General features: G+C 37.2%; 8 protein-coding genes and 1 non-coding gene across 25 annotated transcripts in view; 5 read left to right on the top strand and 4 right to left on the bottom strand.

Moving 5' to 3' along the window:
* The window catches only part of LOC139772971 (putative nuclease HARBI1), a 1,458-nt gene extending 712 nt beyond the window's left edge, over positions 1 to 746 (top strand). Inside the window, exon 4 of the mRNA XM_071707076.1 lies at positions 42 to 746. Within this exon, the coding sequence (XP_071563177.1) occupies positions 42 to 689 (648 nt within the window). The 3' untranslated portion in view covers positions 690 to 746. The remainder of the gene's footprint in view (positions 1 to 41) is intronic.
* LOC139772973 (uncharacterized) overlaps positions 1 to 5,300 on the bottom strand; it is a 6,782-nt gene extending 1,482 nt beyond the window's left edge. The window contains 5 exon segments of the mRNA XM_071707092.1: positions 1 to 2,104; positions 2,106 to 2,278; positions 2,559 to 4,031; positions 4,163 to 4,280; positions 4,566 to 5,300. The exon segment at positions 1 to 2,104 is cut by the window's left edge and continues 1,482 nt beyond it. Coding sequence (XP_071563193.1) covers positions 1,697 to 2,104; positions 2,106 to 2,278; positions 2,559 to 2,589 — 612 coding nt within the window. The 5' untranslated portion in view covers positions 2,590 to 4,031; positions 4,163 to 4,280; positions 4,566 to 5,300 and the 3' untranslated portion in view covers positions 1 to 1,696.
* A 680-nt stretch (positions 5,301 to 5,980) lies between these two features.
* LOC139772970 (uncharacterized) lies at positions 5,981 to 9,303 on the bottom strand. The gene is made up of 2 exons (XM_071707074.1): positions 8,604 to 9,303; positions 5,981 to 8,284 (listed from the first exon to the last, which is right to left on the bottom strand). Exons 1-2 carry the CDS (start codon positions 8,725 to 8,727, stop codon positions 7,968 to 7,970), a joined length of 441 nt encoding a protein of 146 aa, XP_071563175.1. The 5' UTR covers positions 8,728 to 9,303; the 3' UTR covers positions 5,981 to 7,967.
* A 748-nt stretch (positions 9,304 to 10,051) lies between these two features.
* Positions 10,052 to 17,773, top strand: LOC139772969 (ectonucleotide pyrophosphatase/phosphodiesterase family member 5). Of its 2 annotated transcripts, XR_011718233.1 has the most exons (9): positions 10,052 to 10,383; positions 12,261 to 12,507; positions 12,597 to 12,689; positions 14,796 to 15,162; positions 15,243 to 15,452; positions 15,534 to 15,788; positions 15,886 to 15,976; positions 16,317 to 16,520; positions 16,775 to 17,773. XR_011718233.1 is itself a non-coding variant. In XM_071707073.1 (8 exons), the coding sequence occupies exons 1-8, from the start codon at positions 10,268 to 10,270 to the stop codon at positions 16,342 to 16,344; spliced, it is 1,407 nt and encodes a 468-aa protein (XP_071563174.1). In that variant the 5' UTR covers positions 10,052 to 10,267; the 3' UTR covers positions 16,345 to 17,773. The 2 variants fall into 2 exon arrangements, 1 of the variants encoding a protein (XP_071563174.1); XM_071707073.1 differs by having other exon boundaries at positions 16,317 to 17,773.
* A 27,528-nt stretch (positions 17,774 to 45,301) lies between these two features.
* Positions 45,302 to 61,556, top strand: LOC139772957 (organic cation transporter protein-like). Its single transcript, XM_071707038.1, has 8 exons — positions 45,302 to 46,245; positions 51,177 to 51,360; positions 52,725 to 52,983; positions 55,751 to 56,049; positions 56,213 to 56,325; positions 56,555 to 56,769; positions 57,191 to 57,539; positions 60,109 to 61,556. The coding sequence occupies exons 1-8, from the start codon at positions 45,887 to 45,889 to the stop codon at positions 60,314 to 60,316; spliced, it is 1,986 nt and encodes a 661-aa protein (XP_071563139.1). The 5' UTR covers positions 45,302 to 45,886; the 3' UTR covers positions 60,317 to 61,556.
* A 2,157-nt stretch (positions 61,557 to 63,713) lies between these two features.
* Positions 63,714 to 84,730, top strand: LOC139772960 (carcinine transporter-like). Of its 6 annotated transcripts, none has more exons than XM_071707049.1 (10): positions 63,714 to 63,837; positions 80,237 to 80,512; positions 80,834 to 81,029; positions 81,433 to 81,691; positions 82,190 to 82,382; positions 82,749 to 82,854; positions 82,943 to 83,046; positions 83,358 to 83,572; positions 83,676 to 83,851; positions 84,264 to 84,730. In XM_071707049.1, exons 2-10 carry the CDS (start codon positions 80,241 to 80,243, stop codon positions 84,480 to 84,482), a joined length of 1,740 nt encoding a protein of 579 aa, XP_071563150.1. In that variant the 5' UTR covers positions 63,714 to 63,837; positions 80,237 to 80,240; the 3' UTR covers positions 84,483 to 84,730. The 6 variants fall into 6 exon arrangements, with proteins under 6 accessions (XP_071563150.1, XP_071563151.1, XP_071563153.1 ...); XM_071707050.1 differs by lacking the exon at positions 63,714 to 63,837 and adding an exon at positions 70,943 to 71,063; XM_071707052.1 differs by lacking the exon at positions 63,714 to 63,837 and adding an exon at positions 71,073 to 71,351.
* On the bottom strand, positions 84,720 to 132,619 carry LOC139772959 (carcinine transporter). Of its 5 annotated transcripts, XM_071707046.1 has the most exons (11): positions 94,964 to 95,280; positions 94,500 to 94,616; positions 92,920 to 93,178; positions 89,869 to 90,079; positions 89,071 to 89,329; positions 88,645 to 88,837; positions 87,884 to 88,102; positions 87,591 to 87,805; positions 87,159 to 87,334; positions 86,901 to 87,073; positions 84,720 to 86,362 (listed from the first exon to the last, which is right to left on the bottom strand). In XM_071707046.1, the coding sequence occupies exons 3-11, from the start codon at positions 93,168 to 93,170 to the stop codon at positions 86,254 to 86,256; spliced, it is 1,806 nt and encodes a 601-aa protein (XP_071563147.1). In that variant the 5' UTR covers positions 93,171 to 93,178; positions 94,500 to 94,616; positions 94,964 to 95,280; the 3' UTR covers positions 84,720 to 86,253. The 5 variants fall into 5 exon arrangements, with proteins under 5 accessions (XP_071563147.1, XP_071563149.1, XP_071563146.1 ...); XM_071707048.1 differs by lacking the exons at positions 94,500 to 94,616; positions 94,964 to 95,280 and adding an exon at positions 132,373 to 132,619; XM_071707045.1 differs by lacking the exons at positions 94,500 to 94,616; positions 94,964 to 95,280 and adding an exon at positions 130,008 to 130,155.
* Positions 116,620 to 116,727, bottom strand: LOC139772975 (U6 spliceosomal RNA). Its single transcript, XR_011718236.1, has one exon. It is a non-coding gene; the product is annotated as a U6 spliceosomal RNA (small nuclear RNA).
* A 27-nt stretch (positions 132,620 to 132,646) lies between the features above and the next one.
* On the top strand, positions 132,647 to 142,317 carry LOC139772966 (glutathione S-transferase-like). 7 transcript variants are annotated; one of them, XM_071707070.1, is made up of 6 exons: positions 132,647 to 132,773; positions 133,555 to 133,698; positions 137,887 to 138,054; positions 138,419 to 138,586; positions 139,455 to 139,597; positions 140,335 to 142,317. In XM_071707070.1, exons 3-6 carry the CDS (start codon positions 137,910 to 137,912, stop codon positions 140,500 to 140,502), a joined length of 624 nt encoding a protein of 207 aa, XP_071563171.1. In that variant the 5' UTR covers positions 132,647 to 132,773; positions 133,555 to 133,698; positions 137,887 to 137,909; the 3' UTR covers positions 140,503 to 142,317. The 7 variants fall into 7 exon arrangements, with proteins under 7 accessions (XP_071563171.1, XP_071563169.1, XP_071563165.1 ...); XM_071707068.1 differs by lacking the exon at positions 133,555 to 133,698 and having other exon boundaries at positions 132,653 to 132,773; positions 137,894 to 138,054; XM_071707064.1 differs by lacking the exon at positions 133,555 to 133,698 and having other exon boundaries at positions 132,654 to 132,773.
* The last annotated feature ends 1,862 nt before the right edge of the window (positions 142,318 to 144,179 follow it).

Genomic DNA, 144,179 nt, shown 5'->3' with positions numbered 1-144,179 from the left:
TACATAGTAAGTTATTTATTAATGTATGTATAACATCTAAGATTGCAGGTTTTCCTAAAGTGCTTGGCTGCATCGATGGCACATTTATTAAAGTGCGAACACCAGCACATAAAATCAAATCAACGTACGTGAACAGGCATGACATCCCTTCAATCACATTACAGGGTATATGCGATGCCCGTAAGAGATTTGTCGATGCATTTACAGGAATCCCCTCAAAGATTCACGACGCACGTGTTCTGAAATTATCAGATGTACATGAGGCGTTGCCAGGACTATGCGAAGGCAATAAATATCATATACTAGGAGATGGAGCCTATCCTATACGAGAATGGCTAATCGTTCCATATAAAGATTATGGAAATCTTTCCGAAAGGCAGAAGTTGTTCAACAAAAAATTTTGTGCTACACGGGTATTAATTGAAAATGCATTTGGTCTGCTAAAAGGCCGTTTTCGACAGCTCATTGAAGTAGATATGCATAATGTCAATAAAATTTCAAAATTTATCATTTCTTGTTGTGTGTTGCATAATTTATGTATTGACAACAACGACGATTTTAATTTTCCAATCGAATTAGAACATAATGTGGATGAGCCTTATAACGAAGAAAGACGGGAGCAGGAAGCTCTTCTACGTAGATTGGGAGAAATCAAGCGAAACCAACTTCTGGAGAGATTATTTCCTTAAAATAAACAAACATATGTATAGTTGTATTTCATAATAAAATATTATATTTAAACACAATATATATTTTCATAAACGCCTCACGTTTTCATAATCTTAACAAATCAGACTCTTTTTATCACAATGAATACATATATAATAAAATAATAAAGCTTTATAAAATAAAAATTATAAAAAAATAAAGAACACATTTTTTGCAGTACTGCATTACGATAGAAAAAAAACTGACCAGAACTTCTTACAAATGTAGGTAAAGTATAAAACTATCTAGCGCAGACTAAATTGCAACAAGCCTTCGCACCAACTTCCTTATCCCAACCAACAGACAATGATTTGTAAAAGTTTAACGTTTTTTGAATAAATATTTATTTGAATATTTGCTTAAAAAATATTATCTGTTGGTTGGAATTGCGCTTCCACTTTGTCTTTAGGCCTGTTCATTTTCGCTACACTTTTGAACTAGTGCAATAAATTAGAATAAAAGAAAATATATTTGTTTTATTCTAACTTATTGCATTAGTTCAGAAGTGCAGCGAAAACAAACAGGCCTTTTATTTAATACAAATACTTAAAAAATAATCTTTCGAAAAAAATGTGCCTTAATGCGGCTATTAATAATACAATCTGAAAACTAAAAATTAACTTTTTCTATAATTTAACACGTTTTGTGTTATAAAATAATAACTAATAAATGAAAAAAATTGTTTACAGTCAACTACTATGTTAAATACTTTTCCAGGTTTCCGAGTTTTCGCCGCGTAGAGTTGCTTGATTGCCGTCTTGCAAACATTGCTCATTGTTTGCTTTATCAGGATTGGCTCTCTAATACTGAAAAACTATATAGTTTTTGTTATACTAGCATCAGAGAGCCTGCCCTGATAAAGCAAAGTACAATGTTTGCGAAACGTCGACGATTAAGCAACTTTATGCACGATGATAACCTGGAAACCTGGAAAAGAGTAAATAAGAAAACCACAGAAGCCTTTAACTTTTAAATGTTATTCTATATACTAATCGCTTTCTTTCTTGTTGAACAATTCCCTCAAAAGTTGTAGTTTCTCCTGGTGTCTCCTTTCCTTTGCCTCCTCCTTTTGTTTAAATAATTCCAATTTTCTTTCTTCATTGCTCAATTTATGCTTTCTTTGTGGAGGAGAATCTTTGACATTTTCCTTGTCGTTAATAATATTTGAGTCCTGATTTGAGTCTGAGATAATTTCGAGTAGAGGCCTTTTTGGGTATTTCACAGACTTTGCACTTCGAAGTACTTCTGGCTCGATGCTATCATCAGCCTGACTAATTTCTCTTAACTCTTCTTCAAACGGTACTTCTTCTTGTGAACTGCCTGATTTACGGTTATTTTCTACCGCTTTTTTTTTTGTTTCAGAACCGTTTTATCAACGTTTTATCAACGTTTTCAGAACGATTTTCGACTTGTAGTAGTGTTTTCGAGATATTCAAATTTTCATGCAATTCTTTTGAAATCTCTGCCCACATTGTCTTCTTCGTTTGAAATTTTTTCATTGGGCCTATTTGAGAAAGGTATATTTTATATTTATCTAGGATAAATACAGTTGCTGAATCAGTCCATGAATCTGAAAATAGTTGCACATATTATTTGAGAAATACAAAACATGAATGTCAAAGGAATAAGATGATGTAAAGTGTAAAAAAGCCTATGTTTGTATTGACGTATGGGAACAAGTGTCGCAAAAAATCGGAAAAAGCAAATCTGTAAAATTGTGTGTTGAGTGTAACCGGATGGATACTACATTTGTGATTTCCATTTCTTTCTCGTATTAACCCAGGAAAGTGATGACTATAGTACACACCACCATGTATACTACATATATATGTGTATTGAAATATATTTACCTATTGACTTCTGCCCATGTGCGAATTTCATAAAGGCTCAGTGCTGGCTTGGTACTGGTGCCAGAGTTACCAGTACTGGCTGACGATTCTGTGCCAGTACAAGCTAAGATCGGGGTCATTACCGGGGCAATGTCGGAATGATAACACGGGTCCCAGTCTTGGCGCCAACTTTGGCCCGACACAGAGTACTAATACGGGGACAACACTGATTGCCAGTATTGGGCCAACTCTTGGCGCCAACTTTGGCCCGACACAGAGTACTAGTACGGGGATAACACTGATTGCCATATCATACTCGCGGCGTGTTGCTTTCGCGCGGTTGTTACCTCCGGCGCCGCTCGAGCGAGAATTTCTCCAAGTCCAATTCGGTCTTTCGATACTCGTGGCAATGCTGTGTTCGTATAAGTTACACGACGGTGGCGATTGACTACGAGCGCGAGCGAACGGGAAACGATGCTCCCCGCATCGACTTCGTCGTATGTGCCCCTTTCGTGTACGTATTCCATGGAATGCGTTGTGCACAAACGTTTTACACATTTGTACGGACCAAGCGAAACGCGTTTGCACGTCCGTACGTATCGCTCGTGTCGCTCGGCTCGCCGAGCGCACCGCACCTCTTATAGTACCCAACCGGCCGGCCGAGCGATCGGCGACGCACGGTCTTACGCACGGTCGCTTACGGGCGCTGGAGGCGAAATATCGAGACCATCGGGACTTGACCGCTGAGAGCGACGACGACGGCATGAACGCGGTCGTTACCTCCGGCGTGGGCTCTAGCGAAAACTCCCATCGCGGCGTATTGCTTTCGCGCGGTTGTTACCTCCGGCGCCACCCGAGCGAAAATTTTCTAAGTCGACCCAATACATGCCCAGTACTGAGCCGACTCTCGGCCGTAGATCAATATTATTTCTGGCCTTATACACGGTCAGTACTGAGACGAGACTTGGCTCAGAACAGAATATGGTTGCATGGGGGTACTGGCACAATTAGGAATGTTTGGTGTAAGGTCTGTTTTCTGTTGCTGCACTGCTGAACTAGTGCACTCTAGTACAGATGTACTAGAGTGCACTAGTTCAGCAGTGCAGCAACAGAAAACAGACCTTATATCTCACGGATGTGCTCACAGATACACCACACACACATGTATATTGAGTTAGTGTTAGTGACGCCGCCATGACAGGACTAGACGCCATGGCGCCATCTGCCCCGAGTTTTACACCAAACATTCCTAATACTGATCTAGCGGTTTATCCGTACTGGGGCAGCACCACCCATCAAGTCTTGGCAGCCAATATTGTGCCACTTCTGGGCCATGCGGACAACTCTGGCAGAAGTCCGACATTCGCACATGGGTGACTATTACTGTCTTCGGATAGTGCTGAACTGAAGTCAAACTCATTTTCTTTGTCGGTGCACTGTTTATCTCGACGATTCTGACTCTCATTAATGTTCACGTTGTATATTAATATTTCTCTAAATAAAAAAATGCATATCATTGTAAAGGTATATACAAAAAGTATGGACATTTTATAGTCATTCTATTAAAGTTATTCTTGGCATAAAATAAACAAGTACGAGCGAAAATCTATTTTCAATAACATTACCTATCTCCTTGCAGCCGATATATTTCCCTTAGTAAGTTCTCTTCGCCGCCATCGGTTATTGTATACAATCCATTTTGGATTAATAGTTTCACGTACTGGATAGTATATGAATCATCATCTGAAATAAGTTAATAGAGACATCGTTCAATAATGTATTAATTATCATACGGTATAACAATATAAAGAACTATTTTTAGCTGCTTTCCTTTTACGAAGCAAAAACTGATACGAATTGACACACTTGAACACAGTGTATTATTTTGATGTCTGATGTGTTTGAACAGACATATAAATATGTTTTACGTATGTTGTATGTGCTTTATAAAAGAAAAGCAGTCTTTATAACAAATTTTTTCCATAGTTAGGTTATGAGATTGGCAGAATCGGTAGAATGTATACTTACTCTGTAATTTTTCATATAATTTTTCTTCACCATCTTCAAGTGTTAATTCTAAATTATTCGTGTTTATTTTTAATTTTATTGAATATAAAGCTCTTGAAGTATTCATTTTGAAAGTAAACTTTTATGTTTTGTCGAGGCAGGTTAAGCAGGTTAAGGAGCCGAAAACATGCGCACTCATGTTACGCACTCACCAAGCCGCGAGTGTTTCCGTGGGCATGCAAGAAACTTGCACTAGCGGTACACTCGAGCAGTACCGTCCCGCTCTCTATGAGTTCGCAGTGCGCACTCAGTTCTGCCCAATGAAAAATGCTATAAGTCTAATGTGGGGACTCGCGTCCACGCGCTCGCCGATGCGTTCGCTACGCTCGCTTGCCGTGTCGGTTGGTCAATACATCTTTTCGTGGGTGGTTGCTCGTTTGGCGCCTCCACCCATCGGAGCGGGGTTTTGTCCATCAGGTCCCTCGATTGGCCTCTCCTTATGTCGTATCACATGGGTTTCCCGGCTCCGGGTCCCTTGGTTTGCTTTATTCTATAGCCATGCCCGATGGCCATTGTCTATTAAAAACTATACATAAATCTTGTTTTATCGCGATTGATTCCCACGTTTTAGAGGGAGAGGAACGTGATGGTCATGTTGGTTTTAGCTTCCGGCCCTCGTGGCTCCCGGAACCATAGCCATTCTTACCGTGGCTCATATTTTCGCTACGCTGCGCGTCGCGGCGATTGCTCGGTTTTTTGCTTTGCGTATGTCGGTGCTTACCGTCTCGGCGGTAAACTACTATTTCGGCGCCAATTTTATTCTGTTTCGGGATCTACGCTCGTCGCGGTTACCATATATGGTAACGCCGTACCCTATTTACCATGAGTGGTAAACCAAGCTATGTGCTATTATCGCGTCGGTAATTTAACCTTTAAATGTGGACTGTTAAGGGCCTGAGCAGAATAGCTGACTTATAATTTTAAGACAGTGTTTTATGCTTTAAATCTTTGTTTTGAGCAACGCACAATACTGTCTTGTGTCTCAAGTCTTACAATGTTGACACTTTGTACACTCGTTTAAGACTTGAGACACAAGACAGTATTGTGCGTTGCTAAAAACAAAGATTTAAAGCATAAAACACTGTCTTGAAATTATAAGTCAGCTATTCTGCTCAGACACTTATGTGTCCCCTTGGTAACTAAATTAAATTTTGCAACTGCGATTGTCTAAAACAAATGAAAATACAGAGAATTTGGCTCCTTCGGAAAACAATTTACGAACTTACTCTTGTTCTTAATCTGAGTGTTTGCGCGGTAAAACCAAAAGAAAATGATATTAAATTTAAACTTAACTTTGCCTTTTCGGCCGGCTGAACGCTAATGAGTTTTGCTCGTCGCGACTCTTTTTCCGGGCCTTAATAATTATACGAAAACTAAAAGGGATTAACCAACTTTTATTTATCTGTCCCCGTAAGGGGTAAGGAAACTTATGACACGATCGCCGTGTACTCTAATCGCAAAGGTATCCTTATATCTAGCGCGCTTATCTATTAATCGAACCTATTTACATTCTGGCCTCCGCTGAGACCTTACTCCGGTCCTTTCAGTAGTCGGTGCACATCCTGCAGCGCCCCCTTCAACCTGGGTGACAGCTGGATCTGTTCCTCCTCGCGATCGTCCTGTTTCCTCTTCTGTATCACGAGGGGCTCGTCCAGTACCTTGATATTCCGGATCTCCGGCTTCCTTTTCTTGGCGGCTGGGCTCGGGAGCCGCGAGTCGGCTGACGGCTTCACCATCATGCGCCGCCTAGCGGCCTCGTCGCGAAGATGCAGATGGATGCGGTATCCGCAATTACGGATAGATACCGTCAGCATTTGATGCGTACAGAATGCGGACAGAAACATACAGGATTCGTATCCGTATTTGCAGACAAATTCCTATAGGTCGACATTGCGTACAGATGCAGATGGATGCGGTATCCGCAATTACGGATAGATACCGTCAGCATCTGATGCGTACAGAATGCGGACAAAAACAGACAGGATTCGCATCCGTAGTTGCAGACAAATTCCTATAAGTCGACATTGCGTACAGATGCAGATGGATGCGGTATCCGCAATTACGGATAGATACCGTCAGCATCTGATGCGTACAGAATGCGGACAGAAACAGACAGGATTCGTATTCGTAGCTGCAGACAAATTCTTGTAGGTCGACATTGCGTACAGATGCAGATGGATGCGGTATCCGCAATTACGGATAGATACCGTCAGCATCTGATGCGTACAGAATGCGGACAGAAACAGACAAGTTTTTCTATTGCAAAAGCTTATAGATGCTGTATGCCGATAGATTTCCATTAGATACAGTTATACGTCGTTACATTTTCTGTCTGTATTTGCAGATACAATAGTGCTGCTTACAGAAACAGATAGAGCTAGACAAGCTTGCAGTTACAGCGGATAGGATTCCGTTACATACCATCAGAAATTCTATCTGTTTCTAACTGTTTCTAACGGTAATTTTTACCAGGGTTATCTTTCCAGCTAATAAAAGTATCAAATCTTTCAAGTCGTCGTATGCTAATCCAAGATCTACATTTTCTCGTTGAAAGGATAAGTTAACAACGTTGACCTCATATAAAATTGGCTTAATTATCGTTAGGTATAAAAAGTTACTATTATCCTGTAACATTTGACATATGAGTCTTGAGGTATAGCATTTTTCAGAATCAACAACTAAACTAAAATGAGTTTTCAGTTCCAAATAATGTTCTAAAATTACTTTTACGACATTGTATCTGGCTAACCATCTGGTACTGGATAGTTTCACAAACTTATGAAAATTTTTCTGAGAATCATTTTTATTACTTTTGTCACTTACGTTCATTGTATCCCAAGTTAATTTGTATTCTGATCTTCTAAGACTACTATTATTAAACCAGTTATACACTTCTCTGCAAAGAAATTCTACTGAAGCTGGAAATTCCGTAGCAGCAGCAGATGCAGAATTATCCATTGCATGACAAATACATCTTACTAACTGTAAATTTGGATTTTCTGATCTTAGTAGTGTATATAATGAATGATTTTTACCACATAAATTGCTTCCACCATCCGTACCCAAGCCAATCATTTTAGATAAATTTAATCCAACATCTTTACTGTACTTAATAACTGCGCTGTACAAAGAATTAGCATCCGCATGCTCAATTTGAATCGTACCTAAATATTCCGTAACTATTCGGTTTCGTGTACGACTAAAATACTTAATGCATAAACATAAATACTTAGCTACTGACACATCTGTAGATTCGTCGACCATCATAGAGTATTGCATGTCACCAATATCATTTATTAAGTTGGTTAAAATATTTGGAGCGATTACATTTATGATGAGGTTACTGCATTTCGTTCTGTGCATTTAAAAATTCTTAAAGTCTGGATATAAACTTTTTAAAATATTGCTGAGATGATCAATATCCCTAATACTCGTATGAGATGCTATAAATGCTGCAATCTTTAAGTCTCTCACTTTCTCATCTTTCTTGTGTTGCACATTGCACATTGAGACAATAGTTTTTTGCATGTTAATATTTACATTTTTCATTGCAGCGTCATGAGATGGTACTGTGCTGTGTTTTCTCAAATCGTTAGCTTGAGCTCGCAGCGTTTTAAAGCAAACTTTGCAGTAAGCTTGATTTGGATCATTCCTGTTGTATTCGGCTTTGGTCAGCCAACCTGGAAATAAAATGTATATTATAATATATATACAGTACATACATAGTAAAGCGGGGAGCACACACTTCTGCATAACCCATAATGCGTAAGCATAAGAAAATTGATTGGTCCATACACATGTGCATAAGAAAATAGACCAATCAATTTTCTTATGCTTACGCATTATGCGTTGTGCAGAAGTGTGTGCTCCCCGCTTAAGTCTCATTAATCTTCTATCTTAAGTATCTATCTTAAGTAATTTTTATTACGCATTTTATCAAAGTTGGTATACTGATCAGTCTTCGGGTGATTTATTTTTAACAATAAATGACTCACTTACCTTGTGCCCACGATTCTTTTTCCCAATTACGATTGTAATTGAAAACTCGGATCTTTTGCGGTTTCTCAGTAGTCTTTGCTTCTTTTGCCTTATTCTTGCCTAGACTTGCTTTTGACTTCTTCATTATGCCAATCGCGTCGACAAAACAATCGCAGAGACGAGCAGCCTCTCGTACGCTCGTTAAAAATAAATAACAAACTGTAACCTTATATGTAATTCGATTTTATATGTAACGTATGAATCTTGAATCCATATCATCTATCTAACAGCACTGATAACCAGATAACTTAAACTGATAGCATGGCTCTTCAGACTCTTTTTTGTCTTGTCTAAAATAAAATACAATCAAGCTGTCGAGAACTCTAAAAGGGCGCCTTCAGCAGACAAAACAGATCAGTGAGCGCTCATTGGCTAGCAAGATTGCACATATTATTGGGTCTGTTCGCGTTGCTTGCACTTTTTGCACTCAGCATCTTCGCTTTCTCTCTCTCCAACGGCCGAATATATATTTATCTCATTTGAAGTGCAAAAATGTTTGGGGATTTCAAGCAACGCGAACAAGCCTATTCTAACTGCCATATAGGGACTAGTAAAGAAACTCTATTGCGCGCCAAGCGCATTTAGCGCATACACACAACGCACAATGCATAAGGCCGAGTTCAACAATGGCCAGTTAGCTTAACTAGTAGTTAACTTTCACTCTCCGTCTCTTTCTAACCTCAAAGGTTAGAAACAGACGGAGAGTGAAAGTTAACTACTATAGTTAAGCTAACTGGCCATTGACTGTGTTTACATGACACCGTTAATCGGGTTTTATAACATCGGTAGTTGTCAGGAAGACCAATCGTAATCATTCTTCAGAAGAATGGAATAGCTGTGATTGACCGGCCTAAGAACTACCGACGTTATAAAACCCGATTAACGGTGCCGTGTAAACGGAGTCATTGTTGAACTCGGCCTAAGGATCGAAACTTTATTGGCCGCGTTCAGCAGACACAACTGTTGAGTTCGTCTTATCAACACTCTAGAGCCAATCACGTTCGACTGCTACTCAGTGGCTTGGTCTGCTGGGTAGCGATCGATCATGTAACTTTTTCCCTAGAGCCGAAACGTGAAAAGTGAAAATGTCATTTCATGTAACTATCTCTTTCTATTGGTGTTGAATAGAAAGAGATAAACTTTTCACTTTTCACGTTTCCGTCCTAGGGGAACGTGAAAAGTACTAGATATATAATCGATCCCAACGCGCCCATTTTATGATAGCCGAAAAATCGCCTATTGGGCGATCAGTAGCCAGAAAATCGCCAGTCGCCAAATCTGAAAATCATATCGCCACCAAGAAACAAAAATAGCCAAATTGGCTATAAATCGCCACACCTGGGCACCCTGTCGCTGCGCGGCGCCCGCGGCGGTCCGCGGTGGCGCCGGTGGCGGCGATGCGAATTGCGAATGATGCGATCAGTCTTTCACGCACTTTCACGGCTTTCACGCTTTCACGAAAGCCGGAGCACGGAGCACGCTCGTCGGAGCACTCGGAGCTCGGACAGTCGGAGCTGTCCGAAAGGTTATACACCGCAGCCATGAGTGATGTTCTCGTGATCGGTTTTGCGGGACGATAATTCGCACCTTCCTATGTTCTCGCGAATTGCCGCGATTGCGTCACCATGATCTCCAGCTCCACGGTCCCATTTGTTTCGCTGTTTCTCTTCCTGCTGAACGCTCGGGCGGGTCCCGTGCCGGATGCTCCGAAACTGCTGATCGTGTCTTACGATGCGTTCAGGTGTGAGAATATTCGTAGTAACATAAAGGCATAAAAACGAAGTATAAGATTTAGAAAAATTATTGTTACGCGAAAAGAACGGTTCTACTGAAGTGTATATACAAATTAATGGCTGGAGATATAAATCTGGAAATAATTATGGACCATTAAACTAATCATATAGCACGCTCAAGCATGATCCCAGTAAACGAATAAGTAAATTGTCCATAATAGTATGACAACAGATTTGCTCAGATATTGCAACAAATCAGATATTATTTATCTGCATTAAGGATGTATCACGTATACCTTCCCAGCAAAAAGCATAGTAATCTGAGAAATCTAATATATATCGGTTGTATGCATACTTTAACGGTTGACTATTATTGCATATCATAACAAAGACATTAATATTACTGATTTAAGTGATTTTAACCATTTTTTATAATTACTGGCAGCGTATTTGTAAATATTCTTAATAGAGGTTCAAAACTTTTGGCTAGGAATCTTGCCTGAATCCAACTGCTGCTAGAAACAAAAATCATACATATATATTAGATGTTATAGAGTCTGACCGAAACAATCTTTTTTAATTTCGGCCGAAACTTTCATGGGAATTCTAGAAGGGTCATATGTATACACGCACACAGATATACTATACACTTTTTCTCTTTATAAATATCATAATTTAATTATTGAAATAATAATTACACATGTTATAACAATCCTACTATTACAATTCTATCATCACAACCTGTAGTATGCTATATATTATCCGTAGTATCACAGTCATATTATTGAAATAATAACAAAATTTCTAAACATAAAGTAAAAATATTTTTTAAACATGGTTGAAATGTTTTATAAGCGTTTTTCCGAAACGTTTTATAACCGATTTCTAGAAACGTTTCTCGTGAGTAAAAATGTCCATTCGAAAAACGTTCGATGGAACGTTTCTTTTCCGATAAAATAACGTTTAAAAAACTATTATAGAAACGTTTTGTTTTAATGATAAAGACATTTTAGATAAAGACATTTAAAATTCCTACTTTTCACGTCTTTTGTACGTGTTTATGACGTCTTTGAGACATGCGTGAGAATGTTCTAGAAGTTTTATGCATATACCATCTATGACATTCTTTTTCGAAGAAATTCCTGAACTGGTGCACATTGCATTCGTGCAATAAGTTAAAGTGAAACAAAATATACTTGTCTCACTCTAACTTAATTGCATTACTGATGTGCACCAGTTCAGGAAGTTCTTCAAAACGGAACACACGTATAAATGTTCTTTCAATGGCCACGTTCAGCAGAACATTTATTTTGCAACTGTTGGAAATTTTCTAAGCTCAGATTTTTCCGATGACAAATAGATTAAGACCGGTAGAACAAAATTAATTTAAATAAATAAGTGGATATATGTGCATGGATAAAATAATTTATTTTGTGCAATATAAATTTAAATGTTTCAAAAAAGGCTATTATATATAAAGCTATTATATATATAGATAAAGCAAATTATAATTTTGAAAGAAAAAATTTAACAAATAGGTATTTTTGTTAACTGTAGAAACGTAAAAAATATGTTTCTAAAATCATGGTTTGAAAAACATTTTTGTTCAAACGTTTTTTAATGGTTCTTTACGGTTATGAAATTATGTATACGTTCAAAAAACGTATATGAAACTAATATGTGCTACGTGCTACCTGGGTAGCTAAATTTTTAGATACTTCAGCAACCATTCTTTCCATATAGGATCTTATTCGGATCTTACAGAATGACTGAAAGCATCAGTATTGATTTATTCTGCATTGCTATTTACTTATTGAAATGTGGAAGAATACATATAAAATGAAAATATATAGGATTTTATTTCATTTCTCTTTCTTCTGTATAGATATGACTATTTCGAGAGAAATTTGACACCGTTTATGAGCCACTTAAAGGTGGAAGGCACTTACACGGACTATATGATGAACATTTTCGTCACCAAGACCTTCCCCAATCATCATACGATGGCGACGGGATTTTACGCGGAAACACATGGGGTTATAGATAATGAATTTTTTGATCCTAGGAAAGATAATATTACTAAGTATTCTTACGAACTGTATCATTACAACAACAATATTCTGCCTATTTGGGTACGTAGCAAGATGATAATTATATTTTACTTATATACTTAAGCTAGTTTTACATTTTATTAACACATTTTTCGGTTTAACGATTTCAGACGGTTAATGAAAAAAGTGGCAGACGTAGTGGCACGATGATGTGGCCGGGTTCTGTGTTCGAATATCAAGGAACGTCACCTACTTTCGCACAAGTGTGTTGAATTAACATACGGAATAATATACCTAGCCAACACGCATATTTCAAATCAGGACATATGACGTCTTTAAGACGTCTTTATGATCCCAATTTGGGACATTGTGTTCACTGGGTAGATACCCTGCTAAAAATGACCGATTGAATCCGATTAAAAATTTTGAATCCGCATGAATCTGGATTCTTGATCCGGAAATCACGGATTTATAACGATTACACCGACTGAAAACGATTGAAACGGATTGGTATTCAAGGATGTAATTTCAATCGGATTCTATCGATTTAAATCGTTATGATTTTATAACGATTACACTGATTGAAACGGATTAGTATTCAACGATGTAATTTGTAATTTCAATCGGTTCCTATCGGTTTGAATCGTTATGATAACGATTATACCGATTGGAAACGATTGAAACGGATTCGTACTCAAGGATGTAATTTCACTCGTTTTCTATCGATTTGAATCGGTCTTAGTCAATCGTTTAAATCGGTATGATTTCGTGAACCCCGAAATTACGAAATTATAATAATTTAAACGGATTGACTGACCGATTCAAACTGATAGAATCCGTGAATTCCGGATATATAAACAGGATTATTTACTACTTTATTATAATTCCATTCTTTGTACTACAAATTTATTACAATGTGCAGTATTTATTTAAATGAAAACATTTTACAGTTTTGCAAATATAGAACTCATGACTTTACCAAAAGGAAATCCTGTAGTAAGAACTCTATTACGTAAAAATTATGTGTTATATACAATTTTAATGATTAAGGGCTTACATTCGAGTAGACCACAAGAAAAAAAGGTGAAAAAGGGGAATTTTTATCTTGGAAACTATTAATTCGATTCGATCCGGGTTTTTTTATTTAAAAGTATCTACATTGAGGCACGTTCACAAATTTTTTTAAGGGAATTCCCTCGGAGCGCTGTTCTTGTGGCCGGCGTTAATGTGTTCCTCGCGGACGGTTCCCAGAATATCTCGAAAACGGCTGGACCAATTTGCTTCAAATTTATACACAATGTTTTGCGATAGTTTTTCTCGTTTCCATCGGGAGAATTTTTTTTTACTCAACTAGTTTTTTTTTATCAGACTATAAAGGTCGAAAATTTGGGTCGAAAAAAATTTCGACCTTTATAGTCTGATAAAAAAAACTAGTTGAGTAAAAAAAAATCTCCCGATAGATACGAGAAAAACTATCGCAAAACATTGTGTATAAATTTGAAGCAAATCGGTCCAGCCGTTCTCGAGATATTCTGGGAACCGTCCGCGAGGAACACATTAACGCCGGCCACGAGAACAGCGCTCTGAGGGAATAAATTCCCTTAAAAAAATTTGTGAACGTGCCTCAATGTAGATACTTTAAAATAAAAAAAACCCGGATCGAATCGAATTAATAGTTTCCAAGATAAAAAATTCCCGAATTTCACCTTTTTTTCTTGCGGTCTACTCGGATGTAAGCCCTTAAAGCGGATTTAATCCGATTCACATTATAGCTACTTTCATTACCCGATTTAAATGGATTAAGCGCAGATATGATTGAAACCGATTCAGTCAGATTCAGATGAATCCGGAAATATCGCATTAAATCCGATTCCGGTGTTGTATTAAAATTTCACGATTGATGCGGATTCAATACGATTCATGTGGTCATTTTATTTACCCGATTAAAATGGATTGGTATTAATACGATTGAAACCGATTCAGTCGGATTCAGATGAATCCGGAAATATCGCATTAAATCCGATTCCGGTGTTGTATTAAAATTTTACGATTGATGCGGATTCAATACGATTCATGTGGTCACTTTATTCACCCGATTAAAATGGATTGGCATTAATACGATTGAAACCGATAACGGCGGATTCAGATCAATCCGGAAATGCCGAATTAAAAACGATTCCGATTGATTTGTTATTAGAACCGATTCACTTCCAATCGGGCATCCGATTAACCGGATTGAAAACGCATTTATTCCGATTCAATTTCACCAAATTTAATACGGAACCAATCGGATTTAATCGGTCATTTTCAGCAGGGTATACTTAGATCTTATAGAGATATCTATCGATTATATTAATAAAATATTTTAGGCTTTTAATGACACGATTTCCTGGGAGAAACGGGTTGATGAATTATTGTCGTGGTTTGTACATCCCACAAACCCAATAAACTTGGGGATATTATATATTGAGGATCCAGATTACCATGGTCACGCTACAGGAATAAACAGTCCCGAATTTAATGAAATTCTCAGAAAATTGGATAATATTACAAAATATATGCACGACAAAATTGATCATTATGGTTTGACAGATGATCTTAATGTGATTCACTTAAGTGATCATGGCATGGCATCAGTCACGATGGAAAGAATAATAAATTTAACAAATTACATCAATGCTAGCGATTATATATTCGTGGGAACTTCTCCGGGATTACATATCTTTCCACATCCTGGTAAGGCTGTTTTACGATACGATTTGTGTGGAATTATTGTCTTTGTTAAAACGTTGTCTTTTTTAAAATACGTCACTTAGGGAAAGAAGAGATGATTTATCAGAAATTGAAGTCTGCCGCGGAACAAACGAAAACGTTCAAAGTATATAAAAGAGAAGATATTCCGAAGAAGTATCATTATAGCGATAACATTCGTGTAGGACCCATTTTTGTCATAGCTGAAGTTGGATATGCATTTCAGAACCTTTATGATACCATAGAATATTATAAACGGAAATTTAATATTACAGGTAATGTTGTACTGCCCACACACTTATTGCTATATACGTACTATTTTTATATAACTTTTAACGTTGTTGTTTCCCATTCAGTTAACAATCAGACAGAGTTTGGGCTGCATGGTTATAATAATGAAGCTAAAGAAATGCATCCATTCTTCTTTGCGAATGGACCTGCTTTTATGCCAAAATGTAAATTGGAGCCTTTTAACAATACAGATCTATTTCCCTTATTTTGCGAAATACTTAATTTGAAGTGCCCCATAGTTAATGGCACTTTATCTCACATAACAAAGTGCCTTAGGACACAATCGAAAGATATATCAATATCTACATATAAAATGTTTAGTAAGTATTTTTTTTAACAATGTATGTAAATAATAAATGAATTATTCTTTTAATAAAAACATAGATTTTACAGAATCTTAATAATATTCTTGTTTAGTTGCAGTCATCATAACCACCATGTTAATAGGAATTTCAGTAGTGGCGACAATAATTTATAGGAAAAAACGAAGATTAGCATATAATTATAGGTAAAGAACAAATACATGATGATAAATATTAATGGATCGATTTTCTTGACTTGAAGCAGTTTTAAAATTTTGAATTTTTTTTCTCTTCTTTCTTTTTTATAATAAATTTGCTACTCTTTTATTTTGTTTTATCTAAATAACAAAACTCTCTTGTAGCATTAATAAGATTTAGGGCCGATATCACAGTCTCCGATTAACGTGATCCTCCGATTAAACTCACTCTGCATCTCTTTCTAACTGTCCCCCTAGAAAGAGACGAAGAGTGAGTTTAATCAGAGGATCACGTTAATCGGAGACTGTGATATCGGCCCTTAGTAACAAAATTATTTTTATTTTTCAGGGAATCGTATTATACGTTGGGCGAATAAGATATTACAATTTATAATAAACATAACATTATACATCTTAGTTAGGTTTTAGTTAGTGAATTAATCTAATATATGACAGGGATATTATACGAAAGTGATATCTATATAAATTATTATGTTTTCAACAATGAATAGTACAAATATAATTTTTTTATCTCCTTGGATCTCCTCTATGTGTAAGGAAACATGTTCACTATATAGATATAATTTAGACATTAACGTAATTATTTAGTGTTGGTACAGATTTTTAGACATTTAAAATGTTAAGAATTTGTTAAATCATAAAATGGCATCATAGTATAGCAAATTCAAAATAATATTTCTCATTAGTATTTATAAATATAACTTACTAAACTACGATCTTATTATTATAAATGTACACATTTCTGAGCAAATTACAATTATTAACTCCGTTCAACTTTTATTTTAGAACATTACTGGATGAATTTGAAACTCAACAGCTTTGGGACGAAAGTTTAATACCCCATTTATGAAAAACTTCCTCTCAAATAAATACATAATTTTTTAAAAATAGGAACGGATTTATACTTTTTGAATTATTTTCTTCCTCTAGTATACAATTTGTCTTTTTCTAAATATTGCATCACGAAATAGAAAACCTTGGTGTTGATTTACGTCAAGGATTAATTAAACAGTTTTTCAATCTCCTTTTCCATTTATTATCCGATAATGACTCGTGTTGTCGAACGGATTTATCGCAGAATCGATCGCGAGCAAGACACGTAATGGAGGCAATTTGCATTGAGTTATTCCACGTGAAAGCTCTTACGATCCTATTTGCAAGATCTCCTGACAGGTGAAGCGAGATGTCATTACGTATTTGAGGCAATGGCTTTGAAGATATAAATAGCGAATATTTTAATATATGTATATTTCATTTGTAGAATTGCATTAGATAATCCTGGGTTCTCAACAATCAATGATATTTTGCAATATTATTCTCCATTGTTGTTATAGATTGATTCAAGTACATCGTAGCGAAAGTAAGCGAAACTATATCAGATGCTTTGTGTTAATAAAAATATATAAATTTAGAATTGTACTTGGAGAATTGGAACTATGCACTTACTGTATAAAATTATGCATACGCTGAAATGTTCCCCGACTGTAAAACGTTCCCTGATGAATAAGATTAATTACGTATGCAGAACAACATAGTCGTATCGATTAGAATTATGTATGAAACATGTAGATAATGCCCGAGGCTCCGTTTGATTCATTTATTTCATGCCAAAGCGACTTTGTACAATCGTCATTAACGCGGATATGACGGAATTAATCGAAGAAGGATATACCTCGCATTCCAATTTTACTTTCCTTCAGCAGCGAATAACGTTATTATCTTGTCTGCCCAGCAATTTTTGTATAATTGTACACTATAATAAAATTTTCATTATTATACGTAAAATATTGTGTATGTGAATAAGACTTATTTGTCCTCGTAATATGAGTTGTTATCTATAGCCATTCATGTTGTTCAAAATGTTTATATTAAATGATGCTTATTTTTTACAAGCGTTTTAAAAAGTTTAGAAAGCGCTGATCACCAATGACCACTATGACGATCAACGTAATAATAAACTATAATATATTGTCGAAAACATGTATTTTTTGCTTTAATTGGAAATTGTCATTACATTTATATCCATAAGACAATTATTGGCATTTATTATTGCATTTATATTCAAAATTTATAAAATATATTTATAAAATATAATTTATTCACAATTATTGCAACCTATACCATACGCATTTCCAGTGCCTTTTCGAAAGAATTTTATATATACACTGAAAAAAAAAATTGCTAGATTCAAGAAAATTTAATTTGAATTAAGAAAACCATTGTTTTGACTATTTGCAAGAAAATTATTTTCATAATTTGAAACATTTGTATTTTTAGAAAGAAAAAAAACATTTATTAATGTAGAAAAATTATTTCTTTAAAGTAAGTAAATGTTATTTATTAAACAAAAAGTATATACTTCAATTGAATAACTAATATTTTAAACTATAAAACGCATTACAAAATAAAAGAAATTTTGTTTTTCAAATAAATATGCAAATTTTTAAAATAAGTAAATCTTTTTTTTAATGAATCAAAAGGTTTGATTTCTGCAGTAGTAATAAGAAAATATATTTTTAAACCAAAAAACTGCTATTTTGAACAAAAAAAATCATTTTTTGTTTTAAGTAAATTGTTAGTTGAATTAAATAAGCAATACATTTTATAAACCTTCAATAACAAAATATATTTTCAAATAAAAAAACTCATTTTTCAAAAAAAGAAAATATATTTTAAAAATAAAAAAATTCATTTTTAAATGGAAACCATAATTACTAAATTTGAAAAACGATATCATTTTTTAAGTAAATTATTTTTTTCTGTATAATAAGAAAGTTAATTTATAAATCTACAGTAACAAAATATATTTTTAAATAAAGAAACTCATTTTTCAAAGTAACAAAATATATTTTCAAAATAAAAAAATACATTTTTAAATAAAAACCATGTTTATTAAATTTGAAAAACAATATCATCGACACAGAGTACTAGTACGGGGACAACACTGATTGCCATATCATACTCGCGACGTGTTGCTTTCGTGCCGCGGTCGTTACCTCCGGCGCCGCTCGAGCGAGAATTTCTCCAAGTCCAATTCGGTCTTTCGACACCGACTCGTGGCAGTGTTGTGTTCGTATAAGTTACACGACGGTGGCGATCGACTACGAGCGCGAGCGAACGGGAAACGATGCTCCCCGCATCGACTTCGTCGTACGTGCCCCTTTCGTGTACGTATTCCACAAACGTTTTACACATTCGTACAGACCAAGCGAAACGCGTTTGCACGTCCGTACGTATCGCTCGTGTCGCTCGGCTCGCCGAGCGCACCGCACCTCTTATAGTACCCAACCAGCCGGCCGAGCGATCGGCGACGCACGGTCTTACGCACGGTCGCTTACGGGCGCCGGAGGCGAAATATCGAGACCATCGGGGCTTGACCGCTGAGAGCGACGACGACGCGAATTCGATTATCGTACGGGATATCCGGCAGCTGGTCTCGGGGGTCGACGATACGCCACGTTGACGTAAAGCGAGACGAATGACACCATAATTCGGGGTACTTGTAACCGAGAGGCACAAACGCGGTTGTTACCTCCGGCGTGGGCTCTAGCGAAAAGTCTCTCGCGGCGTGTTGCTTCCGCGCCGCGGTCGTTACCTCCGGCGCCGCTCGAGCAAAAAGCTTTCTAAGTCCCCTCGCGACGTGTTGCTTTTGTGCCGCGGTCGTTACCTCCGGCGCCGCTCGAGCAAAAAGCTTTCTAAGTCCCCTCGCGACGTATTGCTTTTGTGCCGCGGTCGTTACCTCCGGCGCCGCTTGAGCAAAAAGCTTTCTAAGTCCCCTCGCGGCGTGTTGCTTTCGCGCGGTTGTTACCTCCGGCGCCGCTCGAGCGAAAATTTTCTAAGTCGACCCAATACATGCCCAGTACTGAGCCGACTCTCGGCCGTAGATTACTAAATCATAATATTTTTATTTCTTTCATTGAAGAAAATATATTTATATATTTTTTATTATTACAGATTTTTGTAATTATTTTTAAAAATATATTTATTTTATATCCAAGTAATTAATTTACTTACTTGAAAAAATAATTTAATATATTCAGATAAGTCATTATTTTATTTGAAATAACTTATTCTTTCCATTAAGCTTTGATTTATTTATTTTAATATAATTGCATGTTTAGTAAACCAAAGTATCTATTTTTTCAAATAAAGAAATTCAGTTCGTAAATTTAATAAAATATTTATTTAATTTATGATATTAATATTTAAAAAGGCAATCTTTTTCATGTTAAAAAATAAATTGCTGTTTTTGAGAAAATATTATTTAAATTAAAAATTTTATTTGAAGAAAATTAGTTACTAAAATAAAAATACTTTTATTTCTTTCATTGAAGAAAATATATTTTTATATTTTTTATTATTACAAATTTTTATAATTATTTGTCTGCATTAAAAATATATTTATTTCACGTGCAAGTAATTTATTTACTTATTTGAAAAAAATTATTGAATATATTCAGATAAGTCATTATTTTATTTGAAATAACTTATTCTTTCCATTAAGCTTTCATTTATTTATTTTAATATAATTGCATGTTTAGTAAAGCAAAGTATCTAATTTTTTTAAATTAAAAAATTTAGTTCGTAAATTTAATAAAATATTTATTTAACTTGTTTTATTAATATTAAAAAAGGCAATGCTTTTCATGTTAAAAAATAAATTGCTGTTTTTAAGAAAATAATATTTAAATAAAAAATTTGTGTACTTAAAAACAAAAAAATAAAATGTTAAACAAATATTTCCAATATTTAAATAAATATTTGCAAGTATAAAATAAATTCTTTATAAAGTTACAAAATATTTCTTTAAATCAAGGAAATAATACTAAAATAAATATATTTACTTAATATAAACAAATTTTTTTTTCAGTGTATATATATATATGGGACGATCCACGTCACTTTTACCCCCCATCTGTCCAAAATTGGTATGGACGGATTTTAATGACCAAGGGCGGAAAATGTTTGTCTTGAAAAGAGCTTTCGAAAGGCGTGTGGCATATATGCGCAATTCAACATGGCGTCATAGTTATGGCTGCTTAAAGGGATAAATTCAAAATTTCAGATCCAACATGGGCAGATAAAACGGTGAAAAGTAACTAAATTCATGTGAAACTCAGTATTTGGGAAATTTTGGGGTCGCTGATTACAAATCTAAACGTAAAATTGTGAAATTCAAAATGGCGGATCCAATATTGCGGATGCAAATATGAGAAACGGACGAAAATTCCAGTAAATGATCTGAAAACTCTTACTGGAAGGTTTTTTGGGTCGCTGATCACGAATTTGTAGCTAATTTGTTAAAAAACAACAGACAAACCGTGTTAATTGAAATTCTACTTTTAGCGTTACCCAGAGATGACGGCGTGGACGTGGTAGAAATTCATCTCCTTTGGAGTGCTTTATTTTCGTGAGTTCCCCTGGCCTCTCACGCTTCGGGGTGCTTTATTTTCGTGAGTTCACCTGTACTGTAGAATGTTCAGTGGTTGCTCACTAGCAGAGTACTGATAAGAGATTACAGTACATGAAATACTCTGCTAGTGAGCAACCACTGAACATTCTACAGTACAGGTGAACTCACAAAAATAAAGCACCCCGAAGCGTGAGAGGCCAGGGGAACTCACGAAAATAAAGCACCCCGAAGCGTGAGAGGCCAGGGGAACTCACGAAAATAAAGCACTCCAAAGGAGATGAATTTCTACCACGTCCACGCCGTCATCTCTGGGTAACGCTAAAAGTAGAATTTCAATTAACACGGTTTGTCTGTTGTTTTTTAACAAATTAGCTACAAATTCGTGATCAGCGACCCAAAAAACCTTCCAGTAAGAGTTTTCAGATCATTTACTGGAATTTTCGTCCGTTTCTCATATTTGCATCCGCAATATTGGATCCGCCATTTTGAATTTCACAATTTTACGTTCAGATTCGTAATCAGCGACCCCAAAATTTCCCAAATACTGAGATTCATATGAATTTAGTTACTTTTCACCGTTTTATCTGCCCATGTTGGATCTGAAATTTTGAATTTATCCCTTTAAGCAGCCATAACTATGACGCCATGTTGAATTGCGCATATATGCCACACGCCTTTCGAAAGCTCTTTTCAAGACAAACATTTTCCGCCCTTGGTCATTAAAATCCGTCCATACCAATTTTGGACAGATGGGGGGTAAAAGTGACGTGGATCGTCCCATATATATATATATATATATATATATATATATAGCAAAATGTTAGCAGCATGCGCGCAGATTGACAGCAAACTCGATCAAAATCCCACACCAAAACGTCCAAAACCATAGCCATTTGTGTCCGCATTAAGCTTGTGTTTTGTAGACAGATTCTGCTGACATAATGTGACAGCAGATTGTCGCCAAAAACCGAGCAAAGTCTGCTGACATTGGCTGCGTTCAGCAGAACGCAACAGTTTTCAACCGTTTTATGATTCTCTGCTGAACGATTCTAAATTCACTCAAAGTCTCAACACGTTCATTCAGCGGTCGCCATGATTTTCAGCTAATTAAAAGTACGCTGAATATGGCTGCGTTCAACAGAGCGCAACAGTTTTCAACCGTTTTATGATACCCTGCTGAACGATTCTAAGCGCATTCAAAGTCTCAACATGTTCACTCAGCGGTCGCGATTTTCAGCGAACTAAAAGTACGCTGTATCTCAAGCAAAACGTTATCAGTAAAATAACTGCCTCCAGTGTATTAACATCTGAGAATGTATAAATATAAATATACATATAAAAATATTATTTATAACGCAATAGATACAGTGGAAACGCACAGAAAGTTACAAGATGGTATATACAGGGTGTCCCATTTTAACTTGGACAGCAAAATATCTCAAAAACTAAGCTCCACATACAAAAATGTTTCAGACAAAAGTTGTATGGTTTCAAGGAGGACATAAGATGGTACCATTGGTTTGACCTTGAACAGTTTGTTGAAGGTCACGTGAAGGTGACTTTCAATTTCTTAAATGGAACGTACCTTTTCTCATTACATATTCTTGTAGATTATCTCGAGAGTTTTCCAAAACACTATAATTAAGTGTACTTCTACCAAGTACTTTTCGAGTTATGAGGCTTGAAAGTTCTAGTATTTTGACATAAAATACAAAATATCTTGTAAAACATTAAGTTTTCGGTAATGTTACCTTAATACTTTTATGCACAGAATAATGAGACGAATCAATTGGTATGAAAAAAAGACATAGTTGCTTTTAAGAAAAAGTATGCAGATGCGTGTTGCAAATTACATATTTTTTCTTAAAGGAACTGTGCCTTTTTTTCATACCAATTGATTCGTCTCATTATTCTGTGCATAAAAGTATTAAGGTAACATTACCGAAAACTTAATGTTTTACAAGATATTTTGTATTTTATGTCAAAATACTAGAACTTTCAAGCCTCATAATTCCAAAAGTTCTTAATGAAAAAATACTTTATTATAGTGTTTTGAAAAGCTCTCGAGATTAGCTACAAGAATATGCATTGAAAAATAGGGGTTTCCATTTAAGAAATTAAAGGTGTCGTTTACGTGAGCTTCAACAAACTGTTCAAGGTCAAACCAATGGTACCATCTTATGTCCCCCTTGAAACCATACAACTTTTGTCTGAAACATTTTTGTATGTGGAGCTTAGTTTTTGAGATATTTTGCTGTCTAAGTTAAAATGGGACACCCTGTATATATATTTCTTATATTAATATATATATATATATATATTAATATATATATATATATATATATTAATATATATATATATATATTAATATAAGAAAATAAAGAAATATATTATAATTATAATTTAGATAAATTCGGGTTAGCACGCATTTAACATAGAATAATAGGTTAAATCGTTAAATGTATACAAAATATGTTATACTTTGATGCATTATACTTATTAATTAAATGTAATTAATTAAATTTTCTTCTAAATAATTATTGAAAAAGTTTACATAAGTACATAAGTATATGACATTTAATTAATAAGTATAATGCATCAAAGTATTTTACATATTTTATTATATTTAGGGGGTCTATATACGTATATACGAGTTTGGCTCGCAAGTCCGGCTCGGCGAGCTTGATTCGCGAGCTGGACTCGAACGTTTTTTCACCACACACGAAAAGAAAATGTGCGAATTTGGCTCATCTGACGCCGAGCCCGGCTCGTGACATCCCATCCACGAACGAGTAGAAGCCGAGCCGAGCCGGACTTGCGAGCCAAACTCGTACGTGTATAGACCCCCTTAACCTATCATTCTATGTTATATGCGTGCTAATCCGAATTTATCTAAATTATAATTATATATATTTCTTTATTTTCTTATATTAATATTTGTACATACCGTAGTCCATATATTTATACATCGCGTAGTCCATACTATATGTCAATGACGTTTTGCTTGACAGCTTGACGTTTTGCGTACTTACTTTTAATTCGCTGAAAATCATGGCGACCGCTGAATGAACGTGTTGAGACTTTGAGTGCATTTAGAATCGTTCAGCAGAGAATCATAAAACGTTTGAAAACTGTTGTGTTGTGTTCTGCTGAACGCAGCCATATTATCTGTCAACAGGTTGGAGGCAGAAATGGAGCAGGATCTGCGTAATGCAATCTGGCAGCAGATAGGCAGCAAAAATCGAGCAGGATCTCCGTAATGTAATCTGGTGGCAAATAGGCAGCAAAAATCGAGCAGAATCTGTCGTTTCATCGGTTTCTATACCCTAAAAGCCAAATGCTAGCAGAATGCGGACAGTATGCCAGCAGATCCAAGCATGACCATCGAGCAGATTCCTGTCCCCTGCGTCTTCATTAAGCTTACCCAGATAACCAAATATTGGCACAATGGCCGCATAATGCACGCACGCGTGCAATGGCATGCTGTCATGTGATGTCCAGATACTGCCGCACCTGACGAGCACAGTGACGGCACATTGCGCTTAACGGGCAATGCAGGTAGCATGCTAGCATTTTGCAGGTCAAAATTTTCGGCATCGTGCATAAGATAACAAACAATACTTATCGTGATAGCACCGTGCTAGCACTGTCTGCTTATCGATATAAAAGTGACACAGAGACAGCATAGTTTTTGCATGACATGCTGAGCACAGCGTGCGCTGTCGTGCTAGCACGCTTGGTTATCGGGGTATTTTCTAGCAGCACGATCTGCTGCCCACAATGTAATCGCAGAAACGCGGCAGAAATCGTGCACAACATGCAGTCACGATGTGATAGTAAAAAATGTACCCCGATAACCAAGCGTGCTAGCACGACAGCGCACGCTGTGCTCAGCATGTCATGCAAAAACTATGCTGTCTCTGTGTCACTTTTATATCGATAAGCAGACAGTGCTAGCACGGTGCTATCACGATAAGTATTGTTTGTTATCTTATGCACGATGCCGAAAATTTTGACCTGCAAAATGCTAGCATGCTGCCTGCATTGCCCGTTAAGCGCAATGTGCCGTCACTGTGCTCGTCAGGTGCGGCAGTATCTGCCCTGATAACCAAGCGTGCTAGCACGACAGCGCACGCTGTGCTCAGCATGTCATGCAAAAACTATGCTGTCTCTGTGTCACTTTTATATCGATAAGCAGACAGTGCTAGCACGGTGCTAGCACGATAAGTATTGTTTGTTACCCAGATAACCAAATATTGGCACAATGGCCGCATAATGCACGCACGCGTGCAATGGCATGCTGTCATGTGATGTCCAGATACTGCCGCACCTGACGAGCACAGTGACGGCACATTGCGCTTAACGGGCAATGCAGGTAGCATGCTAGCATATTGCAGGTCAAAATTTTCGGCATCGTGCATAAGATAACAAACAATACTTATCGTGCTAGCACCGTGCTAGCACTGTCTGCTTATCGATATAAAAGTGACACAGAGACAGCATAGTTTTTGCATGACATGCTGAGCACAGCGTGCGTTGTCGTGCTAGCACGCTTGGTTATCAGGGTATCTTATGCACGATGCCGAAAATTTTGACCTGCAATATGCTAGCATGCTACCTGCATTGCCCGTTAAGCGCAATGTGCCGTCACTGTGCTCGTCAGGTGCGGCAGTATCTGGACATCACATGACAGCATGCCATTGCACGCGTGCGTGCATTATGCGGCCATTGTGCCAATATTTGGTTATCTAGGTAGCTATATAGGATCCTCCTCTGGTGTGTAGGATCCTTCTGGTGTGTAAAATCCTCCTTGTGTTCAGTCGTGGTACTCGTGATAGTGACGTTCGAATCGTAGCGTCATCTTCTGCTCGCTACTCGTCGCTCCATAGATCGCGGTGAATCCTTGCACCGCCCACCATAGCACCGCATGAACCGCGTGGACTGCGTGTCCTGGGGCTCGATTCCTGAATTTATTCAAAAGAGAAAATGTATGCAAAAATTCTGCTCCTACAGAAAAGTTGCAAGTTGATTAGCTCTCGTATAGCTTTTAGTCAATCAACTTCAAATTTTCTGTAAGAGCAGAATTTTCGCGTACGTTCTCTTTCAAATAAATTCAGGAATCAAGCTCCTGTTCCAGCAGTGTCCTTCCTTGGCCCTTCGAAGAGTCTCTCGCAGAGTCGCATGTATGACTGGCGAATTCTGAGCGCGTCGGTCTGTCAAAATGCCCGCGGTACGACAGATTTTGCTCGATTTTTACATGCCTATTTGTCACCAGATTACATTACGCAGATCCTGCTCGGTTTTTGCTGCTACTCTGTTTTCAGGTCAAATGCGCACAGGCTCTGCTCGATTTTTGTCGTCAATCTGCTGCCAAGTTATGTGTGCAGGCTCTGCGCGGTTTCTGCTGCCAATCTGCTCACATTGCCTGTCAGCAGGCTCTGTCGCATTTCTGGCTACAGTTTGACAACATCGTCTGATAGAGCAGTTTCTGCGTGAAATTTGTTGCTTTTCTGATACCAAAAATTTAATGCAGACTCTGCTCAGAATCTGCTGCTCAGGTTAGGCTATCTGGATATAATATTGTAAAATTAACGATGTTCTTTGTTCTCCAGAGTATAAGATCTCGAATGCTCAATTAAGGAAGCGGATAGTTTTTTTATCAGCTCCCAGTCTTGTAATAGTGCGATAAATTGCTCGCGCAAACAGCGCGAAATATTAAAATGGAGAAATTTAATCATATCATGACAAACTATCGTATGTATAGCTATAAGGCGTAAATTAAATTACCCACATTTTCAGCCTACTGAAAACGTTGTAATTACGATTAATAATCGCAAATGTAGTTATAATTACAAATTGAAAGAGTAAAAATTCTACGCGTCACTCTATAATACATGTGATGTCTTTGATGCATAATCGTTTCATTGCAAATTTTTTTTATCTCTTATATCGCACAAAAACAATCCTATATCAATGATTACCTGCCTAATATTATGGGCATTACAATCCCGTGATAAACAATGCTACATGAGCTTTTTGAAATAAAATATCGCGAATTGTGCAGATAAGGACTGTCTTTTTTAAATTGCATTTGATATTGCTATTGCTGACGTATTGATGACGTAAATGGAAAATTTTTCGTAGCTCTAAAAATATGATATAAAAATATATATTATAGAAAACCTATAGAAAAAATTATAGAAAAACTATACAAAATGAAATTGTGCCAACCACGATTTAATCAAATCAAAATGCTGATTAATATCTCAAGTATAAGTGAGAACTTTGCGAACGTTATATCTCTTCTGACTCAACGGGTCAATTACTTCATATTTCTCGACGCAAGCGGAAATAAATGTTCCTCAGAATATAAGGTTTATACATGAAACCACGAATGGAGTTCTATGTCAGCGGATTTCATAGATCGTATCTTTATTAAGCGGGATTTACGAACCCGCGTCATGAGGAGTGATTTAACGTTCGGGCATTTGTATAAAAGTGACGTTTTCTCTTTATTTTCGTGCACACTCTCCATCGGCAGACAGATCTTAGGAATCGTAAAAAAAGTAAGGAAGTAATAATTTGGTCACGTTAATCGTCACGTAATTATGATATCCTTCACGTGGAACGTTTTAAAGTTAGATTTCAAACAAAGTCTTCTCTTTAAGTACAATAAAACAAATGGTATCTCTTATTAGCAACAATGTTATATCATTTTCTTGCAAACAGTTTTTAATTGTACGTTTGGAATTCAGAATTATTACTATTTTACATATTATTTTTGTCCAATAAGCAAAAAGTTAGCAATACGCTAGCAGTTTATCTGTCGATTCGAACAGAATATCGCAGCAGATTGACATCAACTGTACCCATATATTAAGAAGGTTATTGAGACGCGCAAAAAGTTCTCTTTAAAAAAACCAACGTTATATATACAATTCCTTCGTTATACGATAATATATATATTATGGATATCGACTGATATACTGGATATATATATACAGGGTGTAACAAGATCCATGAGATAAACTTTAGGGAATGGTAGGTCTTACCAAAAGAATCAATTTTTGTTAAGGAACCCTTGTTCTACGACGCGTCTTTGAGGGTTAAAACTCTGGTGTACTACATCACTCCAGTCGATATTAATAGGAAGAAGCTAATTGAAAGGATCATGAAGGCTTTGATCAAATCAGGAATAATATTACAATATTTCAAGCAGTAAGAAATGCAATATGCTACACAGATATGATAAATATAATCAGGTGCAAGGCAGGTACTCTAAACACTTTTTGTAATAGGGGAGACCGGGGCAATTCGTGACAATACGAAAAATTTCCCGCGCGGATAACTTCTATGCATTTGCTGGTAGAAACCTGTATTACAGACCATAGATGGGTCTAATGGTCCTCTATATTAGAACAAAATTCGGTGTGCGTATCTACAATGTTTCGTTGTCAGTGGCGGAAAAAGTGTTTACCTCGTGTAAAAGTAAATTTTTGAATCCACGGATATTTTGTGTTCAATACGAAGCAATTGCTTCCAGATTTGAAACGGTAAGTTTTACTTGTTCACCTGGCATTTACACACACATGTGTAACGCAGGTTGCATGCATTTATTTCTTGTCTGGGTTTTTCGGACCACGAAAGATAAAAAATGACGCTGGGGCATTTCGTGACATGACCGCCTGGGGTAATTCGTGACACATTGCGTGAACAATCCTGGGAAAACGATGACGATATATGACATCCCTTCGATCGTCACCGATTCTTTGCCTTTAGCCACAACAAGTACAAACATCAGGGCCGGATTCAAAGCAGCAGGAATCTTTCCTTTCAATCCTGACGTTTTTGGTGAAATCGATTTTTTACCCGGTCAAGTCACTGATCGAGGATGGAATGGAGATGACCAACCACAGCCACGTACCTCAACTGAAAACGATGTATCAAGGGCCTCAAACAATCCCTTCGATCGTTTCCAAAAGCGGGCAAAAGGAAAGTCACGACAAGAGGACGAAAACGAAAGAGAAGTGCAATTTTGACTGACGCTAATGAACTCGATGCACTTGTTGACGAAAATGACGAAAGAGTACAAAATAAAAAAAAGAATATAAGGATCAAGCTCCCCAAGAAACAGCCAGCTTGCAGAGGACGTGGACGCCCGAGAAAGGTCGTTACTCGCAGTTCGGAAGACGACGAAAGCGAAGCCTAACGATTTTTTGCCCTTCCTATTCCATTTAATGTACAATTTGATTAATAAAAACCTTTTTTGAGTGAGTAAGTGTACGTTTTGATATAAATCATGAAAATAGGACGAATTCGGACATTGAAACCCGTTGAAAGAAGAATTGTCACGAATTGCCCCGTGCCTTGTCACGATTTACCCCGGTATTGGGGCAATTCGTGACACGAGACAGAGTGAGGCATTTCGTGTTCTACTTTAAAAGTAATGTGATGAAAAGACACAAATAAATATTTTTTGAAAACTAGAAGGTTGCACGATGATAAAACCGGCTAAAACGTATTTTTATCTCAAATACTTATCTCAGAAAAAATTCAAAACCAAAAAATGTCACGATTTGCCCCGGTCTCCCCTATATATACGTTTTTTGACTCCCCTCAGGGTTGCAAGGCGTTTTGAAGGGACGTTCCCAACCCTTTACAAACTTACACAACTCTTATTCTACCTTATCACTAGTCCTTAACACTTTTTGTAATAAAATGTGGGTAATTCTATACACTGAGAGAAAAGTTATACTAATGGTAACAAAAAAATTTAGTTGTTCACAGATAATAAATAATTTTGTTACGATAGCAAAATGTAGTGATTTTTTGGTTGACCAAGCAAAATTTGGTAAATTTTTTGAGTTAACTAAACAATCTCATTTGGTTACTCATTTGGTTGTAGTAATTATAAAGTTTGATTGTAGTTACAAAGCAATACGGAACGGTATGATACCTGCAGTTAACCTAACAATTTCTTAGCTCTCCGTTTGACAGTCACCAGCGTTCGAACCAAAACAACATCTGCTCGTAAAATTTGCAAGCCCGGCAGGAAATATTAAATAAACGATGTTTATCAAAATGACTATATATAAAATCGTTATCTAAAATGTTAACACACAGATGTTTTATGAATTTTTGAAGATTTTTAAAAATACTTTAAGGTTATGGGAAAATAACGTCAAAGGCGGCAGATCCACGTTGTCAATAGAAAGATCCCAAATAACGTTGTCAGACGGAAGGTTAATATATATATATATATATATCTCAGTACATGATTTAATCGTTAAAGCAAACTTATAAAAAATAAATTTAAAAACAAATTTAAATTTTTTCCTTAGAAAATATAAAAAATTATATTTTATTTTTTATAAGTTTGCTTTAACGATTAAATCATGTACTGAGATATATTTATTGTAATAGTGTTTAGTTTATCGCTGAGAATTCTTTTAATGTTTTTTAATAGTTCTTATTATACATATAGGAGGATAACATAGTGACATTCCTCAACTTTGTTTTAAACGCGCTCTAGCCCTCTGTTGTGTTTAGCTTGCTCTTCTTTACCGACTTCTTTATCGATTGGATTTATTATCTCTAGGGTCGTTACCAGTCGTTTTTCGTTATGTTCGCCAATCGCCGCCGCGCCTATCTAACCTCTTAGATTCGGCTGTACATTTGTAGGCCGCAGGGGGAAGTGATCCGCGCAATTCCTTGGGCCTAACGCACTTACGGCATACCGAGTTCACTACATCGCGGACATAAACACACAGTTACACGTACACTTATACATATACACAGTGTCATATAGCCCTAAGGTGGTGCTGAAGGCACTTAATTTCCCTCATCCGAGGGATCTAACAAAAAAAAACTGTACCTTTGTACGTTGCGCCCGTTAAAAGTTTCTCTCTGTGTTTTTACTCAATTAAACTTGATTCAAGAAGTCAGGTGTGCTTATTATTACCCTCTGCATCAATATTATAGCCATGTGGACATATGACACTATTATTGAATATATCATAGAATAAATGTGTTGCTCGAAGTAAAAAAAAGGTTAGATATATTGCATGACCTCCGGTTGAGAAAGATAGAGATCATTTTACGAGCATCGTCGGCAGAGAATTAATCCAACTTTCGTGGTGAAAGCGTCTTCAATGTTTTATTGATTTACTTATTTATAAGAGACCAATGTCAATAAATTCTGAATATTGTTCCGGTAACAAAATATTCAATTTTTTACCACAAAGGATTATTGTACATCATACCAAACAGTCAACAAAATAATATTATGCGTGGTAACCAACGGTTTGTTTGATCACATATCAACAAATAGTTTTTGTATTGGTAACAAAATTTTGGTTGTTTCAACAAAACATTTCTCTCAGTGTAGAATAAGGCCTTTTCCGAATTTTGATATTTTCTTGCGGTTTTCTTGGTAAAAACCTTTGTTGTGACTCCGACAGTGATAATCAATCGGGGGAGCCCGAAAAATATGCACCCTACCTATTTTTTACCTATTTTTACTTTATTTTTTTTCTATTTTTTCCAACATGGCTTTTGAAACCTTCCAACGTTATAAATATATAGTAGTCCTTAAAAGGACTGATTTTGGTCCTGAAAAGGACCGGTAGTGATTTATAAAACATGTCTATTTTGTTCCATCATTTCTAGGACACGCCTTCGGCGTATAGATTAGTGACGCGCTTTAAAAGTATTTAACTGTTTAAAGCGCGTCACTAACCTACATAGGTTGAGTACTAATAGACACTATGTAGGTTAGTTGACGCGCTTTAAACACTTAAATACTTTTAAAGCGCGTCACTAATCTATACGCCGAAGGCGTGTCCTAAAATCAGTGAGAAAGCCCTCCCCCGCCTATTTGTGTACTGTTTATACACATGTGTATAATACATGTGTATATATAATACATGTGTATAGTACATGTGTACAGTACACACGTAAGCGAGGGAGAAGCTACCGCACCTCCCCCGAAAGCAGGGGGGTGGGGGTGAACCTAGGTTTGCGTAGAAAGTGTATGCGTGAACTATTTCGACATATTTATTAGTCATTTATACCTTTCAATACTCAAAATAGCTGCTATATTTTCCAAACTTTCTTTGTTAATAACTTTTTAACGAATAACGAGCGCGGGCTGAAACCTTCTGAAGGTCACTCAGGAGGGTGACCTTGACAACATACTAAAATATCAAGGTCATCCAAGGTGGTCCCCCCCCATCTATACAATTACCAAAATAGAAAAAAAAATAAAGTAAAAATAGATAAAAAAATAGATAGGGTGCATATTTTTTGGGCTCCCCCGATTGATTATCACTGTCGGAGTCACAACAAAGGTTTTTACCAAGAAAACCGCAAGAAAATATCAAAATTCGGAAAAGGCCTTATTCTATAGAATTACCAAAATGTGTAAATAAAATTTAAAAAAAACAGCAAAAAATACAAAAATAAAATTAAGGAACGTGTCGACTAATATACTAGTATATTTAATTTTATTTACATATTTTATTACAGAAAGTGTTTAAAGCCTGCCTTGCACCTGATTATATTTATCATATCTGTGTGTAGCATTGAATTTCTTACTGTTTGGAATATCTGGAATATTTTAATATTAATTAAGAGCCAATCGCTGTTGACGGAGCGAAATAATATTTATTCTTCATGGAATTAAACGACGTACGTTTCGGTCCCTATTCGGACCATCTTCAGCAACTAAACAGAGTATTATTATTACAAATTGAGTAATGGGTAGAGATCGCAATGCTTTATACATGTAGATTTCAATACATACTGTGCTGTGTGAGTTGTAGAATGTAAATGTTTAATTTTACACGTCGGTGGCCACTCACGGGTGACAAGATATTCTATGTGTGGCTTCCTCTAGGTGCCAGCCATAAGGAGGAGCACTGGAGTGAAAATAATCGTTGAATTTTATAAATGTGGGTCTAATTTTTTATGGAGGCCACTCACCTTCTCCATCCGTAAGAAGCAACCGTCTGTCATGAGCGTTCGATAACGACTGACCGTTAGTGTAAAAGAACAATGTTACGGAAGTTTTGTATAAATAATAAGTTCTAAACAACACGTCACAGTTATACTTTTGGAAGCTTGTTTATAATGGGAAGGTACGCATGGTGGAGACTCTCTGTATCCGTTTGTAAATTAAGGCCGTTAATCTGTCTTTTTATAAATATCATTTCAGAAACTAATCCTTTTTCATATATGATTGTTCTTCATCCAAGACTTCGACGTTATTCCAGTCAAATTCATGGTTGTTTAGTCTATGTTCTGTCACTATGGATTTCTGTGTAGTATTTTTGTTAATATGTTTCCGGTGTTCAGATAATCTCGTTTCCCTGATAACCGCCAACGATAGAAAACGATAAAAAATTTCTTATCGTTTTTAATATGGTTAGTGAATCGATACTCTATCAGAAATTCACGTTACAATATACTTGGGATCCTATTGTAAAAGTCTTATCAGCTGCACATCAGTTTCTATCGTTTTTAATATGGTTAGTGAATCGTTTATTTACGATACTCCATCAGAAACTCACGTTACAAAATACTTAGGATCCTATCGTAAATGTCTTATCAACTGCACATCAGTTTCTATCGTTTTTAATATGGTTAATGAATTGTTTGAATCGGTTTTAGTCAATCCATTTCAATCGTTACGAATCGTGAATTAAGGAACTAGATTCATATCAATTCATTTCTTTCAATCGGTTTTTATCGTTTTGAAGAACGCCGGGAACGGGGCAACTAGCGCCAGGAATCGGAGGCCGCTGGGCTCGGTGTTCGGTGTCCGGGGCGGCTACCGCCAGGAGGTCCTTATAGGAAGAGATCCCTCCAGTTACGATACTGGATTTCTCTGCTTTTCGCCTCGCAGGGGGTCTGCTTTAGTCCAATCCAATCGGCACGTCGTTAAAAATGACAAATAAACCGACTAATTAGGACAAAGCTGCAAAAAATTTTAATCTCTTTATTTGGGTGTCAGTAATGACATACTAAGTTTTCGACCTCCCCCGTGGTGTGCTTCGGCCGCCATCTTGGAAGAAAGGGGTGAAAAATCGGTTTTTCGCGAATATCTCGGTTTCCATTAGACTTAGGCTAAAATAGTTTAATACAATATTGCAGGGAATTAAATTCTCTACAAAAAAGGAAGTATAGGTTTTTTTCCTACGACCAATAGTTTTGGCGCTAAAGCCGGGAGAAGTAGGATACTTTTTGTAACAAACGGTTTTAGCGACTCTATCTCGCCGTATCTCACTTCTCAGATAAATGGCGTTGTTATTGTGCTAGTGAACCGTTGTCGTTTCACACATCTGGCTTTGTATTATTTACTCGACAATGCTATAAGTACACTCCTTGTTAAAAGCTAGGAGCATCCAAGATTTTAAATAAATTAAAAGATATAGTTATGACGATTATCTCACTGTTTACAATGTCTTGTTTACAATACGTCCTTCGGTGGCTGGGCTCAGGTCGAAATTTAGTATAGCATTGGCTTTGGTCGACGTTGCATGTGTTTTTCGTGTTCCTATCCCAGCCGGAGCGCTGATGTCGATTCGACGTCTATAGATGTCGAATTGACATCTTATAGATTTCGATTTGACGTCTATAGACGTCGGCGTTCTGGCAGGGATACTAAAATAAAATTATGAATTTAGAGCAGTGTTTTATTTGTGAGGAGACGACGTTATCCCGCGGTGATACAGTTGATGTCAAAGAAAGAGGGATTAAAACTCTCATCGAGAGCAGTAGAGAGAGAAAAGACAATAAACAATTATTCCTAAGGGGATTAAACTGTGTAACTGTGCACGTCAAGTGCCGGAAATCTTATACAAATAAAAAACTTATAATTGCATCACTGAGAGCCAAGGAGAAAGCTGTTCCTAGTATAATCGGCTCCCGAAGATCGAGCATTCCATCTTTCGACTTCAAGACGACATGTCTGTTCTGCGCGGAAGATGCATCGGAAGAATTTGTAAAAAAACAAACGAAGAAAAATGTTGCAAGGCGCGATACTGTGCACGTGATCAATACGATGCAAGTTAAAGAAAATATTTTGGAAACTGCAAAGAAAAGAGGAGATACGTGGGGCGAAACTGTAAGTATGCGCATCTTAAACGTAACGGATTTAGTTGCAGCCCGAGGTCAAGCATGCACAAACATCGACATTATAATAGATCACTGTGAGATTGATTCGAACAACGAGGAAGAACCAAAAGAAGCAGAAAAGAAAGATAATATTGAGGAAAAAGAAGATGCTGCGGAAGATGACATTTGCCAACCCTCTACATCAAAAAGACCAAGATTTGAATAATTAATTTTTTTATAACGGTTTTTTTCTTTTTTATTTGCGCACCACGTTCCGTGCCTGACTCGCATTCGCCGTTTTAAATCGTTGACACTTTCACGAGTTTAATTATATTATGAATAATTAAGACAACCCTGGCAAAAAATTCTCATAATCTTAATAATAAACTGAGTGGATTAGGCCTACAGGGGACACCACATAAAAAAAAACGCGCCACTAACTCTACCGCAAGGTGGTGAGGAAACGAGTTCAAAAGTATACTACAGCCTCTGAGAAATGAGATACAGCGAGATAGAGTCGCTAAAACCGTTTGTTACAAAAAGTATCCTACTTCTCCCGGCTTTAGCGCCAAAACTATTGGTCGTAGGAAAAAAACCTATACTTCCTTTTTGTAGAGAATTTAGTTCTTTGCAATATTGTATTAAACTATTTTAGCCTAAGTCTAATGGAAACCGAGATATTCGCGAAAAACCAATTTTTCACCCCTTTCTTCCAAGATGGCGGCCGAAGCACACCACGGGGGAGGTCGAAAACTTAGTATGTCATTACTGACACCCAAATAAAGCGATTAAAATTTTTTGCAGCTTTGTCCTAAGGTAAACGTCCCAATAGCCAAACATGTCCCAGTTTCCAACCACTAAGGGGAATATTCCACCTAATTAAGAGATTTTTCGATAAAAATAAATAAATAACCACTTAATTGAGTTCTACGATTTATAATCTATGCATTGGACAACGGTTAAAATAATCCTTGCGCTCTTTGTAGTAATTTTTTCGAGTTTCTTGAGAGTGCACGCGCTGCCCCGGGAAACGAAGCGCATCTGTAAGCCAGTTTGTTAAGAATTGACGAAGTTCAATTGTAACTATGTCGCCTTCATTTTTTATATATATTGAACAAGTTATAGCTTTTTAAGTTAAGGAAGATGTAGAGAATGCAAATCTAGGGTCGAAATTTAGTTAGAATTGCCGATAAATTGTTAATTTGCATGGTCGGATACTCGGACATTTCAACCGTATGGTGTACCAACAGCGAACCAAATGGCTGGATACTGGTACAACCAGGCGATCGGGTGATGTCCCAATTGCCGGACGCAACGAACTCAGCGGCCATAACCTTGATGGAAATTAACACGAACGATCAGCATTGACGCGCGGCATTGTTTACTAGTGTGCTTAAAGTGTGTTTAAAATTACGCTAAACTGAGGCGATTATTCGCAGTAAGTATAATATCTAACATTTTACAAATTTGGCTTCGTCGAACGAGTTCGTTATTGCTATTATGTAGTCAGCAGATTGTTTACATTGGAAAAGTTTTGAACGTAACCTCTAAAAAAAGTTGTCTCTGCTTTCATCTGCGACTGGTTGCCCTGCTGAAAATGACCGATTGAATCCGATTGGTTCCGCATTAAATTTGGTGAAATTGAATCGGAATGAATGCGTTTTCAATCCGGTTAATCGGATGCCCGATTGGAAGTGAATCGGTTTTAATAACAAATCAATTGGAATCGTTTTTAATTCGGCATTTCCGGATTGATCTGAATCCGCCGTTATCGGTTTCAATCGTATTAATGCTAATTCATTTTAATCGGGTGAATAAAGTGACCACACGAATCGTATTGAATCCGCATCAATCGTAAAATTTTAATACAACATCGAAATCGGATTTAATGCGATATTTCCGGATTTATGTGAATCCGACTGAATCGGTTTCAATCGTATTAATGCCATTTCATTTTAATCGGGTAAATAAAATGACCATATGAATCGTATTGAATCCGCATCAATCGTGAAATTTTAATACAACACCGGAATCGGATTTAATGCGATATTTCCGGATTTATCTGAATCCGACTCAATCGGTTTCAATCGTATCTGCGCTTAATCCATTTAAATCGGGTAATTAAAGTAGCTATGTGAATCGGATTAAATCCGCTTTAATCATTAAAATTGTATATAACACATAATTTTTACGTAATAGAGTTCTTACTACAGGATTTCCTTTTGGTAAAGTTATGAGTTCTATATTTGCAAAACTGTAAAATGTTTTAATTTTAATAAATACTGCACATTGTAATAAATTTGTAGTACAAAGAATGGAATTATAATAAAGTAGTAAATAATCCTGTTTATGTATCCGGAATTCACGGATTCTATCAGTTTGAATCGGTCAGTCAATCCGTATAAATCATTATAATTTCGTGATTTCGGGGTTCACGAAATCATAACGATTTAAACGATTGACTAAGACCGATTCAAATCGATAGAAAACGAGTGAAATTACATCCTTGAGTACGAATCCGTTTTAATCGTTTCCAATCGGTATAATCGTTATGATATCATGACGATTCAAACCGATAGGAACCGATTGAAATTACATCGTTAATTGATTACGAATCCGTTTCAATCGGTTTCGATCGGTGTAATCGTTACGAAATCTTAACGATTCAAACCGATAGGAACCGATTGAAATTACATCGTTGAATACCAATCCTTTTCAATCGTTTTCAATTGCAGTGTAATCGTTTATAAAATCATAACGATTCAAATCGATAGAATCTGATTGAAATTACATCCTTGAATACCAATCCGTTTCAATCGTTTTCAGTCGGTGTAATCGTTATAAATCCGTGATTTCCGGATCAAGAATCCAGATTCATACGGATTCAAAATTTTTAATCGGATTCAATCGGTCATTTTTAGCAGGGTGGTAATAGGGACATCGAGTGGCCGGGTATCGGGACATAACCAAAAACTGATGACCGGGTACTGGAACACATCGAGTGGCCGGGTATCGGGACATAACCAAAAACTGATGGCCGGGTACTGGAACACATCGAGTGGCCGGGTATCGGGACATAACCAAAAACTGATGGCCGGATACTGGGACATTTCCTTTTCTCGCATTTTCCGAAAAAATCAAATCAACTATTACCGATGGAACTAATTATTGGATGGTTTCCAGAAACTAGAGAATCCAAGCTTTTGTTTCGTCGTATCCGCTTATAAATAAGATTTGTTAATATATATAAAAATTCAATTTCAATTTTCCAGGCGTCTTAAATGGTCCGCTATTGGGGCGTTTACCTTAATTAGTCGATTTTTAAATGTACTTGCCGACTGGACTACTTATATATTATGACTGGATGTATTCTAAATACGAGAAGCGCTTTCCATCATGCGCGGCCTAGCGGCATTGTCGCGAACTAATCGCCGATTTGGTTGATGCGGATTCAATTTATATCATTGATATACGATAGAAAACGAATCGATTTGCTGCCGTAAAAAAGATGATAAGTTGTATGTCAGGAAATCCTGATAAGAAACGATAGATGTATCGGTTCGGTTAAGTCGTATAAATATCGACGAGATGTTTATCGTTTTAACCTTATAAAAACATATACAAAGTAGAAGGCTTTCAAACGATTCAATTTATAACATTGATATACAACAGAAAACGAACCGATTAGCTGCTGTACAGAAGATGATAAGTTGTATGTCGGAAAATCCTAATAAGAAACGATAGATGTGTTGGTTCGGTTAAGTCATATAAATATCGATTAAATTTCCTTGACGTTATACTCATTTTACAGAACAACTACATAATTTTTGACTGGTTTCATAAACCTACATTTTCGGGGAGATACCTTAATTACGACTCTCGACATCCCCTTTGTCAAAAAAGAGGCACAGTCATTATTTCACTTATAGATAGAGCCTTCCGTTTGTCTCATCCAAGCTTCCATAAAAAAAAATCTCGAGTTCGCGATTAACTGTTTGTTAACTAACGGATATCCATTACTTTTCATTTTCAACATACTAAAAGAACGCATCAAAAGCTTAATCGCGTTACAGAATAAACATACTAACACTGACATAACAACTAACGACAGTGAAGACGTACCACGTCAAGCATATTTCGTTGTACTGTACATCCCGACAATATCAGAACAATTTCCCAATATAATTCGCGATCTAGGTAGATACAAAAATAGCTTACACAAGCTTAAATAAGCTTAGAAGATTTATAAGGGTACATAAAGACGACTTCCTACAGGATCACGGAATAATGTAGTGTATAAAATTTCTTGCAAAGACTGCGATGCGTCTTATGTTGGACAAACAGAAAAGGCTTTTACAAACGAGATTATCTGAACACCGGAAACATATTAACAAAAATACTACACAGAAATCCGTAGTGACAGAACATAGACTAAACAACCATGAATTTGACTGGAATAACGTCGAAGTCTTTGATTAAGAACAATCATATGGAAAAAGATTAGTTTCTGAAATGATATTTATAAAAAGACAGACTAACGGCCTTAATTTACAAACGGATACAGAGAGTCTCCACCATGCGTACCTTCCCATTATAAACAAGCTTCCAAAAGTATAACTGTAACGTGTTGTTTAGAACTTATTATTTATACAAAACTTCCGTGACATTGTTCTTTAACACTAACGGTCAGTCGTTATTGAACGCTCATGACAGACGGTTGCCTCTTACGGATGGAGAAGGTGAGTGGCCTCCATAAAAAATTAGACCCACATTTATAAAATTCAACGATTATTTTCACTCCAGTGCTTCTCCTTATGGCTGGCACCTAGAGGAGGCCACACATAGAATATCTTGTCACCCGTGAGTGGCCACCGACGTGTAAAATTAAACATTTACATTCTACAACTCACACAGCACAGTATGTATTGAAATCTACATGTATAAAGCATTGCGATCTCTACCCATTACTCAATTTGTAATAATAATACTCTGTTTAGTTGCTGAAGATGGTCCGAATAGGGACCGAAACGTACGTCGTTTAAGGGGTTATACTACCTTGGCGCACTGAATAATGAACTCTTTTTTGGGAATTTTTTTCTCGAAAATTACTCAATGGATTAAAATGAAATTTTGAGACTTTATTATACATGTATTAAGGTATACAAAAATAATTTTTATTTAAATTTAAGATACAAAATGGCGTCGTGGCACTAGGTAACTCGAAACCACGTTTTTCAAATTTGCGTACATCGTAGCTCGCTCAATTTTTATTGGATTGACTTGAAATTTTAACTGCAGCTTTTTAGACAGATTATCCATCGAAGTACATAAGGTTTTTAAGATTGATAAATAATTACATTTGCAATAAACAATTTAAGGTCGATTCAAGAGCCCAAAAATGAAACAACAAAATTAAAACTGATGTCAATTCGCGAATTTTTAAAATAAAATTATAATCCTATGTACTTCCAATGAAAAACTAATGTAGATTAAGGAAAAAATTTTTTTTTTGCTATAGGTGGTGTACAGAGACTTCTACAGTGTACGCAGATTTCCTCCTCGGACAAAACATGTGTTCAAGTTACCTAGTGCCACCACGCCATTTTGTATCTTAAATTTAAATAAAAATTATTTTTGTATACCTTAATACATGTATAATAAAGTCTCAAAATTTCATTTTAATCCATTGAGTAGTTTTCGAGAAAAAAATTCCCAAAAAAGGGTTCATTATTCAGTGCGCCAAGGTAGTATAACCCCTTAATTCCATGAAGAATAAATATTATTTCGCACCGTCAACAGCGATTGGCTCTTAATTAGCCCGTTTCCTTCCACGTGTGGACATCCAACAGAGCCTTATCTCTCCAATTTTAATATTATTTTTGATTTGATCAAAAACCCTCATGATCCTTTTAATTAGCTCTTCCCTAGTATCGACTGGAATTATATACACCGGAGCGTAGCTCCTCATCAAGGACGCGTCGAAGGACAAGGATTCTTTAACAAAAGTCGATTTTTTTTTTGTAGGACCTACTATCTCCTAAAGTTGCTCTATGGATCTTGTTACATTTTGTATATACGCGAGTTACTCATTTTATAATGTTACAGTTTTAATAAATTAATTGCTCATCCGAACGATCAACTACTGCACGATTGCAACGATTCAGGCAACTCGGCACGATCGATAAATCACAGTGATAAACTTTCAGATTTGTCTCAAAGATATTTATATAAAACTGATGCAACCCAGCGATCGCACGGAATCATTCAGCTAGATGAATTTACGATTATCTGAAGTCGCGATTGCTCCTGCTCGAAACTATAATAGCCCAGTAGCTAGGTACCCTGCAAAAGGTCGGGTAGTTTTGATTTTTGGATATGTTTTATACTTTGGGGTCCTAATGAAAAATCAAAGTTTTCGACCTTGGCGCACTTCCGCTCGCGCCGCCATCTTGAGAAAATGGAGCACAAAACCGGTTTTTTCGGAATATCTCCTCACCAGTAGGTATTTGGGCAAAAATAGTTATTATCAATTTTGTAGAAGATATAATTCCCTACAACTTTTGTCTGAAACATTTTTTCGTATATCTAATAGATAGCAAGCTACAGCACTGTAAAGTGAAGCAAATTATTAAAAAAAAAAAAAAATTAGTTCGGTAGAAAAATTATCACATGCCTCGGTGATCGAATTGGTGAGACGCCCGCACGGTATGAGGGAGGACCAGGTTCGAATCCTGGCTGAGGTGATATTTTTCGCAATAAATTCTTTACAGTAATATTTGGGGGGAGGAGATGTTAGATACGATGCGTATCAGCATCAAAAATTAAAAAACATATCCAAAAATCAGAACTACCCGACCTTTTGTAGGGCAAGACCTATTTTTTTCCCCCTGCTACTGGGCTATAATATGTACTCTGTATAAAACAATCATCTCATTAAGCATGTGTTCTGCCAGCAGAGTCTGCCGACATAATCTGTTCGAAATCGACAGGCCTTCGGAAGTAGCATAATGTCTCTCGAGACGCACTCGGATTATTTCGAAGATTTGTAAATGGCAAAGCCAAATATATTCACGTTCAAAGAATAGCCGCTGTGTTTCCGAGAGGTTTCGAGAGACAAGAAACAGTGTCACGCTCTTTCCGCGTGTACCGGTTCTCTTCCTTTGTCTCGGGAACCGCTGAGCGAGAGGTAAACACCCGAGCTAGGGAAAGAGACATAGACGTAAACAGCTGATCGGTCATCGGCCCCGAGGACTGCGGAACAGTTTGAAATTGTCAAATGACGTACGTCTCGGGGTGTCGATGGCCGATTGGCCCAGCGCAATTTCGGAGCGCGAGCGGGGGGTCGAAGTGCGAGCCGATAAAGCTCCGGTCCTCCGCGCGCGACCTGGGATTCGCTTCCGAGTATCATAAAGAGAGAAAAGTGAGAATCGCTTGAATTGCACGCCGAAGCAACGCGTTAACGATTACGATTCCGTATTTCGGGTGCTGTATTGTCGGTCTGTCGTCAAGCTTTTCCTGAGCTGCTCTCGGTTCTAAGCTCGAGCTCCGAGTGACGGCCTTCTCCGCGCGCATTCGCCCGCGTAATTAAGTTGGTCGCGATAAACTGAAACTATTGTAAATAGCTGTACATAAAGGTTCATTTTAATTATAGACATTTTCGTGATAAACTCTGAAACGTTTGAATCACCTCGAACGCCCAATTCCTTCTCCCATTCGCGCACATAATCTGACAGCAAATTTTATTAGCAGAAGTTGCGATTGCTGCTGCTCGAAACTGCTCCATATAAAACAATCATCTCATTAAACATGTGTTCTGTCAGCAGAGTCTGCCGACATAATCTGACAGTAAATTTTATTAGCAGAAGTTAGGTAAAATTTGTTATTTCGTAATTTACGAGGATGTTTAAAATATAAACGGGAATTTGTTTCTATATATGTTATGTATACAGACCGGAATGCTTCACATACTACTTTTTATTATAATTCCCCTCGACTGCAGTGTCTTGTCCCATTATTCTGGAAACTTTCTAATTCCTAAATCAAAGAAAGTTTTAGGTAGCTTGTCAAAACAACTGTGCACAATTTCAATGACCTCGTTATCATTGCGCATAGGTATCTTCGCACTGATCGGATACTTGATGTACTAACTATGAATTTTATACTATTTCTCTTCATTTAATTTCCTTTTTTGTTTAGTTGCCACTAAGCTTGGTAAGTAAGCATAAGTTCCTTTTATCATTACAACATATAATCTACTGAACATTATAGTTCCTTTTACTTTTTAGACTTACAATCTGTGCTTTTCAACTAAGAATGCATGCAGTGTTTGTTACTACAGTTATTTTTGATGAGTTCTCATCATAGAAGTGTACTTTACTTTTGACATCTCAGTTATTTTTAACCCTTAAATGCCACCCGGGGTCCAGCGGACCCCAGACCCTTTACAATGATATATTTTCAAATGTTCCCGCCAAAAATGGAGCTCATATTTATTTATTTATTATTTTTTATTTTTTTAATTTTGGAGCCAATATTTTAACTGTTGGCGATCTTAATTTTTTATACTATGTTGAAATTGAAATTTTAACAATATAAGCATTTTATTCTCTTTTCTAAGCCTTGAACAACATTGAAAATAATTTTCATAACTAAATATCAAAAAATCAATAAGTAAGGAGACATTTTTCATGCTGGGGTCTTTTAGACCCCATGTGTCATTTACGAGATTCTTGAGAGGTGTGGCATTTAAGGGTTAAATTCTTGACTTATCATTATGTTTGACTTTAACTTCGGCTTTCCGATTAATTATTCCAACGCTTTGAACGTAAACCCCATTTCGATTTTCTTTTGTCAATAGGATGTAATTATTTTATTTTTATTCTTTTTAATGTGATTCCTCTTGGTGTTTCGTTATAATGTTCTGAAGAAGTCCAAGTATGGTTCAAAACGTTAACAGTTTTCTGCAACTTTTAAATTTTCAATAAACAACTATGTTTAATTTATTTTTTAACATCCTTATTTATTGCACGAAAATTCGCCGTCTGTCAATTTTATTAGCTGTTACTTTTCGGAGCGTAATATAATTCTTTTTATCATTGTGATATATATTTCTTGCTTCCTAAAAATTCCTTTAGTCAGTGGTCCGATTATCATCTGTTTGGCCCGATTACCCCCGTTTATATGTGCAAAGTTGGTTTAACAAGCTACTTAAAACATTATTTAATCTGTCTTCGACAGATTTGGCTATCTGGGTAATTACCATTAGTTTTTCAGAGCATCTCTTTATGCTTTATCTGTATCGTTTTATGTTACGTATTATTTTTCTCAGTTATTCGAAATAGAACTAAACCCTAGAGTTTAACAAACAATCGTAATAATAAAAAGAAAGATTATCGCAACACCCCGTACAATTCATTTGTAGTGTCTCTGGCACGTAGTGTTTTAAAACTATATTTCTAAGTGGACATTGCGCGTTAACCAGGGATATTCAATCAATATCCAAAAATACCCACCGCTTGTCCATGCTATATGGAACGTGCGCGATGCTGGAAAAGAGAAGAGGCCAACGCCGGTGGTTCGAGCATCGGCATCAGCAGCAGCAACAGCAGCAGTAACGGACGAGGGCGATCGATGTGATCCGTGGCGCGTTCAATGCCACACTTGGAGAACATTGAATTGTGTTCAGTAACAGAGCCGCAGTAGCAGCAGAGAGAGAGAGAGAGAGAGAGAGAGAGAGAGAGAGAGAGAGAGAGAGAGAGAGAGAGAGAGAGAGAGAGAGAGAGAAAGAGTGAGAAAGAGAGAGGGGGTATACCCCACGGTCGATGCCTATATAGCCAGCTACGAACGCAACAGATCGTTCCAGTCGTTGTCTCTCGTCTCAGGATTTGCTAGCTTCCTTTTTTTTCGCCTATTATTATACATGTCCTCGGATTAGTCTCGATTCTTCCGAGGCCTCGCGCGATACATTCCCACAATGTACACAGTCACAGTTTAATCAAATGATCATCTAACGAGCCGATTAGTTTCGCCGGTTCGGTTATCGCGATCGAAGTGGTGCTCGAAGAGATAGTGGCCGGCGATAACAATTCGTACCGTCGCGACAAGCGAAGATTAGGAAATCTCCGATATGTTCTCCGTGACGTAGGACGGAGTCTGTTCGCCGTCGCCGAGCGGAAGCTGGGGAGGAGTTTCGTAATAAATAAAGTGCATCTGTTTATTTCGTTGCGCTGCGTCGCGCAAATCGGCCGTTTTAATTGTGCGCGCGTGGCGCAGCATCCTGAAGGCTGGATCCGAAACGCGCACGCAGCACGAAGAAACTGTTACCTCCCATCTTCTCCCGGGGAACATCGGAGGTCTCGGTCGACAGTGATATGCCGCCGCAGGAGAAGTTTCCAGTGTCCGCCGGGATTTCCGGAAACTTGTCCCCGCAGGATGCGAGCCCCGACGGGGGCCTGTCAGCCTCGGCCTCATCCGACGGGCTTTCGTCCGTCAAGGGCCGCAAGAGCGGCGACGATCAAGATGACCAGGAGCAGCCTAAGGACATAGACTTCGACGACTTGCTGCCGCACTTAGGCGAGTTCGGCACCTATCAGAGGATCCTGTTCGTGCTAATGATACCGTTCGCCTTCTTCGTCGCCTGGGTGTACTTCTCGCAGATATTCATCACCCTCGTGCCGGAGGAGCACTGGTGTCGCGTGCCGGAATTGGAGAACCTCCCGGTCGAAGAAAGGTATAGAATGGAAATTGAAGTCATCGTCGCGTTTTTAAGCTTTAGCGATGGAAGAGAAAAGTGTACTGATTATTTCGAGAGAAACAATAGAAAGCAACAGGAAAATTATAGTGATATTAGCGTTTCTCGCCGAATTAAATAACGTACAGATCAAGAGACACGGTAGTGTCTCGCGCCAAGTACTTACACGCGCAGCGAGAAACACTACCTGTATATTTACGCGCGAGTATATTATTATTATAGTTTTGTCGAACAAATCTTCCTCACTTTCTTATTTTTGACACCAGAGTAAGAATCTACTCCAAAACAGATTTTATCGTTGAATGAATAGTATGACAACTCATTTATACGATATTATCGTATTAAATATTTGAAGTAATTACATGTTTTTTTATGAGAGAATATTATTACTTAAGATAGCATAATTTTTGCGCATGAACTATTTTGATATTTGAATATTTCTTTCACGCTTTGGCACATATGATTATTTGAGCGTGTTATAAATTACTTATCTACCGCTTAAAATTCACAATTTTGCGCGAATATGGTTCGTAAATAAAGCGCAAAATGAATACAGCACTTAGCAGTATCAACGTGATCATTGAATGATAATTCATACTCTTATCACATCTCCTCTCTTATCACTACTTGCATTGCTTAACATAAAGCATGAAATCATTCAAGTTCATCGTGGTAATCGCCTCTTGTCGATTCATAACAGATTAGAGCAACTGTAAAATATTTAAACATGAACCATTTTGATATGTAGGGGAGACCGGGGCTAAACCGTCTGTTTTTTTTCGGTGCCGATTTTTAACAACAAAATAAATAATTGTAGTTAAATGTGGTATACCGCTGTAAAGAGTGAACCTTTAGCTACAAAATTTATATAGGAAATTTTTGTCTACGTCGCTTTGTTTAACCGGTATAGAGCAAAAACGACAACGGTGGAAAAATTGAAATCTCAAAAATGCCGGGGTTAAACCGTCTACCCCCCGGGGTAAATCAGTTTCAGGTTTGATCGCCCATGAAATATTAGACATCTACACTGGATTCGTGTTCAGCATGCATTACTCTTTACAATCAGCATGCATTATAATCACGTACCTCGAGATTTGGAGAGCAAATATTATTGCAGATATTACAAAATTTCCACGCGCAGAAAATTTCACTTTTCACCACGAAAACACGTTTGCTCTCGTAAAAATCATAACACGGCAGGTAACCTGCCGAAACTCCGTTGGTCACATGGGTACCATAAGCAGCGTTTACAATGTTAATAGCGAGTTCGCACAATATACAGGTTCCGATATATTTGATTAGACGGATTTACCCCGTAGACGTTTTAGCCCCGGTCTCCCCTATTTGGATATTTCTTTCACGCCTTACTATTTGGCACGTGATTATTTGAGCATGTTATAAATTACTTATCTACGATATCCGCTTATTCACATTTTTACGCGAATATAATTCGTAAATAAACCACGGAATGGATGTAGCACTTAGCAGTATCAACATGATTACCGAATGATAATTCACAGTCTTATATTTCCTCTCTTATCGCTACTTATTTGCTTAACACAAAACGTAAAGTACATCGTGATAATCATCTACTTGTCGATTAAAAATAGATTAGTGTGAGATATTAATTTGATAAGGTATTAAAACAAGAGATTTCGATAACGTTTCTTGTCTACCAGGCGACAAAGTTCTTGATTAGAATACAGGACAAATGTTTTTTTTTTTTTTCGATATAACAATATGTTCACATTCTAACTTCGCTAAAGAATAATAGAGCTTGTTGTAAATGCATAACGATACAGATAGTCCCCTTACAGTGACCGCGCATGTACGTTAACTCAATAGGAGACGAAACTTTTCATCAGTTCATCAGAAACGCGAAGAGCGTTCGCGATAACTGGTTTTAGAACTTTTAAATACTGCTTTGTCTCTTCATTATGCTTATGCAACTGCATTTTCATAAACACTTCTCTCTTCCTTTTCCTGTTATTTTTCTTTTTAAAAAACTCGAGGACCGGTCGGTCGCAGTTTATTCTCGCATTTCGATATACCATATCTGTAACCACTTTTACGGTAATTCGTGCGGATTTTATTCTGCGTTACGACTACCGGTATTCCGCGGAGACCGTTTTCCCGCGCGGTTAATTGTTCACGCGAACAAATATACCATGAACATTCGAATTACCCGGAATACGTAGAACTGGTGATTCACGGCTTGCGATTTACTATATATTTTCTTACTGCGAAAGCTTGGTCAGCGCGTTTTATGAATTATCGAACACGATGCTAGACGTAAATTATTTATTACATAATCGACTATACATTTGCCTTGTTTGAAAGTATTCTTTAGCCATTTCCCAATTATTTAGAATCAATTTTTCAATTATAAAGAAAAAAATCTTTCTAAACGCTATGTGTAGAAGTGTCTATAATGATTCCGAGATAAACAGAAAAACACGAATGGAACGCAATAGTTTCACTTAAACCCACTTTAGACGCGGTCTGTAATTTCCGTCAAATTTCAAGCAAAGTATATTTATAATTTATATTACATTTATAATATACTCTATATTATATTATATATTATATTATATTTAATTCTCCATATTTATATATGTATTTCAAGATATATTTCATATGTGATTGTATTTTTGTCTTTTCAAATGTTTTACGTATTACGCGACAGATAAAACTGTAAGTCGAATTCCATCTTAAATTCTGTCACGAAGATCGTCTAAAGAGTTTTGCGCGATATATTCACGGCTTGTTTAGCCGCTGCAGTGTATGCAAATCTGGGCTATAACGACATAATGTGAGACGCGCTAATAACTCGTAAAAGCGCTCCTAATGACCTGTTATGCTGCACTTTAAGTAAACACGCATATCTCGTGAATTTTTTAAATAAAAAAAAGTAAAAAAGAGAAACAAAAGATGAAATAAACGCGGCGTATGTACAACGTGTAACGCTATTCTCGGCTATTGTCACTGATGCATGTGTTTTTCCACATTCGCTGACAGCGAGCGTCGGCGATTTTTCATCTCCGATGATCGCAAAAGAACGGATGGAAACTACGGCGTGAAACGTATCGGTGTTTGTAGAAGTACGTGTCAGTCAGGGAAAGTATGGAAACAACGCGCGACGTCGAGACCTTCGCAGTCACAATTCGATTGCACGATTCGGCACGATAAGGATCGTGCGATTAGTAATACCTGCGTGTTGGTTTAATAGCCTCCTTCTATCTCTCTGACGTCAGCTTAATGACGAGATAAATGACCGGTTGATGCCAGTTATTTTTTTTCTGCAGAAATCCATAAGAAGTATGTACACAGACATCGGACGTGACCCGCGTTACTTATTATTATTATTACAGCACTTTCAACCGTTTTCAAATGGAGCAGCGATCATGCCACTTTATCCATCGATCCGCATAATTAATAGACCGATTGTAATGGTAGAATGACGTTTGTATTAAATGGAGCGGAAAAAATTTTTTAGCGTGTCTGCGACGTGTACTTCGAGCGGAGAAGATTAGCGAGGGAGATATAATTCGCAATTATAAGCTATATTATCTTTCTTTCACACATATAAGCCATAAATCGCGGCTAATACTTAGCTTAGCGCTTTAACGAGAATAAATTTATTACGAGTTATCGTCAAGTGCACTCTTACCTCACTTGAAATTTTTCCGTCGTTATTATATTTGTGACAATCTTGGGCAAATTGCACGCAGAATTTCGTTGTGCTCGTGCTAACGTTTTTGCAACTGTTAGTGGCAATTAGAAAATCAATAAGGCAAATATATATATTTGCACAACGCTCCCGGCTGCCCGGAGGCCAGCACGAGTATTCGTGGATAATGAATGATAAATTTGCACGAAACCTTCGTATGAGCAATGAGAGCGTGAACGTGAAAACTACTTGTGTAAGCCTTTCGACATAACGCCGCGCTAAAACCACACTGATTGCACGTGAGCGACCAGAAAGACGGTCCTTAAACAGGATGCCTCTGCGATGCATATTTCGATATATGTTTAATTAATACATACCATATGCATTGCAAGTAAATAAAATTCGTCTTCAAATATTTCTTGAAGAACCGATAGGTAAAACCTCTCTGTATATCAATATCACATGTGTTATTGATCTTTGGATAATAAATTATCGAATATTTTTTTATAATTATAAATATAAATTATAACATCCTTTAATTGCGCGAGTTTGGCCTCTTAATTCTCAAATTTGTATTTACATTCAACGAGCTTCTGTATTTTTAATAAAATAAATTCTAAATGGCACAAAAATTGATATTTGTTGATCTTATAGAAGCTTTTGTATGTAAAAAAGATTATCTTACGACATTTAACCTGAAATAAAAAACTATTATAAGTGTTTTCAAACAGAATATGTTGATACGCAATGACTTTAACTGTGTAATTTTTTTTCTCAATAATATGTGCCTCTTTGCGCGTATATTTGCAGATTTACGATCCAATGTCGTAACTTTAATATTTTCGCGCGGCCAGTTACTAACTCGTGCAGAATGCTAGAGAGATGCTCGCGCAAGGATATTTATCAAGGATGAAAAATGTTGTACGTGCATTGCAATCGATGTCGAATGCGTCCGTTCGTTCGTGCAAATCTCGCCTAAAGGTCAGATTGCATGCGTTTTATTAACCGAAGGTATGCACGCACTCGATAATTGGGGACCTTTATACGCGATAATTATTGCCGGCTTATAATCGTTTTCGATTTCCCGTCAGGATAGTCCCTCCTGACATTTTGTTGGGTCAATGCTTGACATTTACTGGACATTTTCTTATTATATCGACCGTCTTTTACCAGAACTTTCCACATCTGCGTTGATTTCTGCCTCCGAATGGTATTTTTATTTTGTCATTCGATTTTTCAGAATCGCCCTGGCGATACCGGTCGGCGAGGATGGCTATTCCAAATGCACCATGTACGATGTGAATTACACGGAACTCCTATTGAACGGGATCAGAGAGGCGGATCCGAACTGGACGACGAAGGGTTGCTCGCACGGTTGGGAGTTCAATTTTACCGACATCCCCTACGAGACCGTGGCGACCGAGGTAAGAGGAAAAGGAGAAAGCAGCGGAGGATGAGGATTGATAAGAATCATGACGGAAGAACGACACTCTCTCCTCAGGGAGCGACGATCCTTTCGTTAAGCGTCAAAAACGCTTGTTCGCTTGTTGCGCGAATTAGATATTTCAAGGTGGCTCGAGCGCGTAGCAACGTGGTAGCACTGGTAGCGAACGGGTAATGGAGTTAAATATACGATGTAACGAGCATTCATCAGCCGTTCGACAGCCAAAAGACAGTCGTATACTTGGCACGCATATCGCCGACGTGCAACAGATGTTTGCGTCGCGCTGTCACGCGAACTCGCGGCACGTGTATTCGCGCGGCAAGGACGGATCGAGAGTATATAAAGAGATACAATTTACACGCGCGATTGCGCCGCGGAATTAAGCAATTCCTCGCGCTTGTTGGACGGATTGCCTAGAAATAAGATCGCACTGCCGGTGCAGGTTTGAAAGCAATCGGCCTTTATCTTCCAGAGGACGTACCCGGTTCCTCTTGCGTAGATCTTTGCACGTTGGACGCCTGCTTCCAAGCGCGGAAATGAACTAAGGAGATGTATGGTTTAGGCTTTGCCGGTCAAGAGGCAAAATCAAGAATATTACTAAGTACTTTCTTTATATGTATATATGTATACATAACAGAAAAAAAAACAAATTTTTCTATTGATAAAATATAAAATATTTATATGTATGTACATATGTATACATAACAGAAAAAAAACAAATTTTTCTATTGATAAAATATAAAATATTAAAATGTAAAAGAAACTAGACATTTCAACCTTCTTTGAGATCATCATCAGTGGTATTTAAATATGACGATATTTATATAATTAAAATGTATGGTGCTTGTTTGAACAGAAAGAGTCATTTGCGCAGCAATATTTCTTAGGCATTGAAATGAGGGTGTGGTGTTAATTTTGTAGGCATGCGCTCTCTCTCTCTCTCTCTCTCTCTCTCTCTCTCTCTCTCTCTCTCTCTCTCTCTCTCTCTCTCTCTCTCTCTCTCTCTCTCTCTCTCTCTCTCTTGGATTTATTGCTCGCATAACTCATATACATTAATATGCGTCACTGACGAACGGAATATGTTGAGATAACTGACATCGACAAAAAAGGCAACACTCGTCAATAAATAATTATATTATGATACAACAACAACAATAATAATACATATAATCCTAATAATTGTAACATTATAATATTAATAAATAATAATAATATTGTACAAAAACAGGCAGGGGCCTATAATTTGCCGACGCCTGTCTTATATCTCCGAATAACAGAATTCATTTTCGAGCGTCGACGCCGGGAAGTAAATTATTCGATCATAGATCGAATTATTCATTGCAGTTGGGATGGGTGTGCGAACACAGCGCGCTGCCGACGGCCGCTCAGAGCGTCTTCTTCGTCGGCGCGATCTTCGGCGGCCTGATCTTCGGATGGATCGCCGACAGATACGGCAGAATACCGGCGCTGGTCGGCGCAAATGTCACCGGCTTTCTAGCGGGCGTCGCGACCGTTTTGGCCGGAAGTTTCTGGGAGTTCGCGCTGTGCCGGTTCTTCGTCGGCTTTGCCTTCGACAATTGTTTCACCATGATGTACATACTGGGTACGTATGTGTCGCGAGATCTTCGTACACTCAACTCTTCTAGAAACGAAGAAAACGTCGCAGAATTTAGACATTTTTATAAAGCCAAGCGGTGCTTTTTCAATTTAATCTATCGCACGTTAACCATGGAGATTTTTATTTTTTTCCGACGCGATAATTGCTTGCTTGTTGACGATAAGCGTCATCAATCCTTCCATGTAATTTGTGACCCCAGCCGGAGGCGGAAGAAATCGCAGAAACCGCGCTCGTCGCAACAGGACACGCTTGACGCACGATTAAAGGCTACCCAGTAAGCAAGAAACGTCAAGAAACATTTCAACTACATTGCATTAATGTTAAAATGTTGCTGTAATGTAGTTAAAATGTTTCTTGATGTTTCTTGCTTACTGGGTAATAGTCATGACTTTTCGTTAATCATTAAGACGGTGAATCATATTTGCGAATAATAGAAATGGTAATGACCTTGTCAAAGAAACGAGCCAATTAATATTTCCGAGCCGATCTGAAGACCTGATTTGCTAAATTCCGCGATTAACTTTTACGACTATATTACCTACTTAACTATGTAGACTATTTCTATCTAATTGCCTATGTATACTATAATTAAGAATCAATAAGTTACCTTTTATTCGCAATATATCATTCGCTTAATTACTGCATGCCAAGACACAATTATAATCGTCGCATCGAGTCTCGAACTCTTGGTCGCCTGTTGAAACCTACACCTAAGTATGTAGATTTTTAGCGACGTACTGGCACGTTGCCGTCAAACAAGATCGGTGGGATTCCAGACCGGAATCGATCGTGATCAGTTTTCCTTTCCACCGCGCTTATTATTAATTAGCGATTAATGAGAAATTCCGCTCGCGCGTTCTTTCTCGTATAGGCGTTCTTCCCACGTCCCAGGGAGAACAGAAAGTCACAATAAAATCAAAATGACGTCAAAATGATGGTAAAATGATTGTAAAATGACCAAAAATCGTCATTTTGCAGTCATTTTGACATCATTTTGACTTTATTGTGACTTGCTGTTCTACCTGGGGTACGTGGTTATCCCAATTCGAACGTGAAACAATGCCGTGCGCTAGAAATGCATCTCCTTGTATTCACTAAAGCGTTACGTCCAACCTTAACCCCATCAGCTATCGCGCTGCAATCGTCGTTATTTCAGCGCAATTGTAATTAAGCTGATTAAATCGTGACATGATTAAATGTTTTCATAAGAGTTCTGGGATATGACTGATTTGCAGACAATTACATACGTTTATACATTCTAAATCGATCTCGCTGTAAAAAGGGAGAGCGATTCTCTTTGCCTTTCTTGTCCTTTCTTGCGCAATTATCTCGCGCCCGATTATCGCCGCCTGGCCTTGGCGATAGACCTGGCAATCCGGCCCGAGTGATTGTCGGTCTGCCCGAATCGATCTCTGAGCGCCTGTTGAGTCATGACCGATTACGATCGCCGGATTCAGCTACCAGGTCAAGCTCGCCCGGTTTGACTCACGTAAGTCACGGTTATTGCACTCGCGCGTTTTGTCAGTTCCGTTTCGCCGATCTCGTCGGTCGGTGGAAGCGTAACCAACGTCAGAGGCACGTGCCGTTATCCGCTCGTAAAAGAAGCATTAAGTCGATCGTGTCTCATTGTTTCTCGAGAAATGTATTCGTTACGGGAAGTTTGATATCAATTTGCCTTTTTGAAGGACGAAGGAGATCGTGAAATCGCTCGATTCGTGTTTCCGCCGAATTCCTTACGCGTTTTACACCGCAAGCTGTCGTCGCGAAAAGTGTGCAAGTCGACACAGGTTTCACGATATAGTTACGCGAACAATTTTGTTTATAAAAAATAAACTTGTTAATGATTAATTTGACGGCACGAACATTTGTAATTCAGCTTCCGTAAATCAGCTTGTTCGTAATAAGAGAGGAGATTCGAGCTTTCAGAAGTCTTGAATATTAATATATACGTCTTTTCTTTGACTACAAAAGTAGTCACTACTATTACTCAAAGCGTTTTTTTTTAATTATTCAAGGAATGTGCAATCGATACATTTTGAAATCTGCAAATCGGTTTATATTGAATCTCGTAGCCTTGCGACTGTCGCTAAACACGCATAGATCAGTTCACTGATAATTTTACGCTTCACAGATGGATGGTAGCGTGAAGGTAGTGCATTTGAAAAAATGACCGTTCGTCGATCTAATTAAGATAATGTAAGTCAACAATAATGCGTTATCCTCTTAGCAAACAGGAAACACATTTCGTGGTTTAATGTTCAAGCTGTTACATGACGAGGATGATAGGAGGTCACGTTTGTCGGCTACGAGTATAACGAGAAGTTTGCGTTAACTATTAAGCTTCCTTGCGCTAACAACCAAGTATTATCTAAATTACAAGAAGCGAGAGATAGGCAGGTTTCTCGATGCATTCTCTGGGTTTCATCCTGGACGGCTCGCGCAAGATCAGGGCGAAGGATATCATTCGCAGCATAATAATAATTTAATCATAAATCTATCCCGAGATTAGAGAAGCAACTGTCCGACTGTCCGCGAGAAAGCGTTCAAGATGACTTTTATTTAGAAAGTAAAAGACATCATTAATATATATAGTGATTTAAATGCAGATTTTACTAGCATGATGTGCGTCACATGTTTTTTTTTAATAATTTGTGCGGTACATCTTCGATTTCGAGATCAGAGTTAGCGCTTCGCAGGTCGAACGCGGCGTTCTAGATAAATTCTTCTAAATATCTGATCTTTTCTTCTTCAGTACTGGAATACGTGGGACCGAAATGGCGCACTTTCGTGGCGAACATGTCGATAGCACTCTTCTTCACGTTCGCCGCCTGCATCTTACCTTGGATCGCGTACTTCCTAGCCAACTGGAGGCTGACTTGCATTACGATATCCGTCCCTCTGGCTCTGGCGGTGGCGGCACCCTGGTTGGTACCAGAAAGCGCGAGGTGGCTTGTCAGTCAAGGCCAAGTGGAGAAAGCCATTGGGATCTTGGGTAAATTCGAACGCATGAACGGCACGAAAGTACCCGAAAACGTCTATCAACAGTTCCGCGTAAGGATCGTTGCTCCCAGACAGCACGCATGTCTAAAAGATATCTTTACGATATTTTGGATATGCATGTTGTCTGGGCTCTTTTTTGTGAGGAGAAAAAAATTACGTCAAACTCATCGAGAAAAATTCACGTTGTAAATGACTGCTTTTGTTGATGTAACAGGAAACCTGCGCCAGAGTATGCAAAGAGCAAGAGGCGGACAAGACTTACTCCGTGGTGGATCTATTTAAGAGTCCACGTTTGCGAAATGTTACGATTCTCCTCATTATTATCTGGTGAGTTATCCACATAATAAACAATGCTTCTTCAATTTCAATAGATTCTGAGGCTGCTAAGTTGGAAATGCTTTAATAAATAGCGTTCAACAGACATTTCAGTATTATAGCTTATAAGAGAAAATGTATGTAACATTGAATAAAAGATAATCATTATTCGATGACTATGAAGAATAAGAAGGTAAGGTTGTTCTTTATCTACATGTACCGATTATGTCCCGCAATGTAGGATGGTGATATCGCTGGTATTCGATGGCCACGTAAGAAACGTGAATAATCTCGGGCTCGACGTTTTTGTAACGTTTACCATAGCGGCGTTTACCGAACTACCCGCCGACACGTTCCTCACCCTCGTTCTCGATCGATGGGGTAGACGATGGTTGGCCTGCGGTACCATGGTAATTTCCGGAATTTTCAGCATTTGGGCAAGCGCGATTTCAAACAGTGAGTTATCTCTCTTTTTACCTAATATAGATTATTAAAACGTCCGAAATAATAGCGTTCCAAAAAATTCATAAAATAGAACAAAATCATAAAAAATTTTGGAAATTTTAAAATTAAGAAAGATTAAAATTAAAGATTAAAATTAAAGATTAAAATTAAAGATTAAAATTGAAGATTGGGATGACACATAGCTCAGAGCGAAAATAATCGACCCATAAGTCGCGACTATAGCAAGTCGCGGGTTTGATCCCTTATCTCGCATGGATATTACATAGTGCTCTATAAAAAGAACGTTTCAAAAATCCCATTGCAAACGGCAACGGACGGTGATAGACTACTAAAAAAAAATAATTAAAATTAAAGATTAAAATTACAGACTAGCTGTGGAAAATTACAGTTTTTCTTCTGATTTCCGTTTCAGATATTTATTCGGCCACCCTGGCGATCGTCGGTAGATTCTGGGTCAACATCTCATATAACATCGGTCTTCAGTATGCGGCCGAAGTGTTGCCGACAGTTGTAAGGGCTCAAGGGGTTGCCTTGATCCATATAATGGGATACGTAGCCAGCATCCTTGCACCCTTTGTCGTTTACCTGGACACTGTCTCGCCCATTTTGCCACTGCTGGTTCTCGGCGTCATGGGGATTTTGGGCGGTCTTTTGACACTCCTGTTACCGGAGACACTCGATAAGGATCTGCCGCAGACCTTGCAGGACGGCGAAGATTTTGGAAAGAATCAAAAGCTATGGGACATGCCGTGTCTCTCGAAGTAAGTGTCGAAGATGATTCTCTTTCACATTATTTCGTTACAACTTTTACAATACTCGGTACTTTTTTCCTTCGATAAAATAATCGCGTTAAAAACTTATCTTAAAAAAATATCTTTTCTCCAATTCTTTTTAAATGTTTATTTCAAATTGAATATATTTCTTTCTTAATTTCTCCTTCTTACCAAATATATTTTTTTTAAGAAAAGAGTAGCGCATATTATTTCCTGAGAGATATCGTATTCGTATATTCCCAGTTAGCCAAATCTGAAAAAAGCATATTTTGTCAAACGTCTGCAACAAATTTCTTTGGCAGAAAAATGACGGTAAAATCTGTTAATTAAATTGACGTTTACAAAACGATAGCAAAAATTACTTACTGCTCATAGAATGAGAATAAATTGGAGCCAAAAACTGCGCAAAATTTGCTAGCATAATCTAACAACTCGATTATTCAACGTGCCTTTTAAAATAAGTAGGGTATGGTGGGGCAGGTTGAGACGGATTTTTTGTTTAGGTTCATATTTCCTGAACTAAGAAAGGTAAATTAAAGATCGGGGTATCTATAGATAGAGAGACCTTTTGTGTACATGAAAGTAATTTTTAATTTTCAATATGTTAAAACATTCGAGTGTAATTAATCTTTCAAACTCCTGCATTTGTCTCAATGTGCCTCACCCATGGGGCACATTGAGACAACCTAAATAATGACTCAAACACCATTTTTTGAACATATGACTGTCTTTATTCAGAACAAAAAAAATTTACACAAAGAAGTCAATATAAATATTCATAAAAAAATCATAAAGTATCATAAAAGAAATATTTCTTTTTACTTCTCTTATTTTATAGCACAGCCATAACTTCATGCATTAATATGTATCTATAAAACTATTAATATGTACCTAAACTAGATAGTGATGTAATCATTATTTGACACGTTTACGAGACAATGACTTGCTTATAATTTATAATGTGCTAACAAGGAAACCCACGAAAGTGTCCCTCTCTGATTTTGACCTTTTAGTATGTTGTTCTCTAGATGAAAATAAGGGACACGTATTTTTTTATACATGCCCATACGTGTGTTTAGGGGATGAAAGGGACCCCTTTGAAGAAAATCAGTTTTTCTCTTTTGGGTCGAATACCTCCGAAACTATGTAAAAGGTAGAAAAAATTTTTTTGAACAAAAATTGAATGGTTTGAAAAGCACTTTAGAATAATGACAAAATAAATTTTTTTATTTTAACTTTTTTTATTTTTATTAAAAAATAAATATTAAAAAATTTTTTGTCATTGTTTTAAAGTACTCTTTAGATCATTCAACTTTTATTTAAAATTTTTTTTCCATTTTTTATAATTTCGGAAATATTCAGCCCGAAAGAGAAAAGTCAATTTTTTTCAAAGGGGTGTTTTACCCCCTAAACGCGCGTATGAGCACGTATAAAAAAATACATGTCCCTTATTTTCATCTAGAGAACAACATACTGAAGCTCATCAAAATCGGAGGGGGACACTTCTGTGGGTTACCTTGTTAAGTAATGTTTCCTTGACTTTAACATTAACTAGCAAACAGTAAGTAATCTAACATCAACATTAAAGTTATATAGTGACTGCTGACGTTTAAATCCCCCATCATCTTTAACTAATTTAATGGCATTCTTCATCGAATCAGCTAGGTGTGAATGTGCCATTCGTCGTCTTCCTGATTCGGTTCCTGACCATGATTCCTGTAAGAGGATGCAACAATTACATTAATAACTTTAAATTTTTACCAAAAAATAGTGTTAAATTACTTAATGTATGACAGGAAAAAAATTACGGTGTCTCAACTTGCCCCACGAAAATTTGTCTCAACCGACCCCACTATACAAATATTTATAAATTTATTCAATACCGCTATAACTTGTCACTCAAGTGCGGATCTCGAAGGCCTAAAATATGCAGAAATGTCCTGCCTTTTTAATAAAACTTAAGTTTTCACTGAAATGATAAGAATTATGACCAATACTAAAGAAGGCGTGACATTCAAAACATAAATTTTACCTACCTTTTGATGGTTCTCAAAATTGAAAGATTTTTCGCGCCGCCATGCCCGGCCACAAACGTCAGTGTGAATATGAAAAATTTGGCGAACAATGGCCCTTATTTATCGGCGCTGGTATCGATCCGCTGGCGATCACCCTTTTCAAGATATCGATAAGTGTCTTAATCTGCCCCATGTCTCAATCTGCCCCACCATACCCTACCTTTAAATATGTTATACTTAAGGTGTAATACTTAAAAGTATAGGCATGGTTGAATGACCAATTTGCCGTTGTATTGCGCCGTGCATATTTTTGCTCGGTTTTTACCGTCTGTTTGCTGTTAAATTATGCTAGCAAATTTTGTGCAGTTTTTGGCGCCAATTTACTCTCATTTTATGAACAGCAAGTTCTTCAAACAAAACACTAGCCTAACGAGAACACATCAGATGGTACAGATAGTTTTGATGCAAAATTTTGATTGAATTTGCTGCTAATTTGCAAGCGTATTGTTATCACTTTGCTCAAGGGTGCTTTTTCTTTTTAGAAAAAAGCCTGACGTGGAGGCGCCGCCAGTGGCCGTCTTCCGGTCCTTCGAACGCAGCAGCTTCCGAAGTTCAATGAGAGCATCTATTCGCGGCGAGACCCTGAGGAGCAGCATGATACAAAGATCGAGCATAAGATCACGGAAAAGCGTAAATGCTGCTACGGAAGAGAGCAAGTGCGGAGAGCTGAAGAGAGCGAAGAGCAAGTGAATACTTCGAGACACGCTGCCCTGATTCTTTTTGTCTCTCTCTCTCTTTCTCTCTCTGTCTCTCTCTCTGTCTCTCTCTCTCTCTCTCTCTCTCTCTCTCTCTCTCTCTCTCTCTCTCTCTCTCTCTCTCTCTCTCTCTCTCTGTCTCTACCGTTGTTCTTTCCTTCAGAATTGTGTGATACCGCGGAGCTACCAAAATCAAATTATGCATACGCCTGTATCTGACCGTCAATGGCAGTTTTAGACCGACGAAAAGACAAAATGGAACGTTACTCTCTAACCCGTTACTCTATTAAAGTTTACTTAAATAGAGGAGAAGAGGGTTGTTGTAATTAATTTTAAATATTGACAGTAGAGAAGTATAGAAATGTCAATTAGAACTTAATCAGAATTCAACTAAAACGCTCTAATTGGCCGGTCTATTCCCACTCTGCAGATTATAGAACCCTTACGATTTTCTTTATTATATTACTCTAAATCCTATATGTGTGACGTTCTTGAAATCTGACTTGGATTTCAAGTAAATCGAGAAGGACTCTTACTCCCAGTCATGTAGTATTAACGCGAAACTACAGATTTTTTAAATTGCGATTCATACTTACATATATATTTTTACCACGCTTGTATTTAATAAGAGGAAGAAAACCGGTGTCGTGAGAGTTTAGAAATGCGTGACGTTTCGAAACTCTTATGTGTTCCTTGCGAAATGCGCGTCCTTCGAGGGAAAAAGAAAGAAGAGAAACTTTCAGATGAGAATATTTTCAGATGCACCGTTCCGATTAGATGAGAAACAGATAAAAGGCAAATGTGTACTCGAGACAATGCTGAGAACGGTTCGTGTGCATTTTACATAAATTGATCGCGTCGCTACAGCTGCGACACGTCACTGTTGCTCACGTACGCGTATAGTATGTAATACAACAATGTACATAGCGGATGGGAATCAAATTTTTGAGTTATATCAAACGACGCGACGGGCTGCGCATTGAATGCGAATTGTAGATCGCGCGTCCTGAATGGGAAATTTTCGGATATAGCAGCTTTATTGTGATAATGAACACGCGTATCGACGCCGACGTGTTCCCGCCGTTCAGGAACGCTCATCTAGAAATGCTTTTCGCTGAAATTCAGAGATCTCGAGATTTGTGTACATATACAGTATTTTATAATGTAAATATAAGAATATTAAATTAATTTGTATGTTCCGCTGATCTGTGTTAATAAATGTAAACTGATATTCAGTCGGATAGATAATTACCGCCATTACCGGTCGCCTTTGATTAAAAGGCGCTGGTATTGCTCTGTGACGAAGGTGCGATCATTAATGAACGGTAACAACTATCGACAGTTTCTCGATCGCAAATGAGAGAGTTATATATATGTTATAGTTTAATTGTTCCATGCTATTGCATTGCAATTGACGATTATCGTCGACTCGGCAAATGTACGCTAATGCAATATCGACGAAATGTTGAATACAGACATTGGGGTCATTCATAAGCCGTGTATGCATATAATTTAAGCTATCTTATCACTGCATTGCGGTCGCCCGACAATTCATCAGTGCGCGTGAAATTTCAGAATCTGTTCAACGAGACCACGATTCGTCACATTCTAACGCTTAGAACCCGAGAAGCGCGCAACTTTTCATGCTATCTCGATTTTTGTGACCTTGAGATTGATAACGAATAACGATCTATATAACGCGCGTAGTTATTAACGTTATAAGGTATTTGCGATAACGTGGATCGCTAATACCTAGCACAATTGGCATCGTTCAAGAAATTTACACAGTCGTACAGGATGGCTCGCGTAACCATATTGAGCCACAAAAAGAACGAAAGAAATTATTTTGTTTCCGAGGGAAGCAAGTACTCAAATTGTCTTTTGTCGAAATGTTTTTTATCAAAATTAAATGGAAATTTAAATTACGAAGACCTTTCCATTTAAAGAGTATTTATTTTTTCTTTTCCTTTCTTTAAATGTACGATATTAACGTCGTGGGTTTCACTAACGTCGCATTGTACCCGACAAATTATAAATAAGGCTAGTGATATGCTAATTTTCTTCACATATAATAACAATAATCTTTAATACTTTTATATAATCACTTCTTACAATTTTTTTATTTTAATTTATTAATTTAACTTATTAAGGAGGTATTCTGGTTTGAAAGGTCGTAAAAAAGATATTTTTCAGGAATTTTTTATAGGGAAACAAAAAAAGCGAATAATGTCAAACTTTGCAGGTTCTTATAGCCTTATTTTAAGAATAGGTATATTCTTATTTTTTAAGTTACAAAAATGCTCTTTTTTTTGTTTGCTTATCCTGACCACTATCAGCTCGCAAAAAAGACGACACGGTGTAAATGATTCTAGCTGTTTTAGGTATTCAAAATGCAAAAACCAAAATTTTTTTATTCAGGAAAAAAGTGTGGCTACCGTCTAAACTAGAATAAACATTATACGTTTATTAGATTTTTTGTAATAAAATATTAACAAAATTTTTTTTTAGGAAAAACTAAAATATTTTTAATAAAAAAACCGCCATTTTGTCTAGAATGAAAATATTGGTTCAGTTCTAGTTTAAAATAGCCATATTTTTCCTGAATAAGAAAATTTTTTACGACCTTCCAAAATACGCCCTTAATTGAATTTATTAATTTAATTAATTAATAGTAATTTTTTAATTCTTTGTACTCCACTGCCGTCGCTACAGCAATATGCGTAATTTAAATAAATAAATTCATAAACGTTTATAATTTTTTCTTTTTGAAACAAAACTTTTGGTTTTTTAAAGTTTTGTACAAGTTTGTTAGAGTTGCTGATTTGATCGGATCAAAAAATGCTCGAAGTGCAAAGAGTTAATATTAATTGTAATATTAATTTAACTAATTTTCTTATATTATTGATAGCAAAGATGGTTGCGAGAATGGTCAAAGTTAGATGAAACGTCCTGTACTTCTCGCGTTTCGCTGCAAATTCGCGGAAGGAATTTCCCATCAAATTTGTCCCAACGTTATTACAATTGGAATAGCGGTTTTATCAGTCAAGGTTTTATGCTTAAGTTATAGCAGGACGCCTATCGACCACCGGCCGCACGTAGTTTATTTCTGGCTTGCGAGTTTGGCTCATTCGAAACGTGAGTTCCTAACAGCGCGCCAGATATTGTTGCGAATTCGTAGGTAGCGGAACAAGAATTGCGCGGTTGTCGACAACCGGTTTACGCGAGTGATATCCTACGCAGATTTTATTTGGCAGACGATAGTACAAATAAAAGTGATTAAAGTTCTTTCGACACCGCGATTAATAAAAACTCACGGTAAATATAGAACGATAAAGAAATTGTGCCATGGACTGTTTAATATTTATCGTAGAATTATTTGAATAAAATAAGAAAATAAACATCACATCGGAAATTATTCTTGGTGGTGTTACCTTATTTCGATGTTGCAATTTAACGTCGTTGTGCAAAACCGTCAACGTGTAATTTCATCCGTAACCAACGGTGGAAGATTTACCGGTAAGTCAATGAAGTTACAAGAATGACTACGTTTACAAAGCGCTTATAATCCAGTTTAATAACTATATCGTATACTATATCCGATCCAAAATTTTTCTTTTTTTTATTATAACGATCATTTAAATATGAATTAAGACAGGACCTATTCTTTTACTAATAATTTACGCTAATTTACACGAGTTAAGTTGTTCATTAGTTAATTTATATGAATAGAGCCCACACCTAACGCGGTCGGGTCCATAACTGTTAGGGCTCACAAAATTTAAATTTTATTTACAACATTAATATTTTATATATTTAATGACAAGGATGGGCGCCAACTAATTTCACGAAAATTAGTAACGGTAAATAAATGTGATTATAATTGAACGGAACTCAGGGGTGGGAAGTTGGAAGGACCCATTATTTGATTTAGATAATTGGAAGAACCAAAAATAGTCAACTTACGTTCTCAGATGAACAAAACAAATCAGGCAATTCTTACTTGCTTGCTCCTTGAAATAAGATCAATCTCAGATAATTGATGGTCGGTAATATGACCTGATTCCATTCCTTTAATAATATTCCATTATCCTTTAATAAGATTCCATTCCTTGGAATAATATCGACTTCGTATATAATAAATGGCCGGTAATATGATCTGATTCCGTTTTCTCACAAAAAGCAACTTAACAGTTCCACGGCCTTCCAAAAGAGTGAGTGTCCGATGATCTATCGATCCGTCTAATGATGGGGGATCTAGAATTGATCAGTTAGCAGTTAGCGCAAGCGCTCTTATCACCCCTCCCATCGGGTCGATCTACGTCGACGTTGAGGAAAAGTATTTAATTGTACATACGGTTACAGATTATATTTTGATACTCTAAAGTCTAAACATTTAAATCAATCTTTGATATATTATGTACGTGTACATACTAAAAGTTGTAGTTTAAATATCAAAAAAGGTTTATATCTAAATGATCAATATGATCAAAAGAAGAAAAATTTTGGATTGGATAGTACACGGTAGTTAATAAACCGGATTATAAGTCATAAATAGTCAATGACAAAAAGCATGCCGGTACATACATAGCTATTAAAAGATTTTCTGTTTCTTTTCTATATTTTAAAATGTATCTGTTAGGTATTTAATTAAATAATAATTGCATTTAGATAAAATTTATGCTGATACGTTTTATTATTATTTTTTATTTATCATATAATTATCATGTGCTTTTAATGACTACGTTTACACGGCCCGATTTACGCCGAAGTTATAACATCGATGTTACTATACTGATGTTAAATGCCGTGTAAACGCTCTTTTACGATGAAGTTATTATATAGATGTAGTAACTTCGTAAAAGAGCGTTTACACGGCATTTAACGTCAGTAGTTATAACGACATCGATGTTATAACTTCGGCGAAAATCGGGCCGTGTAAACGTAGTCTATGTGTCTCATATTAATTTTTATGTATGCATATATCTATCTTTAAAAAATCTGCTTAGATTTTCGACAGTGTTTTTTCTACGACAACTTCGAAAATAAATGATTAATATTAGTACAAAAATTGGCTCGCTATAAGTTATTTTTGTTTATTACAATGCGTAACAAAGCGTTGTCTTATTTCTATCTTGATTTCTTCGGCTATAAGTATTCTCCTTTGTATTCTCACATACGCTTCATGTCTTTATCTTTTGTCTGGGACGTCAAGTTCTAAAGCCTTTGTTCCTTTTAAAGACTAAAATTTATATAAACTAAACTTTTTTTTTTTTTAAAAAAAGCCTCTCCAAAGAATATTAACTTCAAACTGTAGAAAATGTAGATCCATTGCTGACAGCAAACTCGTAAATTTCGATCGCAAGTTTCCGCACCGTCATGCGTAGAACTTCTATCAGTCGCGTGTATATTACGAAGGTCGTATTGATTTTTTCCTCAGTGCTCGAACGGCAAATTTACATACAATTTCGCCCCGGGGAGAATGCAAGTTTTCTATATGTACACATCGAGTGTGTCGAGCGAATCCTGTTACGAATGAATCTTTTATGCAGCATGATTAACGGGAAGAAAGTTTGAGTTTATAGTTGCGAGACATGTAATGAGGCGTTATATTTGTAAGGAATATATATAGTGTGTTAAACTTGATTCTGTGAAACCGCGTCTTTTCGCAACAGGATAAATTTTTATTTCTCGCACTTCTTCGTATCGGCAGATCATTTTTATCAGCGAGATTTTTTTCTGCGAGATTTGTTCCTTGCGTATTTACAATTTGGAGGGGGTGCAAAAGTCGTCATTTTTCGCTCTCAACGGGAACCTGTAAAACATATGCTTTGCTACCTTATTTGAGGTTGAAAGAAGAAGAAATAATATTCTTTTCACTAGGAAACTGCAGGAAATATTTTAGAAGCGATAATGAATGTCTTTAAAACGTGTGTCAAAATAGCTGTGTTTGAGAAGTTTAATAAGAGACGAAAAGTTTTGAAACTAGAGCACTACATTTCCATTTAATAAATTCTACACCACGAAATTGTATAGAAATGCCTGTAGGGTAGGTAGTCCAACAATGAACCATGTAAATTTCAGAAGCTTATATCTCTCTCAATTATTGAGTTGGAGATCTGTGTTTTTGCATACAGTTCATGAATTTAGTTGGCTACATACTGTATAAGATGACTTATAAGTCATTTTTAAAGTTTAGCCACAATTTCGATTTTTTTAAAACAATCAAATGGTTCATTGTGTACAGGGGTATACACAATGAACCTAGCCATTTTTAACAATAAACCACATGTTTTATACAGTGAATTTGTGTTATTTTAGTTTTACTATGTTTTAAAATGTTTATTTAGAGAAGAGATAATTATAAGACATGATAAGTAAAATTAGGATAGTAAGACTTTAAATTAAAGCTAACTTAAATATATATGTTATTTTTTCATTATTTGAAGCTTACAATCAAAATTATTATTTTTAATCAGACTTTTTCTTACTTAGATTATTATTTATTGTAACAACTAGTCAGTTTAATAAGACTTATAACACAGATAACTGTAGTAAAAAGCAAAATGGTTCATTGTAGACCATATAACATTTTTTATACGGTAAAATAATGCAAAAGAAGAAAGTTGCTTACAGAATTATAAAGCCAAATATACATATAAAATTATAGAATAATGAAAAAAATAATAGATATAACAACAAAAACTTGAAAAATACGTAAAACTTACGAATAAAACTTAGTTTGTCATCCAAAAATCACAAAATACGGTCTCAAACGGCCGTACTTCGCGCGATTTGCCGGCCGATTGGGGAGCCGAAGAGGGGTTCAAATGCGAGTCATTGCATGACAACAAGCACAATCTAGCAACACTACATTTATGAAATATTGCAGTGGTTCATAGTGTACAACTGGTTCATTGATGAACTACCTACCCTACATACAACACGAGCGCATGCACCATTGCTAATATCATATGTAAATACATTTATATATTAACTGGCGAGGTAAACGTTTCTTATTCTGATTGAATATTTATATATATTTTTGTCAAAAATGATACATTTGTAAACACCGATTCTTACTATCTACGCACAAATATACACTCCCACCCCTACTCCCTACCCTCCCTCACATACGCACACACGAGGCACTAAGCTACGTCCTTAAAACATAGATACCCAAGCAGCATTTTTCGGTTAACTTTCCGACTAAGGACTACTTTTCTACTAATCACAACGTTGTAAGCGGTCCAAGAAAGTTATAAAATGTAACTTATAATTACTAACGTTTTTTGGACGTTGTCTTAACGTTAAAATTACGACGTGCTTTTTTTATCACTTTCCCAACGTCAAATTTGAAACAGTTTAAGTCCTATTACCCGACGTTAAGATATTTAACGTTTGCCTGACGTTATACTCTGCACCACACTTTTAGAGCGACTTCAATACGTAATTCTCAACGTAAACCAACGTTTTGTTATCAAACGTTGTAAAACGCTAACGTTGTGAAACGTCGCCTGTGGTCATTTCTGACTGACGTTAAGAAATCGCGAGAAATGGTAACAAATTCTAGCGACGCATGGCGGTGCTAGGACGTGGACGACGATGACGGCGACGACGCTTCGGCGAGGTATCTCGCTGGTACCTTCGACAGGGTGTTCGCGGGCCCTGAGACGAGCGAACGACGTATCTTTTCGTCTCTTTCTTTTTTCTTTTCTTTCGACCCGGTTCAAGAAAGAGCGCGTGCTACGTCAAGCGGGATCGCCGACGGCAATTCGCGGCGTCGTGCGTGAGCTACGAGGACGATGCGACGAATGTTGACGATCCACGGCCGAACCGGTCCATCTCACGCGGTTATCGTCGTCGGGAAGCAATGCGCGCGCGGTTCACAGCTCGAAAGCGCGTTCGCTCGGCTGCACGGCTGCCATAACCATAACCTACATCACATCATCATAGATGGTATTGCATAGGTCGGATTTGGTTAAGATATACGACTCATTCGCAAATCTAGTATAGAATTTTCGACTAATCGATACTTTATCGACATGTTAAGTCAGTTTGAAGGGGATGCTGGAGCCGCAGGCGAACTCGATCAGCGTCGATAAAGAAGTGCTCACCGACTATATCTGTCCTTGTATAGACAAGGATATAGACAAGGATAGCACCTAACCTTGCATCTTCCACTGGTCTAAGTAATATCTTTCTTTTTAGGCTTCAAATCTTACTTCTAATTGCACGATATTATTCCTGACAGTTTTTTGTAGAGGGCTGCATCACTATTTTCTATAGAAAAACTGCAGAATTTTTGTATAAAGCAAATATTGTCGTCAGGTGAAGACAATATTTATAAAAATAAAATTTTTTTTTAGTTTATCAGAAAAAATCATGTACAGCCCTCTACATTTTTGTGCGTACTTTAATCGTGTAAAAGGATTTTCCATTCTGTTCAGCCAATTCAAAGATATTGCTTAGACCGATTATGCCTTGTCGCTGTCACTCCAGGATCCCCTTAAGACTTTTAAGCCTTGTGTACACGATACTAGAAATCGGTCCGAGTTTCGGTTTAAGCCAATGAAACTGCTGCTTTTCTGTAAGAGCTGCAAGTTGATTGGCTTAAACCGAAACTCGGACCGATTTCTAGTATCGTGTACACAAGGCTTTAGTCAATATAGGTACAATTTTGCCTACAGCTAGTGGTATACTACTTAGTTTGCAAAAGTCTGAAAAAGTTCATTATTTTATACGAGAAGACAAATCTTAGTAGAATTTATCGCACCTCTTACTACGTAAAGTTTGATATAGTGTGGAACGCTGACTTCACCATTTTCATTCCTCAAAGAAGAAGGCAAATAATCCGCCATTTTCCAGTATATTTAGATTTATATTTTTTAACGCACTTTATTAACAATTTAAAGCATTTATATAATATCTGTTGTTAAAGTTTTAACAACATGTTTATTTTAAAAGTAATTTTGATAAAAAAAATTAAAATCTACATTTTGAAAATTTTAGTTTAATAAAATATTTAGTAAATTGGAATATTTTAGAAGGGATTCGTCTAATTTCGACCTATCATTTCCACATTTATCAATAAAGTGGGTTTTGTTATAAATTTTCAGTGCTGGGTTCGTGTATTTATGGCAAAATTACAATAGTATCAAAGACTGCGCAAACTATATTTTTCCTCTAAAGCCATTTTATTTGTGCCAAATTGATAAGTACGTATTATGATACATTTATTACACCAATGCCGTCATATGGTTTGAATGGAAGCACGAAAACTACACCTAAAATGTACGTTGTGAAAAAATAACCTCAGGTCTAGCAGAGTGTACAAAATCAAAGTTTACAAAAATTACTTATACCAACGTTAAAACTGGTGGAAAAAATGTAACCTCAATTTAACTTATATAAGTCGGATCCCAACGTTGGTACAACCTAAATTTGATTCCCCAAATTAGTGCAAAAGAGGGTTGAAACGATGTAGCGAAAACGTTGAATACCAACGTTAAGTGTGTTTATCTTAACGTCGGGCGGACGTCAAAATGCTGCTTGGGTACCTGCAGAATATTTAAATGATTATTTTGAAGATAATCATGATGGTTCATCTGAATTAGAATCCAAAATCTCCTAATCTTTGGTAATTATTTAGTATGGGAAATCCAGCCCCAATGACCTTGATCTTGACATATGTTGTCAAGGACATGACTCTGAGTGACTTTAATATACTAATAATTACCATATAAATATATGGTTATTTATATGAAAATATAAAAATATATAAAAATATATAAAAATATATAAAATATATAAAAATATATAAAAATATATAAAAATATATAAAAATATATAAAAATAAAAAAAATGGAGGCAGCCACGTCCTCGTTCGTTGCCTCTGGGTTAGACGCGGTTGAGATCTGACTTATGAATTAATTCTACAGTATTTTTTTAACGAGGGTTCGTGTAAATCTTCGAAATACACTAGAAAGCCCGTACTTCGTGTTAGATTGTTATTCAATAATACCATCTTTATATAAATCATTATCTTACATATGCAACACTTATTTTACACAAATGCACTTTAACTCTCATTCATGCGTTTCAAAACTTTTTATATTTTGACACACGTTTTAAAGACATTCATTATCATTTCTAAAATATTTCCCGCAGTTTCCTGGTGAAAAGAATATTATTTCCTTCTTCTTTCAACTTCAAATAAGGTAGCTAAGCATGCTTTACAGGTTATTTCCGTTGAGGGTGAAAAATGGCGACTTTTGCACCCCCTCCTTTAGATAACATGATAGCAGGATAACATAATTTCTTCGTGTTCACATACACGTGAAGAAGATGAAGAAACGTGAAGAAAACTTTGAATCCGATTCGCGAATGTAGAAAACAAAGAAAATAATATTTCAGACTCTCTTTTTCGAATTTCGGAAATGTCTTTTCTTCAAGATTTTGTCTTCAACCAAAGACAAAATTCAAGAAGCGTGGAGGTCTGTTTGATTCGCGCGTCCATCTCTCGTTATTCTTCCGCGACGGTGATCAGTCTTCTCTCACCACTGTTCTTCCTTTCCTTCTCGCTACTGTTGACACATATATACGTGATATATCACGTTCTGCATGCCGAGCTCTCATATCAACGATACTCATTCGGGTTTCCTCTTCAGACAGCGAGTTGCGCTTCGCGTGAGAGCCTCGTCATTACCATCGCTTAACCACAATCGATCGTAAAAAATACCGCCGTAAGTGGTAAACATTAAAAATTATCACATAGTGTAGTGGCATCTGGATTTACAATTGTCGTAATTACGAATTACGAATTATTCATAGTCAATTTGCAATAATTTCTTTGACAGTTTGTGTAATGCTCACTGACTATAGTTTTTCGCAAAGTTACTTTTCCTGCAACGCGGGAATTATACATTACGTGAACAAATTGTAAAATTTGCTGACGTTCGGTGATACAAATCAAAGATTAAATATACGAAAAGATTAAATATACGTAATTAGTGCAACGAAAAAATAACAGTGTAAGTATTAACAGTTTTAACACAAAGACTACATGCAATTAAGTTTTGGATACATGACGTATTGAAATTTGAAAATTTACAAGAATTCAAACAGTAGAGAAACTTATTGCGATAGGTTTAAAGGTATAGTGTCGAAAGATATTAAAGTTTTTCTAATTATAAAAAATAAAAAAAGGAGAAAGATTGATCAAAGATACTATAAATCTGTAATAACTACAATTAAAGATTAAAGATATTATGAAAAATGTAAATATCGAGAATAAGCTCTCCTTAGACACCCTGTGTTTAAGATGAAACTTGAGCAATGTGTTAAAAGTATGAATCATCGATCGGATATCAATGACCAACTTCGGGGAGGCATTTAACATATAGGCTCATCGCGTTAATATTAATTAATTGCGGACGTTAATATATAGACGTGACAACAACGCTTTCTACGCAAGAAAATGTTTATTTTAATAAGAAGACAAAATAGCGAATAATCACACAATCGCAACCGCGAAGTTGTTCTATATATATATATATATATATATATATATATATATATATATATTCGCGGAATGCCTTGGCTAATTAACCTTAATGAATGGTCAGCCGCAAGATATTCGCAATGTGAGTACAATACAGTGTATATACGTGCGACGATTTTCTATCATCATTTTTTTTAATTTGGTATCAAATGCTTATACGCGTACAAATTACGTACACGTGTAAAATTGTAGATTTAAATCTATAAACGTTCTTATTCTTACATGACTATTATTCTCATGCTTGAGAATAGTGCAAAGTCGTGCAAAATTAAAAGCATAACGGTCTTGCAGAACGCATTGTTGCGTCTGCCTGTTAAAAATTATTTTTATCGCGTTATCAAGCTGCGTCGGACCACTTTGTGATCTGTCGTGCCGGTATTTACATTTGACATTGACCCTTTGCCGCAACTTTCGATATCTCGTCGCTCTTGAACGGCAATTTTTATGTATATTTCTTTTGGGGCATTTGTCAAAGATACACACAATCATCAAGTATCGCGGGCACGATATTTTTCGATTTTCAAGAATAAAAAGTAGTAGTCGTGTCAATCGTCCATGAACAAAAATCTCAAGCGTTCTTTACAGTCAAAGCAAGCGTTAATTTTTTGGAGAAACGAAGTACGTGCGTAATATCGATTATCTATATTTTAAGGCTCCTGCTCGATTATCAAGTCTGCATTGACAGTACGCTTACAATTAGCGTCACACTTGGCAAAATTGTGAAACTAAAAGGCGTGAAAGATAACGTGAAAAAGCTAATTAGATACAGTTACCTATATAATAAGGAGCCAAACGCCATTTTCGCGATTTTTAGTTCCGCATTGTAAAGTGATCATAAACATTGCAGGACAGGAGATTTTCTTAAAAAACGCGTATAACACATGGAATTGTATTTGAGGAAGATTATAGTTCGGTCATTATATTTGAGATAACGTTGGCACAGAATTTTATTTCTAATATTTCGTAAAATTTACTCCAGCGAAAAGTTTTGGAGTTGGTTCCGCATTGCAAAACTGCGTCCAATTATTCTTGTAAGTTACGGCGTCATTTTTGTTTTAGTGCAGTGTTTTTATATTTAATTATCGTAGTGTAAAAATATACCAAAAACTCTCATTTTATGTTAATTTAATATGTGAAAGTAAATATTTTTATTTCAATTCAGCAGTTGTCGAACAGCTTATTTTTCATCCTTGATTAGGCACAATTCAATTCGACATATGTGAGTTATTTATTGATTATTCGAACGAAACGAAAGGAGACTTTTCGATATATTTTACAAGTTTATTCGGTAATTCTTTTACAATAGGGCCTTTTCCGAATTAATTTTGATTTTTTCTTGCGGCTCTCTTGGTAAAAACCTTTGTTGTGACTCCGACAGTGATAACACAGGCACACAAAAAAAAAGTGTCTTGGCCGAGACACTACACTAGTGTATTCCCATGTACTTTTTCCCGCTGAATCCGAATCCGAAGTCAGAATTGTCAGATTGGCTAAAATTTATGAGATAACCACAAAAAAATGCTCAAAAACACGAATTAAAGGCAAAAAAAATTGTTTTATTGTGGTTATCTCATAAATTTTAGCCAATCTGACAATTCTGACTTCGGATTCGGATTCAGCGGGAAAAAGTACATGGGAATACACTAGTGTAGTGTCTCGGCCAAGATACTTTTTTTTTGTGTGCCTGTGTTATCAATCGGGGGAGCTCGAAAAATATGTACCCTACCTATTTTTTAAACCTATTTTTACCTAATTTTTTTACTTGTTCTTTCCAACATGGCTTTCCGGATTTTTCGACGTTATAAATATAAAGTGGCCCTTAAGGAGGGTGGTTGCTCAAATCAATTTGATAAGAATAAATTTATGGAAGATATTCGTCTATGGGAATCTGTCGTCCATACTAAAGTTGAAGATAATTGTCTGCATGGTTGTCGAGTAATTAATTATTGAAGTTATATTCTTGTCTCTCTCTTTTACACGGGTGACACAGCAAAAATGTTACCTAACCTGTAATGTAACTCTCGAAAGCATATTAAAAATGATAAGAATTTAATGAAAATAGGTGCAAATAATTACACAGGCACACAAAAAAAAGTGTCTTGGCCGAGACACTACACTAGTGTATTCCCATGTACTTTTTCCCGCTGAATCCGAATCCGAAGTCAGAATTGTCAGATTGGCTAAAATTTATGAGATAACCACAAAAAAATGCTCAAAAACACGAATTAAAGGCAAAAAAATTGTTTTGGCCGAGACACTACACTACTGTATTCCCATGTATTTTTTCCCGCTGAATACGAATCCGAAGTTAAAACTGACAGACTGGTTTAATATTATGACGTATCCTTAAATTGTTTTTCTGTGGTATCGCACTCTTTTAGATTCAAATGATCGATGCAGAGGGTGTCTTTAATTCGTGTTTTTGAGCATTTTTTTGTGGTTATCTCATAAATTTTAGTCAATCTGACAATTCTGACTTCGGATTCGGATTCAGCGGGAAAAAGTACATGGGAATACACTAGTGTAGTGTCTCGGCCAAGACACTTTTTTTGTGTGCCTGTGTTATTTACATATTTAGGAAGAACTTTCTCAAAGACTGAAATGATTCGTCTTTATAGTTATCAAGAAATTGTAAAAATAAAACAAGACCACATTTATTATTTCCACATTTCAACGTGGATAATAACGTATTTGGGTTTTAATTGTACAAACAACTCTTTTTAAACCTTAAGAAACAGCAATTGAATGCATTCTACATATTTATTTGCTAAAATTCGTTTATTTCACGCGACGAAAATCTAACCTACATGCTTTCTCCCTGCCGCGCCGCCTGCCCCGCAGCGGGACGCAAGACGCAACCAACCTCCTTAAGGTGATGCTGGAGTCGTCTGTTTTACCGGCATTTTTTGCCGTCACGTAGCGTCGTATTAATTTGACAGAATTAAAATTCCTTTTCCAGAATTGCAATATATACATCAATGATTCAGGGAAACTTCGATTTTACATAGAAAACGAGAAAAAATTACGGAAGTACAGATTTCCTTATCTACTTTTATCCTAATATGGCGTCTCGAGTTGCGGCGAGCTGTCAGCTCATCACAAGATGTGTTTCATATAAAAGATATACCATTGATACGAACGCGAAAACAAGCTTCCCTGAATTGCACAACAAGAAAAACATTGATAAACCCCCCAAATCAAGATTTGGAAGCGTAATATAAAAGTATGATGTCGGTATGCATCGTACGTATGTGTGCGTGCAATGTAGCGTGCTATCCTTGTCTATATCTTTGTCTATACAAGGACAGATATAGTCGATAACATAGAAAATGGTAATTTTGTTGGTTATACAGACGGCTCCAGCATCACCATAAAGGACCGATATCTCTGTTCGTATACTGAGAGAAAGTGTCGGTATATTCTCTATTATCCAAATACAGCAGTCAATGTCTTGTACTGTTGTTTATATGAAGCCGAGTAGGAGCGGGAGAAAAGGAAGACGAGGAATGTACTACGCGACGAACAAAATCATAACAAACAACGGTATTTATGCATAAAAGGAGCACGCACGCACACACACACACACACACACACACACACACACACACACACACACACACACACACACACACACACACACACACACACACACACACACACACACACACACGGGGGGGGGGTGCAAGGGAGGCCTTCGGCGTGTGTGTGTGTTCCGGCATATCGGAAAAAATAAGTATAAATGATTATCACTGTCGGAGTCACAACAAAGGTTTTTTACTAAGAGAGCCGCAAGAAAATATCAAAATTCGGAAAAGACCCTATTGTAAAGAATTACCGTTTATTCTACCGATTACAAACAATTATTTTATTGGAAAACATTTTTATTTTAATGTACGTTGCAAGGATTTTCATGACAAATTTTCTCGGTTGTGATGTCATCAATCCAAGCTGTAATGAGTGGACAAGAGTTTTAATGGCATTTCAACGTTATATAAGCTATTTATAATTTGCTTACAGTGCCAATAAATGGTAGGATATTAAGCATCTAAAAGCCATTTACATATTACATTTAAATTACTTAAATAAAAGGATTCGGGTTTTAGCAAAATCCTATAACAGGTTTAACCCGTTAAGTCCTAGGAGGTCTTTACACGCTTTTCTATTTCAAATCCTTGTAACTCAAGTTCTAATCAAAATTTTTAGACCGCAATTGATATTTAGAGGTAAAAAGAGTTGCTCTTTTCGAAAATCTAGTTAGAATTTCTGAAGAAAAACATATAATGGTTGAAAGAGTAGAGGTAAAAAAAGTAAGTTACCCCTATCTACTGACCTATATGTATATATACTGACAAATATTCAACTATAATAAATGATTTCGTCTACCTTTTTGAGCGGAATTTTTGTTATACTATAGATCACTCAATTAATAATTATATCAATTTATTTTACTTAAAAAGGTAGACAAAATCATTTATTAGTTGAATATTTGTTATTAAAACCGTAGAGGTTACTTATTTTTTTACCTGTACTTTCAACCTTTACATCTTTGATCAGATATCCCATCCTATCACCGATTAGATTTTCGGAAAGAGTAATTTTTTTGCCCCTGAATATCAATTGCGTTCTAAAAATTTTGATTAGGACTCACGTTACAAAGAATTAAAACAGAAAAGCGCGCAGGGGCCTCCTGGACCCTTAAACGGGTTAATTTAGTAGGTACTACGTTCCCGAAATTCTCAACGCCTAAATATTCTTATTATATATTTTAAACATCCTTCGATATGATGCCGATACATTTATCTGATATTATTTGCATTATCATTGTCATATTAAGTGGGTATAAAAGCGACGTTATCCAACATCGTTAATCGCGCCCTGGGTTGTCAAACTTGTGCTTGATCTTCATTATCTCGATCGAGACGCGCGTCACGAGCCACTTGATCCCGTCACGTTCGGACAACACTGGCTGCTCAGATCGCTCCCACTTAAGTTGTCATTTGACATTTCCACTAGGATACGCTTAAGCTGCATGGACTTTGCACCGCAACGATATTGTAACAGAAGCACAGAGTCCGCTCATTTTTATATCCGATGTTTACTCGATTTATTAAGCTCTAACTCGCCACCCTCGCCACATTCTGGTCCATACGTTTTTCTAATTTTCACATAATAACATAATTTTCTAGTTTCTTTTATAATAAGTTCAGTTTAAACTCAAATCATTTTCTTGACCTTATATTATTATAAACATCTTATTTATCTCTGTATTTCTAATTTTACATTACAAGCTTAAAGATATTAATTAGAATGAAAATGATAAAACAACAAAGTCGAGTGGTCTCACGGACCGTAATGTGGCAAATTAAGGGCCAAAGCACATAACATATGGCGTAGCGATATACGACTGTCGTAGTCCTCGTCCTGACAAATCAGGATACGCCAAAGCTTGTGCGTTACTTACATCCACGACTACGACTGTCATATGTGCTTTGGCCCTAAGGTGGTTCGGCTAGTACCGTATGAGTCAATATAAGGCCTAAATTTTTATTTAAGGCTCAGTCACAATGAGTCTTGTTACACGGCGGCCGTTAATCGGGTTTAGTAACATCCATAGTTATAACTACCGATGTAAAATGTCGTATAAACGCTAGTTACATCCGGTTTTATAACAGCAGTTGTTATTACTCTACATATCCCTTCGTGTAAACGAGCATACGTTATAAGAAGTTACAACTACAGATGTTACTAAACCAGATTAACGGCGCCGTGTAACAGCGGTCAATGAGAAAAATAAGGAATAAGATAAAGGAATAAGGAATAAGGAATGTTGCATCTCATTTTAATGTACATGTACTAAAGTGAGATGCGACATTCCCTTATTCCTTATTCCTTTATCTTATTCCTTATTTTTCTCATTGTGACTGAGCCCTTAAGAAAAACCATTTTCATGGATATATTCTAGACACTTATATAATTACTGGTTTTATAATGTAACTTTTCATTCGATTATGTATCAATTTATCTACTGATATTTATTGTTATATTACTACTGATGATTATTATTATACTAAATGTAAACAGTTCAAGATTTGACTTCAGTTGACATTCGTACAAGAGAAATGTCGCGACATTGCATCTCTTCGCTGTAGGCAGTTATCATGTCAGTGCCATGTGTTTGAGTGAGGTTATGTATTGTGTTTACGTTGAAAAATAATGGAAGGTAACAAACAATTTCGATGATGGGAGATTTGCTTGCAAAAGAATAGTAGGTACTGTGGAAAGAAAACACTACACGGCGCGGCGTTGCCATATGTTCACGTCGCGTACAGCTGATCGAAAGGCCGACAAGAAACGCGACAATTCATCAACTTTTGATTGAATTTTTGGTCTTATTACACGTCAACGTCGTTTTGTCTTATACTTAACAAGTGCTAGAAGAATTAAACAATATTATTTTCAGTTTTTTCAACTTGTTTCTTTACAGACAGTGAGTGAAATTCTCCAAAAATGTATGTTTTTGGTACAATTTCCCATAAAACCTATGTTAAAAATGCCAACTTTGAGATTTAATATCTCAAAAACTAGACGTCAGATCTTCTCAAAATTGCAAATTTAAGTGTATTTAGGTTCTCTTTATAACATATTTTTAATTCAGATTTTTGAAAATAAGTATGGTTAGCTAGGATTAAGGAGGTTCGCCTATTAGTCGAAAGTCAACTTAGAGTCTTAATTTTTTTATATGATTTACATAAACAATTTACACAAATAATCCCAAAAGTTGAGCAATATTGACCGTATAGTTTTTTTTTTGTAATATTATTCAGAAATTGACCACTTTGAGCCTATCGCCTCATGAGAAACTGTCGCTCAGAGGTAAATAATTATATTATTGATTTAGTACACACTTAGCCAACTTAGGACTTTGAAAAACTATAGCATTTGACAGAGGAAACATCAAGGATTGCATAAAAACTTTAAAAATATGATTTCACCGTATGGATTTAAAGCTTTATATTGTCAGAAAGTTTACTTTTACCTCGTGGATCGAATTAGTAATGACAGACGTTGCCATTGGCAACGCAACAGCTGATGCGAACCTAACCTCACAAACAGTGTTTAACCACTAATCGTGAATCCACGACACACGCAATCATCAATGTATTAATCATTTTAAGTCTTTAGTATTCTCTGACAATTGTTCATATAGGTTTTTATAAATTATTTGTAATTTTTCTTTTACTTTATAATGTTGGATAATAATAAGTACCTGACAACGATTCCCGAGTCGTTGACGTTCTCATACTTCGGCATATATTTGTTAATATTCTATACACGAATAATTTACGAAGAATATAGCACACAACTAGCATCCACAATTCATTATACTAATATTGCATATAATTCGGAATCGCTGTAATAACATTATTATTTAATCGCATTTTTGACTTTGAAGTAGTAGGCGAACCTCCTTAAGGGGATCCTATAGCGGCAGTGCACTTTATGCACTAAGTGCACACTTTAACTCGTATTTTATTTATTATAAATTTTTAAGAGCAAAAATGCAAAATCGGGCTGTTTCGGGAACTACATATGAGCTTACTGATTAAAAATATCCTAAATGGAATAAGATTCATTCGATATTTTGGCTAAATACTTATAATTCGTAATTAAATTACGTAATTAAATTACGAATTATAAGTATTTAGCCAAAATATCGAATAAATCTTATTCCATTTAGGATATTTTTACGTAATTAAATTACGTAATTAAATTACGAATTATAAGTATTTAGCTAAAATATCGAATGAATCTTATTCCATTTAGGATATTTTTAATCAGTAAGCTCATATGTAGTTCCCGAAACAGCCCGATTTTGCATTTTTGCTCTTAAAAATTTATAATAAATAAAATACGAGTTAAAGTGTGCACTTAGTGCATAAAGTGCACTGCCGCTATAGGATCCCCTTAAATCGCGCGCACTTTGTTACTTATATATATAATATTATAGGGGAAGGACGCTAAATTGTGCCGAGTTTCTTTTGCCGGAACAACAAATATTGCGATCTTTTTGGCTGTTAAAAAAATACGCTGTCTACCAGCTTCAACTTTGCATCTATAATTATATATTATATAGTTAGTTTATATTACTCTTTTCTTTATAGACATTTTTTGAATCATCAAGCCTTTCTCTGTAGTTTCAAATTAAAATATTCCGAGCGATTTTAAAAGTTTTTTTTTTTAGTTTGAGTTACTTTCGGTTGATGAAACCGACTCTATTTTCCTTTTTCTTTTTTCTTTTCCTCAACTTGGTTTGCTGAGTGTAAATCTAGCGTATCAAATATTGGCATCCCTTAGAACGATGAAGAACTCAAACGGCATGAAGAACCCCACAGATACCGTAGATCCGAACGAAAACACCACGCCGAGGCCGAAGTTGGAGACCTTCGACGATGTCTTGCCGTACGTTGGTGATTTTGGCAGATATCAGTGGCTGCTTCTATTGGCCTTGCTTCCCTACAGCGTGGCTTACGCCACTCTATACTTCTCGCAGTTCTTCCTCACCCTGGTGCCGCGGGAGCATTGGTGCAAGATAGAGGAACTGATCCCTTTAAACCTTACGCGGGAAGAAAGGTAAAATTTCCGCAACAATGTTACTTATTAAGATCCTATAAATCAAAATAATATATTTTATCATGCTCTAAATAACATATATCTATATATTTAAAATTTAAATTTATATTACATAACTTAATTATTATTATTATTATTGTATTAAACATTATAAATCTATAATTTATCAAAATAATTTTGAATTGTAAAACAGTCGAGTTGTTGTAAAAGTCGATTAATTGTTTAAATCGTTTCCTTTTTCTCTTGACGTATTATTATCTTTTTGTTATCTTCTGTCTTTGAAGAGATATATTTCGTACATTTGGAGGTCAATGTTTTCAGAGTGAAGATCGGCGTACCAAAGTCGCAGAATTATCCGTACTATGACCAATGCCATCGAAGGGATTTGGATTTTTCCGTTATTCTAAGTCACGGGAAGGACATTCGTTCGGTCGAATTGAAGGCAAACAAAACCGTGGACTGCAGCCACTGGGAATACAATTTCACGCAGATCCCGTACGCCAGTATAGCGGCTGAGGTGAAGTATCCTTGAATGCATCGCTGTGCGTATAAAATATACGAAAGACACAGAGAAAGAGAGTCAAAATTCACGAGTACTCTTGTCCAAACGGTCGAGCGATTAACTGAGATTACGCGCGATTTCTTCCTCGTAATTTCAATCGTAATCCGCAGACCGATAATATGCGAATAAGCGACGAGAGATGAAGAAATAAAATAAAAATCAATTTACGTAAATACACAAATATAGCGTTGCGTTTCTCGCGTAATTTTAATCGTAATCCATTTCAGAATAATAATATGCGAATAAGTGGCGAAAGATAGAGAAATAAGATAAAGATAAATCCGCATAACTCCCCGTATGCAGAAATGTGACGAACGTTGCGTTCCTCGCGCACTGATTCTGGATCCTTTGTGATTAGCTAGATTGGGTATGTGACCAGGAATACCTCATATCGACGGCACAGTCGATCTTCTTCTGCGGCTCCATTGTCGGCGGTTTGCTCTTCGGATGGATCGCCGACCACAGAGGCCGGATTCCCGCCTTGATCCTCTGCAACGGCATCGGGTTCCTGGCCTCGGTCGCAACTGCGAGTGCGAATACCTTCTTGTCCTTCGCCGTCTGCAGATTTTTTACCGGTCTGGCTTTCGACAACTGCATCAACATTCCGTTGATTATCGGTGAGCGATCGACAAGAGATGATCGGCCGTGCGAAGATCGTACGCGTCGCTCGCGGCACTGAATAAGAGAATCTATTATGACGTCCGTTCAAAATTACATGCAAAGATACGCGGCCACATTTTTCATTTTTCTAAATTTTTCTACATGTTACATAAATCTGGACTGCGGATCTTCTCTACGGCAATAATGCGCGCACGTGTCCGTACATAGTTTTCATTACAATGAATGGTATTACGTGCAGTAGTCTACCCGGAAAGCTCGACGGAGATGAAAGATCATTGTATTCGATCGGTGACGCGTTTTATGAATATTTATAGGCGTGAATGTTACGGCGCGCATTCATTCTGTACGTAACTTTATTGTTAACTTTTACGTAAGCTATAAGCTATGAATTGAACGTACCACGTACTATTAATTAATCTGTTAAATGGAACTTCGGGACTTTTTAAAAATATTATATAGGTAATAAATCAAATCCCGAATTTTAATCTCGCCAGTGCTCGAGTACATGGCTGTGAACAGGCGAACTCTCGTCGTTAACGTTGCCTTCGGCATATACTTCGCCGTTGGAAGCACAGTTCTACCGTGGATCGCGTACTACGTCGCAAACTGGAAATTCTTCGCCTATGTCAGCGCGATCCCGATGGTGAGCGCTTTTATCACACCATGGATTCTTCCCGAAAGCGCTCGGTAAATAAATATCATGCGCATCTTCAATTTGTTCTACTCAATCATTCAAATCTCAGACACACACACACACACACACACACACACACACACACACACACACACACACACACACAAACTTTACTATTGCATATAATAATTATTTATGTAATTTTATAATTAGAGCATTGTAAAAGGATTTCATATTTCTCCGAGTTGAATCAAATAAGCGCGATATTTAAATAAAATTTAAAGTTCTTAAGTGGGCAGTGTCGCAATATCTAGAAATTCATGTTGCTCTTAGAAATTTATACAGTTGTAAGCTCGTTTCACTGTTAGCCTCGTCCTCCAAACTTTCCGCTGAAATAGAAACACTGTTTCGTTATTAAGATGGTTCGTCGCCAACGGCAAGATAGACAAAATGGTGCAGAAGCTGCAACGGATAGCGAAGATCAACAGGAAGAGCCCTGACACACGCATCTACGAAGTCTTCGTCGTAAGTAAGATTGATAACGCGACGCAAAGCTGTGAGACGTGTGAGACCGTGACGCAATCACTCATTGTCCACCTTATCGTCTTTACAGAGAAACTTGACCGTAACCGATACCCAAACAGAAAGCGCGAACGTCTTCGATATTCTCAAGTCACCGCGTCTAGCGAAGAACACCATTCTGCTAATCTTGTTTTGGTGAGTGAGATGCAACTTTATATTTCCCGCTGTCGCTTCGTCGCGTCGTTTTTCCTTCCTTATTCGATATATTGCCTCTTCGAGCTTGGCGGAACATTAGTTTTTGATGATCGCATTTCCATCGTGCGAGAGGATATATCTTGACATAATTTCCTTTCTTGAAAATAGCTTCAGAATCTGATGACACATCTCAGATCTTATCCGCTAAACTAAATTTATACTGCGCTGTTGCTTTTGAAATCGGATATAACGTTATAGTCCGCGTCGCGTACGGCGACGAAGTTACGGATGTACTTTCGGGTACTTTCTAGGTCCTTGACGATGATAGCTTTCGATGGCCACGTATACTCCCTCAAGCTGATCCAGAGCTCGGTGTTCGTGTCCTTCTCCCTCGCTTGCGCGACCGAGCTGCCGGCCGGGCTGTTGCTGACGTTGCTATTGGACCGCTGGGGTCGCCGATTCTGCGGGTTTATCACTCTGGCCATGACTTGCCTCTTCAGCTTCGCCGAACTGCTGTTACAGTCGAGTGAGCGCATATACACATGGGCTTTCAAATGTGTCTTTCGAATAAAATCAAGCGGTCCGCGACCATGCCGCAATCCCTTATCTCATGCGTTTTTATTATTCAGTCGCAGCGAAACTGACGATGTCGGTGCTCTCGCGATTTTGCTTGAATATGGCAGCCAATGTGGGCCTCCAGTACGCAGCCGAGTTGTTGCCGACCCCCATTAGGACGCAGGGCGTCGCATTGATCCACATTTTTGGCATTGTGGCCCATTCCGTCGCGCCGTACGTGGTGGATAGCGTAAGTGACCTTTTGTATTCTTTACTTAGGAAGAAGACGATATTGTGGAACAATTGACACAACTATTCTGCATTATGCATGACGATGTAATTAGTAGTATTATTAGAAAACTATATTTTTGTAGTGGAGATTCTAGCAGAGAAATTTAATTACATTTAAAATATATCTTATTATAAATGGTCTATTATTGTCAATCACAAATAATTAAAAAACTTTAAGAAATTTAAGAAATTTGTCCAAATTCAATGTAGACTTCGGCAGGCGAATATTGAACACCCTATCGCATATTGCGTCTATTATTTAATTATTTCTTGGTGTATCGATTTAGAATGAACACGTTAGAACCTTCGTTGAGGACAAAAATGCAAGCTTTATTCGCGTATTTTTAGTCAATCAATCGAAATTGTTTTAGGCCAAGGTTTGGGACGGGCTGCCGATGATGATCATCAGCGTCGTGTCATTTGCAGCCGCTATCCTGGTACTGTTCCTACCGGAGACGCTCGGTCGCGACCTCCCGCAGACCCTACGTCAGGGAGAGGACTTCGGCAAGGAACAAAGCTTCTGGACGATGCCCTGCTGCGGAAGACCGTGTCCGGATCGACATCGACATTATCGTCCACGCGAGCTGTAGTCTTTTCAACTCCGTTATATAATAATCTTCGGCGCGATCATCGAAGAAATGTAATTAGAAAAAAAGATACTTGCGCCTCGCGCAGCACGTGATAATATGATAAGTAATTAAGCTTCTTTTTGTACGAATTAATAAAGTTCACAGATAAGATCGGAATAATAATCTTCCGATCTGAGGAGCATTTTCTAGGGAGATTTACTTTTTTTTAGAGTAATATGATAATACAACGACAAACGATGATAAAACAATTTGTTTTTTTATTTTACACTGTTACTCAACCACTTTCAGATGGCAATGAGCGAAAAAGTATGTTGACATCTTCCGCGATTTTCGAAGAAATTTCCAAGTTTTTGGCAGTGAAAGATGAGAAACATGTCTTTATGCGGTGAACGCGGTGCCCCAGCCTATATACATTAAATTACTTAAAGTCTTCTATTTACATAATGAAAATTAATTCGTGCATGATTGCCATCACCGCTAACAATTTCGCAACAACTCTTGATGATACATCAAGAAAGCGATGACAGCCCTTTTATTCGTTCGCACAGTTTATCTAGGTCCGTTGCATCTTTTCGAGAGTATCAAGTGTAACAAGGCGATCTCTGTATCTGTATCTCGATCGGTACGGAAAATGAGCTGTTTTTTTATATACCGCGGGTCAGAAATATCGTTCGGGCAAGGCAAGGAACAATGAGCGATGGGATGTGGACATCCCTTTGTAATAGTACATCTTAATCCCGCTGAATGTAGCGAACGTGTATATGAATATCTATAGATACGCGATATTTTTACTCGTGAGTAAATAAAATGCGACATTTGGCACACCAAGCTTCGCCACCCTATGCAATGTAAAAAATCGGATACGTCGGATATTACACCGATCTCGAGCCTCGTGATATCTCGCGAACGGTATGAAAAAGTCAACTGGCTCGTCAATCTAGTCTCGCTAAAACTACGCTTACAATTAATCAAATAGCTTTGTACACAGCTGCATCCTGAAAAAGAGCGGCGAAAGTCGAAGTCGCATCGCGAAGAAACGATTTGGAAAAATAATCTGGCACTCTCGAGACAGTCGCGTCGACTTCGAAGTTGCGCATTCACGTTTGCATTCGTGTCTATCTGAGCGTGCACCTTGCCGGATGCATGGAATTGAATCCTGCATTCTTATTTCCTAGAGTTGGTCAAGGTAGAGTTAAGCCAATATCGGCCGGAAGTTTCGAAGACGCCATTTCCCGATCAAACCACGTGACCAACTTGATACGCGGAATTTTCAAATTGCTGAAACTTCAGTTTGTATATTAAGGCTGCGTTCCGATATTCACTGTCAATATCGAAAATCTATAGTGTAGGTTAGTTACGTAAACTATAGATTTTCAGTACTTGCACTTTATTTTAAATAGTATTATTAAGATTTAAAACATATCAGTAGTATTTATTTCAAGTTAGAATATTTTATAATTGCTGAATACTTTATATATTATTAATTGATATGACAACAACCTGTCAAATGTTTTGAAAAACCGGAAGCGCTAATCGGGAAATGGCGGAGCCAATCAGCGAAAGGAACACTAGTTGGCTTAACTCTTCCTTGACCAACTCTATTATTTCCTATTTTATGTCCCTCTTCACCACCGTGCGTTACCGCACTTGACGTGTCCATATCGCGTCACTTGTTATAGTTTAACACCTAAGATCACACACACGCGGGCGATATTGACCGCGATATTTACAACGATTTGGCAAATTATACGTAACCGCGCGAATACGGCCGTTATAATCTTGTACAGTCTATAGTTTGAATACTGCCGTGATGGAAGGCCGCGTTCGTCATGCCCTCCTTCTTCTTCTTCTTCCTCAGCGATTTCTTCAATTTCGGGGTCCTGCAAAAATTTCGGGAATAAAGAGATAAGTTTACGTAATTATTACTAACAAGGAAACCTCGCGAAATTCTAATTTTAAATCGGAATTTTTAAATTTAAATTTCTTTTCAAAAATTATTTTTTTAAAATATAATTAATATAGTTAAATAGAGGTGTTCTTGCCATAAAACTTTTGTATAAGACATTTTTTGATATCTCGAATACTTTTCGAGATATATCGAGAAAAACCGCTCTACATATGAGGGGTACTTCTACCCCTTTAAACCACATGTTTTTAGGCCGCAACTAAAAATTTCGAATTTCGTCTATTTACTCCCTCCCTCCCCCCACACACATATGTATAAAGTTTCATTAAGGTCAGAATTTTCAGATTTGCAAGATTCCCTTGTAAGAGAAATACAGAGGGACCTTCTTCTTTTTTTTTACTTGAATCTAATACGAAAGAAGATGAGAGGAAACGAAAAAGGAGGAAAGACAGAAGAAGAGAGAAGAGAGAAAGAGAGAGAAAAGAAAAGAGAGGTAATTATAGAGAACTTACGAAGATATGCAAGGAATCCACCAAAAGCTCTGATCCGTGCCGAAGTCGTTACCCTCCTGCAGAGTTTCAGGCAATTCTTGATCCAAGGTTTCCGGAAGCGCTAACGTTAAAAACGCATCGATAAACGACAGAAAGCCGAGCACTATCAGCGGTAAATGTTGATTGACGTCGGCCTGAAAACAACGATGACGATTGACTCAATTAATCGACCTGGCGACTGGATTTCGTTTAATCACGCGGATTTTCCGGATACTTTACCAAGTAGATCACGTAGGGTCCGATGATGTGAGCAATGTAGCCAATAATGTGAATCAGAGATACACCTTGCGCCCGCACTACGGTCGGCAACATCTCGGCCGCGTATTGGAAACCGATATTCGCGGCGATATTGACACCGAGGCGCGCCAAAATCGCCATGGTGACGGTTAGTGGACCTGAAACATCACGAGTTATGTAAATGTGGCGTGTTACAAGTACATACTATTCGCAATCCGACGAAACTTGGATCGCAGATCGCAGAGCAACAGATTGGAAAATCTTATCTTCACGCTCTTTCCCGTTTTATCTTTCATTTCTTATTTTTCGCACCCTTATGACAATTTTACGTTTCCCGTATTGTTCTGGTGATAAGGGCGAAAAAGCCCGATGACAACAAAAATAATTTACGTCGCGAGTGACAATGTAATTTACCGGGAGGAGTGCTAATAGCGATGAGAGAGAAAACGCCACATATAAACATCGAAGCAAAGCCCATCCATCGTCTGCCCCATCTATCGAGGAAAAGTGCCAGCAGAATCGCCGCCGGAAGCTCGGTTAGCGCGGCTAAGGAGAACGATGTAAACACGTCCGGATCCAACAGCTTCATGTTCCAAACATGTCCGTCGAACACCAGAATGATCAACAGCCTGAAAGCGAACTGTTTGGATCAATAGTCGTTTTAAACGAGGGAAAATAGGTCGGATCTGAATTTTCCTGGCACTCACCAGTAAATAACGAGCATGACGGTGATACGAGCCAGTCGGGGCAGCTTGAAAAGATGCAGGACCGTGTACTGATTGTGCGATTGATCCTTTTCGATCATGTTATTGCAGCTCTTTTCGAATTCCTCGAACACCTCCTGCTTCACTTCCCTGCCGTTGACCTTTGCGAATTTCTTCAGCATGCCGATCGCCTTGTCAACCTTGCCGCTCATAATGTACCATCTAAGAAACAAAATAGGCCAATTATTATGCGCCTATCAGCATCTATACCCATATATGTGCAACATATAAAAGATAATTTTATTTCATGATATGCCCATCAGACATCCAAGTCTGTCGAAAGCAAATCTTGTCAAGTATCTGTCACAAATTTTGTCCGGCAGAAAGACTACAGATTTGATGCCGATTCTGATGTATCACATGATGTCGGCAGAACGCCAAAAGTATGACATAATCAGACAACAGATTGGCAGCCTAAATCGAGCAAATCCTGCTGGAACCGTTCAGGTTCTACGTGGTTTCTGTTGCCAATCTCACATTGCCTGTCAATAGGCTCTGTTTGCACGATTTCTGCTACCAATCTGATTATGTTAGCAGACTCTGCTAGAAGAACACAAGCTGAATGCGAACATAGTTAATGTTAGTCTGCTGACATATCTGATCAAATCTGTTACCAATCTGCCGACAGACTGCTATATCACTTTGTTCACTGGGTAATTTATATTACAAATTTGATACGAGACAATAAGAATAAAGGCAAATACCGTGCACTTTCTGGGACAAGCCACGGACCGAGAAAAGCGACGATCATCGGGAATGCGGTGACGACGCTTAAAATTCTCCAATCTGCGATCCAATATGCGATCCATGGTAGGAGACTAGCGGCGACGGCAAAGTAAATCCCGAAGGACATGTTCGCCACCAGAGTTCGGTACTTCGGACCAACGTATTCGATCACTACGACCAAAGTTATCGTCAGTAACGACGACTGAGATGTCGCAATATAATAATTCCATTATAATCGCGTTAGAATTCTATTTCAGAATTCAATACTTTACTTTTAATCGAAACTACTGCGATTAATAAGAACGAAAATACCTATTTGTATCTCCTTAATAAGCTGCTATATTCGGACAGAAAATTTATTTAGGTCCTTGGTGATTTTTTTATTCGATCGTGACGATACGTACCTATAATGAAGAGTACGTTGAAGCAATTGTCAAACGACGAACCGACGATCAGCCTTGCAAAGCAAAAAGACCAAAAGCTGTTGCAGAAGGCGGTTGCGATGGAGGCAAAGAATCCTACGGCATTGCAAGATACTAATGCCGGGATTCTGCCGTAGTGATCGGCTATGTAGCCGAATATCAGGCCGCCGATCATGCTGCCGACGAAGAAGGCCGACTGGGCTGCGGAACCGAGAAAGGTCTTCTCGCAAACCCATTCGAGCTGGCAAAATTAGTGCACATTATTATAATTGCAAAGAGGTTATTATTATTAATAATATTGTCGTCGATGACGTTAATTTGTTAGCATCTTTTGTATATGGATATGCCGCGACTGAAGTAATTTTTATAAATAATTTCTATCATCTTTAGCCTTATAATATTGCAATGCTGAGGAGCTTGAATTGCATCGGACGTCAAATAGCATCAAATATTGATATACATACAACCGAAGCTTACGCTACTTTATATTGGTGACAAGTATTAATAAACGTTGCTCGACGACGTCACCAGTATGGTAATCAATTTTTATCTCGGATATTACGCAACACCAAAAAATACCGGTGCGTGAACCGTATTTTCGGTACCGGTTTCTCTTTCGCTTCGTAAGAAGATGACAATGAAGCTGCGCGCTTGGCAAGAAGAAGAAAAGAATAAAAAGCCGGTTGACGTTTCGCTGAGCGCGTCAGTCGGCAAATTTATTAATCAATTAGCTGCGGCGACAGTGATTCATGGCGAGTGGTAATGGCGCGTTTTAGATACCTCGGCGGCGATTGAGGCGTACGGTATCATCGTGTAATTGAAGGTCCATCCTTCCTTGCATCGGACGATCGGCCACGACAAATTGGCCTGCCTGACACCTTGCTCCAAGAGTTCAGTGTAATTCACGTCGTACATGTAGCATCTCGAGAATGACGTGGCGCTCTCCAGCCTCAATTCCTCGTCAGTAGCCGGGGGTATCCCTACCGCGATCCTGTCATAACCCAGACGCAAACAAAATCGTTAGGAAAACAATAAATCTATATGATTTTTTATATCTCGAATATCTTTAATTCACTATCGCATGTAACAAAAGATAAGAGTGACGCGCGTCGAAGAAATGGCATACTCGTTGAAATCTACGGCGCGCGGCGTTATGCGCGAGTCACGCTAGTATATGACAGCAGATAGGTTCTCCGATCCTTTGGGGACGTGCCATTTTTGCCCGAGGAATGCGATTACGCGTTCTATACGGTTCATAAATCCAAAGACAGAGAAAATGACAATTTTATCCTAAAGAGATAGGCGCGTTTCTACTATTCCCCGGAGTATTTATATTTCGTGCGGCCTTTTATTCTCACCGGAGATTATCATTTTAAGTCATGTCGTGGCTAATTTTAATAATGCTTCGCTTTTCCCAAAGAACTCTGCGGTTTCTCGAAGATGAGGGGGGAAAAGTCCATTCCTAGATAGTCTTTCAAAGAAGAAAAAGATTCCTCCATCTCTCTCATTCTCTCATTCTCTCATTCTCTTATTCTCTCTCTCTCTCTCTCTCTCTCTCTCTCTCTCTCTCTCTCTCTCTCTCTCTCTCTCTCTCTCTCTCTCTCTCTCTCTCTCTCTCTCTCTCTCTCTCTCTTTTGTAGAATTCCAGTGGAATCCCTTCGAGGTCGACAACCAAACTGGTTTTCTGTAACTTTGGATATACGACGAGAAACCACTGATCGAACGATCTGAATCACGTACAACCGCAATGACGGATTTTCCTATGTGACAGTCATGCAGGAAACGTCTGGCACAATTATCTCCGCGCGACACGCGCTTGGGTAAAAACACTGTATACGATTAAATTATTCCGAAATGCTTGAAAGCACACTAAAAATCGTAGCCAACGAAATATTTCAACGAAAAACGTGTTTGGAAAAACCAGAATCTAGAAATTACGTTTGTCAAATGAATGGTCTCGCACGTCTGTTCGCAATTTTCATTGACGCGGAAAGTTTATGTTCCACTTAAGGAAAAAAGAGAAAAAAACGTACTTATGCACTTCTATTTGTGTAACACGCTTACAGCGAAAAACCTACAAGAAATGTAACGTAATTAGACGTAATTATATTTCTAGCTTTAGAAAAATGTTCTTTTCGTGGGACAAGAACGGAAATTATTCGGACGTGAATTAAGTCATATGTTTAACGCGGAAGAAGAGATCTATCTTTGTCGTCTCATACATTTTATTCCTTAAGTGGTTTAATCACAAAATAACACCTTATTAATCCTACCTCCTATTTTAAACATCATGTATTCAACTTCGGGAAAACCCAACAGGAACGCCGCTGGCAATAATTTATTTTTGGCTTGAAGCGAAGTAAAAACTAAGATCGCACTAAATGAATCATTAGCTTTTATGTAGGGTTGTGTGGGGTGATGTGCAACATGGGGTGATGTGCAACGTTTCCGATTCCTGGTCTGCATGTCGACATTTGACAGAACCGCATACTGCCATGTGTTTGTGTCGACAGTACCTTGTTTTAGATAAATAACTCGCGAGATAGCACGCACCCTGGTTTGCTGTACGAAAAGCGAGTTAAATTTCTCGAGCTGAAAGTTTTTTTTGCTTTTCACATTCATAGTGATTTCGTGATTTGGTTTTAGTCATCTTATAGGTAAATATTTTTATATTGTTAGTTTTTCAAGTGCTTTTGATAATCCAAAACGATTTTGTGATTTCCTTACATTGTGTTGGTGTCACGCCAGTCCGCGCAAAATAGCGTGTTTGGGGGTGATGTGCAACACTATCATTTGAAATGTGTCGACATGCAAGGTCGCAACTATTTTACTTGTGACAACTGCGATTCAGATGATGAAAAATAAAGTTTTTTGCGTTTTTCCTTTCATTATATTAATTTTTAAGCGATAAATAAATAAGAAATCAAATAAAATGATTTTGTGAAATTTCCATTTGTCAGAGGTCGATTACAACACAGTGAAATTTTTTGTTCACCAGATTTCGATTAATTTGTATTTAAGAAGCCCAAATTTAACATTTAAGTCGATTGATGTCGATATTCATGCATTTTTTACCTTAATTTTACCTGTGTTGCACATCACCCCAAGAAAATTTGAAAATGCTAAAACAGACGTTTTTGAAAACTCGAAAAATTTTTAGAAAAAATTTAAAATTTTGTAAATCTAATCACGCAGAATTTTAGTATTTTCCTTCCTCTACTTTATACAGCCATGATATATTCAAGAATTTGATTTTTGGATATGTTTTCCGCGCAACGAAAAAAAGTGTTGCACATCACCCCACACAACCCTACTTTCTCAAAAGAAAGTTGATTCATAAAAAATTTCACAATCGTTAACAATCTAAAAATTATCGTCATTCTTGTAAAGGCGATGAAACGGTGCAGAGAATTTGAGACACACTATATGCATATAGGCAAAAAATCCAACACGCAAGGGTGAATCTATATATAAGCCAAGCCGACCATGGCCCAAGGTCTCGGTCAGCTCGAACCGACTGGACTTGAACTGTCGTTATGAAATAGAGATGAAAAGAATTTCGCTATCTTCTCACTTTTTGTCATTGCAAAACTGTCTCGGACATTATTAAACTTACAAATCTCGGAAATTTTTTGTTCTTTGATCTCCCTCGCACAAAAATATCTTACAGATCCGCGGAAATTACTTCGTGGTAATTATTTAAATATCACATTACTTCATTTTTTTATTTGTCACAATTATCTAAATGTGAAATATTATTTATCTGTTATTTTGATTTTTGAGTGTGCACGTGTATAAAGTATCGAGAGTATCAAAAGGCTTCAAGCTTACTTCTCGTAATCCGTGAGATTGTAATGATTCAACTCCGATATGGTGCACCAATGCTCAGCAGGCACGAGTGTGATGAAAAATTGCGTAAAATACAAAAAGGCGTAAACGAAGGTGAACGGTAGGAGGAGGATGAACAGGAACCACTGGTATCTGCTCGCCTCGCCGACGTACGGCAGAATATCGTCGAAGGTCTCGATCTTCGCGGGACCGTTGCCTTCCTCGACTTTCGTGGACTCGACCATGACCGTCATCGTGATATCTGAAAAGAATAACGAAAAATGCCTGTGATTCTCTTAATGAACGTTTATCGCGACTATATAACGGCGAAAAAAGCTCGTCGAGTATCGTCGGTATACTCGGTATACACGTGGACGTGCGGTCCCGTTCGCTGGTATGTGAAACAACGGGTATGCGGGAACAAAGAACGAAATACATAATGCGATAACGAGGCGAGACGCCTCGGTATCATTATGCCGCTAATGAGCCGAGCGGATCTGTGTAAATGACGACGAGCGTATGGGAAGAGGAAGCTAATAGGAATAAATAAAAGACTGTTATTATGGCATAGCGAACGCTACGACGCAACAACGCGTGTAACTGGTCTTTTTAATTACAATATTTTTACATTAAGCACTAAACTGACCGAACATCAGAGTTGTATATTATTTCGAATGAGGGGATTTTCTGATTGTCAAAGCGGAACAGATAGTTGGACGAATATCGAGTATGGTAATCAAGGGACCGTAAAAGGTCATGTAAGATTATTATACATACGTCAACATAAACAAAAAGTAGGTGACGCAATATTAAAACAAACAAATATTAAGGAATGTTTTCTCTAGTAGGTACTCGCTTCTCGAATCTCGTTCAGATCTGTAATTTCTACAGGCTCTGCGTCGGTTATATCTTTACGAAAATCGCAGAATCGATCGGCACCTCATCCCCTCACTTCTTATTTTCCTTGAGAATCGGGACGTTGTTTTTAAAAGTGACAGGAGCGCGCGACTTGAGATATGTTCCTCGCTCATAATCCTGCAACGCTTTCTTCGAAGAGCAAATTCGGAAAAATATGCGCCTTTACGTAGCTTTATATACGAATATAAATAACTCCGCCACACGTGCCACGAGCTCGTCACTCGTGTTAAGTAAAAAACGTTCATGTAATCATAACAGATATATCGTTGAAAATTTACAAGGTATCGAAACGATGTTGCATGAATGACTTGAACGACGCATTAATTCAGTACAGAAGTAATTACACTGAGCAATTATATACCGTCCTCGACGATATATACGTAACGAAAAAGGAAAAAACGCTGCCGGTAAGTCATCACCGCTAATAATCCGATCAGATATTCATAAAGTGCGATATATACTTGCGGGGATTGCCTTTAGTAGAAATTATAATTTGCACTGCGGAATAATGGAACCAAACAAAAAAGAAGGTAAACAATATCAGCGAATGCGCAAAAGCAACGCAGTCTTGTTAATTATATTAATAATCCATTGCCGTCTCTTCACTGATTTAATCAGATCTATAATTACCACCCTATCTCGCTTATCAATCTGTAATATCTTGCCTCGTTAATTCAGCTTAATTCCATTATTCCTTCTATCCGCTTTTGTCCACTGAATCAATATACTTGTTCCGTTTCGGATGATCTATCAACCGTGAATTCTGCGACGTGTGATATTTTCTTATAACAGAAATAGGAAATTTTATATGGCAATGTAAGCATGAACGTTTGATACTTCACAGTCTTCACGCAATTAAGTAATGATGTGAAAATCAGAAAATTACAAATTCAGAAAATAAAAGAACGACACGTCAGTTATTTGCACAAAGTGTTAGGTTTTGTGAAACTTCTTATTGTAGCTTCGTAGCTCCATTGCATTCAGTTTTATCCGTTTTGGCGAAAAAGAAGATAAAAAAAAATGTCCCACATTTGTCTCAAAATCATTCCACATTATTTAAAAAAGAGAAAAGGAAAAAATATCTGATGGCACGATTGAAATTATAAGAGACAGACGAACATTTGTTTACCTATTGATTCTTCTCAAGTGGAGAACAAGGTAAGTCACGATGGCGCGCACAAAGGTAATTATTAATAATCCACAAAACAAGGATCCACTTTATAAAGGTCATAAGAAGTAAAACGGAAAACAGATATTTGGAACGCTCGAACGAAGTATATAAATATTTCTCTTTCGATCGATCACACGATAACGCGAAGAAGGCGTCGAGGAAATCTCGATTTTCTGATAGATCGCCGCAAACCGATATCTTTCGGACCTTTTCACGCACTACATCGTCTCGTTTCGAGAAGCGCGCGGACTGTCGGCAGCGTAACTGATTGGTGGGGCTTTATAGTCTTCCACTACAGATACAGAAAACCACGCGCTTCCCCACCTTGATGGGACCGGTAGCGACCGGTAGACACCGGGCGGCTCGGATAAACGCGATCTGTAGGCGCACGGGGAAGGTACGCGCTTTCCGTGACGTCACTGGAGCATGCACGCACGAGAACGGGGATTTAGCGATTTTTTTTTGTACCGCGTTCCCGCACGCACAAGCGATCTTTTCTGATTGCGTACGCACTCGTTTCACGAACGTCATCGCTTTCCTCCGCGGCGCGGCAAGCCGCAACCTTTCGCGAGAGTCTTGCGCGCAGGTGAGTGCACCGATATAAAGAGCGCGGGAAGAGTGCGAATGCATGACTCTCTGCGTCCGAAGGAACGAAATCTCTCGACGCTTGAAAAGATCCAAGCGACGTCGAGTCGCCAAAAAGATTAAGATTCTTCTACCTACTTTCTAAATTTCATAGAATGGTTTTGTCACTAATTGTATATTCGAGTCATTACAATAGTCACTCTAAAAGAGAGGATTGTCACTCTAATTTGAATAAATGCGGGCACTCACTCATATGGTAGGAGTTAATTTTTCAATCAAACCTTAGAGCGACTACTCTACCGGAGTGATACGATCTCAGTCTAAAGCTATAGTGACAGAGTGAAATTTTCGGTAAATATGCATAAAACTAGTGCCACCCCCAATGACTTTGACCTTGACATATGTTGTCAAGACCGGCGGTCGTTTTTTATTAAAAAGTTATTAACAAAAGAAGTTTGAAAAATATAGCAGTTATTTTGAATATTGAAAGGCATAAATGACTAATATGTATATGTGAAAATAGCACATGTATAAACAAAAAAAAGTCATTTAAAGCAGACATTAAACAGTCTTTTTGTTAAAGCAGAGAATAGTTGGTATATAGAAATAAAAGTATATATGTATACAATTGTATATACATATATAATTGCAAGAATACAAAGTATTCTCTGCTTTACCATAAAATTATATAATTATAATTGTAAATATTATTTATTGAATGCGTGGGCGGGAGAGGGACGGAGTCCTTTCCCCTGCACTCCCACACCAAAAAAATTAACCTAACATACCCAATGTAGGCTGCTTTATCTCCACCGCCCTACACCTGGTGGTGTAGGATTAAATTCGCTTTTTTTCAATACTCAAAATAACTGCTATATTTTTCAAACTTTTTTGGTTAATAACTTTTTAATAAAAAACGACCGCCGGTTATAACTTTCTGATTGGTCGCTCAGGAGAGTGACCTTGACAACATATGTCAAAGTCAAGGTCACTGGGGGTGGCACCAATTTTATGCATGTTTACCAAATTTTCCACTCAAAATTGTAGAATGACATAATTCACTCTTATGGACACTGATCTTCTGCACTCGAAAAGAGTGCCCTTTCACTCAAATGGGGTGCGATTTCGCTCCAACTTATAGAGCGCAATTTTATTCTTTCTTGGAGTGGCGAATCACTCGAAGTGCATAGGTTTAATTTTCACTTTTCGTTAGACTTGCATTTTACTCGTTTTGAGTGATATTTCACTCTTTGAGTTTTAGAGAGTATCATAAAAGATCATACCTATACATACATATTTTTAAATAAAATAACCATGTTTATCTTCCGGCCAGTAGGACAGGCCTTAACTCTTCGATGATCCAAGTAATATCGAATCTCCGATCTCCGATAAAGATTAAGAAATCTAGAACCTTTTCAAGTAAAATATTTACGTTGTTATTTTCATAAACGGTCAAGTTCATCTATTATAAAATACTTACTTTGATCTGTGTCTCTTCCGGTCAGTCGACTCCGGCCTCGGAGATGCCAAATAAAACCTTGAAATTTTTATTTTATTGCAATAACATTTAGTAATTAGTTTATTTTTTCTTCTTTATAATTTTTGTAATTATATTAAATACATCTGAAGAAATCTAAACCTAATAAGTCATTAATTTATAGTAATGCTATATTAATGATTTAATTAGAATGTAATTAGTCATAATATTAAAGTCGGAAAATATGTGAAAATGTTTTGTTTAATCATGTGTTTCGGCAAGGTTTCAATATCTCGTTCGGCAAATATCGGAGAATTACATAGGTTGAGAAATCATTGATACGAAATACTGCTTTTATCTATTTTCGATCGATATTATTAATCTGGTAATATTTTAATTCAAGAACGATTTAATGCCTAAATAATATGAAAAATTAACTGCATATCAAGCGATTCAGTTTCAATGATTTATAGTACTTGTTCAATCGCACAATATTCAATTAAACGTCAATAATTTAATTAGGTGGAGAATATTTCCTCTTCGAGCGTCTTTTTCTCTTAAATTATCTGTTATAATGGTTTCGCTAGTTTGGACTAACAACTCATAATGTATGCGGAAATTAACAAGTCAAGTATCAATTATAATTAGAAAAACGTGCGTCACTAATCTCGTCGTACGAGAAAAAAAAAAGGAAAAACTAATACGTGAATCATGAGGAAACTTGTTATTCATAAAAGAAGCTCGAATAGTAGATCTTCATTCGACACGATTATATATGTATCATCGTGCGGGGTACTCTCAAAGAGATTCACAATACAGTAATTTGCGAACGATGACATCCAAACTGGGAGAACTATTATCCAGGCAAATGCGCGATGGCGTAACTATGGTTCACGCAAACACAAATCTGTTTGCGGGGGATTTTTGGAGATTATCCAAAAAACATAAAAACATGAACATAAAATGAACAACACGTCGTCACATCAATGATAAGCTCATGATAATATAATGACAACATGATGAAGCTCTTTCTTCTATGATACCTAAATGTCTTTTCTCGCTTCTGTTTTATAGTCTAAACGCTCCGAATATATTTATCTTAAGGGCAAAACCTGATTTCTTGACTAAATGCGAAGACTCTTCCTAAATTTTTTCGATAAATATCGAATTACGGGATAATATTGAGGAAAACGACCGCGATGGCGAAAGGAGGGAATTATTTGGTTAAAAAATCGTGGATTTGAATTATTTCAACCCGAAAGTTACGAACGACGTCGAACATTCGTTAAAAGGTGAATTGCGTACGCAGTGCATCGATAAATATCATCGATCAGCGACGGTGCCTCAACTTCCGACGGCGATGCGTCGTGAGTTCTCGAAGAGTGCTCCAGACCCGAAGATGACGACCTTGATCGATGGCACATGCGCAGGGAAACCCCGAGATAACCGGAATAGAACGCCGGTTCGGACGAAATACCGAGGTGGAGATGTCGAGAAAGACGACGAAAGGTAAGGCCGGACGGGACGAAACCGGTTGACGAACGCGAACGACGACGTGATGGTGGAAGAGCGGCTACGCGGCGTCGCGGAGAAGGAATGCCCGAGCGTCATCGTCTCGCAAGACTGAGGAAAACGCGCGAGTTCTTGCTTGTGCATGAAGGAAGAATTCGAGGAACGGCGGAGAGAAAATACTTGCGGAACGTACGCGACGTCACGGGAATCCTGGCCTTCTTTTTTTTTCCTAAATGTCATCGCGCACGCACGCCACATATCTCGATGCATGCAGTTTGTTTCATCGTAGCATAGAGAATTACTAATTGCGTCGATTGACAACACCTTCAATGATAAACTCACTTCCAAAACCGACGATAAATATTCATAACTACATGAATCTTAATTTGTCTTTTAAATTAAAACTTCGCTAAGAATGTTACTTCTAGTCAGGAATGACATTCCATGATTGGTGATTGATAAATGAAAATGTATTTATAATTCGCCTTTTAATTGAATCATAAATAAAAATTTATTTCTTATTTGGCCACTTCTGAATGACGAAGAAATTTGTGGATATTCATCATTCACAAAAGTGGCCAAATAACGAATACATTTTTATTCGTCATTTAATGGAAAGGAGAATAACAAATAAATTTTTATGTATTATTTAATAGAAAAAGAATAACGAATAAATTTTTATTCATCATTCAATTAAAAGGCGAATTATGAATACATTTTTATTTTTTAATTTTTTGTTATTTGTGTTTGCACATTGTTTATTTAAATAAACAATGTGCAGGTTTCTACTTGCACACTTAAAAACTATAAGGAAGCAATGTGCAAGTTTCTACTTGCTCACTTAAACAAGTTTCTACTTGCACACTTAAAAACTATGAGAAAGCAATGTACAAGTTTCCACTTGCACACTTAAAAACTATGAGGAAGCAATGTACAAGTTTCTACTTGCACATTTAAAAACTATGAGGAAGCAATGTGCAAGTTTCTACTTGCACACTTAAAAACTATGAGGAAGCAATGTGCAAGTTTCTACTTGCACACTTTTTTTTATGGATAGAGTATCATTAAAAATACTTACACATTTTTTAAGCAGAAATCGTTACACATTTTTTAAGCAGAAATCGGTAACCCTCTCACCGATTCTCGCAAAATTCAAAACAACCTTCTTTTAATAATAGGGTTGTGTGGGGTGATGTGCAACATGGGGTGATGTGCAACGTTTCCGATTCCTGGTCTGCATGTCGACATTTGACAGAACCGCATTCTGCCATGTGTTTGTGTCGACAGTACCTTGTTTTAGATAAATAACTCGCGAGATAGCACGCACCCTGGTTTGCTGTACGAAAAGCGAGTTAAATTTCTCGAGCTGAAAGTTTTTTTTGCTTTTCACATTTATAGTGATTTCGTGAATTGGTTTTAGTCATCTTATAGGTAAATATTTTTATATTGTTAGTTTTTCAAGTGCTTTTGATAATCCAAAACAATTTTGTGATTTCCTTACATTGTGTTGGTGTCACGCCAGTCCGCGCAAAATAGCGTGTTTGGGGTGATGTGCAACACTGTCATTTGAAATGTGTCGACATGCAAGGTCGCAACTATTTTACTTGTGACAACTGCGATTCAGATAATGAAAAATAAAGTTTTTTGCGTTTTTCCTTTCATTATATTAATTTTTAAGCGATAAATAAATAAGAAATTAAATAAAATGATTTTGTGAAATTTCCATTTGTCAGAGGTCGATTACAACACAGTGAAATTTTTTGTTCACCAAATTTCGATTAATTTGTATTTAAGAAGCCCAAATTTAACATTTAAGTCGATTGATGTCGATATTCATGCATTTTTTACCTTAATTTTACCTGTGTTGCACATCACCCCAAGAAAATTTGAAAATGCTAAAACAGACGTTTTTAAAAACTCAAAAAATTTTTAGGAAAAATTTAAAATTTTGAAAATTTAATCACGCAGAATTTTAGTATTTTCCTTCCTCTACATTATACAGCCATGATATATTCAAGAATTTGATTTTTGGATATGTTTTCCGAGCAACGAAAAAAAGTGTTGCACATCACCCCACACAATCCTACTCTATATAAAATTACATGTACATCTAAAGGAGGGTCCACATTATCGAGCAGAACCGCGAGCCGAACTTCGCCACGAACCGAAATTATCGAGCCAAAGATTGGCTCGATAATGTGGACGCATGATCGGTTCGCGGCGAAGTTCGGCTCGCGGTTCTGCTCGATAATGTGGACCCTCCTTTATACACTTTTTAAGCAGAAATCGGTAATCCCTTCACCGATCCTCGCCAAATTCACTAACAATCTTCTTTTAATGTTACTCTATCTATCAAATAACTTAGGGTAGACCGAGGCGAATCGGATCAATATAAGTTTTAAGACAGTTTTCGTTTGTGTTTTATTTTTAAACGAGCTATTTTATCGTGCTAATTAGTAATCCAATTCGCCTCGGTCTACCCTATATATTTTTTAGGCAGAAATCGGTAACCCTTTCACCAATCTTCGCGAAATTCAAAACAACCTTCCTTTAATGATACGTTCTATATATAAGATTACATGTATAACTTGTACACTTTTTAGGCAAAAATCGGTAACCCCTTCAACGATCATTGCCAAATTCAACACCAACCTACCTTTAATGATACTCTATCCATAAAAAAAAATTAAGCTCGATATCTCAAAATTTGCGGAAATTAGGGCAATCATATAGATTTTTTTAGATAAAAATCGGTAACCCCTTCATTATTAGCAATTTTTATTAATTCTATTATATTCTTCAGTTTTTTCTACCCCTATTTCATATATAATTCTTTAAAATTTGGTTAATCAGTTCTTGAGTTATAGAAATTTTGGTAAGTTTGGCTGTTTTTTAAAACAGAAATCGGTAACCCCTTTATTATTAGCAATTTTTATTAATTCTATTATATTCTTCAGTTTTTTCTACCCCTATTTCATATATAATTCGTTAAGATTTGGTTGATTAGTTCTGGAGTTATAAAAATCGGTAAATTTGGCACATACACACACACATACACATACGCACATACACACACACATACATACATACAGACATTTTTTAAAATTGCAATTTTTCGACGTTTTAGAACATTCTGAACACATTCAGAAAAACAAAAAAAATTTTTTTTTAACGGAAACAAAGCTTCCTCTATGAGGAAGCAAAAATTAGTAAATAATGCCGATTCACGCTTCTAACATTCACATACATTAGCGTCTCAAAGATTTCGTTATAAAATTTAACAGCTTCGTAGAGCTCTAGCTTAGTCGCATTTTGCTATAACATAATAAGCTTTCGCAAATTCTTTTGATGCAAACCGATAGGTATTTCATAATCGTCTAAGAGTCTAAGCGCTAATTGATGGCATTCAATTCAGTTTTGACAGCGATATTTATCACACTAAAATGATAGATCGATTAGAGTGACGAAATCAGCGTTGAAATCGCGTGAGCGACAATAGCGATACGATATTTAAATTGATCTGTATTATGACAATAAAAATTAAATGATTTTGGCGCCGCAAGCATTGTCGGTTCGAAACGATTAAATTGACACGGACGATATTAATTCCAGCGCTGCTCTGCTCAAATGTGATCGCCGCGAGAATGTTGTACGATAGAACTCTCGCGTGGCATCGTCCTTGAAAATTGCAATAATTGCATAAAACGCATATGAATCTAACGAGCTGTTAAGCGAGGACATGATAAAGGCGACACGAGAAACGACAGTATTGCGATAGAGTATTACGACAGCATATCGGAAGCGTGTCAGATACGAAATAAAGATGCAAACGAACGACGCGAACGCGAGTCACTGTCGGTAGTAAAGTAGTAAAAGAAAATCCTAAAAATTTTTTATCAATGGTTGACATTTGCCGAATAGTGGATTTGACTTAGAATGAATGTTGTAAGACGACTCGTCACAGTTTAAGTAAACTGATAAATAAAACAGATCGATGGATAAGAAAAAACGTATCCTAACAGCAATAATATCCTGTATATCTATAGAATATACTAAGGATACTATACTTAATATACTGAGAACATCCTTATAATATTTTATACTTTACGATATCCTCTGAACATTCTCAGAATATACATTTGCTGTTAAGGTATAATGTCGAAGTCTTTATATGATTAATTCTATATCGTTGAAAAGTATGTTTTAATGGCATATATTACTTGATAAATCTAAGGCCGGTATTCATAATCAGATCTTATTTCAAGACCGTCTTAAGTAATATCTTAAGATGCTAATACGGCTCTGTGATTGGTTAATGACATCTTAAGATTGTACTTAAGATGGTCTTAAATATAAGAACCGACTATGAATACCGGCCTAAGACTTGTTATTTTATTAAAATAGATTTCCACTCTACGCTAGGGAGAAATGGCGGTAGCAATTCCCCACAAAACGAAAGATTTGTTGACGAGGGTCAACACATTTTTTTAAATGGGAACCCTTATTTTTTCATTGCCTTATATAAATATAGAGATAAAAACAAATACTTTTTATTCGGAACATTATTTTGATGAATGCAAATTTTTCGAGATAATCGACTTTAAAGAAGGAACATTTGTTTTCATGGCAAGATTCCGATAACTCTGGCGCCTTAATTTGACGATGGTTTCTGGTAGTACTTTTAACACTGAACAAAAAATTATATAGGTCTTATAGGGCTAACCGCTCTGGTTTTCAAGATATACAGTGTTAAAGTTAAAAATAAATAATATGAATTTTTAAATAATACTTCAATTGTGTGTGTATAAACAGTACACACGTAGGCGGGGGAGGGGCTACCGCTCTTCCTCCCCCGCAAGCAGGGGGGGTGGGGGTGAACCTCGGTTCGCGTCAAAAGTTAAAAACCCGTTTTTTCTTCTTTCGTCGCTTTGTAGAAAAGTTGCATTGTGTAAAAATATTTAATATCTGTAACAGAAATAATTTGTTATAGCAGCGAATAGTTAGGATATTGAAAAGTGGCACCTCGTGACACCTCGTTTCGCGTGGAAAGTGTATGCGTGGAGGCAGTAGATTCCGCCCTCCTGCGGGGGGCTCCACTATTGTTAAATTAGACACGTAGCGTGCCTTCAAAGTACATGTGTCGGCTTTCCACGGGTGAAAAGTTGTAAACCCATGTGGCACCTCGTTTCATATCGACAACATTATATATTGTTTTTAGTTTATTAACAAAAATAAATTTCAAAAAATACAGAATTCTGTACCTAACGTAAAAAAAATAAAAAATATTTAGTCTATCAAATGTTCAAAAAGTGATGGCCATTATAACTTCAATGCATTTTGCAATACGTTTCCACAAACTCCATTCAGTGTTTTGCGAAGCTTGTAGAGTGATAGAAGTGCAAGCTGCGCAAGCATCAACAAATATATGCTGTTGCATAGTGTTGTCACAAGTGTTGTAGGTATCTCAGGGTCATTAAACATAACAAAGTTTTAGTTGTAACCGTAAAACTATAAGAAAATTATAAGTAATAAGAAAATTAATCAATCACACTAGATTATTTTTCGACTTCAAAGAGAAGAATAATCGACTGTGATTGGTTATAATTTTTTACGGCCTTACGTTTACGATTAAAACTTTGTTTATACGTGCAATTGTCTTTATCATAGCATATATTTTTTTAAATAATCTCTAGAGACAAAAATCTAAAGATGTAAAAGATCCGGCGAACGAGCGAACCAAGTCGACAAGTCCTTCTATTCATCCTATTCACTGGTTAGGAAAATGTTAGAAAAAACCTATTGCAAGATGCATTGAAGTTAATGCAGCCATCATTTTAAACATTTAATAAACTAAATATTTTTTTCTCGTTAGGCACAGAAATTTATAAAATTTATTTTTGTTGATAAATATACTTACGTAAAGGAATACAAATTATTATAAACAATAAGAAGCTTATCTTAAAAAAAACTTCTTTGGCCTTTATTATTATTAAATATTTTCGAATCAAGGAATAAATTATTTAACAAAATTTTATTCAGAAATCTTTTTAATAATTAGTAATTTTATAGATACGTATGAAAACAAATGTCCTTTTTTTAAGTCAATTATCTCGAAAAATTGCATTAATAAAAAAAATGTTTCAAATGGAAAAATTTGTTTCTATCTCTATTTTTATATAAAAAGTAATAAAAAAGGGAGATTTCCATAAAAAAAATTAAGTTGACCTTCGTTTGACGTATAGTAGCGCCATCTATAATGAAACGGATAGTGCTCTCTTGTATCTTCTTTCATTCCAACCAAGTTTTGTCTATGGTTTACCCTGTGTATTAACTGATTTTATATTACTGCAAAATTGATAAATATAAGACTCGTTTTTCGAGTATCTCACTAGATAGACTTCCTCAAAAAATATCAAGAATCATTCGTCGATAGCTCGCAACAGAACTGTTTGCCGAATGATGAATTTGACTACGGATTTGGGGGGGGGGGGGGTCATCACAAGCGGAAGTTTAGTACAATACAGTAACATCATGCACGGCAGACGGTCATCGCTAAAAATAGCGAAAACTGGAAATAAAGTTTTTTTATTCACTTTTTGTTGACTTGAAATACATTAAAACGGTAAGCAATATAAGCTGAAATATGCGTTAAGACATGGATATTGCCATAATTGCCTCTCGAAGATAAAGACGCGGCCACGAGAAATTGGCTCGCGGGGTTCTGTGAAGTTGTAAATCGCCGAGCTGCAAGTCCTCAGGCAGCTTCTTATCGGGTTCAAGTATACCAAAACGATAATGATGCTCCTTAACAGTTTGAACGGGCAGGAAGGATGTACGCGTGCTCGAACTTTGCTGTCTAATGATGTTTCGAATCTTATGCTTTTCGAATATATCGTTAAGGATCGATAAACTGGCGCGTGGCAGAAAATCGGACGCCCGTTCATTTTTCTTGCGGTCGCACCTTCGGAAGTTGACGTTAATTATCCTTGCTACCTTAACAAAATGCGAGGAAGTCTATTCTAATAAAGTTCACAGAAGCGAGTCTTACAATTATATTTATCGAAAAATATCTGCCATTGAAACATGCTCTTCAATATTTTCGATAATAGTAAAGTATATACAATGAAATATATATATATATATAATATATGTATTTAACATATATAATATATGTATACATATATAATATATGTATACATATATAATATATGTATACATATATAATATATGTATTTAATTATATATAATTGAACTTATGGTAAGTTTTTCTATTCTAACGTATTTTTTCGTTTGCCTTTAGAAGTAATTATCCTGATGGCTTGAAAATATTTGAGTAGTATAAAATGCGCTTTATCGAGCGATTTCACTCGTTTTTGATAAAATATAGGTTTTCGATCTGTCGACATATCGGTAAATTATATCCGACGGTTAGCTCTCTCATGTAGATACAAAAACCGACGGATTTTTTCATGCTTTTAATTTTAGTAAATGGATTACTATAATCTCTACTATTATATAAAGGGGAAAAGTTTGTTTGTGTGCCATTGTTCAGGGTAATCTTAGAAACTATTGAATCAATTTCAAAAATTTTTACACCGGTGGATAGCTTATGTCTTCCTGAACATAGGCTATGTGCCATTGTGCTACAACCTAATTTGAAAAAAAATTTGGGATATTTAAAATTTTAAATTCTTTAAAAGAGTCGTACTTAATGACTTTTCCTGTTCAGATTTTCCTAATCGACCAAATCTTAAAGTATTTTATATGAAATAGGGGTAGAAAAAACTGAGGAATATAATAGAATTCAAAAAATTGCTAATAATAAGGGGGTTACCGATTTCTGTCTAAAAAAATCTACGTAATTGCTCTAATTTCCACAAATTTTGAGATATCGAGTTAATTTTTTTTTTATGGATAGAGTATCATTAAAGGTAGGTTGTTATTGAATTTGGCGAAGATCGGTGAAGGGGTTACCGATTTCTGCCTAAAAAATGTATAAGTTATTTGATGGATACAGTATTATTTAAAGAAAGTTGTTATTGAATTTGGCGAAGATCGGTGAAGGAGTTACCGATTTCTGCTTAAAAAGTGTATGAGCTATAGGGTAAACTCGGGTATGATGGCCATACGGAAAAGATGGCCCATGGCTGTAATTTCTCCAATAATGGCTAAACAGTGCATTTTTGTAGTCATTCTAAAAAATAATCAATATTTACAGTAGTTTATGTGCGTACACTATTCGAAATAACAATATTGTGAATATTATATCATATTTTTATTTTCGACTGCCTGCAAAGTTTTTCATGTGTCCGCTAAAAGCTGCTATAACGTCGAATAAATTACAGTTAAGCTGTCGTAATCAACGTTACACACATAATTAAGGTATGTAAATTGTAATTTGACTATAATTTGTATTTCTATTTTCACTATTTATTTATAAATACTATGGTCATCTTTTCCTCACAGTTTGGATAAAATGGCCCACTTTTTTCATGATAAGTCGGCCCACACAATCGATATATTAATATGACTATTATTCTGCGAGACAAAAGTCGATTGCTTATCACACAGCTCGTGACACTGACTTTTTGTTATTATAGAAGAGGATTGTGGATAATGTGCAATAAAAGTAAGTATTAAAAGATTTTTTATTTTGATTTTGTTCTCGTTTCGGGAAATATTGTGATATTTACTTCGTAAGTGTTTAGCTATCAAGCGAGAATCTCATCATTTAATTGCCCAATATCACGTTGCTTCTTGAGTTTTTATAGAAAGAATTTAACAATACTTATCGCATAACAAGTGACACGGTAGTCAATTAACTTTTACTTATACGGAAAAACGGTAAACTGTACTGCTAAAAATGAGGTTAGGAAGTGAGGTTATAAAACCTGTCTTGTGTACTGACAAAGCATAGTCAATATATGCGTGCAAGGTGATAGAAATTACTTCAAAATTTTCAAAAAGACAATAATAATAATATTTATAAATAGTGACAGTGTTTGTGTTTTTATAGATGCCAAATAAAAATAGGAATCGAGAACATACGCGAGGTAAAATGGTCGCAGGAGCAGTTAACTGCAGCCCTAGAAGCCAATCAAAATGGCACTTCTATACGTCAAGCAAGCATTCAAAATGGTATTCCTAGAAAGACTCTTGAAAGAAGATTTAAATCTGCTAACGCAACAAAGGGTGGAATGGGGCCTACCTACCTGCTCGCTTGGAATGATATGAAGAATGAAGAAAGAATGGTGCACCATATTAAGATGATGCAAAAGCATGGTTTTCCGCTTACTCGAGATGATCTTCGTACACTGGCTTATAACTTTGCTAATCAACTTGAAATCAAACACAGATTCAATAATGAAACTCAAAAAGCTGGATATGAGTGGCTTTATTCATTTTTGTCTAGACATCCTGATGTTTTTGTACGCAAATCAGAAAGTTTATCTCTTGCCAGAAGTCTTTGTATGAATAGACAAAGAGTAAGTGAGTATTTTAAACTTCTGGGTGAAATTTTTGAACAAAATGGGCTATTTAATAAGCCAGGTTCTATTTATAATATGGATGAAACTGGCTTACAGTTAAATAATCGTCCTGGCCATGTTGTTTTTTAAAAATATTATAGAAAATTTTGTTTTGTTTCCTTTAAAAGTTTAAAAGAATTTTAATTTTTATGTTATTATTGCAATATCATGTATAATTATACGTTTACAACTGAATTATATATAATTATATATATTTGTAACTAAATATGTGAAATTATAAGTTTTTTTATCATTTTACAAAATGTTAAGTGCATCTTTAACATTAAAACATGTATGACCAACTGTCCCGTAATGCTATGGCTATCTTTTCCTTAAAGGTCAGATAAGATGGCCAATGCATACGTTGTAATACTTTGATAATATATAATTTATGTTAAGTGTTTTCTTCTTAATTTCGATAGTCTTACGTACTTTAAGCTTTAGTGAAGGAATATACCAAATACTGTTAAAAAATAACAAAAATAAATGTATGTTTTTTGCATTTTAAAAAACTATGGCCATCTTACCCGAGTTTACCCTACATGTAATTTTATATAGAGTATCATTAAAGGATGGTATTGACCACTAAAAAAAACGCGTTAATAATAGTTCCTTATGGGTGACGTGGAAAGCTATTGAAAATATGTGTTTATGAATCATACATTGGTGGATAAGATTAGCTAGAACACAAATGTAATAATACAAATAAAGTCGTTTAAAAAAAAAGACGCCCCACAGTGGGATGAAATGCAAATCTAGCTGGACAAAACTAGAAAAAATCAATATTCTTAAATAAATCAAATAACATAGTAAAGTATTATTTATACTTGTATAATGCAGATTCTATCATAATAAGGCCGGTAAAATATTCTGATGTTGTTATAACAAAGCCCATAATAACAGTTTCTCAGAGCAACTAGTTATTGGAAAATTATATTGTGTCTTTACATAATTATAAAAGTATATTATTGCAATTAAATTGTAATATTTTTGTGTTTATTTAATCTTTTGCAAATATTCTATCTTCTAACAGTAGATTTTTTTAAGTGCGTAAATAATATTGAAAAATAATTCAAAGGGGTAGAGACAGACTTTATAGACATTCTATATTGTAAATAAAATTAGATTTCTCCGTTCCGCCAAACTTAAATAAATAATTTTTAGCTTTTATGCAAAATTCATTCCATAATTTTTCAATATTATTTACGCACTTACAAAAAATCTACTGTTAGAAGATAGACTATTTGCAAAAGTTGCAAAAAGTAGCACATCATTTTATACAGTGCTTAAAATATGTACTACAAAGAATCTAATTATGGTTTGATTATTTTGGATGAAGCCGGATGAAACTTTTTCTACTCAATAATGTATACTAATTACACAATAAAAAGTAATACTTACTTTTCATTAAATTTCTTTAAACATACAAGAATTAAAATAAAACACTGAAAGAACGTAATTTAACCTTTTAAACGAACACAAAAATATTACAATTTAATTGCAATAATATACTTTTATAATTATGTAAAGACACAATATAATTTTTTAATAACTAGTTGCTCTGAGAAATTGTTATTATCGGCTTTGTTATAACAACATCAGAATATTTTACCGGCCTTATTATGATATAATCTGCATTATACAAGTATAAATAATACTTTACTATGTTATTCGATTTATTGAAAAATATTGATTTTTTATAGTTTTGTCCAGCTAGATTTGCATTTCATCCCACTGTGCGCCCGGGCGAAGCCCCTGGTAACTATACCTATGTATATCTCAAAAGCTAGTCTGAAATAAATGATCATTGTGTTGTTGCCCGACATGCGGACAAAATTCGCATTTGTCAGTAAGGCCACCAACGCGTTTCAGTCTTCAGATAAAAATAATAACATATAATCGCTGGCAAAAAATTAGATCGAGGTTAACTATAGTCGGTCATGTAAAGACTTCATTGGCATAATTTATTTTCTTATCTGTCGATCTGTTTTATTTGACTATTTACTCAAAGTGCGACGCGTCGTCTTAAAACACTCGTTCTTATCACGCGTGGAGCAACGTTGCTCACTATGCCGTACATTAAGAGCTTGTTTATGATATATGAGTATGACTATACATGTATTAAATATAAAAACGCATCTTAAAAGCCGTAATAAACAGCGCTCGAGAAGGAGAGCGTTATAATTACTATCAGGCAAGGATGCATCGTGTATCAAAGATTTGATCGAGATTTCACTTGATCCACGTGCATAATTTACAACGACGGTGTGGTCGTTTCTGATTATCAATTCGTTCAACAATGGCATTTTCGGCTTAACCCGCCGCGAGGAAAGCAATTAACAAGCAAACAAGTAAACCATAATTTATTAGCGGATTTAGATAGCAACAATACAAGACGGTCTTTGTGCAGAATGACAGTATGTAATTAATTTCGCCCTGGAGTATTAAAAAATTCCATTACGCGGAGATGGCATCCATAACATTCCGCAAAGTACTGACACACATTAATTAACATAACGAACAGAACAAACATAATCCATCGCGGCGGATAGAACGCCAAGAAAACCGAGTTTTCTTTAGAAACAAAATTAAAACGAATAACAGTTAGCTTATGGTATTAGAAAATATTTAATTTTCACAGCAATTAAAATAGATATAGATAAATCCAAAAATATCCGATTTCGAAAATGAGGAATTTATATCCGTATGAAACAACTAAATTAAATAATTTATTTATCTTAATTTATCTTAAATGAAATTAAATTAAATTTCCTTGTAAAATAAATTAACGTCAATCTTTCTTCTATAATTTTTCGCTTCAGAAGTTCGAAATCGCACATTCGATCGAGTGTTTTGATCTGTTGTCGCAAATCACGGCGTAAGTCGGCCGTGTAAAAAAATCAGGAATAGCAGCGCAATGAAGTACAAATACATTCGCGTACACATTAACGATTAAAGTCAATGTCAGCCATCGTTCGGATCGATCGGAATAAAGGCGCGCGCGATCTTTTTACACGGAGGTGCTTTACTTTTTTACCGAATCTAGGAAACATATCTCGCAGAACCATGTGCCTTTACAAATAAAATGCAACGCAGTTGGCGCGAACGCGCTTAAAAGAGCCGTACGTTGCCGTGCACTCACGGAAGAAACGAATTTGCACGCCGCGGCGTTATCTTAATTTTATAAACTCGGCGACACATGCCTCGCAGCAAAGCGCTAATTAACATTTTTAAGATACGATCGTCGTTGACGACAGTCGTTTATTTCGGAGTGCCGGAGTATGCAAAATCGGCCAAACAGATGTTTCATCGAGATATCGATCGAACGTGGTCTCGAAGGTGGTCAGTTTTATTCCACGTCGTCATTTATCTCTGACACACGGAGGTTTCAAGAAAATTTTCCTATCTGAATTATACCAAAGCGCTCTGACTGGCACGTGATCCGCGATATTTGCCGAGCATCCGAGTTTCTCCTTGGCGTTTTTGTCGAGCGCGCTGACGCGTATCATTATTAAATTTCTATGGCATGATAATCTTCGCGCCTCGAGTTGTATCGACACACGTTCCGGCAAGCATGGCGGAAGCATGTGTGTACTTTTCACAGAACATTTCGAAGGCGTCATTTTTCAGACTAATTAGCGTCTCTAGACGTGAAGCTCTACTGTCCGATCGATAATAGTGTGGATTATTTTCTTATTTTTAGCGGCAGTCGCACGTTCCACGTGACCTAATCTAATCCTCGCTCCTACTCCTTTAGTTCACTCCTTTAGGAAGTCCTTGGAAATGTCAATGCGGTCACGCTCGGGTGGTTTAATCGATAATAGATAGAATCTACTCGGTCTGAAAAACTGAATCGATTGTTTCATCGCCAGCATTGCCTGAACTACCTGAACATAACAGCTACTTTCGGTATTATGTCACGGTACCTCTTCTGTTTTCTTTCTTTTGTTTTTAATGTTAAAGACTTATGAGAGATTTATATATTCTGTTACATTTTACATAAGTACTTTATAGATTTACAATCTTATACAGCTCATATATTAATAAATGACATAAGATAATGTTATAATGATTATAATTATAAACAATTCAGATGATATAATATAATAAATAATACACCGAGCGAAAGAAATAGTTGCAGTTATCACAATTTCGCTATAATTTTTAGTTATTTTTGGTGCCAACTATATTTTTATAGTCATTTTAACAATGCGAATTATGACTCAATTCTACATTATTATTGTCATAGCTTTCATACGTTTATTTCAACCATACATTATACATAATTTTATACGCTATAATCTGTGATTTATGTATAGCAAGTACTATAATCGTACTATAAATATGATGAAAATGACTATAATTGAAAGATTTATACATATAAAATTATTTTTACTAATATTAGGGGAAAGTGGGGTAATAGTACGCACCTGAGGTAAATCTGTTAATACAAAATGGCTTTTATAGTTACAATTAATTTAAATGCAGCTATGGAACCTTTAAACGTTTGTCTACAAGTATGTGAACTCATACTTGATAATAATTTTGTTGTTGAATATTTATTGAGCGATATTTAGGACTATGTAAAATCAGGTAAAAATGAAAGTGGCGGGTAATAGTGCGCAGTTGGAAATTGCCAATTTGTGTCTGCAGCGGATAAATTTCGAACTTTTCTGCTTAAATCATTAGTTTTAAGTATAATTAATGTGAGTGATGATAAATAATTGAAAATTAAACGCAAAACTTTAACAATTAAAGGATATTTAAAAAAATTTTTTTTTGCGAGTAGAACTGACTTATGGCTTCAGCGCACGATTAATTTGACATAAATATATATAAATTTAAATATAAATAAACTATATACAGGGTGTCCCATTTTAACTTGGACAGCAAAATATCTCAAAAACTAAGCTCCACATACAAAAATGTTTCAGACAAAAGTTGTATGGTTTCAAGGGGGACATAAGATGGTACCATTGGTTTGACCTTGGATGGTCGTTTAAAGCTCACGTAAACGACACTTTTAATTTCTTAAATGGAAACCCCTATTTTTCAATGCATATTCTTGTAGCTAATCTCGAGAGCTTTTCAAAACACTATAATAAAGTATTTTTTCATTAAGAACTTTTGGAATTATGAGGCTTGAAAGTTCTAGTATTTTGACATAAAATACAAAATATCTTGTAAAACATTAAGTTTTCGGTAATGTTACCTTAATACTTTTATGCACAGAATAATGAGACGAATCAATTGGTATGAAAAAAGGCACAGTTCCTTTAAGAAAAAATATGTAATTTGCAACACGCATCTGCATACTTTTTCTTAAAAGCAACTATGTCTTTTTTTCATACCAATTGATTTGTCTCATTATTCTGTGCATAAAAGTATTAAGGTAACATTACCGAAAACTTAATGTTTTACAAGATATTTTGTAATTTATGTCAAAATACTAGAACTTTCAAGCCTCATAATTCCAAAAGTTCTTAACGAAAAAATACTTTATTATAGTGTTTTGAAAAGCTCTCGAGATTAGCTACAAGAATATGCATTGAAAAATAGGGGTTTCCATTTAAAAAATTAAAGGTGTCGTTTATGTGAGCTTTAAACGACCATCCAAGGTCAAACCAATGGTACCATCTTATGTCCCCCTTGAAACCATACAACTTTTGTCTGAAACATTTTTGTATGTGGAGCTTAGTTTTTGAGATATTTTGCTGTCCAAGTTAAAATGGGACACCCTGTATATATAATCGACATAAATAAAAGCCGCGCATTATTCCCCGATTTGTTATTTCGGGACAATTTTGTCAGTTACTCGCAAACCGCAAATGAAATTATGGGACCAACGCGGCAAAAAGTTCCCAAGGGATCGTATTTCACTATGTTATACCAATAACACTAGCAAATAAAAATTGCCCACTTGCAAGCTTAACTCCTTTCGCTTCAAAATGGTAAGGAAACGTGCGCGTTTTCTTTTTCGCTTCCTCTGTTCAAATGAAGCTTTGAGTTGAAATAAAATGTATCTATATTATCTAGAATTGACGATAGCTTTGAAATTTTGCCATTCACGTGTCGCAAGCTATCGTCACAGTCTCAAACTTGAAGTGCGCACTATTACCCACTGCGTCCTATTCCCCTACTTTCCCCTATAGCAATAATAACTAAATATAAAAATAAGAACCCCAATCATAATTATTTTACTATGCAATTATAATTGCAAATACCAAGCATTTTTCTCTCAGTGTACGATGATAAATGATAATAATTCTCTCGCTCTTTTTTAACATGAGAGATTTATATTCAGCTGTTATATTTTACCTACTTTATAGATTTATGTTTTTACACGACTTATAATAAACGATATGAGATAATGTTATAATGACTATGATTACAAACAACTCATATAATAATAAATGATACGATGATAAATGAGATAATAATTTTATTGCCTTTGTAACACGTTGGAGCATTAAAAAAACCACTTCAAAGTATGCTATGATAAAAAGCTCACTATTACCTAATAGCTATCCAATTAACATTTTTTAGGATCGCAAATGTTTCGTCGCAATACATATTACGTATTGTATTTCCTGACGTGATATTCGTGGAAATGCTCATCAGACCAGAAAGCAATAGGTACAATGATATCCCAGAGCTGTCAATGAATATTTTTTATTGATGTGTGATCTTGATGCTATCCAAATCATTACTGGATTGCGAGTATTTTTGCACACACAGTTTTTCAAAGAAAACAGATAGAAAAACTCGACCAAAATGTCATTCAATAAATAATTAAAATATATTTTGCTATATGTAGATGGAATTGCGTCTCCTAAAATCCACATATAAAACTATTTTTCAAAATCAAACACACATACACACACACACACACATCTTAGTTTAGTTCTATTTCTTCGTCGAGTTGTATCAAGATATATGGATGTGAAAATATCAACATTCTAATCATTACTTTTTACTGTCATAGTAAACCAAATAGAAAAAGATATATATATATTTCCCTTTCTCTCTTTCACGCGCGAACCGAACTTTTAAGTATGGTCTCATTTTGCCAATCGGGATGCCGTCATTTTGTCGCAAAGCCGAGGATTTCTGGGCAATTTCGTGCCATCGCATTCAAATGAATTCAAATGCATCATCAATAATTCATTAAGCGGCCTGTCAAGGGCAAGAATCTCGTGTATCGCGGAAACGTGATTCATGGTGAGAACGCGAGGAGTGAATCGAAATCGTGAAACGGCAGCCCGGCGTCAGTTCGTCAGGTAAACACCCGATCGATAGCTCTTACGAGTGTTCGCCGGCCGATGCGGTAATTTCCACGAGGAAGAAGATTCTCTTCGTGAGGAGGAAGTTTGTTTCCCCGAGACGGTTGCGAAAGGTTGCGGTTTCGCTTTGACGCCAGCAAAATCGTCTAACGAATGCATGCAGAAAGGCTCGAGAAACTTCGTCGTTCACAAATAAAGCTTTCCTCGATATTGAGGAAGCGTCAAATTCGCGAAGTCAGGATAAGGTGATAAGGACCCTCGCGGGTTGCGACAAATGACGCGGACGCTCTGAATACAGAAATCGTTAATCCGGCACGTTACACGGAGATTCGCGCCAAAAGGTACCAATAGGTACCGACGATAAATATCGCAATACCGCGAGATTTATCGTCGCGGAGATTTTGCTCCGCATGCGACGCTGTCCGTCAATTCAAATTAACATTGCCAAGCTATATTTGGGAAAAGTTATATTTACCGTTTTTTGACACTATATAATTAAGTTTTCATTCTTACCTCAGAAGCTCACTGTCAATTTTATTTCCTACGAATCTCTTCGTAACTGCGATTTAATTGCAAGTCAGGCCAGTATGAGTTAACTCGTATGTGGCGTCCTAGGCAAAATCGCCAAATATGAGTTAACTCGTACTTGACAGTCAACGTGTTAATAATAACAGAAGAGAGAAATCGCAACGCAGTTTTGTCATTAAAATAAGAGACGTCGATCCGCGATCCGCCGCGCACCGCGTCCGTTTCGTATAGATGTATTTTTTTGCTTCCCTCCAACGAGCGAACCGCGAATTGTGCGTTTTCCGCCGCCGCGTACGCCGAAGTAAATCACGATGCATCTGCGTCATAGGCGACTTTTGATAAAAATCGCGACAACAACTCCGGCTTCTCCGTCGGGACGCGGGAAGGCCGGTTGTTTCAGGAATCGCGGATCGATCGACACGTACGCGGGAAAAAAACGTTCCTTTCGAGTCTACGCGAATTTCTTTTGAACACACCATACGTTCTCACTCAACGAAAATACTCTAAGAATTGTTTCCTTTTTTATTGTCTTGGTCAATAGGTTGATTATAATAACTGTTTTAACATCTTTTGTGTGAAATGCTTCACGATTTTCCGTGTCCCTAACAGTAAATGTATATTCTGAGAATGTTCAGAGGATATCATAAAGTATAAGATATTTATAAGGATGTTCTCAGTATATTGACATCCGTAGTATATTCTATAGATGTACAGGATATTAATGCTGTTAGGGGTCATCCTTGCGCAGAGGTAGTGCTACTCTTATCTATACTTTGTTCTAATTTTAGTATATAGTATACCGAAGTATAACAATAATTTCGGTATATGCAAGTATATGCTTTTGTATATTTAGTATATATATACAAGTATAACTATAACTTTTGTACCCAGTTTCTGTATTAAAGCCGGAAAAAATCCGGCGAGAACAAGAAACAGATACAAACTTCTCACCGATTTAAAATGATCAAATCTTCGTAATTTTCCTATCGACTATCGCGTAACAAACTGATGGATACGATAAAACTGATAAATAGAACTGGTCATCTAACAGAGCCGATGAAACTGATAGATGTAGCAGACGTAATATGGAGCAAAAAAAAGGGGAGCCGCGCCTGTCACGTGCAGCGAGTTATAGACTGGTTGCCGCGGACACACCTCCTCCGCGCTCTCGTATATATTAATTCGCATATTCATAAATTCACATTTATTTATTCGCAATTCACGTAATAGTTGCCTAGTCATGCGTCTATGGCCATAGACGCTCCCGCGAGGCGCGAAAAATCCGAGATAAATCGGTCGCGTTACACCTCGCGACGTTACGGTTCGAGATACAGATGTATCTTGGCGATTATTCACGGCTGATCGAATCTTTTCTCTCGATCGCGCGTCGTCTTGACACAACATGCATGCACAAAATGACGCGACTGCGAATCGCTGCTCCACCGTGTCTCGCTTCGTTCCGCCCGGGCGCTTTCGTTTAAAGCGCGGATCTCTCCGCGAAATGGAGAAGATACATTCGTGGAAATTAACCGTCCACTTTTGCGAATCTCTGACAGCCTTAACGAGGAATTTAGTAGAAAGGAGAGAGATCGGGCGCGCGGCGGTGCGGCTCGGACGGATTATAAACCGCAATGCAAAGGATTTATATTGTCTACTTTAGCTGCTACACGCGCGACAAGGACGATAACATCCGTGCAAACGTTCAATTGGAATTAATGACGTTCGTCGATTGAAATTGACGTCCCCGCTGGTACAACAATGACTTAATATATAACAAGCACGATAACTATAATAATAACAATAATTTCGAAAGCGCTTATTTATCTACGTAACGGTTACCGTCCCGCACCCTCGACAATAATCTTGCGTTTCGACATCGGCGTTGTATTTCCGACGTCAGTATCCCCCGCAAAATGAAAACATATCGGGGCACGTGACAGCGGACGCATGTATGTATCTCCGGCCGTCCGATCGATTATCTTTTGTACGCCCCAATTTTTTCTCTTCCGTCGCTATATTTTCAATCGGACGAAGGGGGCGGACGACGAATAGGACGCTTGGGGGATGCTACGAGAGAAATCAGGCCGCGGAAAAATCATGGCCTCGGCAGCCGAGATTGGGCCGTTGTTTGCCGACACACAAAAGCCGCGTCACGCGGATGCTCGGCTTGTTTCCATCTCTCATGTCCGAGAAATGCTTTCTGGATCTTCGCATGATCACCGAAACTCACGGAAACTCGGCTCGGCTCAATCAGCGATATCGATCTGGAGAACCTGACGCGATAATGCACTTGAGTCGTGTAAGAGACATTTGAGAAGATCGTCTTCATTTATTTCGTTTCACGTGCCACCGAGAGCTTCAGCCAATTTAGTTTTTCCCTTAAGGAACACACAATCGGTGAATCCGACCAGGTATAAATCGAATGTGTAAGCTTGCGAAAACAGTTGCACAAACATGGTGGATTTTCTGAAAATTTTTGAGCAAAGTACTTGAATAAAGCCCACTTTTGAAATTACCGGTTAAAAACGCGCTTTAAGGTTTGAGTATATATGCTTAAAAGATCTGTCATGGGGACCGGTGAAGAGAGGCAAAAGGAATTAAAACCGGTAATAATGCATATTTGTTTAATGCAAGGTTGGGTAAGTTAACTTTTTTTTTTAACTAAGTTAAGTTAAAGTTAACAGCCTTGAAAATTTAACTTAGTTAAGATACAAGTTAATCCATAATAAAATTAATTGAATTAAAAGTTAAGTTAATAATAATTAGCAATTAAAAAGTTAAAAGTTAAATTTTTTTGTCGCCACGCTGGACCAGAACCGAAACGAAAACGTGATTATAACTGATCATATCATTCAACATATCGACTGATACATTTGCGACGGAAAAAGATTTCCCTCAGGCACTCAAACGTGCTTTTATACAATATAATACCTCGATACCATCTTCAGCTCATTGTTGAATGTTCAGTGCAGGAGGAAACGAGTCCTCCTGCACTGAACAACCGTTCAACATGAGCTGAAGATGGTATCGAGGTATTATATTGTATAAAAGCACGTTTGAGTGCCTGAGGGAAATCTTTTTCCGTCGCAAATGTATCAGTCGATATGTTGAATGATATGATCAGTTATAATCACGTTTTCGTTTCGGTTCTGGTCCAGCGTGTTATTAAATATAGCGTTTGTTGTAAAGAGGTGGAAGCCAGTGGCCAGATCGACTATACTGCGTTTAGTGCGTTCACGGAGATAAGTAATAGTGCTGCGACTAGCGTATACGAAATGGGGCATTCTGAGCTTTGTGATTGGTCAATTCTTCTAGAAGCATACAACCAATCACACTACACGGAATATGGCCCCCCATATAGGAGTTGCCAGATGTTACAATGAAACCAACGCTTGGCCAATGCTACGGCAGTCAATTGTCGGCCAAGGTTCTATCAGCCAGTGCTGGGCCATCACTGGCAAATAACTGGCTGCCTACCTATATAGAATAATCCGGCATTACAACGAAGACCAACACTTGGCCGATGGTTGGCAGCCGTACGTCGCCCAACATTCTGTCAGACAGTACTGGGCCATCACTGGCAAATAACTGACTGCCTACCTATATAGAATAATCTGGCATTACAATGAAGACCAACGCTTGGCCGATGCTACGGCAGTCAATTGCCGGCCAAGGTTCTATCAGCCACCCGTGTAAAAATTTGTTAGGGATGGCCTTACATAACATAAGGCGCCGATCATTAGTTATTAGGGATGCCATAAGAAAGGTTTCCTTATTTTTGTCTAGTAAGACCCTTGTAAAGATTTAATAAGGATATTTTAACTTTATAAATACTTATTTATTAGGGCTAACCGGATGAGGTCCCGATCATTATTTATTAAGGATGCCATAAGAAAGGTTTTTCTTATTTTTGTGTAATGAGGCCCTTGTAAGGATTTGATAAGGATGTTTTAACTTTATAAATATATTTACGAACACAAAATTTCGTAATAAGCCGGCACTGGTTTCTGATATTCACCCGACATTAAGAAATATTATATCATATATCCAATTCAAAATTTTATTACTCTTTTTAAACTGAATTTGTTTCTTAAGATAATTTTTGAAAAATTATATATTTGCGCTGGTTATGACATATGTAGATTGTATATAACACTTACATCAAATTAAGAAGTAGTCTACCATGTAAGGCAGTTGGCTCACGATCCAGAGGTCCCGAGGTCCCGAGTTCGAATTCCACCAAGGTAAGTGTGTTTTTCAAATACGAGAAAATATTTATAATCATAGACTGCATCTTAAGAAACAAATTTAGTTAAAAAATAGTAATACAATTTCAAAATAAATAATTTTTTTTATGTCGGGTGAATATCGGAAATCAGTGTCGGCTCGATACTGGCTCGATACTGGCACGTAGCATTGTATCAGAAATCTGGCACCTGGCAACCAGTATTGGCGCAGTACTAAACCGATCATAAATCCTGTACTGGGGCAGTACCAGTAGACAACGGCTGGGCCAGTACTGTCTGCCAGTATTGGGCCCAAGTTATCATCCGGTACTGGCGCCAGTACCGCGCCAGTAGTGTTGCCAGTACTACGCCAGTACCCGAACTGCAACAACCAGTACTGGCGCAGTATTGGGCCGTTTCGTATGTAAACAAATTCACAGTTGAGTTCGAGAATCAAGGTCCTATACTATAAATGTAGAGTTGTAGGTAGGCATCTCGCGACGCCTTTATTTATGGTATGGTTTACTTCAAGAAAGTTAAATTAAAAGTTAATAGTTACCGATAAAATGTAACTAAATTAAGTTAAAAGTTAAAAGTCTAAAATGTAACTAAGTTAAGTTAAAAATATTTAACTTTTTAACTTTTTAACTTAACTTTTATCTTTTTAACTAGACACTACCCAACCTTGGTTTAATGCGACAAAAACTGTGTGACGATGTGGGTGTGCGTGCCGCGTTTTTATAAAAATCCACGCTGCATAGATCGTAATTAATATTTTAAATAGTTTGTTAAATGTACTTTGTTTTATAATTTATTACAGCATATTATAATATTATTCAACTTCCTCGCTGTAGAAAATAACAAATTCATATATCGATTTTTTTTGAATATACAGGATTTTCCAGGTCAGGGGTCAATAAAGCTTCAGGGTCTTAAAGGACATTGAATTTGGAATAAAAAAAGCTCCTATAAACATAGGTCCGGAAACGTTTAGTTAAAAAGTTAAACGCTAATAAACTTCGAAAAATCACATTTTTTTATTACTTTTAAAAGTATAAATAACTATTAATTGTTACACTAAAAAGCTATTAATTGTTACACTTAAGCAAACGCTACGAATGTAGTGTTTACACAAAGATCATCGAAAGGTGGTTTTTTCACGTTTCTACTTTTTTCATTGTTTTGAGCTTATTTTCTTTTAAATGCCTTATCAGACTTAAATAAAATTAATGTAATTTAGTTTGTTATTTAATTACTCATCAAATTTATTTTGTTACTTTTTTCAAATGAATAAAGGGTTTTTAAGGATTATTTTTAAAAATCATCAAAGAAAACGTAATTTTTCGAAGTTCATTAGTTATAACTTTTTAACGAAGTGTTTCCGAACCTTTGTTTAAAGGAACATTTTTGTTCCAAATTCAATTTCCTATAAGATCCTGTGAAATTTTATTGACCTGACCTGGAACATCCTGTATATTTCTTTTTTGGAATTACGCATTCATCAAATAAGACCTACTTTTATGGGCTTTGGGCCGTTGGGCTTTACTAGAAGTATGTCACTTTACAATTTATCTTTTTTGTTGCAGGTGATATTTATGGCCAAAATTAACAATAAGAAGAAAAAAGTAAAAAAATGTGTTAAGAACAATTGGGCCCAGATAGCTAGATATTTCCAAAAATGATTACCAAATTTAAGATAATTGTGATATTTAAGAGTAGAGTAAACCTCCTTTTTTCTGATTAATAATTATTTTAAAACTGATATAGAAAATAATGTTTAATTACTTTGTTATTACCAATTTATTTTTGATTGATTTTATTATATACAAAATCATATAATAAGGCCTAGTGAGAGTTTCAAAAACATTTTTTTTGTTTTTTATAATTATTCTATGCGAAGGACATATTTTATTTTTGTTATTGATTGAAATAAAAATTTTATTCTCACTTACAAGTGTACTTCAATATTTCCATAAATACAGTTTTGAAAAAACAAAATAAATTAATTAAGCCTTATTCAGTCCAGGTAGCTTACTCGATCAATCTCGCGAATTAACGATTTCGTTAATTTTATTGATGCGTAGAAACGCTTAATGCGATATAAGTCTCCTCACATCTCGAATAGCAGCGCTGATTAAAATTCTGAGGCGAATAATTAGTATCCTGTAACTTTATATATAATCTTCTAAGAAGATAACGTTGTATAATATCACCACGGTAACAAATACCGAGTATTCCAATTTTACGATTCCGTACGAAGAAACGGGGAAAAGAGGTGCGACTTTTTTTTCTCGCGATTATTACTAACTTCTCCAGAACCGTGGAAATATAGAAATAATGATGCACATTAACAGTGAATATCGTAGTTATGTGAGATCACTTTCTTTCCCCCTTCGTAGAATGCAAACATAATTTTCTACGATGTCATAAACGTATCATTCCTAACGAAGCAAACAAGATAATGAGTAGCGAGTAATAAAAACGGCATTAATAAAGATGTTATCGAGAAATTGCTATTATATTATACATTTTTCATGAATACTCGTCAACGAACGTGCTCAAGTTTGCGCGTATCGCGATCGATGATATGCGTGATAACGCTAATAACCACAATTTTGCTTAAAGCAAGTTACAGTATTTGATTTCGTCATGTTTCGTCACGTACGATTGCGTGTAGCACGTATGGCTTCATTAAGGGGATGCTGGAGTCGTCTGTTTTACCGATAAAATTATCATTTTCTTTCTACTCATGTAGCGTCGTATTAATTTCACAGAATTAAAAATGCTTCTCCATAATTGCAGTACATACATCAATGATTCAGGGAAACTTCTATTTTATATAGAAAACTAGAAAAAATTACGGAATTACAGATTTCCTTACCTACTTTTATCCTAATATGGCATCTCGAGTTACAGCAATCGCTGTCAACTCATCACAAGATCTGCTTCATATAAAAGATATACCATTGATACGAACGTGAAAACGAGTTTCCCTGAATTGCACAACAAGAAAAACATCGATGAACCCTCCAACTCGAAATTAGAAGTCTAATATAAGAGTACAGTGTGTATGACGATTCGTGCGTATGTGTGCGTGCAATGTAAGTGCTATCTTTGTCTATATTCTTGTATACAAGAACAGATGTGTAATAGTCGATAACATAGAAAATGGTAATTTTGTCAGTTATACAGACGACTCCACAGCATCACCTTAAAGACAGAAATATTTTCGCCACCAATACATACGCCGATTGGAATTAATGTTGAATCTCAAAGCTCATGTCATCAATGCCTAATAAAAGTAATAAAGTTACGCTCGTCACATCACAGACAGCACCATGTCACAAAATCGGCACATAAGATGTCTTAAAGATGTCCCAATTTTGGACATCCGTGCTGTCTGCCTGTCTAGGATCGTTGGCCGAAGCCAAATACAATGAGAAAGTGTTATTTTTTCATCGTTAATTACGCGATGAAAATGTAACGGGGGCAAATCGCGCCGATCACGCTTGGTTTGCCGCATAATTATCGATGCGTGAAATAACTTTATTTCCGTCCGCGTCGCGAATATCGCTCGGTGACTGTCAACCGCGCGTGCATTATCGTGGTTTTGCATCGCGGTGTCTTCTTCCCCGGCCAACAGTCCTGACCGGTCCTGACAATTGTACCGCATCCTCTGTCAACGGCACGACAGCTGTCCTTATTGGGAACGATTCGCGCAAATCATTTTCGCGCGTGCAATTCACGTGTTCGAATGTCGAAGGTAGCGCAAAGGTCGCTATTTAAATGCGGAACGGAAGCTTCATGGACGGCGTCTAAAGATTGACGTCAATTTAAGCGATAGACGGCAATCGATCGTTCCGCCGAGTGGACGATCGTCCGACACCGCTAAAGTAAGTTTAAGCGCTTTTTAATTTGCCACCGAGTGGCCGACGTCGCCGGGCGGAAATCGAACGATCGTCTCCGCTCTCGGAATCGAATCGTTTATAGCCTCTCTGGAGGCTAGCGAATGTCGGGACGATCGATTTTAATAGGACAGTCGATAAGCGAGTAGGTCCGTTCAAGGCGATATTCACGAATTTCCGTTGCCTGATTTCGGGCCTCTGCAGCTCTGGTACGAATTTTTTTTATTCGCGTTTACCAAACACGCTTCAAACCGTCGACGCTAGAGATGTGCAAACTATTCGAATTCGAATTTCTATGATTCGAATCCGAACTATTCAAAAATTTGAGTCTAGATAGTTAGAATACGAATCATCTCTAACAGCAAATGTATATTCTGAGAATGTTCAGAGGATATCATAAAGTATAAGATATTATAAGGATGTTCTCTGTATATTAAGTGCATCCCCTTAGTATATTCTATAGATATATATGATATTATTGCTGTTAGGGATATACATTGTCAATTTTATAAAATTATATTTCCCGTTAATAAGCAAAAGTACGATTATGTTAATAGGTGCATTCAGTGAGTGCATTCAGTATTATAACCGTTCACTGAGCGGGTATAAGTAGTAGTCAAAAGTTTATTTCTAATTTTTTCATGCCCTGTGACCCTATCAAATTATAAGTAAAAGTTTGATTATATGTAAAAAAAAATCGTATAAGCTATGAGTATTGATAACGTATCTATCTTAAACGAAATATTTACATTTCGGACTTTGCATCGTAATATCTCCGCTCGTAAGGCACGTAGAGGAAAAAAATACTCTTCTTATATAAATCGATTCTAAGCTATCGATTGAGCCTACTTAGAACTTAATCCATTCACTCGTTATTGAGATCTCAAAATCTCGGGTACTTGCAACTCGTCGGCTCGCGTAAAGATACACGACGATCTCGTGCTGCGGCTGCGCGTGTACTTGGCGCGAGACTTTACCGTGTCTCTTGATAAAATAAACTATATTATTTTATTTTAATTTCTATACAAGATGTTTCCGAACATTTGCGATAAACTTAAAGGGGTGTTAGATCTTGGTAAATTGAACAATTTTTGTTAAGTAATCCGTATCCGGCGACGTCTCCTTAAGGCGCTAAGTGTCGTTTTTAGCCTTGTTGAACACTGTTTGATTTCTGTATGGTTAGATTAGAATTTAAAAAAAATCATATGGTTTTTAATTTTATTTTGTTTATTTTATTACAACAAATGTTTAAAATGGCGACCTGCAATCTCAATACAAGCATATTGCATCTACGGTGCATTGATGCACCCTCTGGAAAATTCCAGGAGTATTGCGAATCACATCACGTGCGTTCATTATTCCGTCGATGAGCTCATTTTGGATATCGACAGGGGTCGTGTACACTAAACTTTTAACATGCCCCTATAAGAAAAAATCAAGGCACGTCAAGTCCGGCAAACGCGCTGGCCAGGAACCAGGCCCGCTTCTTTCTAATCTTCCTATCCACCTGTCGCCGAAGATATTGGTGAGGTATTGGCGCACTTGGAGACTGAAATGAGATAGCGCACCGTTGTAAGAAATACGCAACCGTCAACAATGTTCAACGAGAACCTAGTGCCTTAAGGAGGCATCGCCGGGTTACTTAGCAAAAATTGTTCAATTTACCGAGATCTAGCACCTCTTTAAGTTTGTAGCAAATGTCCGGAACACCCTGTTTATGTAATTGGATAATGTTATTGAATATTACATAAGAGTATTTTAATAATTTATCTATAATTTTTCGCCTAATTGTTTCAGTTATTGCGACATTAAATAAAGTATATTTTATTAGTTTTATATATTAAGCATTTAAATATGTTTTTTACTTTAAAAAGAATATATATTATATAATTAAAATTATTTTTCCACATTAAAATATTCTCTTGTTATCTGCGTGTTAAAATTCAATCTAATAATAATTATATTGTTAATTAAAAATTATATTTTGATTCAATTTGAAAGTATTCGATTCGCTTCGATTCGAATGAAATTTTGTCGACTCGCGATTCGATTCGATTCGACATCAAAAATCCTTGATTCGCACATCTCTTGTAGTTGACGTCTCACCAAATAAACAGATAATAAATGTTCGCACAATCGCGATATGATAAAAAGAGATCCGATTGAGAGTAGCAGCTTTGTTTGCACCGCAGTCCTCCTCTCAGGCGTTTATCGAGCGTTTCTGTAAAATATGGAGATGGCACGAATACAAATATCGAGATCGCACAGATACTTCGTAACCCAGCGATGCGTGAATACGTTTGAATTTAAAATTATCCCAACATTTTGATAAACATTTTTATTATCAATTGTTACAAGCGCGTAGTTTATGAAACAAAAGTACTTGTAATTTTATCGCGGAGCACAAAACAGATTAGTCGAATACAAAAAGATTATAGAATTTTTTCCAGTAAAAATCAACGAAGTCTTCAGCTTCATATTTTGCTCGCTTAACTTTTTAATATTCGCTCAGTTTTAATTCGATTCATGTTAGAAAATAATATTAATGTATTCGGTAAATACATTTACACAACAACACAACGTAATAAGAATTCTATTAATATAATTACTCCGATTTTTGTATATAAACTAATAAATATTTTTTTCAGTGTTATATAATCAAGTGTAAATGTTGAAAATTTCTGCTTCACGGAAAGAGAAGAGGATATATCCGGGATGATAGAGACGGAGGCAACGATACGGTCGATGAGAGAACGGTCCTCGCTGAGCTGTAGAGCTCAGCTTAATTACGCATCAACGACGTTTTCGGGGTAGTTAAAGGGTGGCTGACAGCGTTTGACGGGAGGATGGCAGAATTGTATCGTGCTCAGCGAAGTTTTAATCGTGTCGCTCATTAACGCCGGTAACTACACACATCGTCGATCTCCATCCCGTTAATCCATTATAATTTAGCGTGAGTTTCTCCCGACGGACGACGACTACAACGACGATGATGACGACGACGACGTGAATATGAATGCGGCAACGGATGCTCCGGCGCTCGGAGCAGTTTGCTAGCGATAGCAAAATGTTTATACAATGTTCCGCTGACGAAAATTAATCGCCGGAGCAACATCATCTTCCCGTAAACAAACGGCGTTTCTCGCAAGCGAAAATTGACGTAGCAAAAGTTGCGAGAATTTCTGACGAAATGCGAGGCGCGGAAACCGGATTTATTCTATTTACATTATATCTTCTTTTTCCGAGCTCGCGAGACGCGAGATCTGTGGAAGAGACGGAAGCGAAAAGAAAAGAATACAGGAAGAAACTGACGATATTCGTTCGACTAATCTGACGAGATTGGACTGATCGTATTTCGAAGTTAGCTGCAACGGCCGTGATTCGCGCGGGTTCAGGGACTCAAACAGCCGAATGAAAATCGAATGATGGAGGAAATCAAGTGGCATTCACACGATGAATTCTTCAGCGTGATGTCCCGAGAGCGCGCTTGATGATACACGTCGCTCTCTCGCGCCACGCGCGGGCGACGGGCGTTTCTCCGCGCCGCGGCGTAAGCGCGCGAGAACGCGGCGCGAATCCGATTAAGGCGCACATTTTCCCCGGCAGAATCGACAGATAGACGCCTGCATTTCGATGCTGCCGAGGCTGCGATTCCAGGCTAACTAGCTGGCGTGACACGTATAGCTCTCGGCCGTTTCGAACCGTTATGCAACCCAGTTTCAGAAGTTCAGGAGGGAGGACGAGGCACGAGCGTTCGTCGGACAATGGTGCAACCCGAGCTACGTGGAGATTGCGATTAATCTTCTCAATTTATCCTACTTACCCTTCACCCTCCCCCGTCCACTTCCCGTCCCGATCGACCGGTGAAATACGCAAGACGCTGAGACGCGGAAAGGGGGAGGGAAAATCTCTACCCGGTTTCCAAAATTATTCCACGAGAAAATTCCGAGTCACATCTGGGGCGTATCATGATTTATAATTTCAAAATCATGCTGTTTTAATTAAACGAACACTCGTGTATCAAACGGCATCTTAATAATTCCCGGATATATTAAAAAATCTTCTTTAACCACTGTTCTAGTTATTGGAACGACGTAGTTTAGCGAATTTTCTAGAATGATTATGATCTTCATACTCTTCGTCGCACTTTACGTGCCGATTGCAATTAATCTCACTCTATTTCGCCACGATTGTAAGTTTTGTTCAACGAATGTAATGACGTCAGGCTTCGAAAGTATTTTATTAACTTCGATATCTCGACAATTTGTACGTAAATGTCACAAGAACGATGATGCATATAGTTGAGTCGAAAAGTTTCCAAGTTTTTCAAAAAACTCATTTCAATTTATACGGACATGAATATTACTGTGCTCATGTAAATGCGAAACATTACTCTCTAAAAGTCGAAGAGTGAAATATCACTCAAAACGAGTGAAATGCAAGTGTAACGAAAAGTGAAAATTAAGCCTGTGCACTTCGAGTGATTCGCCACTTTAAGAAAGGGTAAAATTGCGCTCTATTGGAGTGAAATCGTACTCCATTTGAGTAAAAGGGCATTCTTTTCGAGTGCAGTAGATCAGTGTTCGTAGGAGTGAATTTATATCACTCTACAATTTTGAGTGGAAAATTTTATTCTGTTAGAGTCACTTATCAGTCGATCTTTAGTAAATTGTGATTATAGCTTTAGAGTGAGATCGTATCACTCTAAAGCTCCGGTATAGTAACCGCTCTAAAAATTTGAGTCAAAAATTCACTCCTACCTTATGAGTGCCCGTATTTACTCAAATTAGAGTGACAACTCTCTTTTTTTGGAGTGACTATCGCAATCACTCTAATATATTAGTGGCGAAACCAATCTATGAGATTTAGAGAGTATGTAAGTGGCGTAAGCATCCACTAATATCGCGTTTTATTTGGATTAAGTAATTAGTGGTTTTATTGTATCGTACATTTCCCTATTTTCTATAAATAGCGAGATGTAAGAGCTTAAATACACAAGTGGCGGGAAGAAATTATGACTGGCGCTTAGGATGTTATCGCGCGTTTTATTACAAAAATGCATCATATCACACGCGAAAATTGTCGACAAAAATGCAGTCATAAAGATTTTAATTAAGCCTGTGCCTTAAGCACGTCCTGATAAAGGAGTGATTAAGAATACAACAACGAGAATTGAGGAATGGAAAATTATAAGCCACACATACGCGCGTGCGAGTAAGCGCGCCCACGTCAAAATTCAGTTAAAAGGAAATAATTAGTCTTTTCTATCTAATTTGCCATTTCAATCGATAGTAAGCGAAACCTTTGATTTCCAACGGTTTTTTGCGTTCTTAATTAAAAATACACGACGAAAAAATCGATAAATTATACATCTCGAAGATACCATATTGATGATTTGTACAAACAGTAATTTAATTTGTTATTGTCGCGAGTGCGAGATGTGAAACAGTTCCGCGCGAGGAAAAAACAAGAAAAATACCGCTCGGTTGTCACGGTGACGGATGTCCCGTGAAATTGCAATTTGCACGCGTTTTCAACGAGCCGCGCGCGTCAGATCCATTCGAGAATAATACCTGGCGCAAAACGTTACGCTTTATAAACGGGCAGAGATTCTAAAATGCGACCGAATGACGGGAACTATTGTCCGTTTAAATTAAATTCAAGCAAATCTCACTGCATCCTGCATGATATTCGAGGCTTAATTGCTAAGGGATAATAAGCCCCAAATTCGTGGGGTTTATCGTGGAAATAAAGACGGAGCTTTTCCCCGAGACATCATCCGCGTGCTAAATATACATTTTCTCGAGTCACTAGCACGCTTACTTCCTTATCGCACGTCGTAAATCTGCGTTTCAGGAGGAAAAAGTTTCACCGGGATACGCGGTCGCGCGAACGCGAAGAAAATAGAATCGCATCACTGATTTTCTTCAGACAGCTGATCGATCGTCGATACACTTACGTCAAGATACGTCCGTGCTTTCAAGACAGCGTCGACTTCGGCCGTGGAGAATGTGCGGACGAGAGCCCCACTGTTGTCAGCTTGGCTTATCGCCGGCTAGCCTTGCACTAAACTGTCATTTAATTCGCGTTCGCCACGATAACAAAATACTCGCGAGCGAGCTGGGTGGAACGTGTTTTAGAGGCCCTGCCGGAATTCATCAGGGCACGCGCGGAACTCACGGCCGGCAATTCTTTGCCACTTTACCGCGACCCATTAACGATGCCCCCAGTTATTCTTCTGTAGAAACGTCGGATTTACGTAATCCGCCGCGAGAGAAGTAACGCACCAATTCTACGTCGGTTCTATCTGACTTTTCCCCTTTAATTTTTCCTCTGCCTCTGATATTTTCCCAAATTAACGATCCTTGGATTTTCTTTGGATATTTAAATTAGAAAGAGACTTCAACAAAGTGAAAACGGATTTTTTTTTTCAGATTTTATCACAAAGCAAAGTCGCAAAATTGCTTTTATGTTACAAAAAATGCAAGAGGTAAATCTCTAAATGCGATAACATATTGCATCCCGAGAAGAATACTGTGACAAATAAAAAATACACAATTTTCAGGAGAGAGAAAAAACAGATTTAGTTCAATTTTTTAAAATTACGAGATAAAATTACAATTACGATATTTTGTTATAATAAAACTTATACTGTTTTTTGAAAAAATTCGCTGTAAATTACTTGTCAATTTACTTATGACACTATTCATCCAGAAAACTGCAATATAACCGGTTTAAAAAAAATAACGATACTTCTGCCTCGTGCAGCGGATTTCGCATATAGACTTGTGTGATTATATTATATACTCTCTAAATCTCATAGAGTGGTTTCGCCGCTAATATATTAGAGTGATTGCTATAGTTACTCCAAAAGAGAAGGTTGTTACTCTAATTTGAGTAAATGCGGGAACTCATGAGGTAGGAGTAAATTTTTCTCTTAGAGCGGCTACTCTACCGGAATGATATGATCCCATTCTAAAGCTATAGTGAATCATGATTCATTAAAGATCGACTGATAAATGACTCTAACAGAGTGAAATTTTCCTCTCAAAACTGTAGAGTGACATAATTCACTCCTATAGACACTGATCTACTGCACTCGAAGAGAGTGCTCTTTCACTCAAATGGAGCGCAATTTTATACTCTTCCTTAGGTCAGTATTCATAATCAGATCTTATATTTAAGACCGTCTTAAATACAATCTTAAGATGTCATAAACCAATCACAGAGCCGTATTATCATCTTAAGACATTACTTAAGACGATCATGAAATAAGAATCGACTATGAATACCGGCCTTAGAGTGGCGAATCACTCGAAGTGCACAGGCTCAACTTTTACTTTTCGTTACTCGTTACACTTGTTCGTTTTGAGTGATATTTCACTCCTTGACTTTTGGAGAGTATATATTATAACATGTAGAGAACACCTTAGGCACACTTTTTATCGATTTAACTCAAAATTGAAATTTTTTAAGTTTTGACAATATTTTTGTCGGGGTGCGATATATCTAAATGATTTTCCAAATTTTCAAAGCATTTGATCAACTTATGAGAATCTTGGATATTTTACCTTATCGCTTTGTCGTAAAGATATAATATTTTTGTGCGCCGCGGTTTGAATGTCATTCGTAATTTGCTCGAAAATCTGCTGGAAAATTTCCTCGATTCCTCGACATTGGAATCTTTTTTTGTCTTGACTGTGATAACAATAAACATTACGATAAAGAGGATTTAAGCTACGCGAGCAAACCTAGTGACCCCGATATTGGAAGAGGCGTCTATTGTGTGAAACTCACGAAGATGGAGATAACGTAATGAAACTAACTAGCTTGGTCTGACCAATTAACTGACCCAAGCACGACATAACATTTGACGTACATTCGCCTGTTCACGTGACTGTTACATGTGTGTGCATGTGTGTGCGTGCGTGCGCGCGCGCGTGTGTGTATGTGCGCGCGTCTGGGATTATATGAAAATTCGCTGCGAAAAAAGATTACTTTACAAATCAACCGCGCGGAGCAATTAATGATATTTCACAATATTGACCTTAAAGTCATACGACATTTTATTATTCAATGTAAACGTTATATAAGGTATGGAGATACGCTAGCGCGTAATTTATTGCTACGTCTTCACTTTCTTCGGCGCGCGCTCAAGGTAACATCGTATCTCTGTCTGGCGAATCCAATTTGCGAATCCTTCGGCACTATTCCTGCTACATTATGCCGCAATTCTGGCCAGCACGTCTGACTATAAAGCTACAAATTTCACTGAATGTAGAAGCAGGGATCCGTTATCGCGCGACCACCTCGGAAGCACTTACCTGCGATCCGACAAGAGTCGTCAAACGCATCGATTTTGATTCCACCGACGCCTTTTTCCGCGCGAACAATTTCCACGAACGAGATTTCCACCGTAAAAATCATCCGGTCGAGGAGTCCAAGGATGGCCGGAGTTTCCAGGCCACCCCCGCCTGTGCAGCTCGCGAAGGGGGTGGAGAATCTGGCGGGTGGTATAAATTTTCTGAGGTTGCGCATCGTGCTTTCGGAACCTGAAACTCGCAGTAGTGCCCAAGCACGAAGCAGAGCGCAAGTGGTGCCGAAGGAAACCGGTGGTCCTCTGCCGCGCAGGATTCCGGTACGACGGCTCAGTCGCGGTCCCGTGTTCGGCGCACGAGTGCACTTTATACTCGGGGTAGTAGCGGGATCGTACGAGAGCGCCGGGGTGAGTTTGAAATTCGTTCAACGCGACGATCGAGTGATTCAACGTAATTCTCGCGCGGCGCCTATTTATACCTCACCGCACCTAAAATCCAAAAGAAAACCACGATAATATAAATGATTCGTCACATTGCAGTTCGTCATTTGTTAGTGAGTTTATTTTCATATGCTTCGCTTGGCGCGCAATATAGAATGTTTAACGCGAGTAGAAGATGTCAAGATGTCATTTATATTAGCAAGTAAATATTTAACTTTTACATTGTTAAATAATAGTTATCTTTCTTAACTATAAGTTTATTACATTCATAATTTTCTATATAGTTTCTAATTCCAATTAATTTAAATAACTTTATGGATCAATAAATTTATAAATTTATCACTCACCGCTCTCGCGTCCCTTCGTGCACGGAATATAAAATTTTCAGATAGAACTAAAATCCCGCGATACATATTCATATCTCATTGTTTATTCACAATCCTCTCGCATGTACGTGCATATACGGTCGAGCAGTTTCTCTTATTTCGTTCAATCCATCTTTTCCCGACGTTAAACGTTCGATCCTCGTGCAACAAGAGAGTTTTCTTTTACGCGTTAATTTTGGTTTCAAGTATTCGAAATTTAAACTTCAATCTGGAGAATAATAAAAAGCTCGCTGTGCGGCGAAGGTGATAAATGTGGAAAAGGAGTATCGCGGAATATACTTTCTCTCGCTTTATCTCCTTGTCATATTCCCGATATCGAATTTGGCGTCTCGCCAACGGATTAACAATCTCGTATTGAGAAGATTGTGCTTCTTTGAGAGGACCGAGTACCGAAGTATCTCGCAAAAGTAGTACTTCTGCAGGAATCGCAATATACGAACGTCGTTTTGTGCCTTGGGAGAATATCGCAGATACATATATCACGATCGTCGAAAATGGGAACAAATGTAGGTATTTCGCGAGTATTAATTTATCGGAGGATCTAGGAAAAGAAATGTTACTTTTTACTACTTACATGATTCTTTCAATGATTACCGTATCTCCGAGGAAATTGCGAATTTTAGACAGCGAGAGGACTTTCATTGCTCTCGACGATACTAATATTGCGCGATACCGGAGTAATCTGAAACTACGTGTGTTCAACGAGCACAAAGGCGTTCCAGCGACTCCGACTGATTTAATGACAAATCCTTCAACGAACTCTAAATTTATTTTCTCTTGGGGGAAAAGATTGGCGTGACTTCAAGAAGAAGATTAATAACATTCCGCTCGGGAGCTGAGAGAAAGCGGAGAGACGACGCGACCTCTAAATATTCGAGGAGTCATCCGGGCACGTTTATTATGGAACTTTTACGGAATGGATTCCAATCGGAATTGTTTAATTATTTCCTAGATTTCTATTGTGTTTTCTAGGAAAAACGGAGTAATTCCGATCTCGGAATCCACTCCGAAAAGTTCCATAATACGTGCCCGAAGAAGAACAAATTACGCGATCGCGGAATACAAACAATCCGGTCTTAGCCGACGCACGTTTACCGACTGTTATATGATTATATCGCGCTTTTTAATAAACTGAAAGGATTACAAGGCCGCGGGCGAGATGACACGGTGAAAAATACCGCGAGTAGGTTTCGATTCGCGAGAGTGTCAATATATAGATCACGTTGTGTATCTCGAACGTCGTGGTGGCACGAAAACTCTGAGGCAGACATGTTTTTCTTTCGCCGGATTTTCCGGCGAATATGATCGTTAAATGACTCCCTTCCGGATAAAGCCGGCCCAAGGGAAGGAGGGAGGGCACCGTATCAGGTCGATATTCCTGTCGAGATAATTTCACGGAGAGCTTTTCATAATCTCGCTTTCACCCGAAACTCGAACGTCCGCGTCGAAATGGCCCGGCATGACTAATGAATTCGCGCTGGGGCGAACTTTCGCCGCGCGCGAACCCCCGAACCCCGAACCCCCGCGTGGAAAAAGCGGGGCGACGCGACGGTCCCGCCGGGGGGTCGGCACAACGTCAACATTAATACTCCTTCAGCCTTTGTACCTTATACCATTCCAGTTGTCCGCCCACGCGCCGAATTAATGTTTTCGCAGATACGGGCCATTGATTTTACGTCAAATATGGTTACCGGGGTTCGGCTATCGGCGCGACCTACGCCGACATTCGACTCGAACTGTCTGTTCGCACATGTTACGGCGCTAAATCGCTGGCTATCTCGGACGCCAAATCAGGACAGGCGTCGTTGGGAAAATCGTCCGATCTCGATGAAGTTTACGCCCGCGGTTTGGAGAGTGAAAGCGAGTCCTTTCTCATCATCACTTGTATAACGAGAAACAGCTGCTAAAGTAATATTTTTATCGCAGACATCCCAGACAACACCATATCCAAAATCTTAAAGACGTCTTAAAAATGTCTTTAAGACGTCTTACGTCCCGGTTTTGGACATGCGTGCTATCTGGGATTCTTATTATGTCCTTCTTCGTCAGGAGAACAGAAATAACTAGTTGAATATTCTTCATTCCGATTCCGGAAAGCGAAAAGAAAAAAAATAAGAGCGAATATTAATTGAGAACAGAGTCGAATGGTAAATGCAGGATTCAATCGCCCTGAGAGATTACATCCACTCGATTCGCGCACGTTCAAACGCGCCTGCATCCATTGAATTAATGCGGTAGATTGTATCCGCTCTCTGCAATGGACACGTTGCACACCTCGCGCAACAACGTCGCTCGTCACGTGTTTCTCTCGATCGGTGGGTGGAAACCGTCGGGCATGGAGCATTCCATCCAAGCGATAATCAATAAACGCATCGTTTGTACGCACAAATCCCCCAGTTCCGTGGAACTGTAAATTATGTTACCCGTGTTACCCGTTAATTAGATGGATCCATTCTTTAAAAACTCCCCTCTCACGGGGGGTTGTTATTGTCGAGAGACGCGAAATTGGGTCACGACCGTTTATTTCGGGGAGAAGGTATATAGAAAGAAACAGAATTAAATGGTCGAATCCCGGGAAACGGAGTTTTCTCCTCAAAGCCCTCCTTTGCGATCTACATTTAGCGTTTCTTATTTAGCGGCCCTTGATGTTTAATTGCGAGTATCGTGTAATTTCCTACAGGCCGTTTTTACACGTTTGCACATTTGCGCGCGTGAGAAATGAAAGCTTTGCCTCTCGAATGGAAATGACCTTTTCTGCAATCGGAAGTAATCGGATTAGAGGCAATTTCCGAACCGTAAGAGAACACACCGTCGAAAGGAACAACTTTAATTGAATACCCGCGCTCTTTGCTGAATAATATTATTTTGTTCTTTTACACGATAACGATGATGGCTAGTTTGAACTTTGCCCAAGAACGCTTATTTGCGGTTCTCCACTCAAACGGTTCGGAAATCAATTTCATCAGAGGGAATAATTCTCCGCTGCGAGAGATAGAAAAAATGGATATAACTAAAGTCGAATTATCAAATAATTATCGCCGCGGAGAGCTCGCTCCCCGCGGAGATACACGCGCGGAGAGGTATGTACGCCACCGCCGCGTGACCGGTAAATTCTTGCGAAGTTTTCTCATTTCGAGTTCGTTAACACGCTAAATCGCCGACTTACTAAAGCACTCGAATCGCGAGGGCGACTTACGCGTAACATGAATTATGAAGCGTTACCTCGGGATCGCGTCGCGTCCGTTAAATTACGTAATTCCGCCCGGACTTGGACTCGCGGACCGGGACCGATAATTACGGCGATGATACGGCGGTTATCGCGACGTAGGTAATAACGAGATCGACCGAGCGTCGAACTTCGGAGGTGGTAACGAGGACGCCAATTAAGTGGTTGACATGCAAAATATAAATGTGCATATGTATACGCATAGGATAGGTCAATAACGTTTAGATAGGGCGCGCGCGCGCGCGCGCGCATAATATGCTCCGATGTGCACACATATTGGCATATGTAAACACGTACATGCATATACGCGTGACGCACGAAATCCCGCGATTTCACTGAGGAAACTCACAGGAAGTACGCTCGCGTTTGCCAGTTATGCCGCGGCTTATCTAATCCGGCGGGCGAGCCCCCGATCCCCGAAATTTGATAAAACCCCGCCGTTCACACGCACGTAATCACGCAACCCTATCGTTTATTCCCCGAAACAAGTCGACCGCCCGCGGTGAAGATACTCCAGATAGATCATATAGCATCCTCACGGAAACGGCCGGGATCTATAGGCAATACTGTGAATTACCACGTAGATCGCCCACAAAGATAGAGCGTCTTCGTTTGAGCGCGATAAAGGTTGAAACAAAAATCAGCCGCGGTATCAGACGTGCAATATCGCGAGCACACAAAATACACTATCATATACCTTTCAAGGAATTATTTATATTTTTATTGTGGGTTTTTGTGGGAAATTACGAGACTTCAAATGCTTGGATAAAAGTTTTAAATATAGTATGATAGAGTCCGACCGAAAATTTGATTTCAGTTTCGGTTTCGGCCAGTTTCGGCCACAAATCGGAGTTCCTGGATTTCGGTTTCGGCCGAAATTGAAAGGCAGTTTCGGCGATGTAGCCGAAACTGTATTTTCCACAGATTTTCCAAAAACTTGCTTTAAAAATATTTTTATTTTATATGTAGAAATTTTATTATTATTGAAATAATATAATTGTGATACTATGGATAGTATAATATATAGCTACAGATTGGAATAATAGAATTGTAATAGTAGGATTGTGTGATAATATATCTAATTATTATTTTAATAATTGAATTATGATATTTATAAAGAAAAAGTATAGTATATATGTGCACGCGTATATAGCCTTTCTTAGGATTCCTATAAAAGTTTCGATTTCGGTTTCGGTTTCGGCCAAAATTAAAAAAGGTTGTTTGAGTCGGACTCTGATAGTACGAAACAATATCGAGGAATGATTACAATTGAAATTCCCTGAAATTACGATACTTTTTATTAATGCTGGCCGAGAGAAATGTCTCGTCTTGTTCTATTGTACAAATTTCGTTACGTTAGCCCTGTCTGACCATGTCGAAGCCGCTTACTACTTGCTGCGTTAAAAGTAATTTAACGGCGATAATTAGCTTGAAATTGAAGTCGTAACTTTTCTGACACCTTCGGAAGTTTTCAGATCGCAAGTAAGAAAGATGGCTGAGGAACAGCCGAGGTACAAATTGATCTACTTTAATGCACGAGGTCGTGCCGAGCATATTCGCTACATATTCGCCTATGCGGGCATCGATTATATCGACGAGAGGATCTCCAACGACCGCTGGCCTGAGGTTAAAAAGTGTAAGTGCCAGAAATAGAGTTATAAAATAACTTGTTCGCGCAACATGTAAAATAATGCAACGCAAATCCTAGTTAAACTTCACGCAGGAGATTTTTAATTCTAATTTAATTGTAATTGAAAATTACATTCACATTTAATTCACATTTAACATAAAATATTCCAAGTATAACAAAACAAATATACCCGACTAAAAACACGAAATAATTGTGCAACGTAACAACCTAAAATTTATCGGAGGCATATTGCGTACGCAGCAACATTTTTAATTTTTAACTCGAGCGAAGACAAATTGCTCCGAGTCCTTCGCTGCCACTTAAGCTCGCGCTTAAGCACGACCCGCCGATTGCTTTCTCTTGTTCCCAGCGATGCCTTACGGGATGCTGCCAGTTCTGGAGATAGACGGCAAGCCGATAGCGCAGAGCAACGCCGTGGCGCGTTACCTGGCCCGCGAGCATAATCTCGCGGGCAAGGACGAATGGGAATCGATGCTGTGCGACGTGCTGGTCGATACCTTGGGAGACCTGAAACAATGTAAGTGATACATATGCCCGGTGCAATCCATAACGGTTCCGGAAAGCCGCTTACGGCCGTCAGCCCCTCTCCACCCTCTCCATCTCTAATCGATATTCCTTTTCGGCCGCGAATCCGTACCTTCAGGTCGCGATTTCCCGTTATTCCGAAGGATTGCCACCACCCAGCGACAAAAGTTTTCGAATGTCGTTCGATGTCGCCGTGCAATTTAATCAAATCCCGTCAAAGGACTTTTAGTAAGTTCGCGCGAGCGTCAGTCGTTAACCGCGATCGATGATGCTCGAGCAGCTCGAGTTCGAAGAGACGTAGAAGATCGTACTATCGAAAATGAGACGGTCCAGCGAAGATGCTGCCCGAGATAGAGAGAAAAGTGCGCGACGCGGGCGCGACCGAGGCTAAACATAAATCTCCGGGAAAACTCCGTGATGGGTGCGAAAGTAGTTCCGCTTTCGCTCCTCTGAAAGACACGCGCGATCTCGCGCGACCTATATTTCCAGGCTCTCCCCGAGGTCGTCACATAATCGAGCGGACGGCTATAGTCCCGGAAAAGCGTTTCTCGCGAAATCTGACGTGACGGTGGTGCGTTGCGCGCAATTGGATCGCCGCCAGCGTGTAATCCCCGCGAGTAATAATACGCGCGACTCCAATTAGACGCTATAACGAGACATTCTAGATTGCGGGATTGTTCGCGGTATCGGAGATTTGGGAAACCTGATATATTCGGTCACTCGATAAACAGCATTTGAGAGTATTCGGATATTCACGGGGCGTACGACGACGAGCGCTTTAATGTCGCGATGTGTCACTTTGACGTAAGCTTACACGATGGGGATGAGCCACTAAAGCACGCGCACAATTTGCCTTCCAGTTATCTTTCAATATCGCACGGAGGAAGATCATTTTAAGAAGGAGGAGAAGAAGGCGAAGCTCCTGAAGGAAACAATACCGTTCTACCTGAATAAGTTCGAGCAGACTGTTGCCGAGAACGGTGGTTACGCGGTCGGTTCCACGGTAAAGAGAATCTCTCAGTAACGATCTTCACACGAGTCTGTTTAATTACTCTCTAAAAGTCAAAGAGTGAAATATCACTCGAAACGAGTGAAATACAAGTGTAACGAAAAGTGAAAATTGAGCCTGTGCACTTCGAGTGATTCGCCATCACTCTAAGAGTAAAATTGCGTTCAATAAATTGGAATGAAATCGCACTCCACTTGAGTGAAAGGGCACTCTTTTCGAGTGCAGTAGATCAGTGTTCATAGGAGTGAATTTATGTCTCTACAATTCACTCTACAATTTTGAAAAATTTCACTCTGTTAGAGCGATTTGTCAGTCGAGCTTAGTGAACCATGATTCACTATAGCTTTAGAGATCGTATCACTCCGGTAGAGTAGCCGCTCTAAAAATTTGAGTGAAAAATTTACTCCTACCTTATGAGTGCCCACATTTACTCAAATAAAAGTGACAACTCTCTCTTTTGAAGTAACTATCGCAATCTAATATATTAGTGGCAAAACCACTCTATGAGATTTAGAGAGTAGAGAAATATAAAATGAGTGAAAATAGAATACTATTTGCCGTGTATTTTTATTTGTTCGATGTTCTCTCGTCGTTAAAGTTGAATAGAACGACATAGGAGCTTGAACGCTCGGATGTCGAGTGTCGCGTATCTTTCAAGTAAGGCAACTCCTTTTAGAATCGCGAAAAATAAAAATTTCCGTCTCGATGATAAGTTGCTCGTTGCTTTGCAGACCACGTGGGCGGACTTCGTGTTCACGGTGGCGTTAGAGAACTTTGAGAACATTTTCGGTGCGACCGCCTTGGAGAATTACCCGGCGTTACGCGGCCTGAAGAAGCGAGTGCACGAAATTTCAGCGATCGCCGACTGGCTGTCCCGACGACCTCATTCGGAGTTCTGAAATGTCGCTCCAACGACGGCAATCGGAAGGCGACGTCGACGGCGCATCACAAACAAGCACATATCTGACGCTTGCAGCTCACTGTCCGACTGTCCTGCATCGCTCTGACGACGATCGATATTAATCGCTGGGTAACACAAACACGATGCGTTTCGCGTCTGTTTCTTTTAGCGCGCTTTTTTTAGGCTACCTATATTTACAATAAAGTTTTCTAAATTTGAAATAAATATCCAGACAGCATGTCTAAAATTGGGACACGAGACATCTTAAAGACATTTTAAAGGCATCCTTAAAACATCTTTAAGACGTCTCATGATATGTCTAAAAAATGTCTTGTCCCGATTTTGAACATAGTGCTGTCTGGGTATTTATAATTAAGTTTTCTAAATTTTTCCGAGCACTTTGAACTTCGAGATCGATTTGCTTGGAAAATGTTACGTCAACGCTTACTTTTAAGTGACGTTTTATTCACATGAAACAGTATACTAGTCCAGAGACGCAGGAAAGATTGATATTATTCGTATATCAATAGTCACAAAAATGCAAACTTGTTTATTATTGTTAAAACAGAAAGAAAATAAGACAGCGCTATTGTTCTTATCCCAGTCAGCTTAATTTTGTCACACGTATGCGAGTTACACGAACTTACATATCATCGATCGATCCCAGATCGTTTGCGACACTTGTTTTCGCACAGCTATAGCAGATTATGCGAACAATGTGCGCATATAAGATTATTGTCGAATGGATGTCTAGGGTACAAATTAAGCTTGGTCAATGTGTTCATTTATCGCGCGTCGTGTGTGTCGTGTGATGCGTGAATGGTGCATCGTCACAATAATACGATTTCTGTCGCGATCGCCGAAAAAGACGAGATTAAGCGCGACAAGCGTGGTATTTCGAACGGATATAGTAATCGATCACTTTTTTTTTTTAACGGATCCAAGCCAAACGAGCAAGCGCGAATGAATAAATCAATGAAGGCGAACGGTGCCGCTGTATCGGCAAAATTAAGGTAAGTCGTTTAATTGTTCGTGCTTGTTCGCGCTCGCTCGCTCGGTCCGTTTTTATACCGTTGACTGCGATATCACGATCTTCATTACATAAGATCTTGATACTTCATAAAATCATCCCTACTTGTTTTGCACAAAATATATCTAGTCGAAGTTGAATGCGGTGTAATGTACAGGGTAATACTAAATGTACGAAGAATAAGAGGAGGATCTATTGCACGAATGAACAGCAACACGCTGTAAGTACAATTCCATATGAGTATTTTATGTACATAGAATTTTGCAGCCAGCAAAAGTAATGCAACAAATGCAACAAAATAGAATGCAGTCGATAAGATTAATTGTAACAAAGATTCAAAGATAATTTATGATATTCTTTGTTTTTATCAATAAGACAGCGACTTAAACGTATTTCATAAGATCATCGTGTTTGAGCGAGATAATTGAACGAGAAAATGCGCTTGTAAAATACATCTTGTTAGAATAGGGCAGCGAAACGGTAGACTTTTTAATGTGCTACGATGAAGATGATAAAAAGCTTTGTCCTTTCGTCGGCGCTTGAAAACATACTCGCGGGTATGGTAACATAGTCAATTATAATTATCAAACGAGATCTTTAAGAGCGAGATTTGTGAATGTATACGTGAATGTACAATACATGTTGCAACGTTACGATGCGGTGTTATATATGTAATGTTAAGTGTATTATTAAGTGTTGAGATTACAGATGATGTAATATAAATATTATTGTGATTACACGATGGGACAGCATGACTGATAATAATAACGTAATGCAAACGAGCGGAGTCGCAATTGATGTTAATGTCACATATATATTCATATCAATAATGCCTCATCCATAAAGAAAAAAACATAAAATATATAAGCGCATTATTTGACTGGATCGTGAAATGCATTCGCATCAATTCGTTTATTCGTTTCTCTCGTGATGGAATTATTTTGTTTCAAGATTTGAATCGGTTTTTAACGATTACACAGGACTACAAAAAAAATTGTTTTAATTAACTGAGACCAGGCGACCAGATTTCTTATAGAGTTTGGGTCACTGAATCCGAATTCGTAAACCGTTTCGTTCTATCACGTCTAGGTTTTTTTTTTTTTATTAATCGAGAAAAATAGTGGAAAATCTGTGAAATTGAAAGAAACAAAATTTGAAAAAAGAGCAAAAGTATGACATCAAAATGCGGTCGTAGAACTGATTTAAATATATTTTGATAAGTTAAATAAAGAAATTTTACCTTATTGATGTTATATAGGTATTTTGACATACAGGGTGTCTATAAAGCCAATCTTCATCCCCTATATATTTTGGAAATAGTTCAAAATTATGAAAAATCGCGAAATATGTGTTCGATCATTTCGAGAAGCTCATTTAAGAAAATTGGAGGAGTTACGTCCCCCCACGGGGGTTTCCCTGAGACACTGAAAAATTTCAAATGGAATCGTCCATATTATAGCATATCATTTAAAAGGGCATAAAAAAAAGAAAATTTTTGGCGCAAATCAGAGGTCGATACGCTGATCCGTTCAAAAGTTATTTAAGATCAAAGTTCGAAAATATCTATTTTTTATCCTAAATAACTCCTGAATTGATCAACGATCTCTGGTTTACGCCAAAAATTTTCTTTTTTTATGCCCTTTCAAACGATATGCTACAATATGGGGGGTTTTATTTGAAAGTTGGGGTTTCTCTCTGAGGCATTCCCTTGGGTGGAACAACTCCCCCACCTTTTAAATAAATAGCCCTTCGAAATGATCAAACACGTATTTCGCGATTTTTCAGAATTTTAAACTATTTCCGAAATATAGGGAATGAGGACTGATTTTACAGACACTATAATGTGCTACGATAGTATCATTTTGTAAGACGTCTAAAAGATGTTTTAAAGATGTCTTCAAGACATCTTATCCCTGGCGAAAATAAGAAGGTTTATAAAGCGTTCAATGAGGGTTTTTTGAGAGTTTATACGCTTTCAAACTTTATAAGAACGCTTACACAACGCCGTTGGGTTTTTCAAACGCTGCAGCGTTGCAATTTCCGCTCTACGAACTCTCTACTGACCGTTTCTAAACTCTCAATGAACTTCCGCAAACGCTCACTTCTCATTTTCGCCAGGGATGTCCTGATTTTGGACATACGGTGCTGTCTGGGGCAATTATTCCAGATTTTCGCGTTCGTATATTTCCATTTTTCTTTTGTTTCAAGATTCGGATTGATTATGATGATCATCTGCGATTAAGGAGGTTCTGTCGCTACAAAAAAATGCAGCCAGTTTCATGAAATTTTAATATGTTGTTCTGGAATGCAAAATAGAATTATGTGAATTTTTTGGGAATTTTTCACCGTCCCGTTTTGAAAAAAATCTACTCCAAAAATTTAAAAAGTACAATTTTTGGAGTAGATTTTTTTCAAAACGGGACGGTGAAAAATTCCCAAAAAATTCACATAATTCTATTTTGCATTCCAGAACAACATATTAAAATTTCATGAAACTGGCTGTATTTTTAACATAGGTTCTTATGGGAAATGACATATATTGCACACCTTCAGAATGAAATAAGTGCAAGAAAAAATGCAAATGATAAGGAAAAAAAAATATGCACATGTAACTTAATAATTTACAAATAAATGAGTGAAAGAAA

This window comes from Temnothorax nylanderi, unplaced genomic scaffold (genome assembly GCF_030848795.1).
Source record: "Temnothorax nylanderi isolate EJ_2023f unplaced genomic scaffold, tnyl_v1.0 TNYL_tig0055_pilon, whole genome shotgun sequence".
Taxonomy (NCBI): Eukaryota; Metazoa; Arthropoda; class Insecta; order Hymenoptera; family Formicidae; genus Temnothorax; species Temnothorax nylanderi.
This window is presented reverse-complemented; position numbering and strand designations above follow the sequence as displayed.

Excerpts from the sequence above, each read along its gene's own strand:
- LOC139772960 (XM_071707049.1), top strand. The coding sequence starts at position 80,241 with ATGAAGAACTCAAACGGCATGAAGAACCCCACAGATACCGTAGATCCG. Across the intron at positions 81,030-81,432 it reads ACGCCAGTATAGCGGCTGAG|CTAGATTGGGTATGTGACCA; the intron begins GTGAAGTATCCT and ends CTTTGTGATTAG. Across the intron at positions 83,573-83,675 it reads CGAACTGCTGTTACAGTCGA|TCGCAGCGAAACTGACGATG; the intron begins GTGAGCGCATAT and ends TTTATTATTCAG.
- LOC139772966 (XM_071707063.1), top strand. The coding sequence starts at position 132,936 with ATGCTTCGCTTGGCGCGCAATATAGAATGTTTAACGCGAGTAGAAGAT. Across the intron at positions 133,009-137,886 it reads GATGTCATTTATATTAGCAA|TTTTCAGATCGCAAGTAAGA; the intron begins GTAAATATTTAA and ends CACCTTCGGAAG. Across the intron at positions 138,587-139,454 it reads CTTGGGAGACCTGAAACAAT|TTATCTTTCAATATCGCACG; the intron begins GTAAGTGATACA and ends TTTGCCTTCCAG.
- LOC139772970 (XM_071707074.1), bottom strand. The coding sequence starts at position 8,727 with ATGAAGAAGTCAAAAGCAAGTCTAGGCAAGAATAAGGCAAAAGAAGCA. Across the intron at positions 8,285-8,603 it reads AAAAGAATCGTGGGCACAAG|GTTGGCTGACCAAAGCCGAA; the intron begins GTAAGTGAGTCA and ends TTTTATTTCCAG.
- LOC139772969 (XM_071707073.1), top strand. The coding sequence starts at position 10,268 with ATGATCTCCAGCTCCACGGTCCCATTTGTTTCGCTGTTTCTCTTCCTG. Across the intron at positions 15,453-15,533 it reads ACGGAAATTTAATATTACAG|TTAACAATCAGACAGAGTTT; the intron begins GTAATGTTGTAC and ends TTTCCCATTCAG. Across the intron at positions 15,977-16,316 it reads AGATTAGCATATAATTATAG|GGAATCGTATTATACGTTGG; the intron begins GTAAAGAACAAA and ends TTTATTTTTCAG.
- LOC139772959 (XM_071707048.1), bottom strand. The coding sequence starts at position 132,586 with ATGCGCAACCTCAGAAAATTTATACCACCCGCCAGATTCTCCACCCCC. Across the intron at positions 87,806-87,883 it reads GTCATGCTCGTTATTTACTG|GCTGTTGATCATTCTGGTGT; the intron begins GTGAGTGCCAGG and ends GTTCGCTTTCAG. Across the intron at positions 87,335-87,590 it reads CGCTATTAGCACTCCTCCCG|GTCCACTAACCGTCACCATG; the intron begins GTAAATTACATT and ends GTGATGTTTCAG.
- LOC139772957 (XM_071707038.1), top strand. The coding sequence starts at position 45,887 with ATGCCGCCGCAGGAGAAGTTTCCAGTGTCCGCCGGGATTTCCGGAAAC. Across the intron at positions 51,361-52,724 it reads ACGAGACCGTGGCGACCGAG|TTGGGATGGGTGTGCGAACA; the intron begins GTAAGAGGAAAA and ends TATTCATTGCAG. Across the intron at positions 56,050-56,212 it reads ACGTCTATCAACAGTTCCGC|GAAACCTGCGCCAGAGTATG; the intron begins GTAAGGATCGTT and ends TTGATGTAACAG.